The sequence below is a fragment of the Phyllobates terribilis genome, unplaced genomic scaffold (genome assembly GCF_046119375.1).
Source record: "Phyllobates terribilis strain yellow unplaced genomic scaffold, ASM4611937v1 Scaffold_20__1_contigs__length_20440879, whole genome shotgun sequence".
NCBI lineage: Eukaryota > Metazoa > Chordata > Amphibia > Anura > Dendrobatidae > Phyllobates > Phyllobates terribilis.
In genome coordinates, this window is record NW_027362780.1 from 13755028 (window position 1) to 13899206 (window position 144179).

Sequence of the window (144179 nt, forward strand, 5' to 3'; positions counted from 1 at the left end):
TAGGATAAAACAACATAAATACAATTTAATGAAACATAGGATCAACAACATAAATACAATTTAATAAAGCATAGGACAAAACAACATAAATACAATTTAATAAAGCATATGTTAAAACAACATAAATACAATTTAATAAAGCATAAGATAAAACAACATGAATATAATTTAGTAAAGCATAAGATAAAACAACATGAATACAATTTAATAAAGCATAGGTTAAAACAACATAAATACAATTTAAGAAAGCATAGGATAAAACTACATAAATACATATTAATAAAGCATAGGATAAAACAACATAAATACAATTTAATAAAGCATAGGATAAAACAACTTAAATAAAATTTTATAAAGCATAGGTTAAAACAACATAAATACAATTTAATAAAGCATAGGTTAAAACAACATAAATACAATTTAATAAAGCATAGGATAAAACAACATAAATTCAATTTAATTAAGCATAGGATAAAACAACATAAATACAATGTAATAAAGCACAGGATAAAACAACATAAATACAATTTAATAAAGCATAGGATAAAACAACATAAATACTTTTTAATAAAGCATAGGATAAAACCACATAAATACAATTTAATAAAGCACAGGATAAAACAACATAAATACAATTTAATAAAGCATAGGATAAAACAACATAAATACAATTTAATAAAGCATAGGATAAAACAACATAAATACAATTTAATAAAGCATAGGTTAAAACAACATAAATACAATTTAATAAAGCATAGGATAAAACAACATAAATACAATTTAAGAAAGCATAGGTTAAAACAACATAAATACAATTTAATAAAGCATAGGATAAAACAACATAAATACAATTTAATAAAGCATAGGCTAAAACTACATAAATACAATTTAATAAAGCATAGGATAAAACAAATTAAATACAATTTAATAAAGCATAGGTTAAAACAACATAAATACAATTTAATAAAGCATAGGATAAAACAACATAAATACAATTTAATAAAGCATAGGTTAAAACAACATAAATACAATTTAATTAAGCATAGGATAAAACAACATAAATACAATTTAATAAAGCATAGGATAAAACAACATAAATAAAATTTAATAAAGCATAGGTTAAAACAACATAAATACAATTTAATAAAGCATAGGATAAAACAACATAAATACAATTTAATAAAGCATAGGATAAAACAACACAAATACTTTTTAATAAAGCATAGGATAAAACCACATAAATACAATTTAATAAAGCATAGGATAAAACAACATAAATAAAATTTAATATAGCATAGGTTAAAACAACATAAATACAATTTAATAAAGCGTAGGACAAAACAACATAAATACAATTTAATAAAGCATAGTTTAAAACAACATAAATACAATTTAATAAAGCATAGGATAAAACCACAGAAATACAATTTAATAAAGCATAGGATAAAACACCATAAATACAATTTAATAAAGCATAGGACAAAACAACATAAATACAATTTAATAAAGCATAGGATAAAACAACATAAATACAATTTAATGAAACATAGGATAAACAACATAAATACAATTTAATAAAGCATAGGACAAAACAACATAAATACAATTTAATAAAGCATATGTTAAAACAACATAAATACAATTTAATAAAGCATAAGATAAAACAACATGAATATAATTTAGTAAAGCATAAGATAAAACAACATGAATACAATTTAATAAAGCATAGGTTAAAACAACATAAATACAATTTAAGAAAGCATAGGATAAAACTACATAAATACATTTTAATAAAGCATAGGATAAAACAACATAAATACAATTTAATAAAGCATAGGATAAAACAACATAAATAAAATTTAATAAAGCATAGGTTAAAACAACATAAATACAATTTAATAAAGCATATGTTAAAACAACATAAATACAATTTAATAAAGCATAGGATAAAACCACATAAATACAATTTAATAAAGCACAGGATAAAACAACATAAATACAATTTAATAAAGCATAGGATAAAACAACATAAATACAATTTAATAAAGCATAGGATAAAACAACATAAATACAATTTAATAAAGCATAGGATAAAACAACATAAATACAATTTACTAAAGCATACATTAAAACAACATAAATACAATTAAATAAAGCATAGGATAAAACAATATAAATACAATTTAATAAAGCATAGGTTAAAACAACATAAATACAATTTAATAAAGCATAGGATAAAACAACATAAATACAATTTAAGAAAGCATAGGTTAAAACAACATAAATACAATTTAATAAAGCATAGGATAAAACAACATAAATACAATTTAATAAAGCATAGGCTAAAATTACATAAATACAATTTAATAAAGCATAGGATAAAACTAATTAAATACAATTTAATAAAGCATAGGATAAAACAACATAAATTCAATTTAATAAAGCATAGGATAAAATAACATAAATACAATTTAATAAAGCATAGGATAAAACAACATAAATACAATTTAATAAAGCATAAGATAAAACAACATGAATACAATTTAATAAAGCATAGGATAAAACAAATTAAATACAATTTAATAAAGCATAGGATAAAACAACATAAATACTTTTTAATAAAGCATAGGATAAAACCACATAAATACTTTTTAATAAAGCATAGGATAAAACCACATAAATACAATTTAATAAAGCACAGGATAAAACAACATAAATACAATTTAATAAAGCATAGGATAAAACAACATAAATACAATTTAATAAAGCATAGGATAAAACAACATAAATTCAATTTAATAAAGCATAGGATAAAATAACATAAATACAATTTAATAAAGCATAGGATAAAACAACATAAATACAATTTAATAAAGCATAGGATAAAACTACATAAATACAATTTAATAAAGCATAGGATAAAACAGCATAAATTCAATTTAATAAAGCATAGGATAAAATAACATAAATACAATTTAATAAAGCATAGGATAAAACAGCATAAATACAATTTAATAAAGCATAAGATAAAACAACATGAATACAATTTAATAAAGCATAGGTTAAAACAACATAAATACAATTTAATAAAGCATAGGATAAAACAACATAAATACAATTTAATAAAGCATAGGATAAAACAACATAAATACAATTTAATAAAGCATAGGTTAAAACAGCATAAATACAGTTTAATAAAGCATAGGATAAAACAACATAAATTCAATTTAATAAAGCATAGGATAAAACAACATAAATAAAATTTAATAAAGCTTAGGTTAAAACAACATAAATACAATTTAATAAAGCATAGGATAAAACAACATAAATACTTTTTAATAAAGCATAGGATAAAACCACATAAATACAATTTAATAAAGCACAGGATAAAACAACATAAATACAATTTAATAAAGCATACATTAAAACAACATAAATACAATGAAATAAATCATAGGATAAAACAATATAAATACAATTTAATAAAGCATAGGTTAAAACAACATAAATACAATTTAATAAAGCATAGGATAAAACAACATAAATACAATTTAAGAAAGCATAGGTTAAAACAACATAAATACAATTTAATAAAGCATAGGATAAAACAACATAAATACAATTTAATAAAGCATAGGCTAAAACTACATAAATACAATTTAATAAAGCATAGGATAAAACAAATTAAATACAATTTAATAAAGCATAGGATAAAACAACATAAATTCAATTTAATAAAGCATAGGATAAAATAACATAAATACAATTTAATAAAGCATAGGATAAAACAACATAAATACAATTTTATAAAGCATAAGATAAAACAACATGAATACAATTTAATAAAGCATAGGTTAAAACAACATAAATACAATTTAAGAAAGCATAGGTTAAAACAACATAAATACAATTTAATAAAGCATAGGATAAAACAACATAAATACAATTTAATAAAGCATAGGCTAAAACTACATAAATACAATTTAATAAAGCATAGGATAAAACAAATTAAATACAATTTAATAAAGCATAGGATAAAACAACATACATTCAATTTAATAAAGCATAGGATAAAATAACATAAATACAATTTAATAAAGCATAGGATAAAACAACATAAATACAATTTAATAAAGCATAGGATAAAACAACATAAATACTTTTTAATAAAGCATAGGATAAAACCACATAAATACAATTTAATAAAGCATAGGATAAAACAACATAAATACAATTTAATAAAGCATAGGATAAAACAACATAAATAAAATTTAATAAAGCATAGGATAAAACAACATAAATAAAATTTAATATAGCATAGGATAAAACAACATAAATACAATTTAATAAAGCATAGGATAAAACAACATAAATAAAATTTAATAAAGCATAGGATAAAACAACATAAATAAAATTTAATAAAGCATAGGATAAAACAACATAAATACAATTTAATAAAGCATAGGTTAAAACAGCATAAATACAGTTTAATAAAGCATAGGATAAAACAACATAAATCAAATTTAATAAAGCATAGGATAAAACAACATAAATACTATTTAATAAAGCATAGGATAAAACAACATAAATAAAATTTAATAAAGCATAGGATAAAACAACATAAATAAAATTTAATAAAGCATAGGATAAAACAACATAAATACAATTTAATAAAGCATAGGTTAAAACAGCATAAATACAGTTTAATAAAGCATAGGATAAAACAACATAAATTCAATTTAATTAAGCATAGGATAAAACAACATAAATACAATGTAATAAAGCACAGGATAAAACAACATAAATACAATTTAATAAAGCATAGGATAAAACAACATAAATACTTTTTAATAAAGCATAGGATAAAACCACATAAATACAATTTAATAAAGCACAGGATAAAACAACATAAATACAATTTAATAAAGCATAGGATAAAACAACATAAATACAATTTAATAAAGCATAGGATAAAACAACATAAATACAATTTAATAAAGCATAGGTTAAAACAACATAAATACAATTTAATAAAGCATAGGATAAAACAACATAAATACAATTTAAGAAAGCATAGGTTAAAACAACATAAATACAATTTAATAAAGCATAGGATAAAACAACATAAATACAATTTAATAAAGCATAGGCTAAAACTACATAAATACAATTTAATAAAGCATAGGATAAAACAAATTAAATACAATTTAATAAAGCATAGGTTAAAACAACATAAATACAATTTAATAAAGCATAGGATAAAACAACATAAATACAATTTAATAAAGCATAGGTTAAAACAACATAAATACAATTTAATTAAGCATAGGATAAAACAACATAAATACAATTTAATAAAGCATAGGATAAAACAACATAAATAAAATTTAATAAAGCATAGGTTAAAACAACATAAATACAATTTAATAAAGCATAGGATAAAACAACATAAATACAATTTAATAAAGCATAGGATAAAACAACACAAATACTTTTTAATAAAGCATAGGATAAAACCACATAAATACAATTTAATAAAGCATAGGATAAAACAACATAAATAAAATTTAATATAGCATAGGTTAAAACAACATAAATACAATTTAATAAAGCGTAGGACAAAACAACATAAATACAATTTAATAAAGCATAGTTTAAAACAACATAAATACAATTTAATAAAGCATAGGATAAAACCACAGAAATACAATTTAATAAAGCATAGGATAAAACACCATAAATACAATTTAATAAAGCATAGGACAAAACAACATAAATACAATTTAATAAAGCATAGGATAAAACAACATAAATACAATTTAATGAAACATAGGATAAACAACATAAATACAATTTAATAAAGCATAGGACAAAACAACATAAATACAATTTAATAAAGCATATGTTAAAACAACATAAATACAATTTAATAAAGCATAAGATAAAACAACATGAATATAATTTAGTAAAGCATAAGATAAAACAACATGAATACAATTTAATAAAGCATAGGTTAAAACAACATAAATACAATTTAAGAAAGCATAGGATAAAACTACATAAATACATTTTAATAAAGCATAGGATAAAACAACATAAATACAATTTAATAAAGCATAGGATAAAACAACATAAATAAAATTTAATAAAGCATAGGTTAAAACAACATAAATACAATTTAATAAAGCATATGTTAAAACAACATAAATACAATTTAATAAAGCATAGGATAAAACCACATAAATACAATTTAATAAAGCACAGGATAAAACAACATAAATACAATTTAATAAAGCATAGGATAAAACAACATAAATACAATTTAATAAAGCATAGGATAAAACAACATAAATACAATTTAATAAAGCATAGGATAAAACAACATAAATACAATTTACTAAAGCATACATTAAAACAACATAAATACAATTAAATAAAGCATAGGATAAAACAATATAAATACAATTTAATAAAGCATAGGTTAAAACAACATAAATACAATTTAATAAAGCATAGGATAAAACAACATAAATACAATTTAAGAAAGCATAGGTTAAAACAACATAAATACAATTTAATAAAGCATAGGATAAAACAACATAAATACAATTTAATAAAGCATAGGCTAAAATTACATAAATACAATTTAATAAAGCATAGGATAAAACTAATTAAATACAATTTAATAAAGCATAGGATAAAACAACATAAATTCAATTTAATAAAGCATAGGATAAAATAACATAAATACAATTTAATAAAGCATAGGATAAAACAACATAAATACAATTTAATAAAGCATAAGATAAAACAACATGAATACAATTTAATAAAGCATAGGATAAAACAAATTAAATACAATTTAATAAAGCATAGGATAAAACAACATAAATACTTTTTAATAAAGCATAGGATAAAACCACATAAATACTTTTTAATAAAGCATAGGATAAAACCACATAAATACAATTTAATAAAGCACAGGATAAAACAACATAAATACAATTTAATAAAGCATAGGATAAAACAACATAAATACAATTTAATAAAGCATAGGATAAAACAACATAAATTCAATTTAATAAAGCATAGGATAAAATAACATAAATACAATTTAATAAAGCATAGGATAAAACAACATAAATACAATTTAATAAAGCATAGGATAAAACTACATAAATACAATTTAATAAAGCATAGGATAAAACAGCATAAATTCAATTTAATAAAGCATAGGATAAAATAACATAAATACAATTTAATAAAGCATAGGATAAAACAGCATAAATACAATTTAATAAAGCATAAGATAAAACAACATGAATACAATTTAATAAAGCATAGGTTAAAACAACATAAATACAATTTAATAAAGCATAGGATAAAACAACATAAATACAATTTAATAAAGCATAGGATAAAACAACATAAATACAATTTAATAAAGCATAGGTTAAAACAGCATAAATACAGTTTAATAAAGCATAGGATAAAACAACATAAATTCAATTTAATAAAGCATAGGATAAAACAACATAAATAAAATTTAATAAAGCTTAGGTTAAAACAACATAAATACAATTTAATAAAGCATAGGATAAAACAACATAAATACTTTTTAATAAAGCATAGGATAAAACCACATAAATACAATTTAATAAAGCACAGGATAAAACAACATAAATACAATTTAATAAAGCATACATTAAAACAACATAAATACAATGAAATAAATCATAGGATAAAACAATATAAATACAATTTAATAAAGCATAGGTTAAAACAACATAAATACAATTTAATAAAGCATAGGATAAAACAACATAAATACAATTTAAGAAAGCATAGGTTAAAACAACATAAATACAATTTAATAAAGCATAGGATAAAACAACATAAATACAATTTAATAAAGCATAGGCTAAAACTACATAAATACAATTTAATAAAGCATAGGATAAAACAAATTAAATACAATTTAATAAAGCATAGGATAAAACAACATAAATTCAATTTAATAAAGCATAGGATAAAATAACATAAATACAATTTAATAAAGCATAGGATAAAACAACATAAATACAATTTTATAAAGCATAAGATAAAACAACATGAATACAATTTAATAAAGCATAGGTTAAAACAACATAAATACAATTTAAGAAAGCATAGGTTAAAACAACATAAATACAATTTAATAAAGCATAGGATAAAACAACATAAATACAATTTAATAAAGCATAGGCTAAAACTACATAAATACAATTTAATAAAGCATAGGATAAAACAAATTAAATACAATTTAATAAAGCATAGGATAAAACAACATACATTCAATTTAATAAAGCATAGGATAAAATAACATAAATACAATTTAATAAAGCATAGGATAAAACAACATAAATACAATTTAATAAAGCATAGGATAAAACAACATAAATACTTTTTAATAAAGCATAGGATAAAACCACATAAATACAATTTAATAAAGCATAGGATAAAACAACATAAATACAATTTAATAAAGCATAGGATAAAACAACATAAATAAAATTTAATAAAGCATAGGATAAAACAACATAAATAAAATTTAATATAGCATAGGATAAAACAACATAAATACAATTTAATAAAGCATAGGATAAAACAACATAAATAAAATTTAATAAAGCATAGGATAAAACAACATAAATAAAATTTAATAAAGCATAGGATAAAACAACATAAATACAATTTAATAAAGCATAGGTTAAAACAGCATAAATACAGTTTAATAAAGCATAGGATAAAACAACATAAATCAAATTTAATAAAGCATAGGATAAAACAACATAAATACTATTTAATAAAGCATAGGATAAAACAACATAAATAAAATTTAATAAAGCATAGGATAAAACAACATAAATAAAATTTAATAAAGCATAGGATAAAACAACATAAATACAATTTAATAAAGCATAGGTTAAAACAGCATAAATACAGTTTAATAAAGCATAGGATAAAACAACATAAATACAATTTAATAAATCATAGGATAAAACAACATAAATCAAATTTAATAAAGCATAGGATAAAACAACATAAATACTATTTAATAAAGCATAGGATAAAACAACATAAATACAATTTAATAAAGCATAGGATAAAACAACATAAATACAATTTAATAAAGCATAGGATAAAACAACATAAATACAATTTAATAAAGCATAGGATAAAACAACATAAATACTTTTTAATAAAGCATAGGATAAAACAACATAAATAAAATTTAATAAAGCATAGGATAAAACAACATAAATACAATTTAATAAAGCATAGGATAAAACAACATAAATACAATTTAATAAAGCATAGGATAAAACAACATAAATACAATTTAATAAAGCATAGGATAAAACAATATAAATACAATTTAATAAAGCATAGGTTAAAACAACATAAATACAATTTAATAAAGCATAGGTTAAAACAACATAAATACAATTTAATAAAGCATAGGATAAAACAACATAAATACAATTTAAGAAAGCATAGGTTAAAACAACATAAATACAATTTAATAAAGCATAGGATAAAACAACATCAATACAATTTAAGAAAGCATAGGTTAAAACAACATAAATACAATTTAATAAAGCATAGGATAAAACAACATAAATACAATTTAATAAAGCATAGGCTAAAACTACATAAATACAATTTAATAAAGCATAGGATAAAACAAATTAAATACAATTTAATAAAGCATAGGTTAAAACAACATAAATACAATTTAATAAAGCATAGGATAAAACAACATAAATACAATTTAATAAAGCATAGGTTAAAACAACATAAATACAATTTAATTAAGCATAGGATAAAACAACATAAATACAATTTAATAAAGCATAGGATAAAACAACATAAATAAAATTTAATAAAGCATAGGTTAAAACAACATAAATACAATTTAATAAAGCATAGGATAAAACAACATAAATACAATTTAATGAAACATAGGATAAACAACATAAATACAATTTAATAAAGCATAGGACAAAACAACATAAATACAATTTAATAAAGCATATGTTAAAACAACATAAATACAATTTAATAAAGCATAAGATAAAACAACATGAATATAATTTAGTAAAGCATAAGATAAAACAACATGAATACAATTTAATAAAGCATAGGTTAAAACAACATAAATACAATTTAAGAAAGCATAGGATAAAACTACATAAATACATTTTAATAAAGCATAGGATAAAACAACATAAATACAATTTAATAAAGCATAGGATAAAACAACATAAATAAAATTTAATAAAGCATAGGTTAAAACAACATAAATACAATTTAATAAAGCATAGGTTAAAACAACATAAATACAATTTAATAAAGCATAGGATAAAACAACATAAATTCAATTTAATTAAGCATAGGATAAAACAACATAAATACAATGTAATAAAGCACAGGATAAAACAACATAAATACAATTTAATAAAGCATAGGATAAAACAACATAAATACTTTTTAATAAAGCATAGGATAAAACCACATAAATACAATTTAATAAAGCACAGGATAAAACAACATAAATACAATTTAATAAAGCATAGGATAAAACAACATAAATACAATTTAATAAAGCATAGGATAAAACAACATAAATACAATTTAATAAAGCATAGGTTAAAACAACATAAATACAATTTAATAAAGCATAGGATAAAACAACATAAATACAATTTAAGAAAGCATAGGTTAAAACAACATAAATACAATTTAATAAAGCATAGGATAAAACAACATAAATACAATTTAATAAAGCATAGGCTAAAACTACATAAATACAATTTAATAAAGCATAGGATAAAACAAATTAAATACAATTTAATAAAGCATAGGTTAAAACAACATAAATACAATTTAATATAGCATAGGATAAAACAACATAAATACAATTTAATAAAGCATAGGTTAAAACAACATAAATACAATTTAATTAAGCATAGGATAAAACAACATAAATACAATTTAATAAAGCATAGGATAAAACAACATAAATAAAATTTAATAAAGCATAGGATAAAACAACATAAATACAATTTAATAAAGCATAGGATAAAACAACACAAATACTTTTTAATAAAGCATAGGATAAAACCACATAAATACAATTTAATAAAGCATAGGATAAAACAACATAAATAAAATTTAATATAGCATAGGTTAAAACAACATAAATACAATTTAATAAAGCGTAGGACAAAACAACATAAATACAATTTAATAAAGCATAGTTTAAAACAACATAAATACAATTTAATAAAGCATAGGATAAAACCACAGAAATACAATTTAATAAAGCATAGGATAAAACACCATAAATACAATTTAATAAAGCATAGGACAAAACAACATAAATACAATTTAATAAAGCATAGGATAAAACAACATAAATACAATTTAATGAAACATAGGATAAACAACATAAATACAATTTAATAAAGCATAGGACAAAACAACATAAATACAATTTAATAAAGCATATGTTAAAACAACATAAATACAATTTAATAAAGCATAAGATAAAACAACATGAATATAATTTAGTAAAGCATAAGATAAAACAACATGAATGCAATTTAATAAAGCATAGGTTAAAACAACATAAATACAATTTAAGAAAGCATAGGATAAAACTACATAAATACATTTTAATAAAGCATAGGATAAAACAACATAAATACAATTTAATAAAGCATAGGATAAAACAACATAAATAAAATTTAATAAAGCATAGGTTAAAACAACATAAATACAATTTAATAAAGCATATGTTAAAACAACATAAATACAATTTAATAAAGCATAGGATAAAACCACATAAATACAATTTAATAAAGCACAGGATAAAACAACATAAATACAATTTAATAAAGCATAGGATAAAACAACATAAATACAATTTAATAAAGCATAGGATAAAACAACATAAATACAATTTAATAAAGCATAGGATAAAACAACATAAATACAATTTACTAAAGCATACATTAAAACAACATAAATACAATTAAATAAAGCATAGGATAAAACAATATAAATACAATTTAATAAAGCATAGGTTAAAACAACATAAATACAATTTAATAAAGCATAGGATAAAACAACATAAATACAATTTAAGAAAGCATAGGTTAAAACAACATAAATACAATTTAATAAAGCATAGGATAAAACAACATAAATACAATTTAATAAAGCATAGGCTAAAACTACATAAATACAATTTAATAAAGCATAGGATAAAACTAATTAAATACAATTTAATAAAGCATAGGATAAAACAACATAAATTCAATTTAATAAAGCATAGGATAAAATAACATAAATACAATTTAATAAAGCATAGGATAAAACAACATAAATACAATTTAATAAAGCATAAGATAAAACAACATGAATACAATTTAATAAAGCATAGGATAAAACAAATTAAATACAATTTAATAAAGCATAGGATAAAACAACATATATTCAATTTAATAAAGCATAGGATAAAATAACATAAATATAATTTAATAAAGCATAGGATAAAACTACATAAATACAATTTAATAAAGCATAGGATAAAACTACATAAATACAATTTAATAAACCATAGGATAAAACAACATAAATTCAATTTAATAAAGCATAGGATAAAATAACATAAATACAATTTAATAAAGCATAGGATAAAACAACATAAATACAATTTAATAAAGCATAAGATAAAACAACATGAATACAATTTAATAAAGCATAGGTTAAAACAACATAAATACAATTTAATAAAGCATAGGATAAAACAACATAAATAAAATTTAATAAAGCTTAGGTTAAAACAACATAAATACAATTTAATAAAGCATAGGATAAAACAACATAAATACTTTTTAATAAAGCATAGGATAAAACCACATAAATACTTTTTAATAAAGCATAGGATAAAACCACATAAATACAATTTAATAAAGCACAGGATAAAACAACATAAATACAATTTAATAAAGCATAGGATAAAACAACATAAATACAATTTAATAAAGCATAGGATAAAACAACATAAATTCAATTTAATAAAGCATAGGATAAAATAACATAAATACAATTTAATAAAGCATAGGATAAAACAACATAAATACAATTTAATAAAGCATAGGATAAAACTACATAAATACAATTTAATAAAGCATAGGATAAAACAGCATAAATTCAATTTAATAAAGCATAGGATAAAATAACATAAACACAATTTAATAAAGCATAGGATAAAACAGCATAAATACAATTTAATAAAGCATAAGATAAAACAACATGAATACAATTTAATAAAGCATAGGTTAAAACAACATAAATACAATTTAATAAAGCATAGGATAAAACAACATAAATACAATTTAATAAAGCATAGGATAAAACAACATAAATACAATTTAATAAAGCATATGTTAAAACAGCATAAATACAGTTTAATAAAGCATAGGATAAAACAACATAAATTCAATTTAATAAAGCATAGGATAAAACAACATAAATAAAATTTAATAAAGCTTAGGTTAAAACAACATAAATACAATTTAATAAAGCATAGGATAAAACAACATAAATACTTTTTAATAAAGCATAGGATAAAACCACATAAATACAATTTAATAAAGCACAGGATAAAACAACATAAATACAATTTAATAAAGCATACATTAAAACAACATAAATACAATGAAATAAATCATAGGATAAAACAATATAAATACAATTTAATAAAGCATAGGTTAAAACAACATAAATACAATTTAATAAAGCATAGGATAAAACAACATAAATACAATTTAAGAAAGCATAGGTTAAAACAACATAAATACAATTTAATAAAGCATAGGATAAAACAACATAAATACAATTTAATAAAGCATAGGCTAAAACTACATAAATACAATTTAATAAAGCATAGGATAAAACAAATTAAATACAATTTAATAAAGCATAGGATAAAACAACATAAATTCAATTTAATAAAGCATAGGATAAAATAACATAAATACAATTTAATAAAGCATAGGATAAAACAACATAAATACAATTTAATAAAGCATAAGATAAAACAACATGAATACAATTTAATAAAGCATAGGTTAAAACAACATAAATACAATTTAAGAAAGCATAGGTTAAAACAACATAAATACAATTTAATAAAGCATAGGATAAAACAACATAAATACAATTTAATAAAGCATAGGCTAAAACTACATAAATACAATTTAATAAAGCATAGGATAAAACAAATTAAATACAATTTAATAAAGCATAGGATAAAACAACATACATTCAATTTAATAAAGCATAGGATAAAATAACATAAATACAATTTAATAAAGCATAGGATAAAACAACATAAATACAATTTAATAAAGCATAGGATAAAACAACATAAATACTTTTTAATAAAGCATAGAATAAAACCACATAAATACAATTTAATAAAGCATAGGATAAAACAACATAAATACAATTTAATAAAGCATAGGATAAAACAACATAAATAAAATTTAATAAAGCATAGGATAAAACAACATAAATAAAATTTAATATAGCATAGGATAAAACAACATAAATACAATTTAATAAAGCATAGGATAAAACAACATAAATAAAATTTAATAAAGCATAGGAAAAAACAACATAAATAAAATTTAATAAAGCATAGGATAAAACAACATAAATACAATTTAATAAAGCATAGGTTAAAACAGCATAAATACAGTTTAATAAAGCATAGGATAAAACAACATAAATAAAATTTAATAAAGCATAGGATAAAACAACATAAATACAATTTAATAAAGCATAGGATAAAACAACATAAATACTTTTTAATAAAGCATAGGATAAAACCACATAAATACAATTTAATAAAGCATAGGATAAAACAACATAAATACAATTTAATAAAGCATAGGATAAAACAACATAAATAAAATTTAATAAAGCATAGGATAAAACAACATAAATAAAATTTAATATAGCATAGGATAAAACAACATAAATACAATTTAATAAAGCATAGGATAAAACAACATAAATAAAATTTAATAAAGCATAGGATAAAACAACATAAATAAAATTTAATAAAGCATAGGATAAAACAACATAAATACAATTTAATAAAGCATAGGTTAAAACAGCATAAATACAGTTTAATAAAGCATAGGATAAAACAACATAAATCAAATTTAATAAAGCATAGGATAAAACAACATAAATACTATTTAATAAAGCATAGGATAAAACAACATAAATAAAATTTAATAAAGCATAGGATAAAACAACATAAATAAAATTTAATAAAGCATAGGATAAAACAACATAAATACAATTTAATAAAGCATAGGTTAAAACAGCATAAATACAGTTTAATAAAGCATAGGATAAAACAACATAAATAAAATTTAATAAAGCATAGGATAAAACAACATAAATACAATTTAATAAAGCATAGGATAAAACAACATAAATACTTTTTAATAAAGCATAGGATAAAACCACATAAATACAATTTAATAAAGCATAGGATAAAACAACATAAATACAATTTAATAAAGCATAGGATAAAACAACATAAATAAAATTTAATAAAGCATAGGATAAAACAACATAAATAAAATTTAATATAGCATAGGATAAAACAACATAAATACAATTTAATAAAGCATAGGATAAAACAACATAAATAAAATTTAATAAAGCATAGGATAAAACAACATAAATAAAATTTAATAAAGCATAGGATAAAACAACATAAATACAATTTAATAAAGCATAGGTTAAAACAGCATAAATACAGTTTAATAAAGCATAGGATAAAACAACATAAATCAAATTTAATAAAGCATAGGATAAAACAACATAAATACTATTTAATAAAGCATAGGATAAAACAACATAAATAAAATTTAATAAAGCATAGGATAAAACAACATAAATAAAATTTAATAAAGCATAGGATAAAACAACATAAATACAATTTAATAAAGCATAGGTTAAAACAGCATAAATACAGTTTAATAAAGCATAGGATAAAACAACATAAATACAATTTAATAAATCATAGGATAAAACAACATAAATCAAATTTAATAAAGCATAGGATAAAACAACATAAATACTATTTAATAAAGCATAGGATAAAACAACATAAATACAATTTAATAAAGCATAGGATAAAACAACATAAATACAATTTAATAAAGCATAGGATAAAACAACATAAATACAATTTAATAAAGCATAGGATAAAACAACATAAATACTTTTTAATAAAGCATAGGATAAAACAACATAAATAAAATTTAATAAAGCATAGGATAAAACAACATAAATACAATTTAATAAAGCATAGGATAAAACAACATAAATACAATTTAATAAAGCATAGGATAAAACAACATAAATACAATTTAATAAAGCATAGGATAAAACAACATAAATACAATTTAATAAAGCATAGGCTAAAACTACATAAATACAATTTAATAAAGCATAGGATAAAACAAATTAAATACAATTTAATAAAGCATAGGATAAAACAACATAGATTCAATTTAATAAAGCATAGGATAAAATAACATAAATACAATTTAATAAAGCATAGGATAAAACAACATAAATACAATTCAATAAAGCATAGGATAAAACAACATAAATACTTTTTAATAAAGCATAGGATAAAACCACATAAATACAATTTAATAAAGCACAGGATAAAACAACATAAATACAATTTAATAAAGCATAGGATAAAACAACATAAATACAATTTAATAAAGCATAGGATAAAACAACATAAATACAATTTAATAAAGCATAGGATAAAACAACATAAATACAATTTAATAAAGCATAGGATAAAACAACATAAATACAATTTAATAAAGCATAGGCTAAAACTACATAAATACAATTTAATAAAGCATAGGATAAAACAAATTAAATACAATTTAATAAAGCATAGGATAAAACAACATAGATTCAATTTAATAAAGCATAGGATAAAATAACATAAATACAATTTAATAAAGCATAGGATAAAACAACATAAATACAATTCAATAAAGCATAGGATAAAACAACATAAATACTTTTTAATAAAGCATAGGATAAAATCACATAAATACAATTTAATAAAGCACAGGATAAAACAACATAAATACAATTTAATAAAGCATACATTAAAACAACATAAATACAATGAAATAAATCATAGGATAAAACAATATAAATACAATTTAATAAAGCATAGGTTAAAACAACATAAATACAATTTAATAAAGCATAGGATAAAACAACATAAATACAATTTAAGAAAGCATAGGTTAAAACAACATAAATACAATTTAATAAAGCATAGGATAAAACAACATAAATACAATTTAATAAAGCATAGGCTAAAACTACATAAATACAATTTAATAAAGCATAGGATAAAACAAATTAAATACAATTTAATAAAGCATAGGATAAAACAACATAAATTCAATTTAATAAAGCATAGGATAAAATAACATAAATACAATTTAATAAAGCATAGGATAAAACAACATAAATACAATTTAATAAAGCATAAGATAAAACAACATGAATACAATTTAATAAAGCATAGGTTAAAACAACATAAATACAATTTAAGAAAGCATAGGTTAAAACAACATAAATACAATTTAATAAAGCATAGGATAAAACAACATAAATACAATTTAATAAAGCATAGGCTAAAACTACATAAATACAATTTAATAAAGCATAGGATAAAACAAATTAAATACAATTTAATAAAGCATAGGATAAAACAACATACATTCAATTTAATAAAGCATAGGATAAAATAACATAAATACAATTTAATAAAGCATGGGATAAAACAACATAAATACAATTTAATAAAGCATAGGATAAAACAACATAAATACTTTTTAATAAAGCATAGGATAAAACCACATAAATACAATTTAATAAAGCATAGGATAAAACAACATAAATACAATTTAATAAAGCATAGGATAAAACAACATAAATAAAATTTAATAAAGCATAGGATAAAACAACATAAATAAAATTTAATATAGCATAGGATAAAACAACATAAATACAATTTAATAAAGCATAGGATAAAACAACATAAATAAAATTTAATAAAGCATAGGATAAAACAACATAAATAAAATTTAATAAAGCATAGGATAAAACAACATAAATACAATTTAATAAAGCATAGGTTAAAACAGCATAAATACAGTTTAATAAAGCATAGGATAAAACAACATAAATCAAATTTAATAAAGCATAGGATAAAACAACATAAATACTATTTAATAAAGCATAGGATAAAACAACATAAATAAAATTTAATAAAGCATAGGATAAAACAACATAAATAAAATTTAATAAAGCATAGGATAAAACAACATAAATACAATTTAATAAAGCATAGGTTAAAACAGCATAAATACAGTTTAATAAAGCATAGGATAAAACAACATAAATACAATTTAATAAATCATAGGATAAAACAACATAAATCAAATTTAATAAAGCATAGGATAAAACAACATAAATACTATTTAATAAAGCATAGGATAAAACAACATAAATACAATTTAATAAAGCATAGGATAAAACAACATAAATACAATTTAATAAAGCATAGGATAAAACAACATAAATACAATTTAATAAAGCATAGGATAAAACAACATAAATACTTTTTAATAAAGCATAGGATAAAACAACATAAATAAAATTTAATAAAGCATAGGATAAAACAACATAAATACAATTTAATAAAGCATAGGATAAAACAACATAAATACAATTTAATAAAGCATAGGATAAAACAACATAAATACAATTTAATAAAGCATAGGATAAAACAACATAAATACAATTTAATAAAGCATAGGCTAAAACTACATAAATACAATTTAATAAAGCATAGGATAAAACAAATTAAATACAATTTAATAAAGCATAGGATAAAACAACATAGATTCAATTTAATAAAGCATAGGATAAAATAACATAAATACAATTTAATAAAGCATAGGATAAAACAACATAAATACAATTCAATAAAGCATAGGATAAAACAACATAAATACTTTTTAATAAAGCATAGGATAAAACCACATAAATACAATTTAATAAAGCACAGGATAAAACAACATAAATACAATTTAATAAAGCATAGGATAAAACAACATAAATACAATTTAATAAAGCATAGGATAAAACAACATAAATACAATTTAATAAAGCATAGGATAAAACAACATAAATACAATTTAATAAAGCATACATTAAAACAACATAAATACAATTTAATAAAGTATAGGATAAAACAACATAAATACAATTTAATAAAGCATAGGATAAAACAACATAAATACAATTTAATAAAGCATAGGATAAAACAACATAAATACAATTTAATAAAGCATACATTAAAACAACATAAATACAATTAAATAAAGCATAGGATAAAACAATATAAATACAATTTAATAAAGCATAGGTTAAAACAACATAAATACAATTTAATAAAGCATAGGATAAAACAACATAAATACAATTTAAGAAAGCATAGGTTAAAACAACATAAATACAATTTAATAAAGCATAGGATAAAACAACATAAATACAATTTAATAAAGCATAGGCTAAAACTACATAAATACAATTTAATAAAGCATAGGATAAAACAAATTAAATACAATTTAATAAAGCATAGGATAAAACAACATACATTCAATTTAATAAAGCATAGGATAAAATAACATAAATACAATTTAATAAAGCATAGGATAAAACAACATAAATACAATTTAATAAATCATAGGATAAAACAACATAAATACTTTTTAATAAAGCATAGGATAAAACCACATAAATACAATTTAATAAAGCATAGGATAAAACAACATAAATACAATTTAATAAAGCATAGGATAAAACAACATAAATAAAATTTAATAAAGCATAGGATAAAACAACATAAATAAAATTTAATATAGCATAGGATAAAACAACATAAATACAATTTAATAAAGCATAGGATAAAACAACATAAATACAATTTAATAAACATAGGTTAAAACAGCATAAATACAATTTAATAAAGCATAGGATAAAACAACATAAATACAATTTAATAAAGCATAGGATAAAACAACATAAATACAATTTAATAAAGCATAGGATAAAACAACATAAATACAATTTAATAAAGCATAGGATAAAACAACATAAATAAAATTTAATATAGCATAGGATAAAACAACATAAATACAATTTAATAAAGCATAGGATAAAACAACATAAATACAATTTAATAAACATAGGTTAAAACAGCATAAATACAATTTAATAAAGCATAGGATAAAACAACATAAATACAATTTAATAAAGCATAGGATAAAACAACATAAATACAATTTAATAAACATAGGTTAAAACAGCATAAATACAATTTAATAAAGCATAGGATAAAACAACATAAATACTTTTTAATAAAGCATAGGATAAAACCACATAATTACAATTTAATAAAGCACAGGATAAAACAACATAAATACAATTTAATAAAGCATAGGATAAAACAACATAAATACAATTTAATAAAGCATAGGCTAAAACTACATAAATACAATTAAATAAAGCATAGGATAAAACAATATAAATACAATTTAATAAAGCATAGGTTAAAACAACATAAATACAATTTAATAAAGCATAGGTTAAAACAACATAAATACAATTTAATAAAGCATAGGATAAAACAACATAAATACAATTTAAGAAAGCATAGGTTAAAACAACATAAATACAATTTAATAAAGCATAGGATAAAACAACATAAATACAATTTAAGAAAGCATAGGTTAAAACAACATAAATACAATTTAATAAAGCATAGGATAAAACAACATAAATACAATTTAATAAAGCATAGGCTAAAACTACATAAATACAATTTAATAAAGCATAGGATAAAACAAATTAAATACAATTTAATAAAGCATAGGTTAAAACAACATAAATACAATTTAATAAAGCATAGGATAAAACAACATAAATACAATTTAATAAAGCATAGGTTAAAACAACATAAATACAATTTAATTAAGCATAGGATAAAACAACATAAATACAATTTAATAAAGCATAGGATAAAACAACATAAATAAAATTTAATAAAGCATAGGTTAAAACAACATAAATACAATTTAATAAAGCATAGGATAAAACAACATAAATACAATTTAATAAAGCATAGGATAAAACAACACAAATACTTTTTAATAAAGCATAGGATAAAACCACATAAATACAATTTAATAAAGCATAGGATAAAACAACATAAATAAAATTTAATAAAGCATAGGTTAAAACAACATAAATACAATTTAATAAAGCATAGGATAAAACAACATAAATACAATTTAATAAAGCATAGGATAAAACAACACAAATACTTTTTAATAAAGCATAGGATAAAACCACATAAATACAATTTAATAAAGCATAGGATAAAACAACATAAATAAAATTTAATATAGCATAGGTTAAAACAACATAAATACAATTTAATAAAGCGTAGGACAAAACAACATAAATACAATTTAATAAAGCATAGTTTAAAACAACATAAATACAATTTAATAAAGCATAGGATAAAACCACAGAAATACAATTTAATAAAGCATAGGATAAAACACCATAAATACAATTTAATAAAGCATAGGACAAAACAACATAAATACAATTTAATAAAGCATAGGATAAAACAACATAAATACAATTTAATGAAACATAGGATAAACAACATAAATACAATTTAATAAAGCATAGGACAAAACAACATAAATACAATTTAATGAAACATAGGATAAACAACATAAATACAATTTAATAAAGCATATGTTAAAACAACATAAATACAATTTAATAAAGCATAAGATAAAACAACATGAATATAATTTAGTAAAGCATAAGATAAAACAACATGAATACAATTTAATAAAGCATAGGATAAAACTACATAAATACATTTTAATAAAGCATAGGATAAAACAACATAAATAAAATTTAATAAAGCATAGGATAAAACAACATAAATTCAATTTAATTAAGCATAGGATAAAACAACATAAATACAATGTAATAAAGCACAGGATAAAACAACATAAATACAATTTAATAAAGCATAGGATAAAACAACATAAATACTTTTTAATAAAGCATAGGATAAAACCACATAAATACAATTTAATAAAGCACAGGATAAAACAACATAAATACAATTTAATAAAGCATAGGATAAAACAACATAAATACAATTTAATAAAGCATAGGATAAAACAACATAAATACAATTTAATAAAGCATAGGTTAAAACAACATAAATACAATTTAATAAAGCATAGGATAAAACAACATAAATACAATTTAAGAAAGCATAGGTTAAAACAACATAAATACAATTTAATAAAGCATAGGATAAAACAACATAAATACAATTTAATAAAGCATAGGCTAAAACTACATAAATACAATTTAATAAAGCATAGGATAAAACAAATTAAATACAATTTAATAAAGCATAGGTTAAAACAACATAAATACAATTTAATAAAGCATAGGATAAAACAACATAAATACAATTTAATAAAGCATAGGTTAAAACAACATAAATACAATTTAATTAAGCATAGGATAAAACAACATAAATACAATTTAATAAAGCATAGGATAAAACAACATAAATAAAATTTAATAAAGCATAGGTTAAAACAACATAAATACAATTTAATAAAGCATAGGATAAAACAACATAAATACAATTTAATAAAGCATAGGATAAAACAACACAAATACTTTTTAATAAAGCATAGGATAAAACCACATAAATACAATTTAATAAAGCATAGGATAAAACAACATAAATAAAATTTAATAAAGCATAGGTTAAAACAACATAAATACAATTTAATAAAGCATAGGATAAAACAACATAAATACAATTTAATAAAGCATAGGATAAAACAATATAAATACAATTTAATAAAGCATAGGTTAAAACAACATAAATACAATTTAATAAAGCATAGGTTAAAACAACATAAATACAATTTAATAAAGCATAGGATAAAACAACATAAATACAATTTAAGAAAGCATAGGTTAAAACAACATAAATACAATTTAATAAAGCATAGGATAAAACAACATCAATACAATTTAAGAAAGCATAGGTTAAAACAACATAAATACAATTTAATAAAGCATAGGATAAAACAACATAAATACAATTTAATAAAGCATAGGCTAAAACTACATAAATACAATTTAATAAAGCATACGATAAAACAAATTAAATACAATTTAATAAAGCATAGGTTAAAACAACATAAATACAATTTAATAAAGCATAGGATAAAACAACATAAATACAATTTAATAAAGCATAGGTTAAAACAACATAAATACAATTTAATTAAGCATAGGATAAAACAACATAAATACAATTTAATAAAGCATAGGATAAAACAACATAAATAAAATTTAATAAAGCATAGGTTAAAACAACATAAATACAATTTAATAAAGCATAGGATAAAACAACATAAATACAATTTAATAAAGCATAGGATAAAACAACACAAATACTTTTTAATAAAGCATAGGATAAAACCACATAAATACAATTTAATAAAGCATAGGATAAAACAACATAAATAAAATTTAATAAAGCATAGGTTAAAACAACATAAATATAATTTAATAAAACATAGGATAAAACAACATAAATACAATTTAATAAAGCATAGGATAAAACAACACAAATACTTTTTAATAAAGCATAGGATAAAACCACATAAATACAATTTAATAAAGCATAGGATAAAACAACATAAATAAAATTTAATATAGCATAGGTTAAAACAACATAAATACAATTTAATAAAGCGTAGGACAAAACAACATAAATACAATTTAATAAAGCATAGTTTAAAACAACATAAATACAATTTAATAAAGCATAGGATAAAACCACAGAAATACAATTTAATGAAACATAGGATAAACAACATAAATACAATTTAATAAAGCATAGGACAAAACAACATAAATACAATTTAATAAAGCATATGTTAAAACAACATAAATACAATTTAATAAAGCATAAGATAAAACAACATGAATATAATTTAGTAAAGCATAAGATAAAACAACATGAATACAATTTAATAAAGCATAGGTTAAAACAACATAAATACAATTTAAGAAAGCATAGGATAAAACTACATAAATACATTTTAATAAAGCATAGGATAAAACAACATAAATACAATTTAATAAAGCATAGGATAAAACAACATAAATAAAATTTAATAAAGCATAGGTTAAAACAACATAAATACAATTTAATAAAGCATAGGTTAAAACAACATAAATACAATTTAATAAAGCATAGGATAAAACAACATAAATTCAATTTAATTAAGCATAGGATAAAACAACATAAATACAATGTAATAAAGCACAGGATAAAACAACATAAATACAATTTAATAAAGCATAGGATAAAACAACATAAATACTTTTTAATAAAGCATAGGATAAAACCACATAAATACAATTTAATAAAGCACAGGATAAAACAACATAAATACAATTTAATAAAGCATAGGATAAAACAACATAAATACAATTTAATAAAGCATAGGATAAAACAACATAAATACAATTTAATAAAGCATAGGCTAAAACTACATAAATACAATTTAATAAAGCATAGGATAAAACAAATTAAATACAATTTAATAAAGCATAGGATAAAACAACATACATTCAATTTAATAAAGCATAGGATAAAATAACATAAATACAATTTAATAAAGCATAGGATAAAATAACATAAATACAATTTAATAAAGCATAGGATAAAACAACATAAATACTATTTAATAAAGCATAGGATAAAACAACATAAATACAATTTAATAAAGCATAGGATAAAACAACATAAATACAATTTAATAAAGCATAGGATAAAACAACATAAATACAATTTAATAAAGCATAGGATAAAACAACATAAATACTTTTTAATAAAGCATAGGATAAAACAACATAAATAAAATTTAATAAAGCATAGGATAAAACAACATAAATACAATTTAATAAAGCATAGGATAAAACAACATAAATACAATTTAATAAAGCATAGGATAAAACAACATAAATACAATTTAATAAAGCATAGGATAAAACAACATAAATACAATTTAATAAAGCATAGGCTAAAACTACATAAATACAATTTAATAAAGCATAGGATAAAACAAATTAAATACAATTTAATAAAGCATAGGATAAAACAACATAGATTCAATTTAATAAAGCATAGGATAAAATAACATAAATACAATTTAATAAAGCATAGGATAAAACAACATAAATACAATTCAATAAAGCATAGGATAAAACAACATAAATACTTTTTAATAAAGCATAGGATAAAACCACATAAATACAATTTAATAAAGCACAGGATAAAACAACATAAATACAATTTAATAAAGCATAGGATAAAACAACATAAATACAATTTAATAAAGCATAGGATAAAACAACATAAATACAATTTAATAAAGCATAGGATAAAACAACATAAATACAATTTAATAAAGCATACATTAAAACAACATAAATACAATTTAATAAAGTATAGGATAAAACAACATAAATACAATTTAATAAAGCATAGGATAAAACAACATAAATACAATTTAATAAAGCATAGGATAAAACAACATAAATACAATTTAATAAAGCATACATTAAAACAACATAAATACAATTAAATAAAGCATAGGATAAAACAATATAAATACAATTTAATAAAGCATAGGTTAAAACAACATAAATACAATTTAATAAAGCATAGGATAAAACAACATAAATACAATTTAAGAAAGCATAGGTTAAAACAACATAAATACAATTTAATAAAGCATAGGATAAAACAACATAAATACAATTTAATAAAGCATAGGCTAAAACTACATAAATACAATTTAATAAAGCATAGGATAAAACAAATTAAATACAATTTAATAAAGCATAGGATAAAACAACATACATTCAATTTAATAAAGCATAGGATAAAATAACATAAATACAATTTAATAAAGCATAGGATAAAACAACATAAATACAATTTAATAAATCATAGGATAAAACAACATAAATACTTTTTAATAAAGCATAGGATAAAACCACATAAATACAATTTAATAAAGCATAGGATAAAACAACATAAATACAATTTAATAAAGCATAGGATAAAACAACATAAATAAAATTTAATAAAGCATAGGATAAAACAACATAAATAAAATTTAATATAGCATAGGATAAAACAACATAAATACAATTTAATAAAGCATAGGATAAAACAACATAAATACAATTTAATAAACATAGGTTAAAACAGCATAAATACAATTTAATAAAGCATAGGATAAAACAACATAAATACAATTTAATAAAGCATAGGATAAAACAACATAAATACAATTTAATAAAGCATAGGATAAAACAACATAAATACAATTTAATAAAGCATAGGATAAAACAACATAAATAAAATTTAATATAGCATAGGATAAAACAACATAAATACAATTTAATAAAGCATAGGATAAAACAACATAAATACAATTTAATAAACATAGGTTAAAACAGCATAAATACAATTTAATAAAGCATAGGATAAAACAACATAAATACAATTTAATAAAGCATAGGATAAAACAACATAAATACAATTTAATAAACATAGGTTAAAACAGCATAAATACAATTTAATAAAGCATAGGATAAAACAACATAAATACTTTTTAATAAAGCATAGGATAAAACCACATAATTACAATTTAATAAAGCACAGGATAAAACAACATAAATACAATTTAATAAAGCATAGGATAAAACAACATAAATACAATTTAATAAAGCATAGGCTAAAACTACATAAATACAATTAAATAAAGCATAGGATAAAACAATATAAATACAATTTAATAAAGCATAGGTTAAAACAACATAAATACAATTTAATAAAGCATAGGTTAAAACAACATAAATACAATTTAATAAAGCATAGGATAAAACAACATAAATACAATTTAAGAAAGCATAGGTTAAAACAACATAAATACAATTTAATAAAGCATAGGATAAAACAACATAAATACAATTTAAGAAAGCATAGGTTAAAACAACATAAATACAATTTAATAAAGCATAGGATAAAACAACATAAATACAATTTAATAAAGCATAGGCTAAAACTACATAAATACAATTTAATAAAGCATAGGATAAAACAAATTAAATACAATTTAATAAAGCATAGGTTAAAACAACATAAATACAATTTAATAAAGCATAGGATAAAACAACATAAATACAATTTAATAAAGCATAGGTTAAAACAACATAAATACAATTTAATTAAGCATAGGATAAAACAACATAAATACAATTTAATAAAGCATAGGATAAAACAACATAAATAAAATTTAATAAAGCATAGGTTAAAACAACATAAATACAATTTAATAAAGCATAGGATAAAACAACATAAATACAATTTAATAAAGCATAGGATAAAACAACACAAATACTTTTTAATAAAGCATAGGATAAAACCACATAAATACAATTTAATAAAGCATAGGATAAAACAACATAAATAAAATTTAATAAAGCATAGGTTAAAACAACATAAATACAATTTAATAAAGCATAGGATAAAACAACATAAATACAATTTAATAAAGCATAGGATAAAACAACACAAATACTTTTTAATAAAGCATAGGATAAAACCACATAAATACAATTTAATAAAGCATAGGATAAAACAACATAAATAAAATTTAATATAGCATAGGTTAAAACAACATAAATACAATTTAATAAAGCGTAGGACAAAACAACATAAATACAATTTAATAAAGCATAGTTTAAAACAACATAAATACAATTTAATAAAGCATAGGATAAAACCACAGAAATACAATTTAATAAAGCATAGGATAAAACACCATAAATACAATTTAATAAAGCATAGGACAAAACAACATAAATACAATTTAATAAAGCATAGGATAAAACAACATAAATACAATTTAATGAAACATAGGATAAACAACATAAATACAATTTAATAAAGCATAGGACAAAACAACATAAATACAATTTAATGAAACATAGGATAAACAACATAAATACAATTTAATAAAGCATATGTTAAAACAACATAAATACAATTTAATAAAGCATAAGATAAAACAACATGAATATAATTTAGTAAAGCATAAGATAAAACAACATGAATACAATTTAATAAAGCATAGGATAAAACTACATAAATACATTTTAATAAAGCATAGGATAAAACAACATAAATAAAATTTAATAAAGCATAGGATAAAACAACATAAATTCAATTTAATTAAGCATAGGATAAAACAACATAAATACAATGTAATAAAGCACAGGATAAAACAACATAAATACAATTTAATAAAGCATAGGATAAAACAACATAAATACTTTTTAATAAAGCATAGGATAAAACCACATAAATACAATTTAATAAAGCACAGGATAAAACAACATAAATACAATTTAATAAAGCATAGGATAAAACAACATAAATACAATTTAATAAAGCATAGGATAAAACAACATAAATACAATTTAATAAAGCATAGGTTAAAACAACATAAATACAATTTAATAAAGCATAGGATAAAACAACATAAATACAATTTAAGAAAGCATAGGTTAAAACAACATAAATACAATTTAATAAAGCATAGGATAAAACAACATAAATACAATTTAATAAAGCATAGGCTAAAACTACATAAATACAATTTAATAAAGCATAGGATAAAACAAATTAAATACAATTTAATAAAGCATAGGTTAAAACAACATAAATACAATTTAATAAAGCATAGGATAAAACAACATAAATACAATTTAATAAAGCATAGGTTAAAACAACATAAATACAATTTAATTAAGCATAGGATAAAACAACATAAATACAATTTAATAAAGCATAGGATAAAACAACATAAATAAAATTTAATAAAGCATAGGTTAAAACAACATAAATACAATTTAATAAAGCATAGGATAAAACAACATAAATACAATTTAATAAAGCATAGGATAAAACAACACAAATACTTTTTAATAAAGCATAGGATAAAACCACATAAATACAATTTAATAAAGCATAGGATAAAACAACATAAATAAAATTTAATAAAGCATAGGTTAAAACAACATAAATACAATTTAATAAAGCATAGGATAAAACAACATAAATACAATTTAATAAAGCATAGGATAAAACAATATAAATACAATTTAATAAAGCATAGGTTAAAACAACATAAATACAATTTAATAAAGCATAGGTTAAAACAACATAAATACAATTTAATAAAGCATAGGATAAAACAACATAAATACAATTTAAGAAAGCATAGGTTAAAACAACATAAATACAATTTAATAAAGCATAGGATAAAACAACATCAATACAATTTAAGAAAGCATAGGTTAAAACAACATAAATACAATTTAATAAAGCATAGGATAAAACAACATAAATACAATTTAATAAAGCATAGGCTAAAACTACATAAATACAATTTAATAAAGCATACGATAAAACAAATTAAATACAATTTAATAAAGCATAGGTTAAAACAACATAAATACAATTTAATAAAGCATAGGATAAAACAACATAAATACAATTTAATAAAGCATAGGTTAAAACAACATAAATACAATTTAATTAAGCATAGGATAAAACAACATAAATACAATTTAATAAAGCATAGGATAAAACAACATAAATAAAATTTAATAAAGCATAGGTTAAAACAACATAAATACAATTTAATAAAGCATAGGATAAAACAACATAAATACAATTTAATAAAGCATAGGATAAAACAACACAAATACTTTTTAATAAAGCATAGGATAAAACCACATAAATACAATTTAATAAAGCATAGGATAAAACAACATAAATAAAATTTAATAAAGCATAGGTTAAAACAACATAAATATAATTTAATAAAACATAGGATAAAACAACATAAATACAATTTAATAAAGCATAGGATAAAACAACACAAATACTTTTTAATAAAGCATAGGATAAAACCACATAAATACAATTTAATAAAGCATAGGATAAAACAACATAAATAAAATTTAATATAGCATAGGTTAAAACAACATAAATACAATTTAATAAAGCGTAGGACAAAACAACATAAATACAATTTAATAAAGCATAGTTTAAAACAACATAAATACAATTTAATAAAGCATAGGATAAAACCACAGAAATACAATTTAATGAAACATAGGATAAACAACATAAATACAATTTAATAAAGCATAGGACAAAACAACATAAATACAATTTAATAAAGCATATGTTAAAACAACATAAATACAATTTAATAAAGCATAAGATAAAACAACATGAATATAATTTAGTAAAGCATAAGATAAAACAACATGAATACAATTTAATAAAGCATAGGTTAAAACAACATAAATACAATTTAAGAAAGCATAGGATAAAACTACATAAATACATTTTAATAAAGCATAGGATAAAACAACATAAATACAATTTAATAAAGCATAGGATAAAACAACATAAATAAAATTTAATAAAGCATAGGTTAAAACAACATAAATACAATTTAATAAAGCATAGGTTAAAACAACATAAATACAATTTAATAAAGCATAGGATAAAACAACATAAATTCAATTTAATTAAGCATAGGATAAAACAACATAAATACAATGTAATAAAGCACAGGATAAAACAACATAAATACAATTTAATAAAGCATAGGATAAAACAACATAAATACTTTTTAATAAAGCATAGGATAAAACCACATAAATACAATTTAATAAAGCACAGGATAAAACAACATAAATACAATTTAATAAAGCATAGGATAAAACAACATAAATACAATTTAATAAAGCATAGGATAAAACAACATAAATACAATTTAATAAAGCATAGGCTAAAACTACATAAATACAATTTAATAAAGCATAGGATAAAACAAATTAAATACAATTTAATAAAGCATAGGATAAAACAACATACATTCAATTTAATAAAGCATAGGATAAAATAACATAAATACAATTTAATAAAGCATAGGATAAAACAACATAAATACAATTTAATAAATCATAGGATAAAACAACATAAATACTTTTTAATAAAGCATAGGATAAAACCACATAAATACAATTTAATAAAGCATAGGATAAAACAACATAAATACAATTTAATAAAGCATAGGATAAAACAACATAAATAAAATTTAATAAAGCATAGGATAAAACAACATAAATAAAATTTAATATAGCATAGGATAAAACAACATAAATACAATTTAATAAAGCATAGGATAAAACAACATAAATACAATTTAATAAACATAGGTTAAAACAGCATAAATACAATTTAATAAAGCATAGGATAAAACAACATAAATACAATTTAATAAAGCATAGGATAAAACAACATAAATACAATTTAATAAAGCATAGGATAAAACAACATAAATAAAATTTAATAAAGCATAGGATAAAACAACATAAATAAAATTTAATATAGCATAGGATAAAACAACATAAATACAATTTAATAAAGCATAGGATAAAACAACATAAATACAATTTAATAAACATAGGTTAAAACAGCATAAATACAATTTAATAAAGCATAGGATAAAACAACATAAATACTTTTTAATAAAGCATAGGATAAAACCACATAATTACAATTTAATAAAGCACAGGATAAAACAACATAAATACAATTTAATAAAGCATAGGATAAAACAACATAAATACAATTTAATAAAGCATAGGCTAAAACTACATAAATACAATTAAATAAAGCATAGGATAAAACAATATAAATACAATTTAATAAAGCATAGGTTAAAACAACATAAATACAATTTAATAAAGCATAGGTTAAAACAACATAAATACAATTTAATAAAGCATAGGATAAAACAACATAAATACAATTTAAGAAAGCATAGGTTAAAACAACATAAATACAATTTAATAAAGCATAGGATAAAACAACATAAATACAATTTAAGAAAGCATAGGTTAAAACAACATAAATACAATTTAATTAAGCATAGGATAAAACAACATAAATACAATTTAATAAAGCATAGGATAAAACAACATAAATAAAATTTAATAAAGCATAGGTTAAAACAACATAAATACAATTTAATAAAGCATAGGATAAAACAACATAAATACAATTTAATAAAGCATAGGATAAAACAACACAAATACTTTTTAATAAAGCATAGGATAAAACCACATAAATACAATTTAATAAAGCATAGGATAAAACAACATAAATAAAATTTAATAAAGCATAGGTTAAAACAACATAAATACAATTTAATAAAGCATAGGATAAAACAACATAAATACAATTTAATAAAGCATAGGATAAAACAACACAAATACTTTTTAATAAAGCATAGGATAAAACCACATAAATACAATTTAATAAAGCATAGGATAAAACAACATAAATAAAATTTAATATAGCATAGGTTAAAACAACATAAATACAATTTAATAAAGCGTAGGACAAAACAACATAAATACAATTTAATAAAGCATAGTTTAAAACAACATAAATACAATTTAATAAAGCATAGGATAAAACCACAGAAATACATTTTAATAAAGCATAGGATAAAACACCATAAATACAATTTAATAAAGCATAGGACAAAACAACATAAATACAATTTAATAAAGCATAGGATAAAACAACATAAATACAATTTAATGAAACATAGGATAAAAAACATAAATACAATTTAATAAAGCATAGGACAAAACAACATAAATACAATTTAATGAAACATAGGATAAACAACATAAATACAATTTAATAAAGCATATGTTAAAACAACATAAATACAATTTAATAAAGCATAAGATAAAACAACATGAATATAATTTAGTAAAGCATAAGATAAAACAACATGAATACAATTTAATAAAGCATAGGATAAAACTACATAAATACATTTTAATAAAGCATAGGATAAAACAACATAAATAAAATTTAATAAAGCATAGGATAAAACAACATAAATACAATTTAATAAAGCATAGGATAAAACAACATAAATACAATTTAATAAAGCATAGGATAAAACCACATAAATACAATTTAATAAAGCACAGGATAAAACAACATAAATACAATTTAATAAAGCATAGGATAAAACAACATAAATACAATTTAATAAAGCATAGGATAAAACAACATAAATACAATTTAATAAAGCATAGGTTAAAACAACATAAATACAATTTAATAAAGCATAGGATAAAACAACATAAGTACAATTTAATAAAGCATAGGTTAAAACAACATAAATACAATTTAATTAAGCATAGGATAAAACAACATAAATACAATTTAATAAAGCATAGGATAAAACAACATAAATAAAATTTAATAAAGCATAGGTTAAAACAACATAAATACAATTTAATAAAGCATAGGATAAAACAACATAAATACAATTTAATAAAGCATAGGATAAAACAACACAAATACTTTTTAATAAAGCATAGGATAAAACCACATAAATACAATTTAATAAAGCATAGGATAAAACAACATAAATAAAATTTAATAAAGCATAGGTTAAAACAACATAAATACAATTTAATAAAGCATAGGATAAAACAACATAAATACAATTTAATAAAGCATAGGATAAAACAATATAAATACAATTTAATAAAGCATAGGTTAAAACAACATAAATACAATTTAATAAAGCATAGGTTAAAACAACATAAATACAATTTAATAAAGCATAGGATAAAACAACATAAATACAATTTAAGAAAGCATAGGTTAAAACAACATAAATACAATTTAATAAAGCATAGGATAAAACAACATCAATACAATTTAAGAGAGCATAGGTTAAAACAACATAAATACAATTTAATAAAGCATAGGATAAAACAACATAAATACAATTTAATAAAGCATAGGCTAAAACTACATAAATACAATTTAATAAAGCATAGGATAAAACAAATTAAATACAATTTAATAAAGCATAGGTTAAAACAACATAAATACAATTTAATAAAGCATAGGATAAAACAACATAAATACAATTTAATAAAGCATAGGTTAAAACAACATAAATACAATTTAATTAAGCATAGGATAAAACAACATAAATACAATTTAATAAAGCATAGGATAAAACAACATAAATAAAATTTAATAAAGCATAGGTTAAAACAACATAAATACAATTTAATAAAGCATAGGATAAAACAACATAAATACAATTTAATAAAGCATAGGATAAAACAACACAAATACTTTTTAATAAAGCATAGGATAAAACCACATAAATACAATTTAATAAAGCATAGGATAAAACAACATAAATAAAATTTAATAAAGCATAGGTTAAAACAACATAAATACAATTTAATAAAACATAGGATAAAACAACATAAATACAATTTAATAAAGCATAGGATAAAACAACACAAATACTTTTTAATAAAGCATAGGATAAAACCACATAAATACAATTTAATAAAGCATAGGATAAAACAACATAAATAAAATTTAATATAGCATAGGTTAAAACAACATAAATACAATTTAATAAAGCGTAGGACAAAACAACATAAATACAATTTAATAAAGCATAGTTTAAAACAACATAAATACAATTTAATAAAGCATAGGATAAAACCACAGAAATACAATTTAATGAAACATAGGATAAACAACATAAATACAATTTAATAAAGCATAGGACAAAACAACATAAATACAATTTAATAAAGCATATGTTAAAACAACATAAATACAATTTAATAAAGCATAAGATAAAACAACATGAATATAATTTAGTAAAGCATAAGATAAAACAACATGAATACAATTTAATAAAGCATAGGTTAAAACAACATAAATACAATTTAAGAAAGCATAGGATAAAACTACATAAATACATTTTAATAAAGCATAGGATAAAACAACATAAATACAATTTAATAAAGCATAGGATAAAACAACATAAATAAAATTTAATAAAGCATAGGTTAAAACAACATAAATACAATTTAATAAAGCATAGGTTAAAACAACATAAATACAATTTAATAAAGCATAGGATAAAACAACATAAATTCAATTTAATTAAGCATAGGATAAAACAACATAAATACAATGTAATAAAGCACAGGATAAAACAACATAAATACAATTTAATAAAGCATAGGATAAAACAACATAAATACTTTTTAATAAAGCATAGGATAAAACCACATAAATACAATTTAATAAAGCACAGGATAAAACAACATAAATACAATTTAATAAAGCATAGGATAAAACAACATAAATACAATTTAATAAAGCATAGGATAAAACAACATAAATACAATTTAATAAAGCATAGGCTAAAACTACATAAATACAATTTAATAAAGCATAGGATAAAACAAATTAAATACAATTTAATAAAGCATAGGTTAAAACAACATAAATACAATTTAATAAAGCATAGGATAAAACAACATAAATACAATTTAATAAAGCATAGGTTAAAACAACATAAATACAATTTAATTAAGCATAGGATAAAACAACATAAATACAATTTAATAAAGCATAGGATAAAACAACATAAATAAAATTTAATAAAGCATAGGTTAAAACAACATAAATACAATTTAATAAAGCATAGGATAAAACAACATAAATACAATTTAATAAAGCATAGGATAAAACAACACAAATACTTTTTAATAAAGCATAGGATAAAACCACATAAATACAATTTAATAAAGCATAGGATAAAACAACATAAATAAAATTTAATAAAGCATAGGTTAAAACAACATAAATACAATTTAATAAAGCATAGGATAAAACAACATAAATACAATTTAATAAAGCATAGGATAAAACAACACAAATACTTTTTAATAAAGCATAGGATAAAACCACATAAATACAATTTAATAAAGCATAGGATAAAACAACATAAATAAAATTTAATATAGCATAGGTTAAAACAACATAAATACAATTTAATAAAGCGTAGGACAAAACAACATAAATACAATTTAATAAAGCATAGTTTAAAACAACATAAATACAATTTAATAAAGCATAGGATAAAACCACAGAAATACAATTTAATAAAGCATAGGATAAAACACCATAAATACAATTTAATAAAGCATAGGACAAAACAACATAAATACAATTTAATAAAGCATAGGATAAAACAACATAAATACAATTTAATGAAACATAGGATAAACAACATAAATACAATTTAATAAAGCATAGGACAAAACAACATAAATACAATTTAATAAAGCATATGTTAAAACAACATAAATACAATTTAATAAAGCATAAGATAAAACAACATGAATATAATTTAGTAAAGCATAAGATAAAACAACATGAATACAATTTAATAAAGCATAGGTTAAAACAACATAAATACAATTTAAGAAAGCATAGGATAAAACTACATAAATACATTTTAATAAAGCATAGGATAAAACAACATAAATACAATTTAATAAAGCATAGGATAAAACAACATAAATAAAATTTAATAAAGCATAGGTTAAAACAACATAAATACAATTTAATAAAGCATATGTTAAAACAACATAAATACAATTTAATAAAGCATAGGATAAAACCACATAAATACAATTTAATAAAGCACAGGATAAAACAACATAAATACAATTTAATAAAGCATAGGATAAAACAACATAAATAAAATTTAATAAAGCATAGGTTAAAACAACATAAATACAATTTAATAAAGCATATGTTAAAACAACATAAATACAATTTAATAAAGCATAGGATAAAACCACATAAATACAATTTAATAAAGCACAGGATAAAACAACATAAATACAATTTAATAAAGCATAGGATAAAACAACATAAATACAATTTAATAAAGCATAGGATAAAACAACATAAATACAATTTAATAAAGCATAGGATAAAACAACATAAATACAATTTACTAAAGCATACATTAAAACAACATAAATACAATTAAATAAAGCATAGGATAAAACAATATAAATACAATTTAATAAAGCATAGGTTAAAACAACATAAATACAATTTAATAAAGCATAGGTTAAAACAACATAAATACAATTTAATAAAGCATAGGCTAAAACTACATAAATACAATTTAATAAAGCATAGGATAAAACTAATTAAATACAATTTAATAAAGCATAGGATAAAACAACATAAATTCAATTTAATAAAGCATAGGATAAAATAACATAAATACAATTTAATAAAGCATAGGATAAAACAACATAAATACAATTTAATAAAGCATAAGATAAAACAACATGAATACAATTTAATAAAGCATAGGATAAAACAAATTAAATACAATTTAATAAAGCATAGGATAAAACAACATATATTCAATTTAATAAAGCATAGGATAAAATAACATAAATATAATTTAATAAAGCATAGGATAAAACTACATAAATACAATTTAATAAAGCATAGGATAAAACTACATAAATACAATTTAATAAACCATAGGATAAAACAACATAAATTCAATTTAATAAAGCATAGGATAAAATAACATAAATACAATTTAATAAACCATAGGATAAAACAACATAAATTCAATTTAATAAAGCATAGGATAAAATAACATAAATACAATTTAATAAAGCATAGGATAAAACAACATAAATACAATTTAATAAAGCATAAGATAAAACAACATGAATACAATTTAATAAAGCATAGGTTAAAACAACATAAATACAATTTAATAAAGCATAGGATAAAACAACATAAATAAAATTTAATAAAGCTTAGGTTAAAACAACATAAATACAATTTAATAAAGCATAGGATAAAACAACATAAGTACTTTTTAATAAAGCATAGGATAAAACCACATAAATACTTTTTAATAAAGCATAGGATAAAACCACATAAATACAATTTAATAAAGCACAGGATAAAACTACATAAATACAATTTAATAAAGCATAGGATAAAACAGCATAAATTCAATTTAATAAAGCATAGGATAAAATAACATAAATACAATTTAATAAAGCATAGGATAAAACAGCATAAATACAATTTAATAAAGCATAAGATAAAACAACATGAATACAATTTAATAAAGCATAGGTTAAAACAACATAAATACAATTTAATAAAGCATAGGATAAAACAACATAAATAAAATTTAATAAAGCATAGGTTAAAACAACATAAATACAATTTAATAAAGCATAGGTTAAAACAACATAAATACAATTTAATAAAGCATAGGATAAAACAACATAAATTCAATTTAATTAAGCATAGGATAAAACAACATAAATACAATGTAATAAAGCACAGGATAAAACAACATAAATACAATTTAATAAAGCATAGGATAAAACAACATAAATACTTTTTAATAAAGCATAGGATAAAACCACATAAATACAATTTAATAAAGCACAGGATAAAACAACATAAATACAATTTAATAAAGCATAGGATAAAACAACATAAATACAATTTAATAAAGCATAGGATAAAACAACATAAATACAATTTAATAAAGCATAGGCTAAAACTACATAAATACAATTTAATAAAGCATAGGATAAAACAAATTAAATACAATTTAATAAAGCATAGGTTAAAACAACATAAATACAATTTAATAAAGCATAGGATAAAACAACATAAATACAATTTAATAAAGCATAGGTTAAAACAACATAAATACAATTTAATTAAGCATAGGATAAAACAACATAAATACAATTTAATAAAGCATAGGATAAAACAACATAAATAAAATTTAATAAAGCATAGGTTAAAACAACATAAATACAATTTAATAAAGCATAGGATAAAACAACATAAATACAATTTAATAAAGCATAGGATAAAACAACACAAATACTTTTTAATAAAGCATAGGATAAAACCACATAAATACAATTTAATAAAGCATAGGATAAAACAACATAAATAAAATTTAATAAAGCATAGGTTAAAACAACATAAATACAATTTAATAAAGCATAGGATAAAACAACATAAATACAATTTAATAAAGCATAGGATAAAACAACACAAATACTTTTTAATAAAGCATAGGATAAAACCACATAAATACAATTTAATAAAGCATAGGATAAAACAACATAAATAAAATTTAATATAGCATAGGTTAAAACAACATAAATACAATTTAATAAAGCGTAGGACAAAACAACATAAATACAATTTAATAAAGCATAGTTTAAAACAACATAAATACAATTTAATAAAGCATAGGATAAAACCACAGAAATACAATTTAATAAAGCATAGGATAAAACACCATAAATACAATTTAATAAAGCATAGGACAAAACAACATAAATACAATTTAATAAAGCATAGGATAAAACAACATAAATACAATTTAATGAAACATAGGATAAACAACATAAATACAATTTAATAAAGCATAGGACAAAACAACATAAATACAATTTAATAAAGCATATGTTAAAACAACATAAATACAATTTAATAAAGCATAAGATAAAACAACATGAATATAATTTAGTAAAGCATAAGATAAAACAACATGAATACAATTTAATAAAGCATAGGTTAAAACAACATAAATACAATTTAAGAAAGCATAGGATAAAACTACATAAATACATTTTAATAAAGCATAGGATAAAACAACATAAATACAATTTAATAAAGCATAGGATAAAACAACATAAATAAAATTTAATAAAGCATAGGTTAAAACAACATAAATACAATTTAATAAAGCATATGTTAAAACAACATAAATACAATTTAATAAAGCATAGGATAAAACCACATAAATACAATTTAATAAAGCACAGGATAAAACAACATAAATACAATTTAATAAAGCATAGGATAAAACAACATAAATACAATTTAATAAAGCATAGGATAAAACAACATAAATACAATTTAATAAAGCATAGGATAAAACAACATAAATACAATTTACTAAAGCATACATTAAAACAACATAAATACAATTAAATAAAGCATAGGATAAAACAATATAAATACAATTTAATAAAGCATAGGTTAAAACAACATAAATACAATTTAATAAAGCATAGGATAAAACAACATAAATACAATTTAAGAAAGCATAGGTTAAAACAACATAAATACAATTTAATAAAGCATAGGCTAAAACTACATAAATACAATTTAATAAAGCATAGGATAAAACTAATTAAATACAATTTAATAAAGCATAGGATAAAACAACATAAATTCAATTTAATAAAGCATAGGATAAAATAACATAAATACAATTTAATAAAGCATAGGATAAAACAACATAAATACAATTTAATAAAGCATAAGATAAAACAACATGAATACAATTTAATAAAGCATAGGATAAAACAAATTAAATACAATTTAATAAAGCATAGGATAAAACAACATATATTCAATTTAATAAAGCATAGGATAAAATAACATAAATATAATTTAATAAAGCATAGGATAAAACTACATAAATACAATTTAATAAAGCATAGGATAAAACTACATAAATACAATTTAATAAACCATAGGATAAAACAACATAAATTCAATTTAATAAAGCATAGGATAAAATAACATAAATACAATTTAATAAACCATAGGATAAAACAACATAAATTCAATTTAATAAAGCATAGGATAAAATAACATAAATACAATTTAATAAAGCATAGGATAAAACAACATAAATACAATTTAATAAAGCATAAGATAAAACAACATGAATACAATTTAATAAAGCATAGGTTAAAACAACATAAATACAATTTAATAAAGCATAGGATAAAACAACATAAATAAAATTTAATAAAGCTTAGGTTAAAACAACATAAATACAATTTAATAAAGCATAGGATAAAACAACATAAGTACTTTTTAATAAAGCATAGGATAAAACCACATAAATACTTTTTAATAAAGCATAGGATAAAACCACATAAATACAATTTAATAAAGCACAGGATAAAACAACATAAATACAATTTAATAAAGCATAGGATAAAACAACATAAATACAATTTAATAAAGCATAGGATAAAACAACATAAATTCAATTTAATAAAGCATAGGATAAAATAACATAAATACAATTTAATAAAGCATAGGATAAAACAACATAAATACAATTTAATAAAGCATAGGATAAAACTACATAAATACAATTTAATAAAGCATAGGATAAAACAGCATAAATTCAATTTAATAAAGCATAGGATAAAATAACATAAATACAATTTAATAAAGCATAGGATAAAACAGCATAAATACAATTTAATAAAGCATAAGATAAAACAACATGAATACAATTTAATAAAGCATAGGTTAAAACAACATAAATACAATTTAATAAAGCATAGGATAAAACAACATAAATACAATTTAATAAAGCATAGGATAAAACAACATAAATACAATTTAATAAAGCATAGGTTAAAACAGCATAAATACAGTTTAATAAAGCATAGGATAAAACAACATAAATTCAATTTAATAAAGCATAGGATAAAACAACATAAATAAAATTTAATAAAGCTTAGGTTAAAACAACATAAATACAATTTAATAAAGCATAGGATAAAACAACATAAATACTTTTTAATAAAGCATAGGATAAAACCACATAAATACAATTTAATAAAGCACAGGATAAAACAACATAAATACAATTTAATAAAGCATACATTAAAACAACATAAATACAATGAAATAAATCATAGGATAAAACAATATAAATACAATTTAATAAAGCATAGGTTAAAACAACATGAATACAATTTAATAAAGCATAGGATAAAACAACATAAATACAATTTAAGAAAGCATAGGTTAAAACAACATAAATACAATTTAATAAAGCATAGGATAAAACAACATAAATACAATTTAATAAAGCATAGGCTAAAACTACATAAATACAATTTAATAAAGCATAGGATAAAACAAATTAAATACAATTTAATAAAGCATAGGATAAAACAACATAAATTCAATTTAATAAAGCATAGGATAAAATAACATAAATACAATTTAATAAAGCATAGGATAAAACAACATAAATACAATTTAATAAAGCATAAGATAAAACAACATGAATACAATTTAATAAAGCATAGGTTAAAACAACATAAATACAATTTAATAAAGCATAGGATAAAACAACATAAATACAATTTAATACAGCATAGGATAAAACAACATAAATACAATTTAATAAAGCATAGGTTAAAACAGCATAAATACAGTTTAATAAAGCATAGGATAAAACAACATAAATACAATTTAATAAAGCATAGGATAAAACAACATAAATACAATTTAAGAAAGCATAGGTTAAAACAACATAAATACAATTTAATAAAGCATAGGATAAAACAACATAAATACAATTTAATAAAGCATAGGCTAAAACTACATAAATACAATTTAATAAAGCATAGGATAAAACAAATTAAATACAATTTAATAAAGCATAGGATAAAACAACATACATTCAATTTAATAAAGCATAGGATAAAATAACATAAATACAATTTAATAAAGCATAGGATAAAACAACATAAATACAATTTAATAAAGCATAGGATAAAACAACATAAATACTTTTTAATAAAGCATAGGATAAAACCACATAAATACAATTTAATAAAGCATAGGATAAAACAACATAAATACAATTTAATAAAGCATAGGATAAAACAACATAAATAAAATTTAATAAAGCATAGGATAAAACAACATAAATAAAATTTAATATAGCATAGGATAAAACAACATAAATACAATTTAATAAAGCATAGGATAAAACAACATAAATAAAATTTAATAAAGCATAGGATAAAACAACATAAATAAAATTTAATAAAGCATAGGATAAAACAACATAAATACAATTTAATAAAGCATAGGTTAAAACAGCATAAATACAGTTTAATAAAGCATAGGATAAAACAACATAAATCAAATTTAATAAAGCATAGGATAAAACAACATAAATACTATTTAATAAAGCATAGGATAAAACAACATAAATACAATTTAATAAAGCATAGGATAAAACAACATAAATACAATGTAATAAAGCATAGGATAAAACAACATAAATACAATTTAATAAAGCATAGGTTAAAACAACATAAATACAATTTAATAAAGCATAGGATAAAACAACATAAATACAATTTAAGAAAGCATAGGTTAAAACAACATAAATACAATTTAATAAAGCATAGGATAAAACAACATAAATACAATTTAATAAAGCATCTGCTAAAACTACATAAATACAATTAAATAAAGCATAGGATAAAACAATATAAATACAATTTAATAAAGCATAGGTTAAAACAACATAAATACAATTTAATAAAGCATAGGATAAAACAACATAAATACAATTTAAGAAAGCATAGGATAAAAAAACATAAATACAATTTAAGAAAGCATAGGATAAAACAACATAAATAAAATTTAATAAAGCATAGGTTAAAACAACATAAATACAATTTAATAAAGCATAGGATAAAACAACATAAATACAATTTAATAAAGCATAGGATAAAACAACACAAATACTTTTTAATAAAGCATAGGATAAAACCACATAAATACAATTTAATAAAGCATAGGATAAAACAACATAAATAAAATTTAATATAGGATAGGTTAAAACAACATAAATACAATTTAATAAAGCGTAGGACAAAACAACATAAATACAATTTAATAAAGCATAGTTTAAAACAACATAAATACAATTTAATAAAGCATAGGATAAAACCACAGAAATACAATTTAATAAAGCATAGGATAAAACACCATAAATACAATTTAATAAAGCATAGGACAAAACAACATAAATACATTTTAATAAAGCATAGGATAAAACAACATAAATACAATTTAATAAAGCATAGGATAAAACAACATAAATAAAATTTAATAAAGCATAGGTTAAAACAACATAAATACAATTTAATAAAGCATAGGTTAAAACAACATAAATACAATTTAATAAAGCATAGGATAAAACAACATAAATTCAATTTAATTAAGCATAGGATAAAACAACATAAATACAATGTAATAAAGCACAGGATAAAACAACATAAATACAATTTAATAAAGCATACATTAAAACAACATAAATACAATTAAATAAAGCATAGGATAAAACAATATAAATACAATTTAATAAAGCATAGGTTAAAACAACATAAATACAATTTAATAAAGCATAGGATAAAACAACATAAATACAATTTAAGAAAGCATAGGTTAAAACAACATAAATACAATTTAATAAAGCATAGGATAAAACAACATAAATACAATTTAATAAAGCATAGGCTAAAACTACATAAATACAATTTAATAAAGCATAGGATAAAACTAATTAAATACAATTTAATAAAGCATAGGATAAAACAACATAAATTCAATTTAATAAAGCATAGGATAAAATAACATAAATACAATTTAATAAAGCATAGGATAAAACAACATAAATACAATTTAATAAAGCATAAGATAAAACAACATGAATACAATTTAATAAAGCATAGGATAAAACAAATTAAATACAATTTAATAAAGCATAGGATAAAACAACATAAATTCAATTTAATAAAGCATAGGATAAAATAACATAAATACAATTTAATAAAGCATAGGATAAAACTACATAAATACAATTTAATAAAGCATAGGATAAAACTACATAAATACAATTTAATAAACCATAGGATAAAACAACATAAATTCAATTTAATAAAGCATAGGATAAAATAACATAAATACATTTAAATAAAGCATAGGATAAAACAACATAAATACAATTTAATAAAGCATAAGATAAAACAACATGAATACAATTTAATAAAGCATAGGTTAAAACAACATAAATACAATTTAATAAAGCATAGGATAAAACAACATAAATACAATTTAATAAAGCATAGGATAAAACAACATAAATACAATTTAATAAAGCATAGGTTAAAACAGCATAAATACAGTTTAATAAAGCATAGGATAAAACAACATAAATTCAATTTAATAAAGCATAGGATAAAACAACATAAATAAAATTTAATAAAGCTTAGGTTAAAACAACATAAATACAATTTAATAAAGCATAGGATAAAACAACATAAATACTTTTTAATAAAGCATAGGATAAAACCACATAAATACTATTTAATAAAGCACAGGATGAAACAACATAAATACAATTTAATAAAGCATAGGATAAAACAACATAAATACAATTTAATAAAGCATAGGATAAAACAACATAAATTCAATTTAATAAAGCATAGGATAAAATAACATAAATACAATTTAATAAAGCATAGGATAAAACAACATAAATACAATTTAATAAAGCATAGGATAAAACTACATAAATACAATTTAATAAAGCATAGGATAAAACAACATAAATTCAATTTAATAAAGCTTAGGTTAAAACAACATAAATACAATTTAATAAAGCATAGGATAAAACAACATAAATACAATTTAATAAAGCATAGGATAAAACAACATAAATACAATTTAATAAAGCATAGGTTAAAACAGCATAAATACAGTTTAATAAAGCATAGGATAAAACAACATAAATTCAATTTAATAAAGCATAGGATAAAACAACATAAATAAAATTTAATAAAGCTTAGGTTAAAACAACATAAATACAATTTAATAAAGCATAGGATAAAACAACATAAATACTTTTTAATAAAGCATAGGATAAAACCACATAAATACAATTTAATAAAGCACAGGATAAAACAACATAAATACAATTTAATAAAGCATAGGATAAAACAACATAAATACAATTTAATAAAGCATAGGATAAAATAACATAAATACAATTTAATAAAGCATAGGATAAAACAACATAAATACAATTTAATAAAGCATAGGATAAAACTACATAAATACAATTTAATAAAGCATAGGATAAAACAACATAAATTCAATTTAATAAAGCATAGGATAAAATAACATAAATACAATTTAATAAAGCATAGGATAAAACAACATAAATAAAATTTAATAAAGCATAGGATAAAACAACATAAATACAATTTAATAAAGCATAGGTTAAAACAGCATAAATACAGTTTAATAAAGCATAGGATAAAACAACATAAATCAAATTTAATAAAGCATAGGATAAAACAACATAAATACTATTTAATAAAGCATAGGATAAAACAACATAAATACAATTTAATAAAGCATAGGATAAAACAACATAAATACAATGTAATAAAGCATAGGATAAAACAACATAAATACAATTTAATAAAGCATAGGTTAAAACAACATAAATACAATTTAATAAAGCATAGGATAAAACAACATAAATACAATTTAAGAAAGCATAGGTTAAAACAACATAAATACAATTTAATAAAGCATAGGATAAAACAACATAAATACAATTTAATAAAGCATCTGCTAAAACTACATAAATACAATTAAATAAAGCATAGGATAAAACAATATAAATACAATTTAATAAAGCATAGGTTAAAACAACATAAATACAATTTAATAAAGCATAGGATAAAACAACATAAATACAATTTAAGAAAGCATAGGATAAAAAAACATAAATACAATTTAAGAAAGCATAGGATAAAACAACATAAATAAAATTTAATAAAGCATAGGTTAAAACAACATAAATACAATTTAATAAAGCATAGGATAAAACAACATAAATACAATTTAATAAAGCATAGGATAAAACAACACAAATACTTTTTAATAAAGCATAGGATAAAACCACATAAATACAATTTAATAAAGCATAGGATAAAACAACATAAATAAAATTTAATATAGGATAGGTTAAAACAACATAAATACAATTTAATAAAGCGTAGGACAAAACAACATAAATACAATTTAATAAAGCATAGTTTAAAACAACATAAATACAATTTAATAAAGCATAGGATAAAACCACAGAAATACAATTTAATAAAGCATAGGATAAAACACCATAAATACAATTTAATAAAGCATAGGACAAAACAACATAAATACATTTTAATAAAGCATAGGATAAAACAACATAAATACAATTTAATAAAGCATAGGATAAAACAACATAAATAAAATTTAATAAAGCATAGGTTAAAACAACATAAATACAATTTAATAAAGCATAGGTTAAAACAACATAAATACAATTTAATAAAGCATAGGATAAAACAACATAAATTCAATTTAATTAAGCATAGGATAAAACAACATAAATACAATGTAATAAAGCACAGGATAAAACAACATAAATACAATTTAATAAAGCATACATTAAAACAACATAAATACAATTAAATAAAGCATAGGATAAAACAATATAAATACAATTTAATAAAGCATAGGTTAAAACAACATAAATACAATTTAATAAAGCATAGGATAAAACAACATAAATACAATTTAAGAAAGCATAGGTTAAAACAACATAAATACAATTTAATAAAGCATAGGATAAAACAACATAAATACAATTTAATAAAGCATAGGCTAAAACTACATAAATACAATTTAATAAAGCATAGGATAAAACTAATTAAATACAATTTAATAAAGCATAGGATAAAACAACATAAATTCAATTTAATAAAGCATAGGATAAAATAACATAAATACAATTTAATAAAGCATAGGATAAAACAACATAAATACAATTTAATAAAGCATAAGATAAAACAACATGAATACAATTTAATAAAGCATAGGATAAAACAAATTAAATACAATTTAATAAAGCATAGGATAAAACAACATAAATTCAATTTAATAAAGCATAGGATAAAATAACATAAATACAATTTAATAAAGCATAGGATAAAACTACATAAATACAATTTAATAAAGCATAGGATAAAACTACATAAATACAATTTAATAAACCATAGGATAAAACAACATAAATTCAATTTAATAAAGCATAGGATAAAATAACATAAATACATTTAAATAAAGCATAGGATAAAACAACATAAATACAATTTAATAAAGCATAAGATAAAACAACATGAATACAATTTAATAAAGCATAGGTTAAAACAACATAAATACAATTTAATAAAGCATAGGATAAAACAACATAAATACAATTTAATAAAGCATAGGATAAAACAACATAAATACAATTTAATAAAGCATAGGTTAAAACAGCATAAATACAGTTTAATAAAGCATAGGATAAAACAACATAAATTCAATTTAATAAAGCATAGGATAAAACAACATAAATAAAATTTAATAAAGCTTAGGTTAAAACAACATAAATACAATTTAATAAAGCATAGGATAAAACAACATAAATACTTTTTAATAAAGCATAGGATAAAACCACATAAATACTATTTAATAAAGCACAGGATGAAACAACATAAATACAATTTAATAAAGCATAGGATAAAACAACATAAATACAATTTAATAAAGCATAGGATAAAACAACATAAATTCAATTTAATAAAGCATAGGATAAAATAACATAAATACAATTTAATAAAGCATAGGATAAAACAACATAAATACAATTTAATAAAGCATAGGATAAAACTACATAAATACAATTTAATAAAGCATAGGATAAAACAACATAAATTCAATTTAATAAAGCTTAGGTTAAAACAACATAAATACAATTTAATAAAGCATAGGATAAAACAACATAAATACAATTTAATAAAGCATAGGATAAAACAACATAAATACAATTTAATAAAGCATAGGTTAAAACAGCATAAATACAGTTTAATAAAGCATAGGATAAAACAACATAAATTCAATTTAATAAAGCATAGGATAAAACAACATAAATAAAATTTAATAAAGCTTAGGTTAAAACAACATAAATACAATTTAATAAAGCATAGGATAAAACAACATAAATACTTTTTAATAAAGCATAGGATAAAACCACATAAATACAATTTAATAAAGCACAGGATAAAACAACATAAATACAATTTAATAAAGCATAGGATAAAACAACATAAATACAATTTAATAAAGCATAGGATAAAATAACATAAATACAATTTAATAAAGCATAGGATAAAACAACATAAATACAATTTAATAAAGCATAGGATAAAACTACATAAATACAATTTAATAAAGCATAGGATAAAACAACATAAATTCAATTTAATAAAGCATAGGATAAAATAACATAAATACAATTTAATAAAGCATAGGATAAAACAACATAAATACAATTTAATAAAGCATAAGATAAAACAACATGAATACAATTTAATAAAGCATAGGTTAAAACAACATAAATACAATTTAATAAAGCATAGGATAAAACAACATAAATACAATTTAATAAAGCATAGGATAAAACAACATAAATACAATTTAATAAAGCATAGGTTAAAACAGCATAAATACAGTTTAATAAAGCATAGGATAAAACAACATAAATTCAATTTAATAAAGCATAGGATAAAACAACATAAATAAAATTTAATAAAGCTTAGGTTAAAACAACATAAATACAATTTAATAAAGCATAGGATAAAACAACATAAATACAATTTAATAAAGCATAGGATAAAACAACATAAATACTTTTTAATAAAGCATAGGATAAAACCACATAAATACAATTTAATAAAGCACAGGATAAAACAACATAAATACAATTTAATAAAGCATACATTAAAACAACATAAATACAATTAAATAAAGCATAGGATAAAACAATATAAATACAATTTAATAAAGCATAGGTTAAAACAACATAAATACAATTTAATAAAGCATAGGATAAAACAACATAAATACAATTTAATAAAGCATAGGCTAAAACTACATAAATACAATTAAATAAAGCATAGGATAAAACAATATAAATACAATTTAATAAAGCACAGGATAAAACAACATAAATACAATTTAATAAAGCATAGGCTAAAACTACATAAATACAATTAAATAAAGCATAGGATAAAACAATATAAATACAATTTAATAAAGCACAGGATAAAACAACATAAATACAATTTAATAAAGCATAGGCTAAAACTACATAAATACAATTTAAGAAAGCATAGGATAAAACAACATAAATACAATTTAAGAAAGCATAGGATAAAACAACATAAATACAATTTAATAAAGCATAGGTTAAAACAACATAAATACAATTTAATAAAGCATAGGATAAAACAACATAAATACAATTTAATAAAGCATAGGATAAAACAACATAAATACAATTTAATAAAGCATAGGTTAAAACAACATAAATACAATTTAATAAAGCATAGGATAAAACAACATAAATACAATTTAAGAAAGCATAGGTTAAAACAACATAAATACAATTTAATAAAGCATAGGATAAAACAACATAAATACAATTTAATAAAGCATAGGCTAAAACTACATAAATACAATTTAATAAAGCATAGGATAAAACAAATTAAATACAATTTAATAAAGCATAGGTTAAAACAACATAAATACAATTTAATAAAGCATAGGATAAAACAACATAAATACAATTTAATAAAGCATAGGTTAAAACAACATAAATACAATTTAATTAAGCATAGGATAAAACAACATAAATACAATTTAATAAAGCATAGGATAAAACAACATAAATAAAATTTAATAAAGCATAGGTTAAAACAACATAAATACAATTTAATAAAGCATAGGATAAAACAACATAAATACAATTTAATAAAGCATAGGATAAAACAACACAAATACTTTTTAATAAAGCATAGGATAAAACCACATAAATACAATTTAATAAAGCATAGGATAAAACAACATAAATAAAATTTAATAAAGCATAGGTTAAAACAACATAAATACAATTTAATAAAGCATAGGATAAAACAACATAAATACAATTTAATAAAGCATAGGATAAAACAACACAAATACTTTTTAATAAAGCATAGGATAAAACCACATAAATACAATTTAATAAAGCATAGGATAAAACAACATAAATAAAATTTAATATAGCATAGGTTAAAACAACATAAATACAATTTAATAAAGCGTAGGACAAAACAACATAAATACAATTTAATAAAGCATAGTTTAAAACAACATAAATACAATTTAATAAAGCATAGGATAAAACCACAGAAATACAATTTAATAAAGCATAGGATAAAACACCATAAATACAATTTAATAAAGCATAGGACAAAACAACATAAATACAATTTAATAAAGCATAGGATAAAACAACATAAATACAATTTAATGAAACATAGGATAAACAACATAAATACAATTTAATAAAGCATAGGACAAAACAACATAAATACAATTTAATAAAGCATATGTTAAAACAACATAAATACAATTTAATAAAGCATAAGATAAAACAACATGAATATAATTTAGTAAAGCATAAGATAAAACAACATGAATACAATTTAATAAAGCATAGGTTAAAACAACATAAATACAATTTAAGAAAGCATAGGATAAAACTACATAAATACATTTTAATAAAGCATAGGATAAAACAACATAAATACAATTTAATAAAGCATAGGATAAAACAACATAAATAAAATTTAATAAAGCATAGGTTAAAACAACATAAATACAATTTAATAAAGCATAGGATAAAACCACATAAATACAATTTAATAAAGCACAGTATAAAACAACATAAATACAATTTAATAAAGCATAGGATAAAACAACATAAATACAATTTAATAAAGCATAGGATAAAACAACATAAATACAATTTAATAAAGCATAGGATAAAACAACATAAATACAATTTACTAAAGCATACATTAAAACAACATAAATACAATTAAATAAAGCATAGGATAAAACAATATAAATACAATTTAATAAAGCATAGGTTAAAACAACATAAATACAATTTAATAAAGCATAGGATAAAACAACATAAATACAATTTAAGAAAGCATAGGTTAAAACAACATAAATACAATTTAATAAAGCATAGGATAAAACAACATAAATACAATTTAATAAAGCATAGGCTAAAACTACATAAATACAATTTAATAAAGCATAGGATAAAACTAATTAAATACAATTTAATAAAGCATAGGATAAAACAACATAAATTCAATTTAATAAAGCATAGGATAAAATAACATAAATACAATTTAATAAAGCATAGGATAAAACAACATAAATACAATTTAATAAAGCATAAGATAAAACAACATGAATACAATTTAATAAAGCATAGGATAAAACAAATTAAATACAATTTAATAAAGCATAGGATAAAACAACATATATTCAATTTAATAAAGCATAGGATAAAATAACATAAATATAATTTAATAAAGCATAGGATAAAACTACATAAATACAATTTAATAAAGCATAGGATAAAACTACATAAATACAATTTAATAAACCATAGGATAAAACAACATAAATTCAATTTAATAAAGCATAGGATAAAATAACATAAATACAATTTAATAAAGCATAGGATAAAACAACATAAATACAATTTAATAAAGCATAAGATAAAACAACATGAATACAATTTAATAAAGCATAGGTTAAAACAACATAAATACAATTTAATAAAGCATAGGATAAAACAACATAAATAAAATTTAATAAAGCTTAGGTTAAAACAACATAAATACAATTTAATAAAGCATAGGATAAAACAACATAAATACTTTTTAATAAAGCATAGGATAAAACCACATAAATACTTTTTAATAAAGCATAGGATAAAACCACATAAATACAATTTAATAAAGCACAGGATAAAACAACATAAATACAATTTAATAAAGCATAGGATAAAACAACATAAATACAATTTAATAAAGCATAGGATAAAACAACATAAATTCAATTTAATAAAGCATAGGATAAAATAACATAAATACAATTTAATAAAGCATAGGATAAAACAACATAAATACAATTTAATAAAGCATAGGATAAAACTACATAAATACAATTTAATAAAGCATAGGATAAAACAGCATAAATTCAATTTAATAAAGCATAGGATAAAATAACATAAATACAATTTAATAAAGCATAGGATAAAACAGCATAAATACAATTTAATAAAGCATAAGATAAAACAACATGAATACAATTTAATAAAGCATAGGTTAAAACAACATAAATACAATTTAATAAAGCATAGGATAAAACAACATAAATACAATTTAATAAAGCATAGGATAAAACAACATAAATACAATTTAATAAAGCATAGGTTAAAACAGCATAAATACAGTTTAATAAAGCATAGGATAAAACAACATAAATTCAATTTAATAAAGCATAGGATAAAACAACATAAATAAAATTTAATAAAGCTTAGGTTAAAACAACATAAATACAATTTAATAAAGCATAGGATAAAACAACATAAATACTTTTTAATAAAGCATAGGATAAAACAACATAAATACAATTTAAGAAAGCATAGGTTAAAACAACATAAATACAATTTAATAAAGCATAGGATAAAACAACATAAATACAATTTAATAAAGCATAGGCTAAAACTACATAAATACAATTTAATAAAGCATAGGATAAAACAAATTAAATACAATTTAATAAAGCATAGGATAAAACAACATAAATTCAATTTAATAAAGCATAGGATAAAATAACATAAATACAATTTAATAAAGCATAGGATAAAACAACATAAATACAATTTAATAAAGCATAAGATAAAACAACATGAATACAATTTAATAAAGCATAGGTTAAAACAACATAAATACAATTTAATAAAGCATAGGATAAAACAACATAAATACAATTTAATAAAGCATAGGCTAAAACTACATAAATACAATTAAATAAAGCATAGGATAAAACAATATAAATACAATTTAATAAAGCACAGGATAAAACAACATAAATACAATTTAATAAAGCATAGGCTAAAACTACATAAATACAATTAAATAAAGCATAGGATAAAACAATATAAATACAATTTAATAAAGCACAGGATAAAACAACATAAATACAATTTAATAAAGCATAGGCTAAAACTACATAAATACAATTTAAGAAAGCATAGGATAAAACAACATAAATACAATTTAAGAAAGCATAGGATAAAACAACATAAATACAATTTAATAAAGCATAGGTTAAAACAACATAAATACAATTTAATAAAGCATAGGATAAAACAACATAAATACAATTTAATAAAGCATAGGATAAAACAACATAAATACAATTTAATAAAGCATAGGTTAAAACAACATAAATACAATTTAATAAAGCATAGGATAAAACAACATAAATACAATTTAAGAAAGCATAGGTTAAAACAACATAAATACAATTTAATAAAGCATAGGATAAAACAACATAAATACAATTTAATAAAGCATAGGCTAAAACTACATAAATACAATTTAATAAAGCATAGGATAAAACAAATTAAATACAATTTAATAAAGCATAGGTTAAAACAACATAAATACAATTTAATAAAGCATAGGATAAAACAACATAAATACAATTTAATAAAGCATAGGTTAAAACAACATAAATACAATTTAATTAAGCATAGGATAAAACAACATAAATACAATTTAATAAAGCATAGGATAAAACAACATAAATAAAATTTAATAAAGCATAGGTTAAAACAACATAAATACAATTTAATAAAGCATAGGATAAAACAACATAAATACAATTTAATAAAGCATAGGATAAAACAACACAAATACTTTTTAATAAAGCATAGGATAAAACCACATAAATACAATTTAATAAAGCATAGGATAAAACAACATAAATAAAATTTAATAAAGCATAGGTTAAAACAACATAAATACAATTTAATAAAGCATAGGATAAAACAACATAAATACAATTTAATAAAGCATAGGATAAAACAACACAAATACTTTTTAATAAAGCATAGGATAAAACCACATAAATACAATTTAATAAAGCATAGGATAAAACAACATAAATAAAATTTAATATAGCATAGGTTAAAACAACATAAATACAATTTAATAAAGCGTAGGACAAAACAACATAAATACAATTTAATAAAGCATAGTTTAAAACAACATAAATACAATTTAATAAAGCATAGGATAAAACCACAGAAATACAATTTAATAAAGCATAGGATAAAACACCATAAATACAATTTAATAAAGCATAGGACAAAACAACATAAATACAATTTAATAAAGCATAGGATAAAACAACATAAATACAATTTAATGAAACATAGGATAAACAACATAAATACAATTTAATAAAGCATAGGACAAAACAACATAAATACAATTTAATAAAGCATATGTTAAAACAACATAAATACAATTTAATAAAGCATAAGATAAAACAACATGAATATAATTTAGTAAAGCATAAGATAAAACAACATGAATACAATTTAATAAAGCATAGGTTAAAACAACATAAATACAATTTAAGAAAGCATAGGATAAAACTACATAAATACATTTTAATAAAGCATAGGATAAAACAACATAAATACAATTTAATAAAGCATAGGATAAAACAACATAAATAAAATTTAATAAAGCATAGGTTAAAACAACATAAATACAATTTAATAAAGCATAGGATAAAACCACATAAATACAATTTAATAAAGCACAGTATAAAACAACATAAATACAATTTAATAAAGCATAGGATAAAACAACATAAATACAATTTAATAAAGCATAGGATAAAACAACATAAATACAATTTAATAAAGCATAGGATAAAACAACATAAATACAATTTACTAAAGCATACATTAAAACAACATAAATACAATTAAATAAAGCATAGGATAAAACAATATAAATACAATTTAATAAAGCATAGGTTAAAACAACATAAATACAATTTAATAAAGCATAGGATAAAACAACATAAATACAATTTAAGAAAGCATAGGTTAAAACAACATAAATACAATTTAATAAAGCATAGGATAAAACAACATAAATACAATTTAATAAAGCATAGGCTAAAACTACATAAATACAATTTAATAAAGCATAGGATAAAACTAATTAAATACAATTTAATAAAGCATAGGATAAAACAACATAAATTCAATTTAATAAAGCATAGGATAAAATAACATAAATACAATTTAATAAAGCATAGGATAAAACAACATAAATACAATTTAATAAAGCATAAGATAAAACAACATGAATACAATTTAATAAAGCATAGGATAAAACAAATTAAATACAATTTAATAAAGCATAGGATAAAACAACATATATTCAATTTAATAAAGCATAGGATAAAATAACATAAATATAATTTAATAAAGCATAGGATAAAACTACATAAATACAATTTAATAAAGCATAGGATAAAACTACATAAATACAATTTAATAAACCATAGGATAAAACAACATAAATTCAATTTAATAAAGCATAGGATAAAATAACATAAATACAATTTAATAAAGCATAGGATAAAACAACATAAATACAATTTAATAAAGCATAAGATAAAACAACATGAATACAATTTAATAAAGCATAGGTTAAAACAACATAAATACAATTTAATAAAGCATAGGATAAAACAACATAAATAAAATTTAATAAAGCTTAGGTTAAAACAACATAAATACAATTTAATAAAGCATAGGATAAAACAACATAAATACTTTTTAATAAAGCATAGGATAAAACCACATAAATACTTTTTAATAAAGCATAGGATAAAACCACATAAATACAATTTAATAAAGCACAGGATAAAACAACATAAATACAATTTAATAAAGCATAGGATAAAACAACATAAATACAATTTAATAAAGCATAGGATAAAACAACATAAATTCAATTTAATAAAGCATAGGATAAAATAACATAAATACAATTTAATAAAGCATAGGATAAAACAACATAAATACAATTTAATAAAGCATAGGATAAAACTACATAAATACAATTTAATAAAGCATAGGATAAAACAGCATAAATTCAATTTAATAAAGCATAGGATAAAATAACATAAATACAATTTAATAAAGCATAGGATAAAACAGCATAAATACAATTTAATAAAGCATAAGATAAAACAACATGAATACAATTTAATAAAGCATAGGTTAAAACAACATAAATACAATTTAATAAAGCATAGGATAAAACAACATAAATACAATTTAATAAAGCATAGGATAAAACAACATAAATACAATTTAATAAAGCATAGGTTAAAACAGCATAAATACAGTTTAATAAAGCATAGGATAAAACAACATAAATTCAATTTAATAAAGCATAGGATAAAACAACATAAATAAAATTTAATAAAGCTTAGGTTAAAACAACATAAATACAATTTAATAAAGCATAGGATAAAACAACATAAATACTTTTTAATAAAGCATAGGATAAAACAACATAAATACAATTTAAGAAAGCATAGGTTAAAACAACATAAATACAATTTAATAAAGCATAGGATAAAACAACATAAATACAATTTAATAAAGCATAGGCTAAAACTACATAAATACAATTTAATAAAGCATAGGATAAAACAAATTAAATACAATTTAATAAAGCATAGGATAAAACAACATAAATTCAATTTAATAAAGCATAGGATAAAATAACATAAATACAATTTAATAAAGCATAGGATAAAACAACATAAATACAATTTAATAAAGCATAAGATAAAACAACATGAATACAATTTAATAAAGCATAGGTTAAAACAACATAAATACAATTTAATAAAGCATAGGATAAAACAACATAAATACAATTTAATACAGCATAGGATAAAACAACATAAATACAATTTAATAAAGCATAGGTTAAAACAGCATAAATACAGTTTAATAAAGCATAGGATAAAACAACATAAATACAATTTAATAAAGCATAGGATAAAACAACATAAATACAATTTAAGAAAGCATAGGTTAAAACAACATAAATACAATTTAATAAAGCATAGGATAAAACAACATAAATACAATTTAATAAAGCATAGGCTAAAACTACATAAATACAATTTAATAAAGCATAGGATAAAACAAATTAAATACAATTTAATAAAGCATAGGATAAAACAACATACATTCAATTTAATAAAGCATAGGATAAAATAACATAAATACAATTTAATAAAGCATAGGATAAAACAACATAAATACAATTTAATACAGCATAGGATAAAACAACATAAATACTTTTTAATAAAGCATAGGATAAAACCACATAAATACAATTTAATAAAGCATAGGATAAAACAACATAAATACAATTTAATAAAGCATAGGATAAAACAACATAAATAAAATTTAATAAAGCATAGGATAAAACAACATAAATAAAATTTAATATAGCATAGGATAAAACAACATAAATACAATTTAATAAAGCATAGGATAAAACAACATAAATAAAATTTAATAAAGCATAGGATAAAACAACATAAATAAAATTTAATAAAGCATAGGATAAAACAACATAAATACAATTTAATAAAGCATAGGTTAAAACAGCATAAATACAGTTTAATAAAGCATAGGATAAAACAACATAAATCAAATTTAATAAAGCATAGGATAAAACAACATAAATACTATTTAATAAAGCATAGGATAAAACAACATAAATACAATTTAATAAAGCATAGGATAAAACAACATAAATACAATGTAATAAAGCATAGGATAAAACAACATAAATACAATTTAATAAAGCATAGGTTAAAACAACATAAATACAATTTAATAAAGCATAGGATAAAACAACATAAATACAATTTAAGAAAGCATAGGTTAAAACAACATAAATACAATTTAATAAAGCATAGGATAAAACAACATAAATACAATTTAATAAAGCATCTGCTAAAACTACATAAATACAATTAAATAAAGCATAGGATAAAACAATATAAATACAATTTAATAAAGCATAGGTTAAAACAACATAAATACAATTTAATAAAGCATAGGATAAAACAACATAAATACAATTTAAGAAAGCATAGGATAAAAAAACATAAATACAATTTAAGAAAGCATAGGATAAAACAACATAAATAAAATTTAATAAAGCATAGGTTAAAACAACATAAATACAATTTAATAAAGCATAGGATAAAACAACATAAATACAATTTAATAAAGCATAGGATAAAACAACACAAATACTTTTTAATAAAGCATAGGATAAAACCACATAAATACAATTTAATAAAGCATAGGATAAAACAACATAAATAAAATTTAATATAGCATAGGTTAAAACAACATAAATACAATTTAATAAAGCGTAGGACAAAACAACATAAATACAATTTAATAAAGCATAGTTTAAAACAACATAAATACAATTTAATAAAGCATAGGATAAAACCACAGAAATACAATTTAATAAAGCATAGGATAAAACACCATAAATACAATTTAATAAAGCATAGGACAAAACAACATAAATACAATTTAATAAAGCGTAGGACAAAACAACATAAATACAATTTAATAAAGCATAGTTTAAAACAACATAAATACAATTTAATAAAGCATAGGATAAAACCACAGAAATACAATTTAATAAAGCATAGGATAAAACACCATAAATACAATTTAATAAAGCATAGGACAAAACAACATAAATACAATTTAATAAAGCATAGGATAAAACAACATAAATACAATTTAATGAAACATAGGATAAACAACATAAATACAATTTAATAAAGCATAGGACAAAACAACATAAATACAATTTAATAAAGCATATGTTAAAACAACATAAATACAATTTAATAAAGCATAAGATAAAACAACATGAATATAATTTAGTAAAGCATAAGATAAAACAACATGAATACAATTTAATAAAGCATAGGTTAAAACAACATAAATACAATTTAAGAAAGCATAGGATAAAACTACAAAAATACATTTTAATAAAGCATAGGATAAAACAACATAAATACAATTTAATAAAGCATAGGATAAAACAACATAAATAAAATTTAATAAAGCATAGGTTAAAACAACATAAATACAATTTAATAAAGCATAGGATAAAACCACATAAATACAATTTAATAAAGCACAGGATAAAACAACATAAATACAATTTAATAAAGCATAGGATAAAACAACATAAATACAATTTAATAAAGCATAGGATAAAACAACATAAATACAATTTAATAAAGCATAGGATAAAACAACATAAATACAATTTACTAAAGCATACATTAAAACAACATAAATACAATTAAATAAAGCATAGGATAAAACAATATAAATACAATTTAATAAAGCATAGGTTAAAACAACATAAATACAATTTAATAAAGCATAAGATAAAACAACATGAATACAATTTAATAAAGCATAGGATAAAACAAATTAAATACAATTTAATAAAGCATAGGATAAAACAACATATATTCAATTTAATAAAGCATAGGATAAAATAACATAAATATAATTTAATAAAGCATAGGATAAAACTACATAAATACAATTTAATAAAGCATAGGATAAAACTACATAAATACAATTTAATAAACCATAGGATAAAACAACATAAATTCAATTTAATAAAGCATAGGATAAAATAACATAAATACAATTTAATAAAGCATAGGATAAAACAACATAAATACAATTTAATAAAGCATAAGATAAAACAACATGAATACAATTTAATAAAGCATAGGTTAAAACAACATAAATACAATTTAATAAAGCATAGGATAAAACAACATAAATAAAATTTAATAAAGCTTAGGTTAAAACAACATAAATACAATTTAATAAAGCATAGGATAAAACAACATAAATACTTTTTAATAAAGCATAGGATAAAACCACATAAATACTTTTTAATAAAGCATAGGATAAAACCACATAAATACAATTTAATAAAGCACAGGATAAAACAACATAAATACAATTTAATAAAGCATAGGATAAAACAACATAAATACAATTTAATAAAGCATAGGATAAAACAACATAAATTCAATTTAATAAAGCATAGGATAAAATAACATAAATACAATTTAATAAAGCATAGGATAAAACAACATAAATACAATTTAATAAAGCATAGGATAAAACTACATAAATACAATTTAATAAAGCATAGGATAAAACAGCATAAATTCAATTTAATAAAGCATAGGATAAAATAACATAAATACAATTTAATAAAGCATAGGATAAAACAGCATAAATACAATTTAATAAAGCATAAGATAAAACAACATGAATACAATTTAATAAAGCATAGGTTAAAACAACATAAATACAATTTAATAAAGCATAGGATAAAACAACATAAATACAATTTAATAAAGCATAGGATAAAACAACATAAATACAATTTAATAAAGCATAGGTTAAAACAGCATAAATACAGTTTAATAAAGCATAGGATAAAACAACATAAATTCAATTTAATAAAGCATAGGATAAAACAACATAAATAAAATTTAATAAAGCTTAGGTTAAAACAACATAAATACAATTTAATAAAGCATAGGATAAAACAACATAAATACTTTTTAATAAAGCATAGGATAAAACCACATAAATACAATTTAATAAAGCACAGGATAAAACAACATAAATACAATTTAATAAAGCATACATTAAAACAACATAAATACAATGAAATAAATCATAGGATAAAACAATATAAATACAATTTAATAAAGCATAGGTTAAAACAACATAAATACAATTTAATAAAGCATAGGATAAAACAACATAAATACAATTTAAGAAAGCATAGGTTAAAACAACATAAATACAATTTAATAAAGCATAGGATAAAACAACATAAATACAATTTAATAAAGCATAGGCTAAAACTACATAAATACAATTTAATAAAGCATAGGATAAAACAAATTAAATACAATTTAATAAAGCATAGGATAAAACAACATAAATTCAATTTAATAAAGCATAGGATAAAATAACATAAATACAATTTAATAAAGCATAGGATAAAACAACATAAATACAATTTAATAAAGCATAAGATAAAACAACATGAATACAATTTAATAAAGCATAGGTTAAAACAACATAAATACAATTTAATAAAGCATAGGATAAAACAACATAAATACAATTTAATACAGCATAGGATAAAACAACATAAATACAATTTAATAAAGCATAGGTTAAAACAGCATAAATACAGTTTAATAAAGCATAGGATAAAACAACATAAATACAATTTAATAAAGCATAGGATAAAACAACATAAATACAATTTAAGAAAGCATAGGTTAAAACAACATAAATACAATTTAATAAAGCATAGGATAAAACAACATAAATACAATTTAATAAAGCATAGGCTAAAACTACATAAATACAATTTAATAAAGCATAGGATAAAACAAATTAAATACAATTTAATAAAGCATAGGATAAAACAACATACATTCAATTTAATAAAGCATAGGATAAAATAACATAAATACAATTTAATAAAGCATAGGATAAAACAACATAAATACAATTTAATACAGCATAGGATAAAACAACATAAATACTTTTTAATAAAGCATAGGATAAAACCACATAAATACAATTTAATAAAGCATAGGATAAAACAACATAAATACAATTTAATAAAGCATAGGATAAAACAACATAAATAAAATTTAATAAAGCATAGGATAAAACAACATAAATAAAATTTAATATAGCATAGGATAAAACAACATAAATACAATTTAATAAAGCATAGGATAAAACAACATAAATAAAATTTAATAAAGCATAGGATAAAACAACATAAATAAAATTTAATAAAGCATAGGATAAAACAACATAAATACAATTTAATAAAGCATAGGTTAAAACAGCATAAATACAGTTTAATAAAGCATAGGATAAAACAACATAAATCAAATTTAATAAAGCATAGGATAAAACAACATAAATACTATTTAATAAAGCATAGGATAAAACAACATAAATACAATTTAATAAAGCATAGGATAAAACAACATAAATACAATGTAATAAAGCATAGGATAAAACAACATAAATACAATTTAATAAAGCATAGGTTAAAACAACATAAATACAATTTAATAAAGCATAGGATAAAACAACATAAATACAATTTAAGAAAGCATAGGTTAAAACAACATAAATACAATTTAATAAAGCATAGGATAAAACAACATAAATACAATTTAATAAAGCATCTGCTAAAACTACATAAATACAATTAAATAAAGCATAGGATAAAACAATATAAATACAATTTAATAAAGCATAGGTTAAAACAACATAAATACAATTTAATAAAGCATAGGATAAAACAACATAAATACAATTTAAGAAAGCATAGGATAAAAAAACATAAATACAATTTAAGAAAGCATAGGATAAAACAACATAAATAAAATTTAATAAAGCATAGGTTAAAACAACATAAATACAATTTAATAAAGCATAGGATAAAACAACATAAATACAATTTAATAAAGCATAGGATAAAACAACACAAATACTTTTTAATAAAGCATAGGATAAAACCACATAAATACAATTTAATAAAGCATAGGATAAAACAACATAAATAAAATTTAATATAGCATAGGTTAAAACAACATAAATACAATTTAATAAAGCGTAGGACAAAACAACATAAATACAATTTAATAAAGCATAGTTTAAAACAACATAAATACAATTTAATAAAGCATAGGATAAAACCACAGAAATACAATTTAATAAAGCATAGGATAAAACACCATAAATACAATTTAATAAAGCATAGGACAAAACAACATAAATACATTTTAATAAAGCATAGGATAAAACAACATAAATACAATTTAATAAAGCATAGGATAAAACAACATAAATAAAATTTAATAAAGCATAGGTTAAAACAACATAAATACAATTTAATAAAGCATAGGTTAAAACAACATAAATACAATTTAATAAAGCATAGGATAAAACAACATAAATTCAATTTAATTAAGCATAGGATAAAACAACATAAATACAATGTAATAAAGCACAGGATAAAACAACATAAATACAATTTAATAAAGCATAGGATAAAACAACATAAATTCAATTTAATAAAGCATAGGATAAAACAACATAAATAAAATTTAACAAAGCTTAGGTTAAAACAACATAAATACAATTTAATAAAGCATAGGATAAAACAACATAAATACAATTTAATAAAGCATAGGATAAAACAACATAAATACAATTTAATAAAGCATAGGTTAAAACAACATAAATACAATTTAATAAAGCATAGGATAAAACAACATAAATACAATTTAATACAGCATAGGATAAAACAACATAAATACAATTTAATAAAGCATAGGTTAAAACAGCATAAATACAGTTTAATAAAGCATAGGATAAAACAACATAAATACAATTTAATAAAGCATAGGATAAAACAACATAAATACAATTTAAGAAAGCATAGGTTAAAACAACATAAATACAATTTAATAAAGCATAGGATAAAACAACATAAATACAATTTAATAAAGCATAGGCTAAAACTACATAAATACAATTTAATAAAGCATAGGATAAAACAAATTAAATACAATTTAATAAAGCATAGGATAAAACAACATACATTCAATTTAATAAAGCATAGGATAAAATAACATAAATACAATTTAATAAAGCATAGGATAAAACAACATAAATACAATTTAATACAGCATAGGATAAAACAACATAAATACTTTTTAATAAAGCATAGGATAAAACCACATAAATACAATTTAATAAAGCATAGGATAAAACAACATAAATACAATTTAATAAAGCATAGGATAAAACAACATAAATAAAATTTAATAAAGCATAGGATAAAACAACATAAATAAAATTTAATATAGCATAGGATAAAACAACATAAATACAATTTAATAAAGCATAGGATAAAACAACATAAATAAAATTTAATAAAGCATAGGATAAAACAACATAAATAAAATTTAATAAAGCATAGGATAAAACAACATAAATACAATTTAATAAAGCATAGGTTAAAACAGCATAAATACAGTTTAATAAAGCATAGGATAAAACAACATAAATCAAATTTAATAAAGCATAGGATAAAACAACATAAATACTATTTAATAAAGCATAGGATAAAACAACATAAATACAATTTAATAAAGCATAGGATAAAACAACATAAATACAATGTAATAAAGCATAGGATAAAACAACATAAATACAATTTAATAAAGCATAGGTTAAAACAACATAAATACAATTTAATAAAGCATAGGATAAAACAACATAAATACAATTTAAGAAAGCATAGGTTAAAACAACATAAATACAATTTAATAAAGCATAGGATAAAACAACATAAATACAATTTAATAAAGCATCTGCTAAAACTACATAAATACAATTAAATAAAGCATAGGATAAAACAATATAAATACAATTTAATAAAGCATAGGTTAAAACAACATAAATACAATTTAATAAAGCATAGGATAAAACAACATAAATACAATTTAAGAAAGCATAGGATAAAAAAACATAAATACAATTTAAGAAAGCATAGGATAAAACAACATAAATAAAATTTAATAAAGCATAGGTTAAAACAACATAAATACAATTTAATAAAGCATAGGATAAAACAACATAAATACAATTTAATAAAGCATAGGATAAAACAACACAAATACTTTTTAATAAAGCATAGGATAAAACCACATAAATACAATTTAATAAAGCATAGGATAAAACAACATAAATAAAATTTAATATAGCATAGGTTAAAACAACATAAATACAATTTAATAAAGCGTAGGACAAAACAACATAAATACAATTTAATAAAGCATAGTTTAAAACAACATAAATACAATTTAATAAAGCATAGGATAAAACCACAGAAATACAATTTAATAAAGCATAGGATAAAACACCATAAATACAATTTAATAAAGCATAGGACAAAACAACATAAATACATTTTAATAAAGCATAGGATAAAACAACATAAATACAATTTAATAAAGCATAGGATAAAACAACATAAATAAAATTTAATAAAGCATAGGTTAAAACAACATAAATACAATTTAATAAAGCATAGGTTAAAACAACATAAATACAATTTAATAAAGCATAGGATAAAACAACATAAATTCAATTTAATTAAGCATAGGATAAAACAACATAAATACAATGTAATAAAGCACAGGATAAAACAACATAAATACAATTTAATAAAGCATAGGATAAAACAACATAAATTCAATTTAATAAAGCATAGGATAAAACAACATAAATAAAATTTAACAAAGCTTAGGTTAAAACAACATAAATACAATTTAATAAAGCATAGGATAAAACAACATAAATACAATTTAATAAAGCATAGGATAAAACAACATAAATACAATTTAATAAAGCATACATTAAAACAACATAAATACAATTAAATAAAGCATAGGATAAAACAATATAAATACAATTTAATAAAGCATAGGTTAAAACAACATAAATACAATTTAATAAAGCATAGGATAAAACAACATAAATACAATTTAAGAAAGCATAGGTTAAAACAACATAAATACAATTTAATAAAGCATAGGATAAAACAACATAAATACAATTTAATAAAGCATAGGCTAAAACTACATAAATACAATTTAATAAAGCATAGGATAAAACTAATTAAATACAATTTAATAAAGCATAGGATAAAACAACATAAATTCAATTTAATAAAGCATAGGATAAAATAACATAAATACAATTTAAGAAAGCATAGGATAAAACAACATAAATACAATTTAATAAAGCATAAGATAAAACAACATGAATACAATTTAATAAAGCATAGGATAAAACAAATTAAATACAATTTAATAAAGCATAGGATAAAACAACATAAATTCAATTTAATAAAGCATAGGATAAAATAACATAAATACAATTTAATAAAGCATAGGATAAAACTACATAAATACAATTTAATAAAGCATAGGATAAAACTACATAAATACAATTTAATAAACCATAGGATAAAACAACATAAATTCAATTTAATAAAGCATAGGATAAAATAACATAAATACAATTAAATAAAGCATAGGATAAAACAACATAAATACAATTTAATAAAGCATAAGATAAAACAACATGAATACAATTTAATAAAGCATAGGTTAAAACAACATAAATACAATTTAATAAAGCATAGGATAAAACAACATAAATACAATTTAATAAAGCATAGGATAAAACAACATAAATACAATTTAATAAAGCATAGGTTAAAACAGCATAAATACAGTTTAATAAAGCATAGGATAAAACAACATAAATTCAATTTAATAAAGCATAGGATAAAACAACATAAATAAAATTTAATAAAGCTTAGGTTAAAACAACATAAATACAATTTAATAAAGCATAGGATAAAACAACATAAATACTTTTTAATAAAGCATAGGATAAAACCACATAAATACTATTTAATAAAGCACAGGATGAAACAACATAAATACAATTTAATAAAGCATAGGATAAAACAACATAAATACAATTTAATAAAGCATAGGATAAAACAACATAAATTCAATTTAATAAAGCATAGGATAAAATAACATAAATACAATTTAATAAAGCATAGGATAAAACAACATAAATACAATTTAATAAAGCATAGGATAAAACTACATAAATACAATTTAATAAAGCATAGGATAAAACAACATAAATTCAATTTAATAAAGCTTAGGTTAAAACAACATAAATACAATTTAATAAAGCATAGGATAAAACAACATAAATACAATTTAATAAAGCATAGGATAAAACAACATAAATACAATTTAATAAAGCATAGGTTAAAACAGCATAAATACAGTTTAATAAAGCATAGGATAAAACAACATAAATTGAATTTAATAAAGCATAGGATAAAACAACATAAATAAAATTTAATAAAGCTTAGGTTAAAACAACATAAATACAATTTAATAAAGCATAGGATAAAACAACATAAATACTTTTTAATAAAGCATAGGATAAAACCACATAAATACAATTTAATAAAGCACAGGATAAAACAACATAAATACAATTTAATAAAGCATAGGATAAAACAACATAAATACAATTTAATAAAGCATAGGATAAAATAACATAAATACAATTTAATAAAGCATAGGATAAAACAACATAAATACAATTTAATAAAGCATAGGATAAAACTACATAAATACAATTTAATAAAGCATAGGATAAAACAACATAAATTCAATTTAATAAAGCATAGGATAAAATAACATAAATACAATTTAATAAAGCATAGGATAAAACAACATAAATACAATTTAATAAAGCATAAGATAAAACAACATGAATACAATTTAATAAAGCATAGGTTAAAACAACATAAATACAATTTAATAAAGCATAGGATAAAACAACATAAATACAATTTAATAAAGCATAGGATAAAACAACATAAATACAATTTAATAAAGCATAGGATAAAACAACATAAATACAATTTAATAAAGCATAGGATAAAACAACATAAATACAATTTACTAAAGCATACATTAAAACAACATAAATACAATTAAATAAAGCATAGGATAAAACAATATAAATACAATTTAATAAAGCATAGGTTAAAACAACATAAATACAATTTAATAAAGCATAGGATAAAACAACATAAATACAATTTAAGAAGGCATAGGTTAAAACAACATAAATACAATTTAATAAAGCATAGGATAAAACAACATAAATACAATTTAATAAAGCATAGGCTAAAACTACATAAATACAATTTAATAAAGCATAGGATAAAACTAATTAAATACAATTTAATAAAGCATAGGATAAAACAACATAAATTCAATTTAATAAAGCATAGGATAAAATAACATAAATACAATTTAATAAAGCATAGGATAAAACAACATAAATACAATTTAATAAAGCATAAGATAAAACAACATGAATACAATTTAATAAAGCATAGGATAAAACAAATTAAATACAATTTAATAAAGCATAGGATAAAACAACATATATTCAATTTAATAAAGCATAGGATAAAATAACATAAATATAATTTAATAAAGCATAGGATAAAACTACATAAATACAATTTAATAAAGCATAGGATAAAACTACATAAATACAATTTAATAAACCATAGGATAAAACAACATAAATTCAATTTAATAAAGCATAGGATAAAATAACATAAATACAATTTAATAAAGCATAGGATAAAACAACATAAATACAATTTAGTAAAGCATAAGATAAAACAACATGAATACAATTTAATAAAGCATAGGTTAAAACAACATAAATACAATTTAATAAAGCATAGGATAAAACAACATAAATAAAATTTAATAAAGCTTAGGTTAAAACAACATAAATACAATTTAATAAAGCATAGGATAAAACAACATAAATTCAATTTAATAAAGCATAGGATAAAACAACATAAATAAAATTTAACAAAGCTTAGGTTAAAACAACATAAATACAATTTAATAAAGCATAGGATAAAACAACATAAATACAATTTAATAAAGCATAGGATAAAACAACATAAATACAATTTAATAAAGCATACATTAAAACAACATAAATACAATTAAATAAAGCATAGGATAAAACAATATAAATACAATTTAATAAAGCATAGGTTAAAACAACATAAATACAATTTAATAAAGCATAGGATAAAACAACATAAATACAATTTAAGAAAGCATAGGTTAAAACAACATAAATACAATTTAATAAAGCATAGGATAAAACAACATAAATACAATTTAATAAAGCATAGGCTAAAACTACATAAATACAATTTAATAAAGCATAGGATAAAACAACATAAATTCAATTTAATAAAGCATAGGATAAAATAACATAAATACAATTTAAGAAAGCATAGGATAAAACAACATAAATACAATTTAATAAAGCATAAGATAAAACAACATGAATACAATTTAATAAAGCATAGGATAAAACAAATTAAATACAATTTAATAAAGCATAGGATAAAACAACATAAATTCAATTTAATAAAGCATAGGATAAAATAACATAAATACAATTTAATAAAGCATAGGATAAAACTACATAAATACAATTTAATAAAGCATAGGATAAAACTACATAAATACAATTTAATAAACCATAGGATAAAACAACATAAATTCAATTTAATAAAGCATAGGATAAAATAACATAAATACAATTAAATAAAGCATAGGATAAAACAACATAAATACAATTTAAGAAAGCATAAGATAAAACAACATGAATACAATTTAATAAAGCATAGGTTAAAACAACATAAATACAATTTAATAAAGCATAGGATAAAACAACATAAATACAATTTAATAAAGCATAGGATAAAACAACATAAATACAATTTAATAAAGCATAGGTTAAAACAGCAAAAATACAGTTTAATAAAGCATAGGATAAAACAACATAAATTCAATTTAATAAAGCATAGGATAAAACAACATAAATAAAATTTAATAAAGCTTAGGTTAAAACAACATAAATACAATTTAATAAAGCATAGGATAAAACAACATAAATACTTTTTAATAAAGCATAGGATAAAACCACATAAATACTATTTAATAAAGCACAGGATGAAACAACATAAATACAATTTAATAAAGCATAGGATAAAACAACATAAATACAATTTAATAAAGCATAGGATAAAACAACATAAATTCAATTTAATAAAGCATAGGATAAAATAACATAAATACAATTTAATAAAGCATAGGATAAAACAACATAAATACAATTTAATAAAGCATAGGATAAAACTACATAAATACAATTTAATAAAGCATAGGATAAAACAACATAAATTCAATTTAATAAAGCTTAGGTTAAAACAACATAAATACAATTTAATAAAGCATAGGATAAAACAACATAAATACAATTTAATAAAGCATAGGATAAAACAACATAAATACAATTTAATAAAGCATAGGTTAAAACAGCATAAATACAGTTTAATAAAGCATAGGATAAAACAACATAAATTCAATTTATTAAAGCATAGGATAAAACAACATAAATAAAATTTAATAAAGCTTAGGTTAAAACAACATAAATACAATTTAATAAAGCATAGGATAAAACAACATAAATACTTTTTAATAAAGCATAGGATAAAACCACATAAATACAATTTAATAAAGCACAGGATAAAACAACATAAATACAATTTAATAAAGCATAGGATAAAACAACATAAATACAATTTAATAAAGCATAGGATAAAATAACATAAATACAATTTAGTAAAGCATAGGATAAAACAACATAAATACAATTTAATAAAGCATAGTATAAAACTACATAAATACAATTTAATAAAGCATAGGATAAAACAACATAAATTCAATTTAATAAAGCATAGGATAAAATAACATAAATACAATTTAATAAAGCATAGGATAAAACAACATAAATACAATTTAATAAAGCATAAGATAAAACAACATGAATACAATTTAATAAAGCATAGGTTAAAACAACATAAATACAATTTAATAAAGCATAGAATAAAACAACATAAATACAATTTAATAAAGCATAGGATAAAACAACATAAATACAATTTAATAAAGCATAGGATAAAACAACATAAATACAATTTAATAAAGCATAGGATAAAACAACATAAATACAATTTACTAAAGCATACATTAAAACAACATAAATACAATTAAATAAAGCATAGGATAAAACAATATAAATACAATTTAATAAAGCATAGGTTAAAACAACATAAATACAATTTAATAAAGCATAGGATAAAACAACATAAATACAATTTAAGAAAGCATAGGTTAAAACAACATAAATACAATTTAATAAAGCATAGGATAAAACAACATAAATACAATTTAATAAAGCATAGGCTAAAACTACATAAATACAATTTAATAAAGCATAGGATAAAACTAATTAAATACAATTTAATAAAGCATAGGATAAAACAACATAAATTCAATTTAATAAAGCATAGGATAAAATAACATAAATACAATTTAATAAAGCATAGGATAAAACAACATAAATACAATTTAATAAAGCATAAGATAAAACAACATGAATACAATTTAATAAAGCATAGGATAAAACAAATTAAATACAATTTAATAAAGCATAGGATAAAACAACATATATTCAATTTAATAAAGCATAGGATAAAATAACATAAATATAATTTAATAAAGCATAGGATAAAACTACATAAATACAATTTAATAAAGCATAGGATAAAACTACATAAATACAATTTAATAAACCATAGGATAAAACAACATAAATTCAATTTAATAAAGCATAGGATAAAATAACATAAATACAATTTAATAAAGCATAGGATAAAACAACATAAATACAATTTAATAAAGCATAAGATAAAACAACATGAATACAATTTAATAAAGCATAGGTTAAAACAACATAAATACAATTTAATAAAGCATAGGATAAAACAACATAAATAAAATTTAATAAAGCTTAGGTTAAAACAACATAAATACAATTTAATAAAGCATAGGATAAAACAACATAAATACTTTTTAATAAAGCATAGGATAAAACCACATAAATACTTTTTAATAAAGCATAGGATAAAACCACATAAATACAATTTAATAAAGCACAGGATAAAACAACATAAATACAATTTAATAAAGCATAGGATAAAACAACATAAATACAATTTAATAAAGCATAGGATAAAACAACATAAATTCAATTTAATAAAGCATAGGATAAAATAACATAAATACAATTTAATAAAGCATAGGATAAAACAACATAAATACAATTTAATAAAGCATAGGATAAAACTACATAATACAATTTAATAAAGCATAGGATAAAACAGCATAAATTCAATTTAATAAAGCATAGGATAAAATAACATAAATACAATTTAATAAAGCATAGGATAAAACAGCATAAATACAATTTAATAAAGCATAAGATAAAACAACATGAATACAATTTAATAAAGCATAGGTTAAAACAACATAAATACAATTTAATAAAGCATAGGATAAAACAACATAAATACAATTTAATAAAGCATAGGATAAAACAACATAAATACAATTTAATAAAGCATAGGTTAAAACAGCATAAATACAGTTTAATAAAGCATAGGATAAAACAACATAAATTCAATTTAATAAAGCATAGGATAAAACAACATAAATAAAATTTAATAAAGCTTAGGTTAAAACAACATAAATACAATTTAATAAAGCATAGGATAAAACAACATAAATACTTTTTAATAAAGCATAGGATAAAACCACATAAATGCAATTTAATAAAGCACAGGATAAAACAACATAAATACAATTTAATAAAGCATAGGATAAAACAACAAAAATTCAATTTAATAAAGCATAGGATAAAATAACATAAATACAATTTAATAAAGCATAGGATAAAACAACATAAATACAATTTAATAAAGCATAGGATAAAACTACATAAATACAATTTAATAAAGCATAGGATAAAACAGCATAAATTCAATTTAATAAAGCATAGGATAAAACTACATAAATACAATTTAATAAAGCATAGGATAAAACTACATAAATACAATTTAATAAAGCATAGGATAAAACAGCATAAATTCAATTTAATAAAGCATAGGATAAAATAACATAAATACAATTTAATAAAGCATAGGATAAAACAGCATAAATACAATTTAATAAAGCATAAGATAAAACAACATGAATACAATTTAATAAAGCATAGGTTAAAACAACATAAATACAATTTAATAAAGCATAGGATAAAACAACATAAATACAATTTAATAAAGCATAGGTTAAAACAGCATAAATACAGTTTAATAAAGCATAGGATAAAACAACATAAATTCAATTTAATAAAGCATAGGATAAAACAACATAAATAAAATTTAATAAAGCTTAGGTTAAAACAACATAAATACAATTTAATAAAGCATAGGATAAAACAACATAAATACTTTTTAATAAAGCATAGGATAAAACCACATAAATACAATTTAATAAAGCACAGGATAAAACAACATAAATACAATTTAATAAAGCATACATTAAAACAACATAAATACAATGAAATAAATCATAGGATAAAACAATATAAATACAATTTAATAAAGCATAGGTTAAAACAACATAAATACAATTTAATAAAGCATAGGATAAAACAACATAAATACAATTTAAGAAAGCATAGGTTAAAACAACATAAATACAATTTAATAAAGCATAGGATAAAACAACATAAATACAATTTAATAAAGCATAGGCTAAAACTACATAAATACAATTTAATAAAGCATAGGATAAAACAAATTAAATACAATTTAATAAAGCATAGGATAAAACAACATAAATTCAATTTAATAAAGCATAGGATAAAATAACATAAATACAATTTAATAAAGCATAGGATAAAACAACATAAATACAATTTAATAAAGCATAAGATAAAACAACATGAATACAATTTAATAAAGCATAGGTTAAAACAACATAAATACAATTTAATAAAGCATAGGATAAAACAACATAAATACAATTTAATACAGCATAGGGTAAAACAACATAAATACAATTTAATAAAGCATAGGTTAAAACAGCATAAATACAGTTTAATAAAGCATAGGATAAAACAACATAAATACAATTTAATAAAGCATAGGATAAAACAACATAAATACAATTTAAGAAAGCATAGGTTAAAACAACATAAATACAATTTAATAAAGCATAGGATAAAACAACATAAATACAATTTAATAAAGCATAGGCTAAAACTACATAAATACAATTTAATAAAGCATAGGATAAAACAAATTAAATACAATTTAATAAAGCATAGGATAAAACAACATACATTCAATTTAATAAAGCATAGGATAAAATAACATAAATACAATTTAATAAAGCATAGGATAAAACAACATAAATACAATTTAATAAAGCATAGGATAAAACAACATAAATACTTTTTAATAAAGCATAGGATAAAACCACATAAATACAATTTAATAAAGCATAGGATAAAACAACATAAATACAATTTAATAAAGCATAGGATAAAACAACATAAATAAAATTTAATAAAGCATAGGATAAAACAACATAAATAAAATTTAATATAGCATAGGATAAAACAACATAAATACAATTTAATAAAGCATAGGATAAAACAACATAAATAAAATTTAATAAAGCATAGGATAAAACAACATAAATAAAATTTAATAAAGCATAGGATAAAACAACATAAATACAATTTAATAAAGCATAGGTTAAAACAGCATAAATACAGTTTAATAAAGCATAGGATAAAACAACATAAATCAAATTTAATAAAGCATAGGATAAAACAACATAAATACTATTTAATAAAGCATAGGATAAAACAACATAAATACAATTTAATAAAGCATAGGATAAAACAACATAAATACAATGTAATAAAGCATAGGATAAAACAACATAAATACAATTTAATAAAGCATAGGTTAAAACAACATAAATACAATTTAATAAAGCATAGGTTAAAACAACATAAATACAATTTAATAAAGCATAGGATAAAACAACATAAATACAATTTAAGAAAGCATAGGTTAAAACAACATAAATACAATTTAATAAAGCATAGGATAAAACAACATAAATACAATTTAATAAAGCATCTGCTAAAACTACATAAATACAATTAAATAAAGCATAGGATAAAACAATATAAATACAATTTAATAAAGCATAGGTTAAAACAACATAAATACAATTTAATAAAGCATAGGATAAAACAACATAAATACAATTTAAGAAAGCATAGGATAAAAAAACATAAATACAATTTAAGAAAGCATAGGATAAAACAACATAAATAAAATTTAATAAAGCATAGGTTAAAACAACATAAATACAATTTAATAAAGCATAGGATAAAACAACATAAATACAATTTAATAAAGCATAGGATAAAACAACACAAATACTTTTTAATAAAGCATAGGATAAAACCACATAAATACAATTTAATAAAGCATAGGATAAAACAACATAAATAAAATTTAATATAGCATAGGTTAAAACAACATAAATACAATTTAATAAAGCGTAGGACAAAACAACATAAATACAATTTAATAAAGCATAGTTTAAAACAACATAAATACAATTTAATAAAGCATAGGATAAAACCACAGAAATACAATTTAATAAAGCATAGGATAAAACACCATAAATACAATTTAATAAAGCATAGGACAAAACAACATAAATACATTTTAATAAAGCATAGGATAAAACAACATAAATACAATTTAATAAAGCATAGGATAAAACAACATAAATAAAATTTAATAAAGCATAGGTTAAAACAACATAAATACAATTTAATAAAGCATAGGTTAAAACAACATAAATACAATTTAATAAAGCATAGGATAAAACAACATAAATTCAATTTAATTAAGCATAGGATAAAACAACATAAATACAATGTAATAAAGCACAGGATAAAACAACATAAATACAATTTAATAAAGCATAGGATAAAACAACATAAATTCAATTTAATAAAGCATAGGATAAAACAACATAAATAAAATTTAACAAAGCTTAGGTTAAAACAACATAAATACAATTTAATAAAGCATAGGATAAAACAACATAAATACAATTTAATAAAGCATAGGATAAAACAACATAAATACAATTTAATAAAGCATACATTAAAACAACATAAATACAATTAAATAAAGCATAGGATAAAACAATATAAATACAATTTAATAAAGCATAGGTTAAAACAACATAAATACAATTTAATAAAGCATAGGATAAAACAACATAAATACAATTTAAGAAAGCATAGGTTAAAACAACATAAATACAATTTAATAAAGCATAGGATAAAACAACATAAATACAATTTAATAAAGCATAGGCTAAAACTACATAAATACAATTTAATAAAGCATAGGATAAAACTAATTAAATACAATTTAATAAAGCATAGGATAAAACAACATAAATTCAATTTAATAAAGCATAGGATAAAATAACATAAATACAATTTAATAAAGCATAGGATAAAACAACATAAATACAATTTAATAAAGCATAAGATAAAACAACATGAATACAATTTAATAAAGCATAGGATAAAACAAATTAAATACAATTTAATAAAGCATAGGATAAAACAACATAAATTCAATTTAATAAAGCATAGGATAAAATAACATAAATACAATTTAATAAAGCATAGGATAAAACTACATAAATACAATTTAATAAAGCATAGGATAAAACTACATAAATACAATTTAATAAACCATAGGATAAAACAACATAAATTCAATTTAATAAAGCATAGGATAAAATAACATAAATACAATTAAATAAAGCATAGGATAAAACAACATAAATACAATTTAATAAAGCATAAGATAAAACAACATGAATACAATTTAATAAAGCATAGGTTAAAACAACATAAATACAATTTAATAAAGCATAGGATAAAACAACATAAATACAATTTAATAAAGCATAGGATAAAACAACATAAATACAATTTAATAAAGCATAGGTTAAAACAGCATAAATACAGTTTAATAAAGCATAGGATAAAACAACATAAATTCAATTTAATAAAGCATAGGATAAAACAACATAAATAAAATTTAATAAAGCTTAGGTTAAAACAACATAAATACAATTTAATAAAGCATAGGATAAAACAACATAAATACTTTTTAATAAAGCATAGGATAAAACCACATAAATACTATTTAATAAAGCACAGGATGAAACAACATAAATACAATTTAATAAAGCATAGGATAAAACAACATAAATACAATTTAATAAAGCATAGGATAAAACAACATAAATTCAATTTAATAAAGCATAGGATAAAATAACATAAATACAATTTAATAAAGCATAGGATAAAACAACATAAATACAATTTAATAAAGCATAGGATAAAACTACATAAATACAATTTAATAAAGCATAGGATAAAACAACATAAATTCAATTTAATAAAGCTTAGGTTAAAACAACATAAATACAATTTAATAAAGCATAGGATAAAATAACATAAATACAATTTAATAAAGCATAGGATAAAACAACATAAATACAATTTAATAAAGCATAGGTTAAAACAGCATAAATACAGTTTAATAAAGCATAGGATAAAACAACATAAATTCAATTTAATAAAGCATAGGATAAAACAACATAAATAAAATTTAATAAAGCTTAGGTTAAAACAACATAAATACAATTTAATAAAGCATAGGATAAAACAACATAAATACTTTTTAATAAAGCATAGGATAAAACCACATAAATACAATTTAATAAAGCACAGGATAAAACAACATAAATACAATTTAATAAAGCATAGGATAAAACAACATAAATACAATTTAATAAAGCATAGGATAAAATAACATAAATACAATTTAATAAAGCATAGGATAAAACAACATAAATACAATTTAATAAAGCATAGGATAAAACTACATAAATACAATTTAATAAAGCATAGGATAAAACAACATAAATTCAATTTAATAAAGCATAGGATAAAACTAATTAAATACAATTTAATAAAGCATAGGATAAAACAACATAAATTCAATTTAATAAAGCATAGGATAAAATAACATAAATACAATTTAATAAAGCATAGGATAAAACAACATAAATACAATTTAATAAAGCATAAGATAAAACAACATGAATACAATTTAATAAAGCATAGGATAAAACAAATTAAATACAATTTAATAAAGCATAGGATAAAACAACATAAATTCAATTTAATAAAGCATAGGATAAAATAACATAAATACAATTTAATAAAGCATAGGATAAAACTACATAAATACAATTTAATAAAGCATAGGATAAAACTACATAAATACAATTTAATAAACCATAGGATAAAACAACATAAATACAATTTAATAAAGCATAGGATAAAACAACATAAATAAAATTTAATAAAGCTTAGGTTAAAACAACATAAATACAATTTAATAAAGCATAGGATAAAACAACATAAATTCAATTTAATAAAGCATAGGATAAAATAACATAAATACAATTTAATAAAGCATAGGATAAAACAACATAAATACAATTTAATAAAGCATAGGATAAAACAACATAAATACAATTTAATAAAGCATAGGATAAAACAACATAAATTCAATTTAATAAAGCATAGGATAAAATAACATAAATACAATTTAATAAAGCATAGGATAAAACAACATAAATACAATTTAATAAAGCATAGGATAAAACTACATAAATACAATTTAATAAAGCATAGGATAAAACAACATAAATTCAATTTAATAAAGCTTAGGTTAAAACAACATAAATACAATTTAATAAAGCATAGGATAAAACAACATAAATACAATTTAATAAAGCATAGGATAAAACAACATAAATACAATTTAATAAAGCATAGGTTAAAACAGCATAAATACAGTTTAATAAAGCATAGGATAAAACAACATAAATTCAATTTAATAAAGCATAGGATAAAACAACATAAATAAAATTTAATAAAGCTTAGGTTAAAACAACATAAATACAATTTAATAAAGCATAGGATAAAACAACATAAATTCAATTTAATAAAGCATAGGATAAAATAACATAAATACAATTTAATAAAGCATAGGATAAAACAACATAAATACAATTTAATAAAGCATAAGATAAAACAACATGAATACAATTTAATAAAGCATAGGTTAAAACAACATAAATACAATTTAATAAAGCATAGGATAAAACAACATAAATACAATTTAATAAAGCATAGGATAAAACAACATAAATACAATTTAATAAAGCATAGGATAAAACAACATAAATACAATTTAATAAAGCATAGGATAAAACAACATAAATACAATTTACTAAAGCATACATTAAAACAACATAAATACAATTAAATAAAGCATAGGATAAAACAATATAAATACAATTTAATAAAGCATAGGTTAAAACAACATAAATACAATTTAATAAAGCATAGGATAAAACAACATAAATACAATTTAAGAAAGCATAGGTTAAAACAACATAAATACAATTTAATAAAGCATAGGATAAAACAACATAAATACAATTTAATAAAGCATAGGCTAAAACTACATAAATACAATTTAATAAAGCATAGGATAAAACTAATTAAATACAATTTAATAAAGCATAGGATAAAACAACATAAATTCAATTTAATAAAGCATAGGATAAAATAACATAAATACAATTTAATAAAGCATAGGATAAAACAACATAAATACAATTTAATAAAGCATAAGATAAAACAACATGAATACAATTTAATAAAGCATAGGATAAAACAAATTAAATACAATTTAATAAAGCATAGGATAAAACAACATATATTCAATTTAATAAAGCATAGGATAAAATAACATAAATAAAATTTAATAAAGCTTAGGTTAAAACAACATAAATACAATTTAATAAAGCATAGGTTAAAACAACATAAATACAATTTAATAAAGCATAGGATAAAACAACATAAATACAATTTAATAAAGCATAGGATAAAACTACATAAATACAATTTAATAAACCATAGGATAAAACAACATAAATTCAATTTAATAAAGCATAGGATAAAATAACATAAATACAATTAAATAAAGCATAGGATAAAACAACATAAATACAATTTAATAAAGCATAAGATAAAACAACATGAATACAATTTAATAAAGCATAGGTTAAAACAACATAAATACAATTTAATAAAGCATAGGATAAAACAACATAAATTCAATTTAATAAAGCATAGGATAAAATAACATAAATACAATTAAATAAAGCATAGGATAAAACAACATAAATACAATTTAATAAAGCATAAGATAAAACAACATGAATACAATTTAATAAAGCATAGGTTAAAACAACATAAATACAATTTAATAAAGCATAGGATAAAACAACATAAATACAATTTAATAAAGCATAGGATAAAACAACATAAATACAATTTAATAAAGCATAGGTTAAAACAGCATAAATACAGTTTAATAAAGCATAGGATAAAACAACATAAATTCAATTTAATAAAGCATAGGATAAAACAACATAAATAAAATTTAATAAAGCTTAGGTTAAAACAACATAAATACAATTTAATAAAGCATAGGATAAAACAACATAAATACTTTTTAATAAAGCATAGGATAAAACCACATAAATACTATTTAATAAAGCACAGGATGAAACAACATAAATACAATTTAATAAAGCATAGGATAAAACAACATAAATACAATTTAATAAAGCATAGGATAAAACTACATAAATACAATTTAATAAAGCATAGGATAAAACAACATAAATTCAATTTAATAAAGCTTAGGTTAAAACAACATAGATACAATTTAATAAAGCATAGGATAAAACAACATAAATACAATTTAATAAAGCATAGGATAAAACAACATAAATACAATTTAATAAAGCATAGGTTAAAACAGCATAAATACAGTTTAATAAAGCATAGGATAAAACAACATAAATTCAATTTAATAAAGCATAGGATAAAACAACATAAATAAAATTTAATAAAGCTTAGGTTAAAACAACATAAATACAATTTAATAAAGCATAGGATAAAACAACATAAATACTTTTTAATAAAGCATAGGATAAAACCACATAAATACAATTTAATAAAGCACAGGATAAAACAACATAAATACAATTTAATAAAGCATAGGATAAAACAACATAAATACAATTTAATAAAGCATAGGATAAAATAACATAAATACAATTTAATAAAGCATAGGATAAAACAACATAAATACAATTTAATAAAGCATAGGATAAAACTACATAAATACAATTTAATAAAGCATAGGATAAAACAACATAAATTCAATTTAATAAAGCATAGGATAAAACTAATTAAATACAATTTAATAAAGCATAGGATAAAACAACATAAATTCAATTTAATAAAGCATAGGATAAAATAACATAAATACAATTTAATAAAGCATAGGATAAAACTACATAAATACAATTTAATAAAGCATAGGATAAAACTACATAAATACAATTTAATAAACCATAGGATAAAACAACATAAATACAATTTAATAAAGCATAGGATAAAACAACATAAATAAAATTTAATAAAGCTTAGGTTAAAACAACATAAATACAATTTAATAAAGCATAGGATAAAACAACATAAATTCAATTTAATAAAGCATAGGATAAAATAACATAAATACAATTTAATAAAGCATAGGATAAAACAACATAAATACAATTTAATAAAGCATAGGATAAAACAACATAAATACAATTTAATAAAGCATAGGATAAAACAACATAAATTCAATTTAATAAAGCATAGGATAAAATAACATAAATACAATTTAATAAAGCATAGGATAAAACAACATAAATACAATTTAATAAAGCATAGGATAAAACTACATAAATACAATTTAATAAAGCATAGGATAAAACAACATAAATTCAATTTAATAAAGCTTAGGTTAAAACAACATAAATACAATTTAATAAAGCATAGGATAAAACAACATAAATACAATTTAATAAAGCATAGGATAAAACAACATAAATACAATTTAATAAAGCATAGGTTAAAACAGCATAAATACAGTTTAATAAAGCATAGGATAAAACAACATAAATTCAATTTAATAAAGCATAGGATAAAACAACATAAATAAAATTTAATAAAGCTTAGGTTAAAACAACATAAATACAATTTAATAAAGCATAGGATAAAACAACATAAATTCAATTTAATAAAGCATAGGATAAAATAACATAAATACAATTTAATAAAGCATAGGATAAAACAACATAAATACAATTTAATAAAGCATAAGATAAAACAACATGAATACAATTTAATAAAGCATAGGTTAAAACAACATAAATACAATTTAATAAAGCATAGGATAAAACAACATAAATACAATTTAATAAAGCATAGGATAAAACAACATAAATACAATTTAATAAAGCATAGGATAAAACAACATAAATACAATTTAATAAAGCATAGGATAAAACAACATAAATACAATTTACTAAAGCATACATTAAAACAACATAAATACAATTAAATAAAGCATAGGATAAAACAATATAAATACAATTTAATAAAGCATAGGTTAAAACAACATAAATACAATTTAATAAAGCATAGGATAAAACAACATAAATACAATTTAAGAAAGCATAGGTTAAAACAACATAAATACAATTTAATAAAGCATAGGATAAAACAACATAAATACAATTTAATAAAGCATAGGCTAAAACTACATAAATACAATTTAATAAAGCATAGGATAAAACTAATTAAATACAATTTAATAAAGCATAGGATAAAACAACATAAATTCAATTTAATAAAGCATAGGATAAAATAACATAAATACAATTTAATAAAGCATAGGATAAAACAACATAAATACAATTTAATAAAGCATAAGATAAAACAACATGAATACAATTTAATAAAGCATAGGATAAAACAAATTAAATACAATTTAATAAAGCATAGGATAAAACAACATATATTCAATTTAATAAAGCATAGGATAAAATAACATAAATATAATTTAATAAAGCATAGGATAAAACTACATAAATACAATTTAATAAAGCATAGGATAAAACTACATAAATACAATTTAATAAACCATAGGATAAAACAACATAAATTCAATTTAATAAAGCATAGGATAAAATAACATAAATACAATTTAATAAAGCATAGGATAAAACAACATAAATACAATTTAATAAAGCATAAGATAAAACAACATGAATACAATTTAATAAAGCATAGGTTAAAACAACATAAATACAATTTAATAAAGCATAGGATAAAACAACATAAATAAAATTTAATAAAGCTTAGGTTAAAACAACATAAATACAATTTAATAAAGCATAGGATAAAACAACATAAATACTTTTTAATAAAGCATAGGATAAAACCACATAAATACTTTTTAATAAAGCATAGGATAAAACCACATAAATACAATTTAATAAAGCACAGGATAAAACAACATAAATACAATTTAATAAAGCATAGGATAAAACAACATAAATACAATTTAATAAAGCATAGGATAAAACAACATAAATTCAATTTAATAAAGCATAGGATAAAATAACATAAATACAATTTAATAAAGCATAGGATAAAACAACATAAATACAATTTAATAAAGCATAGGATAAAACTACATAAATACAATTTAATAAAGCATAGGATAAAACAGCATAAATTCAATTTAATAAAGCATAGGATAAAATAACATGAATACAATTTAATAAAGCATAGGTTAAAACAACATAAATACAATTTAATAAAGCATAGGATAAAACAACATAAATACAATTTAATAAAGCATAGGATAAAACAACATAAATACAATTTAATAAAGCATAGGTTAAAACAGCATAAATACAGTTTAATAAAGCATAGGATAAAACAACATAAATTCAATTTAATAAAGCATAGGATAAAACAACATAAATAAAATTTAATAAAGCTTAGGTTAAAACAACATAAATACAATTTAATAAAGCATAGGATAAAACAACATAAATACTTTTTAATAAAGCATAGGATAAAACCACATAAATACAATTTAATAAAGCACAGGATAAAACAACATAAATACAATTTAATAAAGCATACATTAAAACAACATAAATACAATGAAATAAATCATAGGATAAAACAATATAAATACAATTTAATAAAGCATAGGTTAAAACAACATAAATACAATTTAATAAAGCATAGGATAAAACAACATAAATACAATTTAAGAAAGCATAGGTTAAAACAACATAAATACAATTTAATAAAGCATAGGATAAAACAACATAAATACAATTTAATAAAGCATAGGCTAAAACTACATAAATACAATTTAATAAAGCATAGGATAAAACAAATTAAATACAATTTAATAAAGCATAGGATAAAACAACATAAATTCAATTTAATAAAGCATAGGATAAAATAACATAAATACAATTTAATAAAGCATAGGATAAAACAACATAAATACAATTTAATAAAGCATAAGATAAAACAACATGAATACAATTTAATAAAGCATAGGATAAAACAACATAAATACAATTTAATAAAGCATAGGATAAAACAACATAAATACAATTTAAGAAAGCATAGGTTAAAACAACATAAATACAATTTAATAAAGCATAGGATAAAACAACATAAATACAATTTAATAAAGCATAGGCTAAAACTACATAAATACAATTTAATAAAGCATAGGATAAAACAAATTAAATACAATTTAATAAAGCATAGGATAAAACAACATACATTCAATTTAATAAAGCATAGGATAAAATAACATAAATACAATTTAATAAAGCATAGGATAAAACAACATAAATACAATTTAATAAAGCATAGGATAAAACAACATAAATACTTTTTAATAAAGCATAGGATAAAACCACATAAATACAATTTAATAAAGCATAGGATAAAACAACATAAATACAATTTAATAAAGCATAGGATAAAACAACATAAATAAAATTTAATAAAGCATAGGATAAAACAACATAAATAAAATTTAATATAGCATAGGATAAAACAACATAAATACAATTTAATAAAGCATAGGATAAAACAACATAAATAAAATTTAATAAAGCATAGGATAAAACAACATAAATAAAATTTAATAAAGCATAGGATAAAACAACATAAATACAATTTAATAAAGCATAGGTTAAAACAGCATAAATACAGTTTAATAAAGCATAGGATAAAACAACATAAATCAAATTTAATAAAGCATAGGATAAAACAACATAAATACTATTTAATAAAGCATAGGATAAAACAACATAAATACAATTTAATAAAGCATAGGATAAAACAACATAAATACAATGTAATAAAGCATAGGATAAAACAACATAAATACAATTTAATAAAGCATAGGTTAAAACAACATAAATACAATTTAATAAAGCATAGGATAAAACAACATAAATACAATTTAAGAAAGCATAGGTTAAAACAACATAAATACAATTTAATAAAGCATAGGATAAAACAACATAAATACAATTTAATAAAGCATCTGCTAAAACTACATAAATACAATTAAATAAAGCATAGGATAAAACAATATAAATACAATTTAATAAAGCATAGGTTAAAACAACATAAATACAATTTAATAAAGCATAGGATAAAACAACATAAATACAATTTAAGAAAGCATAGGATAAAAAAACATAAATACAATTTAAGAAAGCATAGGATAAAACAACATAAATAAAATTTAATAAAGCATAGGTTAAAACAACATAAATACAATTTAATAAAGCATAGGATAAAACAACATAAATACAATTTAATAAAGCATAGGATAAAACAACACAAATACTTTTTAATAAAGCATAGGATAAAACCACATAAATACAATTTAATAAAGCATAGGATAAAACAACATAAATAAAATGTAATATAGCATAGGTTAAAACAACATAAATACAATTTAATAAAGCGTAGGACAAAACAACATAAATACAATTTAATAAAGCATAGTTTAAAACAACATAAATACAATTTAATAAAGCATAGGATAAAACCACAGAAATACAATTTAATAAAGCATAGGATAAAACACCATAAATACAATTTAATAAAGCATAGGACAAAACAACATAAATACATTTTAATAAAGCATAGGATAAAACAACATAAATACAATTTAATAAAGCATAGGATAAAACAACATAAATAAAATTTAATAAAGCATAGGTTAAAACAACATAAATACAATTTAATAAAGCATAGGTTAAAACAACATAAATACAATTTAATAAAGCATAGGATAAAACAACATAAATTCAATTTAATTAAGCATAGGATAAAACAACATAAATACAATGTAATAAAGCACAGGATAAAACAACATAAATACAATTTAATAAAGCATAGGATAAAACAACATAAATTCAATTTAATAAAGCATAGGATAAAACAACATAAATAAAATTTAACAAAGCTTAGGTTAAAACAACATAAATACAATTTAATAAAGCATAGGATAAAACAACATAAATACAATTTAATAAAGCATAGGATAAAACAACATAAATACAATTTAATAAAGCATACATTAAAACAACATAAATACAATTAAATAAAGCATAGGATAAAACAATATAAATACAATTTAATAAAGCATAGGTTAAAACAACATAAATACAATTTAATAAAGCATAGGATAAAACAACATAAATACAATTTAAGAAAGCATAGGTTAAAACAACATAAATACAATTTAATAAAGCATAGGATAAAACAACATAAATACAATTTAATAAAGCATAGGCTAAAACTACATAAATACAATTTAATAAAGCATAGGATAAAACTAATTAAATACAATTTAATAAAGCATAGGATAAAACAACATAAATTCAATTTAATAAAGCATAGGATAAAATAACATAAATACAATTTAATAAAGCATAGGATAAAACAACATAAATACAATTTAATAAAGCATAAGATAAAACAACATGAATACAATTTAATAAAGCATAGGATAAAACAAATTAAATACAATTTAATAAAGCATAGGATAAAACAACATAAATTCAATTTAATAAAGCATAGGATAAAATAACATAAATACAATTTAATAAAGCATAGGATAAAACTACATAAATACAATTTAATAAAGCATAGGATAAAACTACATAAATACAATTTAATAAACCATAGGATAAAACAACATAAATTCAATTTAATAAAGCATAGGATAAAATAACATAAATACAATTAAATAAAGCATAGGATAAAACAACATAAATACAATTTAATAAAGCATAAGATAAAACAACATGAATACAATTTAATAAAGCATAGGTTAAAACAACATAAATACAATTTAATAAAGCATAGGATAAAACAACATAAATACAATTTAATAAAGCATAGGATAAAACAACATAAATACAATTTAATAAAGCATAGGTTAAAACAGCATAAATACAGTTTAATAAAGCATAGGATAAAACAACATAAATTCAATTTAATAAAGCATAGGATAAAACAACATAAATAAAATTTAATAAAGCTTAGGTTAAAACAACATAAATACAATTTAATAAAGCATAGGATAAAACAACATAAATACTTTTTAATAAAGCATAGGATAAAACCACATAAATACTATTTAATAAAGCACAGGATGAAACAACATAAATACAATTTAATAAAGCATAGGATAAAACAACATAAATACAATTTAATAAAGCATAGGATAAAACAACATAAATTCAATTTAATAAAGCATAGGATAAAATAACATAAATACAATTTAATAAAGCATAGGATAAAACAACATAAATACAATTTAATAAAGCATAGGATAAAACTACATAAATACAATTTAATAAAGCATAGGATAAAACAACATAAATTCAATTTAATAAAGCTTAGGTTAAAACAACATAAATACAATTTAATAAAGCATAGGATAAAACAACATAAATACAATTTAATAAAGCATAGGATAAAACAACATAAATACAATTTAATAAAGCATAGGTTAAAACAGCATAAATACAGTTTAATAAAGCATAGGATAAAACAACATAAATTCAATTTAATAAAGCATAGGATAAAACAACATAAATAAAATTTAATAAAGCTTAGGTTAAAACAACATAAATACAATTTAATAAAGCATAGGATAAAACAACATAAATACTTTTTAATAAAGCATAGGATAAAACCACATAAATACAATTTAATAAAGCACAGGATAAAACAACATAAATACAATTTAATAAAGCATAGGATAAAACAACATAAATACAATTTAATAAAGCATAGGATAAAATAACATAAATACAATTTAATAAAGCATAGGATAAAACAACATAAATACAATTTAATAAAGCATAGGATAAAACTACATAAATACAATTTAATAAAGCATAGGATAAAACAACATAAATTCAATTTAATAAAGCATAGGATAAAATAACATAAATACAATTTAATAAAGCATAGGATAAAACAACATAAATACAATTTAATAAAGCATAAGATAAAACAACATGAATACAATTTAATAAAGCATAGGTTAAAACAACATAAATACAATTTAATAAAGCATAGGATAAAACAACATAAATACAATTTAATAAAGCATAGGATAAAACAACATAAATACAATTTAATAAAGCATAGGTTAAAACAGCATAAATACAGTTTAATAAAGCATAGGATAAAACAACATAAATTCAATTTAATAAAGCATAGGATAAAACAACATAAATAAAATTTAATAAAGCTTAGGTTAAAACAACATAAATACAATTTAATAAAGCATAGGATAAAACAACATAAATACAATTTAATAAAGCATAGGATAAAACAACATAAATACTTTTTAATAAAGCATAGGATAAAACCACATAAATACAATTTAATAAAGCACAGGATAAAACAACATAAATACAATTTAATAAAGCATACATTAAAACAACATAAATATAATTAAATAAAGCATAGGATAAAACAATATAAATACAATTTAATAAAGCATAGGTTAAAACAACATAAATACAATTTAATAAAGCATAGGATAAAACAACATAAATACAATTTAATAAAGCATAGGCTAAAACTACATAAATACAATTAAATAAAGCATAGGATAAAACAATATAAATACAATTTAATAAAGCACAGGATAAAACAACATAAATACAATTTAATAAAGCATAGGCTAAAACTACATAAATACAATTAAATAAAGCATAGGATAAAACAATATAAATACAATTTAATAAAGCACAGGATAAAACAACATAAATACAATTTAATAAAGCATAGGCTAAAACTACATAAATACAATTTAAGAAAGCATAGGATAAAACAACATAAATACAATTTAAGAAAGCATAGGATAAAACAACATAAATACAATTTAATAAAGCATAGGTTAAAACAACATAAATACAATTTAATAAAGCATAGGATAAAACAACATAAATACAATTTAATAAAGCATAGGATAAAACAACATAAATACAATTTAAGAAAGCATAGGTTAAAACAACATAAATACAATTTAATAAAGCATAGGATAAAACAACATAAATACAATTTAATAAAGCATAGGCTAAAACTACATAAATACAATTTAATAAAGCATAGGATAAAACAAATTAAATACAATTTAATAAAGCATAGGTTAAAACAACATAAATACAATTTAATAAAGCATAGGATAAAACAACATAAATACAATTTAATAAAGCATAGGTTAAAACAACATAAATACAATTTAATTAAGCATAGGATAAAACAACATAAATACAATTTAATAAAGCATAGGATAAAACAACATAAATAAAATTTAATAAAGCATAGGTTAAAACAACATAAATACAATTTAATAAAGCATAGGATAAAACAACATAAATACAATTTAATAAAGCATAGGATAAAACAACACAAATACTTTTTAATAAAGCATAGGATAAAACCACATAAATACAATTTAATAAAGCATAGGATAAAACAACATAAATAAAATTTAATAAAGCATAGGTTAAAACAACATAAATACAATTTAATAAAGCATAGGATAAAACAACATAAATACAATTTAATAAAGCATAGGATAAAACAACACAAATACTTTTTAATAAAGCATAGGATAAAACCACATAAATACAATTTAATAAAGCATAGGATAAAACAACATAAATAAAATTTAATATAGCATAGGTTAAAACAACATAAATACAATTTAATAAAGCGTAGGACAAAACAACATAAATACAATTTAATAAAGCATAGTTTAAAACAACATAAATACAATTTAATAAAGCATAGGATAAAACCACAGAAATACAATTTAATAAAGCATAGGATAAAACACCATAAATACAATTTAATAAAGCATAGGACAAAACAACATAAATACAATTTAATAAAGCATAGGATAAAACAACATAAATACAATTTAATGAAACATAGGATAAACAACATAAATACAATTTAATAAAGCATAGGACAAAACAACATAAATACAATTTAATAAAGCATATGTTAAAACAACATAAATACAATTTAATAAAGCATAAGATAAAACAACATGAATATAATTTAGTAAAGCATAAGATAAAACAACATGAATACAATTTAATAAAGCATAGGTTAAAACAACATAAATACAATTTAAGAAAGCATAGGATAAAACTACATAAATACATTTTAATAAAGCATAGGATAAAACAACATAAATACAATTTAATAAAGCATAGGATAAAACAACATAAATAAAATTTAATAAAGCATAGGTTAAAACAACATAAATACAATTTAATAAAGCATATGTTAAAACAACATAAATACAATTTAATAAAGCATAGGATAAAACCACATAAATACAATTTAATAAAGCACAGGATAAAACAACATAAATACAATTTAATAAAGCATAGGATAAAACAACATAAATACAATTTAATAAAGCATAGGATAAAACAACATAAATACAATTTAATAAAGCATAGGATAAAACAACATAAATACAATTTACTAAAGCATACATTAAAACAACATAAATACAATTAAATAAAGCATAGGATAAAACAATATAAATACAATTTAATAAAGCATAGGTTAAAACAACATAAATACAATTTAATAAAGCATAGGATAAAACAACATAAATACAATTTAAGAAAGCATAGGTTAAAACAACATAAATACAATTTAATAAAGCATAGGATAAAACAACATAAATACAATTTAATAAAGCATAGGCTAAAACTACATAAATACAATTTAATAAAGCATAGGATAAAACTAATTAAATACAATTTAATAAAGCATAGGATAAAACAACATAAATTCAATTTAATAAAGCATAGGATAAAATAACATAAATACAATTTAATAAAGCATAGGATAAAACTACATAAATACAATTTAATAAAGCATAGGATAAAACTACATAAATACAATTTAATAAACCATAGGATAAAACAACATAAATTCAATTTAATAAAGCATAGGATAAAATAACATAAATACAATTAAATAAAGCATAGGATAAAACAACATAAATACAATTTAATAAAGCATAAGATAAAACAACATGAATACAATTTAATAAAGCATAGGTTAAAACAACATAAATACAATTTAATAAAGCATAGGATAAAACAACATAAATACAATTTAATAAAGCATAGGATAAAACAACATAAATACAATTTAATAAAGCATAGGTTAAAACAGCATAAATACAGTTTAATAAAGCATAGGATAAAACAACATAAATTCAATTTAATAAAGCATAGGATAAAACAACATAAATAAAATTTAATAAAGCTTAGGTTAAAACAACATAAATACAATTTAATAAAGCATAGGATAAAACAACATAAATACTTTTTAATAAAGCATAGGATAAAACCACATAAATACTATTTAATAAAGCACAGGATGAAACAACATAAATACAATTTAATAAAGCATAGGTTAAAACAACATAAATACAATTTAATAAAGCATAGGATAAAACAACATAAATACAATTTAAGAAAGCATAGGTTAAAACAACATAAATACAATTTAATAAAGCATAGGATAAAACAACATAAATACAATTTAATAAAGCATCTGCTAAAACTACATAAATACAATTAAATAAAGCATAGGATAAAACAATATAAATACAATTTAATAAAGCATAGGTTAAAACAACATAAATACAATTTAATAAAGCATAGGATAAAACAACATAAATACAATTTAAGAAAGCATAGGATAAAAAAACATAAATACAATTTAAGAAAGCATAGGATAAAACAACATAAATAAAATTTAATAAAGCATAGGTTAAAACAACATAAATACAATTTAATAAAGCATAGGATAAAACAACATAAATACAATTTAATAAAGCATAGGATAAAACAACACAAATACTTTTTAATAAAGCATAGGATAAAACCACATAAATACAATTTAATAAAGCATAGGATAAAACAACATAAATAAAATGTAATATAGCATAGGTTAAAACAACATAAATACAATTTAATAAAGCGTAGGACAAAACAACATAAATACAATTTAATAAAGCATAGTTTAAAACAACATAAATACAATTTAATAAAGCATAGGATAAAACCACAGAAATACAATTTAATAAAGCATAGGATAAAACACCATAAATACAATTTAATAAAGCATAGGACAAAACAACATAAATACATTTTAATAAAGCATAGGATAAAACAACATAAATACAATTTAATAAAGCATAGGATAAAACAACATAAATAAAATTTAATAAAGCATAGGTTAAAACAACATAAATACAATTTAATAAAGCATAGGTTAAAACAACATAAATACAATTTAATAAAGCATAGGATAAAACAACATAAATTCAATTTAATTAAGCATAGGATAAAACAACATAAATACAATGTAATAAAGCACAGGATAAAACAACATAAATACAATTTAATAAAGCATAGGATAAAACAACATAAATTCAATTTAATAAAGCATAGGATAAAACAACATAAATAAAATTTAACAAAGCTTAGGTTAAAACAACATAAATACAATTTAATAAAGCATAGGATAAAACAACATAAATACAATTTAATAAAGCATAGGATAAAACAACATAAATACAATTTAATAAAGCATACATTAAAACAACATAAATACAATTAAATAAAGCATAGGATAAAACAATATAAATACAATTTAATAAAGCATAGGTTAAAACAACATAAATACAATTTAATAAAGCATAGGATAAAACAACATAAATACAATTTAAGAAAGCATAGGTTAAAACAACATAAATACAATTTAATAAAGCATAGGATAAAACAACATAAATACAATTTAATAAAGCATAGGCTAAAACTACATAAATACAATTTAATAAAGCATAGGATAAAACTAATTAAATACAATTTAATAAAGCATAGGATAAAACAACATAAATTCAATTTAATAAAGCATAGGATAAAATAACATAAATACAATTTAATAAAGCATAGGATAAAACAACATAAATACAATTTAATAAAGCATAAGATAAAACAACATGAATACAATTTAATAAAGCATAGGATAAAACAAATTAAATACAATTTAATAAAGCATAGGATAAAACAACATAAATTCAATTTAATAAAGCATAGGATAAAATAACATAAATACAATTTAATAAAGCATAGGATAAAACTACATAAATACAATTTAATAAAGCATAGGATAAAACTACATAAATACAATTTAATAAACCATAGGATAAAACAACATAAATTCAATTTAATAAAGCATAGGATAAAATAACATAAATACAATTAAATAAAGCATAGGATAAAACAACATAAATACAATTTAATAAAGCATAAGATAAAACAACATGAATACAATTTAATAAAGCATAGGTTAAAACAACATAAATACAATTTAATAAAGCATAGGATAAAACAACATAAATACAATTTAATAAAGCATAGGATAAAACAACATAAATACAATTTAATAAAGCATAGGTTAAAACAGCATAAATACAGTTTAATAAAGCATAGGATAAAACAACATAAATTCAATTTAATAAAGCATAGGATAAAACAACATAAATAAAATTTAATAAAGCTTAGGTTAAAACAACATAAATACAATTTAATAAAGCATAGGATAAAACAACATAAATACTTTTTAATAAAGCATAGGATAAAACCACATAAATACTATTTAATAAAGCACAGGATGAAACAACATAAATACAATTTAATAAAGCATAGGATAAAACAACATAAATACAATTTAATAAAGCATAGGATAAAACAACATAAATTCAATTTAATAAAGCATAGGATAAAATAACATAAATACAATTTAATAAAGCATAGGATAAAACAACATAAATACAATTTAATAAAGCATAGGATAAAACTACATAAATACAATTTAATAAAGCATAGGATAAAACAACATAAATTCAATTTAATAAAGCTTAGGTTAAAACAACATAAATACAATTTAATAAAGCATAGGATAAAACAACATAAATACAATTTAATAAAGCATAGGATAAAACAACATAAATACAATTTAATAAAGCATAGGTTAAAACAGCATAAATACAGTTTAATAAAGCATAGGATAAAACAACATAAATTCAATTTAATAAAGCATAGGATAAAACAACATAAATAAAATTTAATAAAGCTTAGGTTAAAACAACATAAATACAATTTAATAAAGCATAGGATAAAACAACATAAATACTTTTTAATAAAGCATAGGATAAAACCACATAAATACAATTTAATAAAGCACAGGATAAAACAACATAAATACAATTTAATAAAGCATAGGATAAAACAACATAAATACAATTTAATAAAGCATAGGATAAAATAACATAAATACAATTTAATAAAGCATAGGATAAAACAACATAAATACAATTTAATAAAGCATAGGATAAAACTACATAAATACAATTTAATAAAGCATAGGATAAAACAACATAAATTCAATTTAATAAAGCATAGGATAAAATAACATAAATACAATTTAATAAAGCATAGGATAAAACAACATAAATACAATTTAATAAAGCATAAGATAAAACAACATGAATACAATTTAATAAAGCATAGGTTAAAACAACATAAATACAATTTAATAAAGCATAGGATAAAACAACATAAATACAATTTAATAAAGCATAGGATAAAACAACATAAATACAATTTAATAAAGCATAGGTTAAAACAGCATAAATACAGTTTAATAAAGCATAGGATAAAACAACATAAATTCAATTTAATAAAGCATAGGATAAAACAACATAAATAAAATTTAATAAAGCTTAGGTTAAAACAACATAAATACAATTTAATAAAGCATAGGATAAAACAACATAAATACAATTTAATAAAGCATAGGATAAAACAACATAAATACTTTTTAATAAAGCATAGGATAAAACCACATAAATACAATTTAATAAAGCACAGGATAAAACAACATAAATACAATTTAATAAAGCATACATTAAAACAACATAAATATAATTAAATAAAGCATAGGATAAAACAATATAAATACAATTTAATAAAGCATAGGTTAAAACAACATAAATACAATTTAATAAAGCATAGGATAAAACAACATAAATACAATTTAATAAAGCATAGGCTAAAACTACATAAATACAATTAAATAAAGCATAGGATAAAACAATATAAATACAATTTAATAAAGCACAGGATAAAACAACATAAATACAATTTAATAAAGCATAGGCTAAAACTACATAAATACAATTAAATAAAGCATAGGATAAAACAATATAAATACAATTTAATAAAGCACAGGATAAAACAACATAAATACAATTTAATAAAGCATAGGCTAAAACTACATAAATACAATTTAAGAAAGCATAGGATAAAACAACATAAATACAATTTAAGAAAGCATAGGATAAAACAACATAAATACAATTTAATAAAGCATAGGTTAAAACAACATAAATACAATTTAATAAAGCATAGGATAAAACAACATAAATACAATTTAATAAAGCATAGGATAAAACAACATAAATACAATTTAAGAAAGCATAGGTTAAAACAACATAAATACAATTTAATAAAGCATAGGATAAAACAACATAAATACAATTTAATAAAGCATAGGCTAAAACTACATAAATACAATTTAATAAAGCATAGGATAAAACAAATTAAATACAATTTAATAAAGCATAGGTTAAAACAACATAAATACAATTTAATAAAGCATAGGATAAAACAACATAAATACAATTTAATAAAGCATAGGTTAAAACAACATAAATACAATTTAATTAAGCATAGGATAAAACAACATAAATACAATTTAATAAAGCATAGGATAAAACAACATAAATAAAATTTAATAAAGCATAGGTTAAAACAACATAAATACAATTTAATAAAGCATAGGATAAAACAACATAAATACAATTTAATAAAGCATAGGATAAAACAACACAAATACTTTTTAATAAAGCATAGGATAAAACCACATAAATACAATTTAATAAAGCATAGGATAAAACAACATAAATAAAATTTAATAAAGCATAGGTTAAAACAACATAAATACAATTTAATAAAGCATAGGATAAAACAACATAAATACAATTTAATAAAGCATAGGATAAAACAACACAAATACTTTTTAATAAAGCATAGGATAAAACCACATAAATACAATTTAATAAAGCATAGGATAAAACAACATAAATAAAATTTAATATAGCATAGGTTAAAACAACATAAATACAATTTAATAAAGCGTAGGACAAAACAACATAAATACAATTTAATAAAGCATAGTTTAAAACAACATAAATACAATTTAATAAAGCATAGGATAAAACCACAGAAATACAATTTAATAAAGCATAGGATAAAACACCATAAATACAATTTAATAAAGCATAGGACAAAACAACATAAATACAATTTAATAAAGCATAGGATAAAACAACATAAATACAATTTAATGAAACATAGGATAAACAACATAAATACAATTTAATAAAGCATAGGACAAAACAACATAAATACAATTTAATAAAGCATATGTTAAAACAACATAAATACAATTTAATAAAGCATAAGATAAAACAACATGAATATAATTTAATAAAGCATAAGATAAAACAACATGAATACAATTTAATAAAGCATAGGTTAAAACAACATAAATACAATTTAAGAAAGCATAGGATAAAACTACATAAATACATTTTAATAAAGCATAGGATAAAACAACATAAATACAATTTAATAAAGCATAGGATAAAACAACATAAATAAAATTTAATAAAGCATAGGTTAAAACAACATAAATACAATTTAATAAAGCATATGTTAAAACAACCTAAATACAATTTAATAAAGCATAGGATAAAACCACATAAATACAATTTAATAAAGCACAGGATAAAACAACATAAATACAATTTAATAAAGCATAGGATAAAACAACATAAATACAATTTAATAAAGCATAGGATAAAACAACATAAATACAATTTAATAAAGCATAGGATAAAACAACATAAATACAATTTACTAAAGCATACATTAAAACAACATAAATACAATTAAATAAAGCATAGGATAAAACAATATAAATACAATTTAATAAAGCATAGGTTAAAACAACATAAATACAATTTAATAAAGCATAGGATAAAACAACATAAATACAATTTAAGAAAGCATAGGTTAAAACAACATAAATACAATTTAATAAAGCATAGGATAAAACAACATAAATACAATTTAATAAAGCATAGGCTAAAACTACATAAATACAATTTAATAAAGCATAGGATAAAACTAATTAAATACAATTTAATAAAGCATAGGATAAAACAACATAAATTCAATTTAATAAAGCATAGGATAAAATAACATAAATACAATTTAATAAAGCATAGGATAAAACTACATAAATACAATTTAATAAAGCATAGGATAAAACTACATAAATACAATTTAATAAACCATAGGATAAAACAACATAAATTCAATTTAATAAAGCATAGGATAAAATAACATAAATACAATTAAATAAAGCATAGGATAAAACAACATAAATACAATTTAATAAAGCATAAGATAAAACAACATGAATACAATTTAATAAAGCATAGGTTAAAACAACATAAATACAATTTAATAAAGCATAGGATAAAACAACATAAATACAATTTAATAAAGCATAGGATAAAACAACATAAATACAATTTAATAAAGCATAGGTTAAAACAGCATAAATACAGTTTAATAAAGCATAGGATAAAACAACATAAATTCAATTTAATAAAGCATAGGATAAAACAACATAAATAAAATTTAATAAAGCTTAGGTTAAAACAACATAAATACAATTTAATAAAGCATAGGATAAAACAACATAAATACTTTTTAATAAAGCATAGGATAAAACCACATAAATACTATTTAATAAAGCACAGGATGAAACAACATAAATACAATTTAATAAAGCATAGGATAAAACAACATAAATACAATTTAATAAAGCATAGGATAAAACAACATAAATTCAATTTAATAAAGCATAGGATAAAATAACATAAATACAATTTAATAAAGCATAGGATAAAACAACATAAATACAATTTAATAAAGCATAGGATAAAACTACATAAATACAATTTAATAAAGCATAGGATAAAACAACATAAATTCAATTTAATAAAGCTTAGGTTAAAACAACATAAATACAATTTAATAAAGCATAGGATAAAACAACATAAATACAATTTAATAAAGCATAGGATAAAACAACATAAATACAATTTAATAAAGCATAGGTTAAAACAGCATAAATACAGTTTAATAAAGCATAGGATAAAACAACATAAATTCAATTTAATAAAGCATAGGATAAAACAACATAAATAAAATTTAATAAAGCTTAGGTTAAAACAACATAAATACAATTTAATAAAGCATAGGATAAAACAACATAAATACTTTTTAATAAAGCATAGGATAAAACCACATAAATACAATTTAATAAAGCACAGGATAAAACAACATAAATACAATTTAATAAAGCATAGGATAAAACAACATAAATACAATTTAATAAAGCATAGGATAAAATAACATAAATACAATTTAATAAAGCATAGGATAAAACAACATAAATACAATTTAATAAAGCATAGGATAAAACTACATAAATACAATTTAATAAAGCATAGGATAAAACAACATAAATTCAATTTAATAAAGCATAGGATAAAATAACATAAATACAATTTAATAAAGCATAGGATAAAACAACATAAATACAATTTAATAAAGCATAAGATAAAACAACATGAATACAATTTAATAAAGCATAGGTTAAAACAACATAAATACAATTTAATAAAGCATAGGATAAAACAACATAAATACAATTTAATAAAGCATAGGATAAAACAACATAAATACAATTTAATAAAGCATAGGTTAAAACAGCATAAATACAGTTTAATAAAGCATAGGATAAAACAACATAAATTCAATTTAATAAAGCATAGGATAAAACAACATAAATAAAATTTAATAAAGCTTAGGTTAAAACAACATAAATACAATTTAATAAAGCATAGGATAAAACAACATAAATACAATTTAATAAAGCATAGGATAAAACAACATAAATACTTTTTAATAAAGCATAGGATAAAACCACATAAATACAATTTAATAAAGCACAGGATAAAACAACATAAATACAATTTAATAAAGCATACATTAAAACAACATAAATACAATTAAATAAAGCATAGGATAAAACAATATAAATACAATTTAATAAAGCATAGGTTAAAACAACATAAATACAATTTAATAAAGCATAGGATAAAACAACATAAATACAATTTAATAAAGCATAGGCTAAAACTACATAAATACAATTTAATAAAGCATAGGATAAAACAACATAAATACAATTTAATAAAGCATAGGTTAAAACAACATAAATACAATTTAATTAAGCATAGGATAAAACAACATAAATACAATTTAATAAAGCATAGGATAAAACAACATAAATAAAATTTAATAAAGCATAGGTTAAAACAACATAAATACAATTTAATAAAGCATAGGATAAAACAACATAAATACAATTTAATAAAGCATAGGATAAAACAACACAAATACTTTTTAATAAAGCATAGGATAAAACCACATAAATACAATTTAATAAAGCATAGGATAAAACAACATAAATAAAATTTAATAAAGCATAGGTTAAAACAACATAAATACAATTTAATAAAGCATAGGATAAAACAACATAAATACAATTTAATAAAGCATAGGATAAAACAACACAAATACTTTTTAATAAAGCATAGGATAAAACCACATAAATACAATTTAATAAAGCATAGGATAAAACACCATAAATAAAATTTAATATAGCATAGGTTAAAACAACATAAATACAATTTAATAAAGCGTAGGACAAAACAACATAAATACAATTTAATAAAGCATAGTTTAAAACAACATAAATACAATTTAATAAAGCATAGGATAAAACCACAGAAATACAATTTAATAAAGCATAGGATAAAACACCATAAATACAATTTAATAAAGCATAGGACAAAACAACATAAATACAATTTAATAAAGCATAGGATAAAACAACATAAATACAATTTAATGAAACATAGGATAAACAACATAAATACAATTTAATAAAGCATAGGACAAAACAACATAAATACAATTTAATAAAGCATATGTTAAAACAACATAAATACAATTTAATAAAGCATAAGATAAAACAACATGAATATAATTTAGTAAAGCATAAGATAAAACAACATGAATACAATTTAATAAAGCATAGGTTAAAACAACATAAATACAATTTAAGAAAGCATAGGATAAAACTACATAAATACATTTTAATAAAGCATAGGATAAAACAACATAAATACAATTTAATAAAGCATAGGATAAAACAACATAAATAAAATTTAATAAAGCATAGGTTAAAACAACATAAATACAATTTAATAAAGCATATGTTAAAACAACATAAATACAATTTAATAAAGCATAGGATAAAACCACATAAATACAATTTAATAAAGCACAGGATAAAACAACATAAATACAATTTAATAAAGCATAGGATAAAACAACATAAATACAATTTAATAAAGCATAGGATAAAACAACATAAATACAATTTAATAAAGCATAGGATAAAACAACATAAATACAATTTACTAAAGCATACATTAAAACAACATAAATACAATTAAATAAAGCATAGGATAAAACAATATAAATACAATTTAATAAAGCATAGGTTAAAACAACATAAATACAATTTAATAAAGCATAGGATAAAACAACATAAATACAATTTAAGAAAGCATAGGTTAAAACAACATAAATACAATTTAATAAAGCATAGGATAAAACAACATAAATACAATTTAATAAAGCATAGGCTAAAACTACATAAATACAATTTAATAAAGCATAGGATAAAACTAATTAAATACAATTTAATAAAGCATAGGATAAAACAACATAAATTCAATTTAATAAAGCATAGGATAAAATAACATAAATACAATTTAATAAAGCATAGGATAAAACTACATAAATACAATTTAATAAAGCATAGGATAAAACTACATAAATACAATTTAATAAACCATAGGATAAAACAACATAAATTCAATTTAATAAAGCATAGGATAAAATAACATAAATACAATTAAATAAAGCATAGGATAAAACAACATAAATACAATTTAATAAAGCATAAGATAAAACAACATGAATACAATTTAATAAAGCATAGGTTAAAACAACATAAATACAATTTAATAAAGCATAGGATAAAACAACATAAATACAATTTAATAAAGCATAGGATAAAACAACATAAATACAATTTAATAAAGCATAGGTTAAAACAGCATAAATACAGTTTAATAAAGCATAGGATAAAACAACATAAATTCAATTTAATAAAGCATAGGATAAAACAACATAAATAAAATTTAATAAAGCTTAGGTTAAAACAACATAAATACAATTTAATAAAGCATAGGATAAAACAACATAAATACTTTTTAATAAAGCATAGGATAAAACCACATAAATACTATTTAATAAAGCACAGGATGAAACAACATAAATACAATTTAATAAAGCATAGGATAAAACAACATAAATACAATTTAATAAAGCATAGGATAAAACAACATAAATTCAATTTAATAAAGCATAGGATAAAACAAAATAAATACAATTTAATAAAGCATAGGTTAAAACAACATAAATACAATTTAATAAAGCATAGGATAAAACAACATAAATTCAATTTAATAAAGCATAGGATAAAACAACATAAATACAATTTAATAAAGCATAGGTTAAAACAACATAAATACAATTTAGCAAAGCATAGGTTAAAACAACATAAATACAATTTAATAAAGCATAGGTTAAAACAACATAAATACAATTTAATAAAGCATAGGTTAAAACAACATAAATACAATTTAATAAAGCATAGGATAAAACAACATAAATTCTATTTAATAAAGCACAGGATAAAACAACATAAATACAATTTAATAAAGCATAGGATAAAACAACATAAATACAATTTAATAAAGCATAGGATAAAACAACACATATACTTTTTAATAAAGCATAGGATAAAACCACATAAATACAATTTAATAAAGCATAGGATAAAACAACATAAATAAAATTTAATAAAGCATAGGTTAAAACAACATAAATACAATTTAATAAATCGTAGGACAAAACAACATAAATACAATTTAATAAAGCATAGTTTAAAACAACATAAATACAATTTAATAAAGCATAGGATAAAACCACAGAAATACAATTTAATAAAGCATAGGATAAAACAACAAAAATACAATTTAATAAAGCATAGGACAAAACAACATAAATACAATTTAATAAAGCATAGGATAAAACAACATAAATACAATTTAATAAAACATAGGATAAACAACATAAATAAAATTTAATAAAGCATAGGACAAAACAACAAAAATACAATTTAATAAAGTATATGTTAAAACAACATAAATACAATTTAATAAAGCATAAGATAAAACAGCATGAATATAATTTAGTAAAGCATAAGATAAAACAACATGAATACAATTTAATAAAGCATAGGTTAAAACAACATAAATACAATTTAAGAAAGCATAGGATAAAACAACATAAATAAAATTTAATAAAGCATAGGATGAAACAACATAAATACTTTTTAATAAAGCATAATATAAAACCACATAAATACAATTTAATAAAGCATAGGATAAAACAACATAAATAAAATTTAATAAAGCATAGGTTAAAACAACATAAATAATTTTTAATAAAGCATAGGATAAAACCACATAAATACAATTTAATAAAGCATAGAATAAAACAACATAAATAAAATTTAATAAAGCATAGGTTAAAACAACATAAATACAATTTAATAAAGCATAGGATAAAACAACATAAATACAATTTAATAAAGCATAGGATAAAACAACATAAATACTTTTTAATAAAGCATAGGATAAAACCACATAAATACAATTTAATAAAGCACAGGATAAAACAACATAAATACAATTTAATGAAGCATAGGATAAAACAACATAAATACAATTTAATAAAGCGTAGGTTAAAACAACATAAATACAATTTTATAAAGCATAGGATAAAACAACATAAATACAATTTAATAAAGCATAGGTTAAAACAACATAAATACAATTTAATAAAGCATAGTTTAAAACAACATAAATACAATTTAATAAAGCATAGTTTAAAACAACATAAATACAATTTAATAAAGCATAGTTTAAAACAACATAAATACAATTTAATAAAACATAGTTTAAAACAACATAAACACAATTTAATAAAGCATAGTTTAAAACAGCATAAATACAATTTAATAAAGCATTACATAAAACAACATGAATATAATTTAGTAAAGCATAACATAAAACAACATGAATACAATTTAATAAAGCATAGGACAAAACAACATAAATACAATTTAATAAAGCATAGGATAAAACAACATAAATGCAATTTAATAAAGCATAGGCTAAAACTACATAAATACAATTTAATAAAGCATAGGATAAAACAAATTAAATACAATTTAATAAAGCATAGGATAAAACAAATTAAATACAATTTAATAAAGCATAGGATAAAACAACATATAATCAATATAATAAAGCATAGGATAAAACAACATAAATTCAATTTAATAAAGCATAGGATAAAACAAAATAAATACAATTTAATAAAGCATAGGATAAAAAAACATGAATACAATTTAATAAAGCATAAGATAAAACAACATGAATACAATTTAATAAAGCATAGGTTAAAACAACATAAATACAATTTAACAAAGCATAGGTTAAAACAACATAAATACAATTTAATAAAGCATAGGTTAAAACAACATACATACAATTTAATAAATCGTAGGACAAAACAACATAAATACAATTTAATAAAGCATAGTTTAAAACAACATAAATACAATTTAATAAAGCATAGGATAAAACCACAGAAATACAATTTAATAAAGCATAGGATAAAACAACATAAATACAATTTAATAAAGCATAGGACAAAACAACATAAATACAATTTAATAAAGCATAGGATAAAACAACATAAATACAATTTAATGAAACATAGGATAAACAACATAAATAAAATTTAATAAAGCATAGGACAAAACAACAAAAATACAATTTAATAAAGCATATGTTAAAACAACATAAATACAATTTAATAAAGCATAAGATAAAACAACATGAATATAATTTAGTAAAGCATAAGATAAAACAACATGAATACAATTTAATAAAGCATAGGTTAAAACAACATAAATACAATTTAAGAAAGCATAGGATAAAACTACATAAATACATTTTAATAAAGCATAGGATAAAACAACATAAATACAATTTAATAAAGCATAGGATAAAACAACATAAATAAAATTTAATAAAGCATAGGTTAAAACAACATAAATACAATTTAATAAAGCATAGGATAAAACAACATAAATACAATTTAATAAAGCATAGGATAAAACAACATAAATACTTTTTAATAAAGCATAGGATAAAACCACATAAATACAATTTAATAAAGCATAGGATAAAACAACATAAATACAATTTAATAAAGCATAGGTTAAAACAACATAAATACTTTTTAATAAAGCATACGATAAAACCACATAAATACAATTTAATAAAGCATAGGATAAAACAACATAAATAAAATTTAATAAAGCATAGGTTAAAACAACATAAATACAATTTAATAAAGCATAGGATAAAACAACATAAATTCAATTTAATAAAGCATAGGATAAAACAACATAAATACAATTTAATAAAGCACAGGATAAAACAACATAAATAAAATTTAATAAAGCATAGGATAAAACCACAGAAATACAATTTAATAAAGCATAGGATAAAACAACATAAATGCAATTTAATAAAGCATAGGCTAAAACTACATAAATACAATTTAATAAAGCATAGGATAAAACAAATTAAATACAATTTAATAAAGCATAGGATAAAACAAATTAAATACAATTTAATAAAGCATAGGATAAAACAACATATAATCAATTTAATAAAGCATAGGATAAAACAACATAAATTCAATTTAATAAAGCATAGGATAAAACAAAATAAATACAATTTAATAAAGCATAGGTTAAAACAACATAAATACAATTTAATAAAGCATAGGATAAAACAACATAAATTCAATTTAATAAAGCATAGGATAAAACAACATAAATACAATTTAATAAAGCATAGGTTAAAACAACATAAATACAATTTAGCAAAGCATAGGTTAAAACAACATAAATACAATTTAATAAAGCATAGGTTAAAACAACATAAATACAATTTAATAAAGCATAGGTTAAAACAACATAAATACAATTTAATAAAGCATAGGATAAAACAACATAAATTCAATTTAATAAAGCACAGGATAAAACAACATAAATACAATTTAATAAAGCATAGGATAAAACAACATAAATACAATTTAATAAAGCATAGGATAAAACAACACATATACTTTTTAATAAAGCATAGGATAAAACCACATAAATACAATTTAATAAAGCATAGGATAAAACAACATAAATAAAATTTAATAAAGCATAGGTTAAAACAACATAAATACAATTTAATAAATCGTAGGACAAAACAACATAAATACAATTTAATAAAGCATAGTTTAAAACAACATAAATACAATTTAATAAAGCATAGGATAAAACCACAGAAATACAATTTAATAAAGCATAGGATAAAACAACAAAAATACAATTTAATAAAGCATAGGACAAAACAACATAAATACAATTTAATAAAGCATAGGATAAAACAACATAAATACAATTTAATGAAACATAGGATAAACAACATAAATAAAATTTAATAAAGCATAGGACAAAACAACAAAAATACAATTTAATAAAGTATATGTTAAAACAACATAAATACAATTTAATAAAGCATAAGATAAAACAGCATGAATATAATTTAGTAAAGCATAAGATAAAACAACATGAATACAATTTAATAAAGCATAGGTTAAAACAACATAAATACAATTTAAGAAAGCATAGGATAAAACAACATAAATAAAATTTAATAAAGCATAGGATGAAACAACATAAATACTTTTTAATAAAGCATAATATAAAACCACATAAATACAATTTAATAAAGCATAGGATAAAACAACATAAATAAAATTTAATAAAGCATAGGTTAAAACAACATAAATAATTTTTAATAAAGCATAGGATAAAACCACATAAATACAATTTAATAAAGCATAGAATAAAACAACATAAATAAAATTTAATAAAGCATAGGTTAAAACAACATAAATACAATTTAATAAAGCATAGGATAAAACAACATAAATACAATTTAATAAAGCATAGGATAAAACAACATAAATACTTTTTAATAAAGCATAGGATAAAACCACATAAATACAATTTAATAAAGCACAGGATAAAACAACATAAATACAATTTAATGAAGCATAGGATAAAACAACATAAATACAATTTAATAAAGCGTAGGTTAAAACAACATAAATACAATTTTATAAAGCATAGGATAAAACAACATAAATACAATTTAATAAAGCATAGGTTAAAACAACATAAATACAATTTAATAAAGCATAGTTTAAAACAACATAAATACAATTTAATAAAGCATAGTTTAAAACAACATAAATACAATTTAATAAAGCATAGTTTAAAACAACATAAATACAATTTAATAAAACATAGTTTAAAACAACATAAACACAATTTAATAAAGCATAGTTTAAAACAGCATAAATACAATTTAATAAAGCATTACATAAAACAACATGAATATAATTTAGTAAAGCATAACATAAAACAACATGAATACAATTTAATAAAGCATAGGACAAAACAACATAAATACAATTTAATAAAGCATAGGATAAAACAACATAAATGCAATTTAATAAAGCATAGGCTAAAACTACATAAATACAATTTAATAAAGCATAGGATAAAACAAATTAAATACAATTTAATAAAGCATAGGATAAAACAAATTAAATACAATTTAATAAAGCATAGGATAAAACAACATATAATCAATATAATAAAGCATAGGATAAAACAACATAAATTCAATTTAATAAAGCATAGGATAAAACAAAATAAATACAATTTAATAAAGCATAGGATAAAAAAACATGAATACAATTTAATAAAGCATAAGATAAAACAACATGAATACAATTTAATAAAGCATAGGTTAAAACAACATAAATACAATTTAACAAAGCATAGGTTAAAACAACATAAATACAATTTAATAAAGCATAGGTTAAAACAACATACATACAATTTAATAAATCGTAGGACAAAACAACATAAATACAATTTAATAAAGCATAGTTTAAAACAACATAAATACAATTTAATAAAGCATAGGATAAAACCACAGAAATACAATTTAATAAAGCATAGGATAAAACAACATAAATACAATTTAATAAAGCATAGGACAAAACAACATAAATACAATTTAATAAAGCATAGGATAAAACAACATAAATACAATTTAATGAAACATAGGATAAACAACATAAATAAAATTTAATAAAGCATAGGACAAAACAACAAAAATACAATTTAATAAAGCATATGTTAAAACAACATAAATACAATTTAATAAAGCATAAGATAAAACAACATGAATATAATTTAGTAAAGCATAAGATAAAACAACATGAATACAATTTAATAAAGCATAGGTTAAAACAACATAAATACAATTTAAGAAAGCATAGGATAAAACTACATAAATACATTTTAATAAAGCATAGGATAAAACAACATAAATACAATTTAATAAAGCATAGGATAAAACAACATAAATAAAATTTAATAAAGCATAGGTTAAAACAACATAAATACAATTTAATAAAGCATAGGATAAAACAACATAAATACAATTTAATAAAGCATAGGATAAAACAACATAAATACTTTTTAATAAAGCATAGGATAAAACCACATAAATACAATTTAATAAAGCATAGGATAAAACAACATAAATAAAATTTAATAAAGCATAGGTTAAAACCACATAAATACTTTTTAATAAAGCATAGGATAAAACCACATAAATACAATTTAATAAAGCATAGGATAAAACAACATAAATAAAATTTAATAAAGCATAGGTTAAAACAACATAAATACAATTTAATAAAGCATAGGATAAAACAACATAAATTCAATTTAATAAAGCATAGGATAAAACAACATAAATACAATTTAATAAAGCACAGGATAAAACAACATAAATAAAATTTAATAAAGCATAGGATAAAACAACATAAATAAAATTTAATAAAGCATAGGATAAAACAACGTAAATACAATTTAATAAAGCATAGGATAAAACAACATAAATAAAATTTAATAAAGCATAGGTTAAAACAACATAAATACAATTTAATAAAGCATAGGATAAAACAACATAAATACAATTTAATAAATCATAGGATAAAACAACATAAATAAAATTTAATAAAGCATAGGTTAAAACAACATAAATACAATTTAATAAAGCATAGTTTAAAACAACATAAATACAATTTAATAAAGCATAGGATAAAACCACAGAAATACAATTTAATAAAGCATAGGATAAAACAACATAAATACAATTTAATAAAGCATAGGACAAAACAACATAAATACAATTTAATAAAGCATAGGATAAAACAACATAAATACAATTTAATAAAGCATAGGATAAAACAACATAAATAATTTTTAATAAAGCATAGGATAAAACCACATAAATACAATTTAATAAAGCATAGGATAAAACAACATAAATAAAATTTAATAAAGCATAGGTTAAAACAACATAAATACTTTTTAATAAAGCATAGGATAAAACCACATAAATACAATTTAATAAAGCATAGGATAAAACAACATAAATAAAATTTAATAAAGCATAGGTTAAAACAACATAAATACAATTTAATAAAGCATAGGATAAAACAACATAAATACAATTTAATAAAGCATAGGTTAAAACAACATAAATACAATTTAATAAAGCATAGGATAAAACAACATAAATACAATTTAATAAAGCATAGGATAAAACAACATAAATACTTTTTAATAAAGCATAGGATAAAACAAAATAAATACAATTTAATAAAGCATAGGATAAAACAACATAAATACAATTTAATGAAACATAGGATAAACAACATAAATACAATTTAATAAAGCATAGGACAAAACAACATAAATACAATTTAATAAAGCATAGTTTAAAACAGCATAAATGCAATTTAATAAAGCATTAGATAAAACAACATGAATATAATTTAGTAAAGCATAACATAAAACAACATGAATACAATTTAATAAAGCATAGGACAAAACAACATAAATACAATTTAATAAAGCATAGGATAAAACAACATAAATACAATTTAATAAAGCATAGGATAAAACAACATAAATAATTTTTAATAAAGCATAGGATAAAACCACAGAAATACAATTTAATAAAGCATAGGATAAAACAACATAAATACAATTTAATAAAGCATAGGACAAAACAACATAAATACAATTTAATAAAGCATAGGATAAAACAACATAAATACAATTTAATAAAGCATAGGATAAAACAACATAAATAATTTTTAATAAAGCATAGGATAAAACCACATAAATACAATTTAATAAAGCATAGGATAAAACAACATAAATACAATTTAATAAAGCATAGGATAAAACAACACATATACTTTTTAATAAAGCATAGGATAAAACCACATAAATACAATTTAATAAAGCATAGGATAAAACAACATAAATAAAATTTAATAAAGCATAGGTTAAAACAACATAAATACAATTTAATAAATCGTAGGACAAAACAACATAAATACAATTTAATAAAGCATAGTTTAAAACAACATAAATACAATTTAATAAAGCATAGGATAAAACCACAGAAATACAATTTAATAAAGCATAGGATAAAACAACATAAATACAATTTAATAAAGCATAGGACAAAACAACATAAATACAATTTAATAAAGCATAGGATAAAACAACATAAATACAATTTAATGAAACATAGTATAAACAACATAAATAAAATTTAATAAAGCATAGGACAAAACAACAAAAATACAATTTAATAAAGCATATGTTAAAACAACATAAATACAATTTAATAAAGCATACGATAAAACAACATGAATATAATTTAGTAAAGCATAAGATAAAACAACATGAATACAATTTAATAAAGCATAGGTTAAAACAACATAAATACAATTTAAGAAAGCATAGGATAAAACTACATAAATACATTTTAATAAAGCATAGGATAAAACAACATAAATACAATTTAATAAAGCATAGGATAAAACAACATAAATAAAATTTAATAAAGCATAGGTTAAAACAACATAAATACAATTTAATAAAGCATAGGATAAAACAACATAAATACAATTTAATAAAGCATAGGATAAAACAACATAAATACTTTTTAATAAAGCATAGGGTAAAACCACATAAATACAATTTAATAAAGCATAGGATAAAACAACATAAATAAAATTTAATAAAGCATAGGATAAAACAACATAAATACAATTTAATAAAGCATAGGATAAAACAACATAAATACAATTTAATAAAGCATAGGATAAAACAACACATATACTTTTTAATAAAGCATAGGATAAAACCACATAAATACAATTTAATAAAGCATAGGATAAAACAACATAAATAAAATTTAATAAAGCATAGGTTAAAACAACATAAATACAATTTAATAAATCGTAGGACAAAACAACATAAATACAATTTAATAAAGCATAGTTTAAAACAACATAAATACAATTTAATAAAGCATAGGATAAAACCCCAGAAATACAATTTAATAAAGCATAGGATAAAACAACATAAATACAATTTAATAAAGCATAGGACAAAACAACATAAATACAATTTAATAAAGCATAGGATAAAACAACATAAATACAATTTAATGAAACATAGGATAAACAACATAAATAAAATTTAATAAAGCATAGGACAAAACAACAAAAATACAATTTAATAAAGCATATGTTAAAACAACATAAATACAATTTAATAAAGCATAAGATAAAACAACATGAATATAATTTAGTAAAGCATAAGATAAAACAACATGAATACAATTTAATAAAGCATAGGCTAAAACAACATAAATACAATTTAAGAAAGCATAGGATAAAACTACATAAATACATTTTAATAAAGCATAGGATAAAACAACATAAATACAATTTAATAAAGCATAGGATAAAACAACATAAATAAAATTTAATAAAGCATAGGTTAAAACAACATAAATACAATTTAATAAAGCATAGGATAAAACAACATAAATACAATTTAATAAAGCATAGGATAAAACAACATAAATACTTTTTAATAAAGCATAGGATAAAACCACATAAATACAATTTAATAAAGCATAGGATAAAACAACATAAATAAAATTTAATAAAGCATAGGTTAAAACAACATAAATACTTTTTAATAAAGCATAGGATAAAACCACATAAATGCAATTTAATAAAGCATAGGATAAAACAACATAAATAAAATTTAATAAAGCATAGGTTAAAACAACATAAATACAATTTAATAAAGCATAGGATAAAACAACATAAATACAATTTAATAAAGCATAGGTTAAAACAACATAAATGCAATTTAATAAAGCATAGGATAAAACAACATAAATACAATTTAATAAAGCATAGGATAAAACAACATAAATAAAATATAATAAAGCATAGGATAAAACAACATAAATACAATTTAATAAAGCATAGGATAAAACAACATAAATATAATTTAATAAAGCATAGGATAAAACAAATTAAATACAATTTAATAAAGCATAGGATAAAACAACATAAATTCAATTTAATAAAGCATAGGATAAAACAACATAAATACAATGTAATAAAGCACAGGATAAAACAACATAAATACAATTTAATAAAGCATAGGATAAAACAACATAAATACAATTTAATAAAGCATAGGATAAAACAACACATATACTTTTTAATAAAGCATAGGATAAAACCACATAAATACAATTTAATAAAGCATAGGATAAAACAACATAAATAAAATTTAATAAAGCATAGGTTAAAACATCATAAATACAATTTAATAAATCGTAGGACAAAACAACATAAATACAATTTAATAAAGCATAGTTTAAAACAACATAAATACAATTTAATAAAGCATAGGATAAAACCACAGAAATACAATTTAATAAAGCATAGGATAAAACAACATAAATACAATTTAATAAAGCATAGGACAAAACAACATAAATACAATTTAATAAAGCATAGGATAAAACAACATAAATACAATTGAATGAAACATAGGATAAACAACATAAATAAAATTTAATAAAGCATAGGACAAACCAACAAAAATACAATTTAATAAAGCATATGTTAAAACAACATAAATACAATTTAATAAAGCATAAGATAAAACAACATGAATATAATTTAGTAAAGCATAAGATAAAACAACATGAATACAATTTAATAAAGCATAGGTTAAAACAACATAAATACAATTTAAGAAAGCATAGGATAAAACTACATAAATACATTTTAATAAAGCATAGGATAAAACAACATAAATACAATTTAATAAAGCATAGGATAAAACAACATAAATAAAATTTAATAAAGCATAGGTTAAAACAACATAAATACAATTTAATAAAGCATAGGATAAAACAACATAAATACAATTTAATAAAGCATAGGATAAAACAACATAAATACTTTTTAATAAAGCATAGGATAAAACCACATAAATACAATTTAATAAAGCATAGGATAAAACAACATAAATAAAATTTAATAAAGCATAGGTTAAAACAACATAAATACTTTTTAATAAAGCATAGGATAAAACCACATAAATACAATTTAATAAAGCATAGGCTAAAACTACATAAATACAATTTAATAAAGCATAGGATAAAACAAATTAAATACAATTTAATAAAGCATAGGATAAAACAAATTAAATACAATTTAATAAAGCATAGGATAAAACAACATATAATCAATATAACAAAGCATAGGATAAAACAACATAAATTCAATTTAATAAAGCATAGGATAAAACAACATAAATACAATTTAATAAAGCATAGGTTAAAACAACATAAATACAATTTAATAAAGCATAGGATAAAACAACATAAATACAATTTAATAAAGCATAGGATAAAACAACATAAATACTTTTTAATAAAGCATAGGATAAAACCACATAAATACAATTTAATAAAGCATAGGATAAAACAACATAAATAAAATTTAATAAAGCATAGGTTAAAACAACATAAATACAATTTAATAAAGCATAGGATAAAACAACATAAATTCAATTTAATAAAGCATAGGATAAAACAACATAAATACAATTTAATAAAGCACAGGATAAAACAACATAAATAAAATTTAATAAAGCATAGGATAAAACAACATAAATAAAATTTAATAAAGCATAGGATAAAACAACGTAAATACAATTTAATAAAGCATAGGATAAAACAACATAAATAAAATTTAATAAAGCATAGGTTAAAACAACATAAATACAATTTAATAAAGCATAGGATAAAACAACATAAATACAATTTAATAAATCATAGGATAAAACAACATAAATAAAATTTAATAAAGCATAGGTTAAAACAACATAAATACAATTTAATAAAGCACAGTTTAAAACAACATAAATACAATTTAATAAAGCATAGGATAAAACCACAGAAATACAATTTAATAAAGCATAGGATAAAACAACATAAATACAATTTAATAAAGCATAGGACAAAACAACATAAATACAATTTAATAAAGCATAGGATAAAACAACATAAATACAATTTAATAAAGCATAGGATAAAACAACATAAATAATTTTTAATAAAGCATAGGATAAAACCACATAAATACAATTTAATAAAGCATAGGATAAAACAACATAAATAAAATTTAATAAAGCATAGGTTAAAACAACATAAATACTTTTTAATAAAGCATAGGATAAAACCACATAAATACAATTTAATAAAGCATAGGATAAAACAACATAAATAAAATTTAATAAAGCATAGGTTAAAACAACATAAATACAATTTAATAAAGCATAGGATAAAACAACATAAATACAATTTAATAAAGCATAGGTTAAAACAACATAAATACAATTTAATAAAGCATAGGATAAAACAACATAAATACAATTTAATAAAGCATAGGATAAAACAACATAAATACTTTTTAATAAAGCATAGGATAAAACAAAATAAATACAATTTAATAAAGCATAGGATAAAACAACATAAATACAATTTAATGAAACATAGGATAAACAACATAAATACAATTTAATAAAGCATAGGACAAAACAACATAAATACAATTTAATAAAGCATAGTTTAAAACAGCATAAATGCAATTTAATAAAGCATTAGATAAAACAACATGAATATAATTTAGTAAAGCATAACATAAAACAACATGAATACAATTTAATAAAGCATAGGACAAAACAACATAAATACAATTTAATAAAGCATAGGATAAAACAACATAAATACAATTTAATAAAGCATAGGATAAAACAACATAAATAATTTTTAATAAAGCATAGGATAAAACCACAGAAATAAAATTTAATAAAGCATAGGATAAAACAACATAAATACAATTTAATAAAGCATAGGACAAAACAACATAAATACAATTTAATAAAGCATAGGATAAAACAACATAAATACAATTTAATAAAGCATAGGATAAAACAACACATATACTTTTTAATAAAGCATAGGATAAAACCACATAAATACAATTTAATAAAGCATAGGATAAAACAACATAAATAAAATGTAATAAAGCATAGGTTAAAACAACATAAATTCAATTTAATAAATCGTAGGACAAAACAACATAAATACAATTTAATAAAGCATAGTTTAAAACAACATAAATACAATTTAATAAAGCATAGGATAAAACCACAGAAATACAATTTAATAAAGCATAGGATAAAACAACATAAATACAATTTAATAAAGCATAGGACAAAACAACATAAATACAATTTAATAAAGCATAGGATAAAACAACATAAATACAATTTAATGAAACATAGGATAAACAACATAAATAAAATTTAATAAAGCATAGGACAAAACAACAAAAATACAATTTAATAAAGCATATGTTAAAACAACATAAATACAATTTAATAAAGCATACGATAAAACAACATGAATATAATTTAGTAAAGCATAAGATAAAACAACATGAATACAATTTAATAAAGCATAGGTTAAAACAACATAAATACAATTTAAGAAAGCATAGGATAAAACTACATAAATACATTTTAATAAAGCATAGGATAAAACAACATAAATACAATTTAATAAAGCATAGGATAAAACAACATAAATAAAATTTAATAAAGCATAGGTTAAAACAACATAAATACAATTTAATAAAGCATAGGATAAAACAACATAAATACAATTTAATAAAGCATAGGATAAAACAACATAAATACTTTTTAATAAAGCATAGGATAAAACCACATAAATACAATTTAATAAAGCATAGGATAAAACAACATAAATAAAATTTAATAAAGCATAGGTTAAAACAACATAAATACTTTTTAATAAAGCATAGGATAAAACCACATAAATACAATTTAATAAAGCATAGGATAAAACAACATAAATAAAATTTAATAAAGCATAGGTTAAAACAACATAAATACAATTTAATAAAGCATAGGATAAAACAACATAAATTCAATTTAATAAAGCATAGGATAAAACAACATAAATACAATTTAATAAAGCACAGGATAAAACAACATAAATAAAATTTAATAAAGCATAGGATAAAACAACATAAATACAATTTAATAAAGCATAGGTTAAAACAACATAAATACAATTTAATAAATCGTAGGACAAAACAACATAAATACAATTTAATAAAGCATAGTTTAAAACAACATAAATACAATTTAATAAAGCATAGGATAAAACCACAGAAATACAATTTAATAAAGCATAGGATAAAACAACATAAATACAATTTAATAAAGCATAGGACAAAACAACATAAATACAATTTAATAAAGCATAGGATAAAACAACATAAATACAATTTAATGAAACATAGGATAAACAACATAAATAAAATTTAATAAAGCATAGGACAAAACAACAAAAATACAATTTAATAAAGCATATGTTAAAACAACATAAATACAATTTAATAAAGCATAAGATAAAACAACATGAATATAATTTAGTAAAGCATAAGATAAAACAACATGAATACAATTTAATAAAGCATAGGTTAAAACAACATAAATACAATTTAAGAAAGCATAGGATAAAACTACATAAATACATTTTAATAAAGCATAGGATAAAACAACATAAATACAATTTAATAAAGCATAGGATAAAACAACATAAATAAAATTTAATAAAGCATAGGTTAAAACAACATAAATACAATTTAATAAAGCATAGGATAAAACAACATAAATACAATTTAATAAAGCATAGGATAAAACAACATAAATACTTTTTAATAAAGCATAGGATAAAACCACATAAATACAATTTAATAAAGCATAGGATAAAACAACATAAATAAAATTTAATAAAGCATAGGTTAAAACAACATAAATACTTTTTAATAAAGCATAGGATAAAACCACATAAATACAATTTAATAAAGCATAGGATAAAACAACATAAATAAAATTTAATAAAGCATAGGTTAAAACAACATAAATACAATTTAATAAAGCATAGGATAAAACAACATAAATACAATTTAATAAAGCATAGGTTAAAACAACATAAATACAATTTAATAAAGCATAGGATAAAACAACATAAATACAATTTAATAAAGCATAGGATAAAACAACATAAATACTTTTTAATAAAGCATAGGATAAAACAAAATAAATACAATTTAATAAAGCATAGGATAAAACAACATAAATACAATTTAATGAAACATAGGATAAACAACATAAATACAATTTAATAAAGCATAGGACAAAACAACATAAATACAATTTAATAAAGCATAGTTTAAAACAGCATAAATGCAATTTAATAAAGCATTAGATAAAACAACATGAATATAATTTAGTAAAGCATAACATAAAACAACATGAATACAATTTAATAAAGCATAGGACAAAACAACAGAAATACAATTTAATAAAGCATAGGATAAAACAACATAAATACAATTTAATAAAGCATAGGACAAAACAACATAAATACAATTTAATAAAGCATAGGATAAAACAACATAAATACAATTTAATAAAGCATAGGATAAAACAACACATATACTTTTTAATAAAGCATAGGATAAAACCACATAAATACAATTTAATAAAGCATAGGAGAAAACAACATAAATAAAATGTAATAAAGCATAGGTTAAAACAACATAAATACAATTTAATAAATCGTAGGACAAAACAACATAAATACAATTTAATAAAGCATAGTTTAAAACAACATAAATACAATTTAATAAAGCATAGGATAAAACCACAGAAATACAATTTAATAAAGCATAGGATAAAACAACATAAATACAATTTAATAAAGCATAGGACAAAACAACATAAATACAATTTAATAAAGCATAGGATAAAACAACATAAATACAATTTAATGAAACATAGGATAAACAACATAAATAAAATTTAATAAAGCATAGGACAAAACAACAAAAATACAATTTAATAAAGCATATGTTAAAACAACATAAATACAATTTAATAAAGCATACGATAAAACAACATGAATACAATTTAATAAAGCATAGGTTAAAACAACATAAATACAATTTAAGAAAGCATAGGATAAAACTACATAAATACATTTTAATAAAGCATAGGATAAAACAACATAAATACAATTTAATAAAGCATAGGATAAAACAACATAAATAAAATTTAATAAAGCATAGGTTAAAACAACATAAATACAATTTAATAAAGCATAGGATAAAACAACATAAATACAATTTAATAAAGCATAGGATAAAACAACACATATACTTTTTAATAAAGCAAAGGATAAAACCACATAAATACAATTTAATAAAGCATAGGATAAAACAACATAAATACAATTTAATTAAGCATAGGATAAAACAACATAAATACTTTTTAATAAAGCATAGGATAAAACCACATAAATACAATTTAATAAAGCATAGGATAAAACAACATAAATAAAATTTAATAAAGCATAGGTTAAAACAACATAAATACTTTTTAATAAAGCATAGGATAAAACCACATAAATGCAATTTAATAAAGCATAGGATAAAACAACATAAATAAAATTTAATAAAGCATAGGTTAAAACAACATAAATACAATTTAATAAAGCATAGGATAAAACAACATAAATACAATTTAATAAAGCATAGGTTAAAACAACATAAATGCAATTTAATAAAGCATAGGATAAAACAACATAAATACAATTTAATAAAGCATAGGATAAAACAACATAAATAAAATATAATAAAGCATAGGATAAAACAACATAAATACAATGTAATAAAGCACAGGATAAAACAACATAAATACAATTTAATAAAGCATAGGATAAAACAACATAAATACAATTTAATGAAACATAGGATAAACAACATAAATACAATTTAATAAAGCATAGGATAAAACAAATTAAATACAATTTAATAAAGCATAGGATAAAACAACATAAATTCAATTTAATAAAGCATAGGATAAAACAACATAAATACAATTTAATAAAGCATAGGACAAAACAACATAAATACAATTTAATAAAGCATAGGATAAAACAACATAAATACAATTTAATGAAACATAGGATAAACAACATAAATAAAATTTAATAAAGCATAGGACAAAACAACAAAAATACAATTTAATAAAGCATATGTTAAAACAACATAAATACAATTTAATAAAGCATAAGATAAAACAACATGAATATAATTTAGTAAAGCATAAGATAAAACAACATGAATACAATTTAATAAAGCATAGGTTAAAACAACATAAATACAATTTAAGAAAGCATAGGATAAAACTACATAAATACATTTTAATAAAGCATAGGATAAAACAACATAAATACAATTTAATAAAGCATAGGATAAAACAACATAAATAAAATTTAATAAAGCATAGGTTAAAACAACATAAATACAATTTAATAAAGCATAGGATAAAACAACATAAATACAATTTAATAAAGCATAGGATAAAACAACATAAATACTTTTTAATAAAGCATAGGATAAAACCACATAAATACAATTTAATAAAGCATAGGATAAAACAACATAAATAAAATTTAATAAAGCATAGGTTAAAACAACATAAATACTTTTTAATAAAGCATAGGATAAAACCACATAAATACAATTTAATAAAGCATAGGATAAAACAACATAAATAAAATTTAATAAAGCATAGGTTAAAACAACATAAATACAATTTAATAAAGCATAGGATAAAACAACATAAATTCAATTTAATAAAGCATAGGATAAAACAACATAAATACAATTTAATAAAGCACAGGATAAAACAACATAAATAAAATTTAATAAAGCATAGGATAAAACAACATAAATACAATTTAATAAAGCATAGGTTAAAACAACATAAATACAATTTAATAAATCGTAGGACAAAACAACATAAATACAATTTAATAAAGCATAGTTTAAAACAACATAAATACAATTTAATAAAGCATAGGATAAAACCACAGAAATACAATTTAATAAAGCATAGGATAAAACAACATAAATACAATTTAATAAAGCATAGGACAAAACAACATAAATACAATTTAATAAAGCATAGGATAAAACAACATAAATACAATTTAATGAAACATAGGATAAACAACATAAATAAAATTTAATAAAGCATAGGACAAAACAACAAAAATACAATTTAATAAAGCATATGTTAAAACAACATAAATACAATTTAATAAAGCATAAGATAAAACAACATGAATATAATTTAGTAAAGCATAAGATAAAACAACATGAATACAATTTAATAAAGCATAGGTTAAAACAACATAAATACAATTTAAGAAAGCATAGGATAAAACTACATAAATACATTTTAATAAAGCATAGGATAAAACAGCATAAATACAATTTAATAAAGCATAGGATAAAACAACATAAATAAAATTTAATAAAGCATAGGTTAAAACAACATAAATACAATTTAATAAAGCATAGGATAAAACAACATAAATACAATTTAATAAAGCATAGGATAAAACAACATAAATACTTTTTAATAAAGCATAGGATAAAACCACATAAATACAATTTAATAAAGCATAGGATAAAACAACATAAATAAAATTTAATAAAGCATAGGTTAAAACAACATAAATACTTTTTAATAAAGCATAGGATAAAACCACATAAATACAATTTAATAAAGCATAGGATAAAACAACATAAATAAAATTTAATAAAGCATAGGTTAAAACAACATAAATACAATTTAATAAAGCATAGGATAAAACAACATAAATACAATTTAATAAAGCATAGGTTAAAACAACATAAATACAATTTAATAAAGCATAGGATAAAACAACATAAATACAATTTAATAAAGCATAGGATAAAACAACATAAATACTTTTTAATAAAGCATAGGATAAAACAAAATAAATACAATTTAATAAAGCATAGGATAAAACAACATAAATACAATTTAATGAAACATAGGATAAACAACATAAATACAATTTAATAAAGCATAGGACAAAACAACATAAATACAATTTAATAAAGCATAGTTTAAAACAGCATAAATGCAATTTAATAAAGCATTAGATAAAACAACATGAATATAATTTAGTAAAGCATAACATAAAACAACATGAATACAATTTAATAAAGCATAGGACAAAACAACAGAAATACAATTTAATAAAGCATAGGATAAAACAACATAAATACAATTTAATAAAGCATAGGACAAAACAACATAAATAAAATGTAATAAAGCATAGGTTAAAACAACATAAATACAATTTAATAAATCGTAGGACAAAACAACATAAATACAATTTAATAAAGCATAGTTTAAAACAACATAAATACAATTTAATAAAGCATAGGATAAAACCACAGAAATACAATTTAATAAAGCATAGGATAAAACAACATAAATACAATTTAATAAAGCATAGGACAAAACAACATAAATACAATTTAATAAAGCATAGGATAAAACAACATAAATACAATTTAATGAAACATAGGATAAACAACATAAATAAAATTTAATAAAGCATAGGACAAAACAACAAAAATACAATTTAATAAAGCATATGTTAAAACAACATAAATACAATTTAATAAAGCATACGATAAAACAACATGAATATAATTTAGTAAAGCATAAGATAAAACAACATGAATACAATTTAATAAAGCATAGGTTAAAACAACATAAATACAATTTAAGAAAGCATAGGATAAAACTACATAAATACATTTTAATAAAGCATAGGATAAAACAACATAAATACAATTTAATAAAGCATAGGATAAAACAACATAAATAAAATTTAATAAAGCATAGGTTAAAACAACATAAATACAATTTAATAAAGCATAGGATAAAACAACATAAATACAATTTAATAAAGCATAGGATAAAACAACATAAATACTTTTTAATAAAGCATAGGATAAAACCACATAAATACAATTTAATAAAGCATAGGATAAAACAACATAAATAAAATTTAATAAAGCATAGGATAAAACAACATAAATACAATTTAATAAAGCATAGGATAAAACAACATAAATACAATTTAATAAAGCATAGGATAAAACAACACATATACTTTTTAATAAAGCATAGGATAAAACCACATAAATACAATTTAATAAAGCATAGGATAAAACAACATAAATACAATTTAATTAAGCATAGGATAAAACAACATAAATACTTTTTAATAAAGCATAGGATAAAACCACATAAATACAATTTAATAAAGCATAGGATAAAACAACATAAATAAAATTTAATAAAGCATAGGTTAAAACAACATAAATACTTTTTAATAAAGCATAGGATAAAACCACATAAATGCAATTTAATAAAGCATAGGATAAAACAACATAAATAAAATTTAATAAAGCATAGGTTAAAACAACATAAATACAATTTAATAAAGCATAGGATAAAACAACATAAATACAATTTAATAAAGCATAGGTTAAAACAACATAAATGCAATTTAATAAAGCATAGGATAAAACAACATAAATACAATTTAATAAAGCATAGGATAAAACAACATAAATAAAATATAATAAAGCATAGGATAAAACAACATAAATACAATTTAATAAAGCATAGGATAAAACAACATAAATACAATTTAATAAAGCATAGGATAAAACAAATTAAATACAATTTAATAAAGCATAGGATAAAACAACATAAATTCAATTTAATAAAGCATAGGATAAAACAACATAAATACAATGTAATAAAGCACAGGATAAAACAACATAAATACAATTTAATAAAGCATAGGATAAAACAACATAAATACAATTTAATGAAACATAGGATAAACAACATAAATACAATTTAATAAAGCATAGGATAAAACAAATTAAATACAATTTAATAAAGCATAGGATAAAACAACATAAATTCAATTTAATAAAGCATAGGATAAAACAACATAAATACAATTTAATAAAGCATAGGACAAAACAACATAAATACAATTTAATAAAGCATAGGATAAAACAACATAAATACAATTTAATGAAACATAGGATAAACAACATAAATAAAATTTAATAAAGCATAGGACAAAACAACAAAAATACAATTTAATAAAGCATATGTTAAAACAACATAAATACAATTTAATAAAGCATAAGATAAAACAACATGAATATAATTTAGTAAAGCATAAGATAAAACAACATGAATACAATTTAATAAAGCATAGGTTAAAACAACATAAATACAATTTAAGAAAGCATAGGATAAAACTACATAAATACATTTTAATAAAGCATAGGATAAAACAACATAAATACAATTTAATAAAGCATAGGATAAAACAACATAAATACAATTTAATAAAGCATAGGATAAAACAACATAAATACTTTTTAATAAAGCATAGGATAAAACCACATAAATACAATTTAATAAAGCATAGGATAAAACAACATAAATAAAATTTAATAAAGCATAGGTTAAAACAACATAAATACTTTTTAATAAAGCATAGGATAAAACCACATAAATACAATTTAATAAAGCATAGGATAAAACAACATAAATAAAATTTAATAAAGCATAGGTTAAAACAACATAAATACAATTTAATAAAGCATAGGATAAAACAACATAAATTCAATTTAATAAAGCATAGGATAAAACAACATAAATACAATTTAATAAAGCACAGGATAAAACAACATAAATAAAATTTAATAAAGCATAGGATAAAACAACATAAATACAATTTAATAAAGCATAGGTTAAAACAACATAAATACAATTTAATAAATCGTAGGACAAAACAACATAAATACAATTTAATAAAGCATAGTTTAAAACAACATAAATACAATTTAATAAAGCATAGGATAAAACCACAGAAATACAATTTAATAAAGCATAGGATAAAACAACATAAATACAATTTAATAAAGCATAGGACAAAACAACATAAATACAATTTAATAAAGCATAGGATAAAACAACATAAATACAATTTAATGAAACATAGGATAAACAACATAAATAAAATTTAATAAAGCATAGGACAAAACAACAAAAATACAATTTAATAAAGCATATGTTAAAACAACATAAATACAATTTAATAAAGCATAAGATAAAACAACATGAATATAATTTAGTAAAGCATAAGATAAAACAACATGAATACAATTTAATAAAGCATAGGTTAAAACAACATAAATACAATTTAAGAAAGCATAGGATAAAACTACATAAATACATTTTAATAAAGCATAGGATAAAACAACATAAATACAATTTAATAAAGCATAGGATAAAACAACATAAATAAAATTTAATAAAGCATAGGTTAAAACAACATAAATACAATTTAATAAAGCATAGGATAAAACAACATAAATACAATTTAATAAAGCATAGGATAAAACAACATAAATACTTTTTAATAAAGCATAGGATAAAACCACATAAATACAATTTAATAAAGCATAGGATGAAACAACATAAATAAAATTTAATAAAGCATAGGTTAAAACAACATAAATACAATTTAATAAAGCATAGGATAAAACAACATAAATACAATTTAATAAAGCATAGGATAAAACAACATAAATACAATTTAATAAAGCACAGGATAAAACAACATAAATAAAATTTAATAAAGCATAGGATAAAACAACATAAATAAAATTTAATAAAGCATAGGATAAAACAACGTAAATACAATTTAATAAAGCATAGGATAAAAAAACATGAATACAATTTAATAAAGCATAAGATAAAACAACATGAATACAATTTAATAAAGCATAGGATAAAACCACAGAAATACAATTTAATAAAGCATAGGATAAAACAACATAAATACAATTTAATAAAGCATAGGACAAAACAACATAAATACAATTTAATAAAGCATAGGATAAAACAACATAAATACAATTTAATGAAACATAGGATAAACAACATAAATAAAATTTAATAAAGCATAGGACAAAACAACAAAAATACAATTTAATAAAGCATATGTTAAAACAACATAAATACAATTTAATAAAGCATAAGATAAAACAACATGAATATAATTTAGTAAAGCATAAGATAAAACAACATGAATACAATTTAATAAAGCATAGGTTAAAACAACATAAATACAATTTAAGAAAGTATAGGATAAAACTACATAAATACATTTTAATAAAGCATAGGATAAAACAACATAAATACAATTTAATAAAGCATAGGATAAAACAACATAAATAAAATTTAATAAAGCATAGGTTAAAACAACATAAATACAATTTAATAAAGCATAGGATAAAACAATATAAATACAATTTAATAAAGCATAGGATAAAACAACATAAATACTTTTTAATAAAGCATAGGATAAAACCACATAAATACAATTTAATAAAGCATAGGATAAAACAACATAAATAAAATTTAATAAAGCATAGGATAAAACAACATAAATACAATTTAATAAAGCATAGGATAAAACAACATAAATACAATTTAATAAAGCATAGGATAAAACAACACATATACTTTTTAATAAAGCATAGGATAAAACCACATAAATACAATTTAATAAAGCATAGGATAAAACAACATAAATACAATTTAATTAAGCATAGGATAAAACAACATAAATACTTTTTAATAAAGCATAGGATAAAACCACATAAATACAATTTAATAAAGCATAGGATAAAACAACATAAATAAAATTTAATAAAGCATAGGTTAAAACAACATAAATACTTTTTAATAAAGCATAGGATAAAACCACATAAATGCAATTTAATAAAGCATAGGATAAAACAACATAAATAAAATTTAATAAAGCATAGGTTAAAACAACATAAATACAATTTAATAAAGCATAGGATAAAACAACATAAATACAATTTAATAAAGCATAGGTTAAAACAACATAAATGCAATTTAATAAAGCATAGGATAAAACAACATAAATACAATTTAATAAAGCATAGGATAAAACAACATAAATAAAATATAATAAAGCATAGGATAAAACAACATAAATACAATTTAATAAAGCATAGGATAAAACAACATAAATACAATTTAATAAAGCATAGGATAAAACAAATTAAATACAATTTAATAAAGCATAGGATAAAACAACATAAATTCAATTTAATAAAGCATAGGATAAAACAACATAAATACAATGTAATAAAGCACAGGATAAAACAACATAAATACAATTTAATAAAGCATAGGATAAAACAACATAAATACAATTTAATGAAACATAGGATAAACAACATAAATACAATTTAATAAAGCATAGGATAAAACAAATTAAATACAATTTAATAAAGCATAGGATAAAACAACATAAATTCAATTTAATAAAGCATAGGATAAAACAACATAAATACAATTTAATAAAGCATAGGACAAAACAACATAAATACAATTTAATAAAGCATAGGATAAAACAACATAAATACAATTTAATGAAACATAGGATAAACAACATAAATAAAATTTAATAAAGCATAGGACAAAACAACAAAAATACAATTTAATAAAGCATATGTTAAAACAACATAAATACAATTTAATAAAGCATAAGATAAAACAACATGAATATAATTTAGTAAAGCATAAGATAAAACAACATGAATACAATTTAATAAAGCATAGGTTAAAACAACATAAATACAATTTAAGAAAGCATAGGATAAAACTACATAAATACATTTTAATAAAGCATAGGATAAAACAACATAAATACAATTTAATAAAGCATAGGATAAAACAACATAAATACAATTTAATAAAGCATAGGATAAAACAACATAAATACTTTTTAATAAAGCATAGGATAAAACCACATAAATACAATTTAATAAAGCATAGGATAAAACAACATAAATAAAATTTAATAAAGCATAGGTTAAAACAACATAAATACTTTTTAATAAAGCATAGGATAAAACCACATAAATACAATTTAATAAAGCATAGGATAAAACAACATAAATAAAATTTAATAAAGCATAGGTTAAAACAACATAAATACAATTTAATAAAGCATAGGATAAAACAACATAAATTCAATTTAATAAAGCATAGGATAAAACAACATAAATACAATTTAATAAAGCACAGGATAAAACAACATAAATAAAATTTAATAAAGCATAGGATAAAACAACATAAATACAATTTAATAAAGCATAGGTTAAAACAACATAAATACAATTTAATAAATCGTAGGACAAAACAACATAAATACAATTTAATAAAGCATAGTTTAAAACAACATAAATACAATTTAATAAAGCATAGGATAAAACCACAGAAATACAATTTAATAAAGCATAGGATAAAACAACATAAATACAATTTAATAAAGCATAGGACAAAACAACATAAATACAATTTAATAAAGCATAGGATAAAACAACATAAATACAATTTAATGAAACATAGGATAAACAACATAAATAAAATTTAATAAAGCATAGGACAAAACAACAAAAATACAATTTAATAAAGCATATGTTAAAACAACATAAATACAATTTAATAAAGCATAAGATAAAACAACATGAATATAATTTAGTAAAGCATAAGATAAAACAACATGAATACAATTTAATAAAGCATAGGTTAAAACAACATAAATACAATTTAAGAAAGCATAGGATAAAACTACATAAATACATTTTAATAAAGCATAGGATAAAACAACATAAATACAATTTAATAAAGCATAGGATAAAACAACATAAATAAAATTTAATAAAGCATAGGTTAAAACAACATAAATACAATTTAATAAAGCATAGGATAAAACAACATAAATACAATTTAATAAAGCATAGGATAAAACAACATAAATACTTTTTAATAAAGCATAGGATAAAACCACATAAATACAATTTAATAAAGCATAGGATGAAACAACATAAATAAAATTTAATAAAGCATAGGTTAAAACAACATAAATACAATTTAATAAAGCATAGGATAAAACAACATAAATACAATTTAATAAAGCATAGGATAAAACAACATAAATACAATTTAATAAAGCACAGGATAAAACAACATAAATAAAATTTAATAAAGCATAGGATAAAACAACATAAATAAAATTTAATAAAGCATAGGATAAAACAACGTAAATACAATTTAATAAAGCATAGGATAAAAAAACATGAATACAATTTAATAAAGCATAAGATAAAACAACATGAATACAATTTAATAAAGCATAGGATAAAACCACAGAAATACAATTTAATAAAGCATAGGATAAAACAACATAAATACAATTTAATAAAGCATAGGACAAAACAACATAAATACAATTTAATAAAGCATAGGATAAAACAACATAAATACAATTTAATGAAACATAGGATAAACAACATAAATAAAATTTAATAAAGCATAGGACAAAACAACAAAAATACAATTTAATAAAGCATATGTTAAAACAACATAAATACAATTTAATAAAGCATAAGATAAAACAACATGAATATAATTTAGTAAAGCATAAGATAAAACAACATGAATACAATTTAATAAAGCATAGGTTAAAACAACATAAATACAATTTAAGAAAGTATAGGATAAAACTACATAAATACATTTTAATAAAGCATAGGATAAAACAACATAAATACAATTTAATAAAGCATAGGATAAAACAACATAAATAAAATTTAATAAAGCATAGGTTAAAACAACATAAATACAATTTAATAAAGCATAGGATAAAACAATATAAATACAATTTAATAAAGCATAGGATAAAACAACATAAATACTTTTTAATAAAGCATAGGATAAAACCACATAAATACAATTTAATAAAGCATAGGATAAAACAACATAAATAAAATTTAATAAAGCATAGGTTAAAACAACATAAATACTTTTTAATAAAGCATAGGATAAAACCACATAAATACAATTTAATAAAGCATAGGCTAAAACTACATAAATACAATTTAATAAAGCATAGGATAAAACAAATTAAATACAATTTAATAAAGCATAGGATAAAACAAATTAAATACAATTTAATAAAGCATAGGATAAAACAACATAAATACTTTTTAATAAAGCATAGGATAAAACAAAATAAATACAATTTAATAAAGCATAGGATAAAACAACATAAATACAATTTAATGAAACATAGGATAAACAACATAAATACAATTTAATAAAGCATAGGACAAAACAACATAAATACAATTTAATAAAGCATAGTTTAAAACAGCATAAATGCAATTTAATAAAGCATTAGATAAAACAACATGAATATAATTTAGTAAAGCATAACATAAAACAACATGAATACAATTTAATAAAGCATAGGACAAAACAACAGAAATACAATTTAATAAAGCATAGGATAAAACAACATAAATACAATTTAATAAAGCATAGGACAAAACAACATAAATAAAATGTAATAAAGCATAGGTTAAAACAACATAAATACAATTTAATAAATCGTAGGACAAAACAACATAAATACAATTTAATAAAGCATAGTTTAAAACAACATAAATACAATTTAATAAAGCATAGGATAAAACCACAGAAATACAATTTAATAAAGCATAGGATAAAACAACATAAATACAATTTAATAAAGCATAGGACAAAACAACATAAATACAATTTAATAAAGCATAGGATAAAACAACATAAATACAATTTAATGAAACATAGGATAAACAACATAAATAAAATTTAATAAAGCATAGGACAAAACAACAAAAATACAATTTAATAAAGCATATGTTAAAACAACATAAATACAATTTAATAAAGCATACGATAAAACAACATGAATATAATTTAGTAAAGCATAAGATAAAACAACATGAATACAATTTAATAAAGCATAGGTTAAAACAACATAAATACAATTTAAGAAAGCATAGGATAAAACTACATAAATACATTTTAATAAAGCATAGGATAAAACAACATAAATACAATTTAATAAAGCATAGGATAAAACAACATAAATAAAATTTAATAAAGCATAGGTTAAAACAACATAAATACAATTTAATAAAGCATAGGATAAAACAACATAAATACAATTTAATAAAGCATAGGATAAAACAACATAAATACTTTTTAATAAAGCATAGGATAAAACCACATAAATACAATTTAATAAAGCATAGGATAAAACAACATAAATAAAATTTAATAAAGCATAGGATAAAACAACATAAATACAATTTAATAAAGCATAGGATAAAACAACATAAATACAATTTAATAAAGCATAGGATAAAACAACACATATACTTTTTAATAAAGCATAGGATAAAACCACATAAATACAATTTAATAAAGCATAGGATAAAACAACATAAATACAATTTAATTAAGCATAGGATAAAACAACATAAATACTTTTTAATAAAGCATAGGATAAAACCACATAAATACAATTTAATAAAGCATAGGATAAAACAACATAAATAAAATTTAATAAAGCATAGGTTAAAACAACATAAATACTTTTTAATAAAGCATAGGATAAAACCACATAAATGCAATTTAATAAAGCATAGGATAAAACAACATAAATAAAATTTAATAAAGCATAGGTTAAAACAACATAAATACAATTTAATAAAGCATAGGATAAAACAACATAAATACAATTTAATAAAGCATAGGTTAAAACAACATAAATGCAATTTAATAAAGCATAGGATAAAACAACATAAATACAATTTAATAAAGCATAGGATAAAACAACATAAATAAAATATAATAAAGCATAGGATAAAACAACATAAATACAATTTAATAAAGCATAGGATAAAACAACATAAATACAATTTAATAAAGCATAGGATAAAACAAATTAAATACAATTTAATAAAGCATAGGATAAAACAACATAAATTCAATTTAATAAAGCATAGGATAAAACAACATAAATACAATGTAATAAAGCACAGGATAAAACAACATAAATACAATTTAATAAAGCATAGGATAAAACAACATAAATACAATTTAATGAAACATAGGATAAACAACATAAATACAATTTAATAAAGCATAGGATAAAACAAATTAAATACAATTTAATAAAGCATAGGATAAAACAACATAAATTCAATTTAATAAAGCATAGGATAAAACAACATAAATACAATTTAATAAAGCATAGGACAAAACAACATAAATACAATTTAATAAAGCATAGGATAAAACAACATAAATACAATTTAATGAAACATAGGATAAACAACATAAATAAAATTTAATAAAGCATAGGACAAAACAACAAAAATACAATTTAATAAAGCATATGTTAAAACAACATAAATACAATTTAATAAAGCATAAGATAAAACAACATGAATATAATTTAGTAAAGCATAAGATAAAACAACATGAATACAATTTAATAAAGCATAGGTTAAAACAACATAAATACAATTTAAGAAAGCATAGGATAAAACTACATAAATACATTTTAATAAAGCATAGGATAAAACAACATAAATACAATTTAATAAAGCATAGGATAAAACAACATAAATAAAATTTAATAAAGCATAGGTTAAAACAACATAAATACAATTTAATAAAGCATAGGATAAAACAACATAAATACAATTTAATAAAGCATAGGATAAAACAACATAAATACTTTTTAATAAAGCATAGGATAAAACCACATAAATACAATTTAATAAAGCATAGGATAAAACAACATAAATAAAATTTAATAAAGCATAGGTTAAAACAACATAAATACTTTTTAATAAAGCATAGGATAAAACCACATAAATACAATTTAATAAAGCATAGGATAAAACAACATAAATAAAATTTAATAAAGCATAGGTTAAAACAACATAAATACAATTTAATAAAGCATAGGATAAAACAACATAAATTCAATTTAATAAAGCATAGGATAAAACAACATAAATACAATTTAATAAAGCACAGGATAAAACAACATAAATAAAATTTAATAAAGCATAGGATAAAACAACATAAATACAATTTAATAAAGCATAGGTTAAAACAACATAAATACAATTTAATAAATCGTAGGACAAAACAACATAAATACAATTTAATAAAGCATAGTTTAAAACAACATAAATACAATTTAATAAAGCATAGGATAAAACCACAGAAATACAATTTAATAAAGCATAGGATAAAACAACATAAATACAATTTAATAAAGCATAGGACAAAACAACATAAATACAATTTAATAAAGCATAGGATAAAACAACATAAATACAATTTAATGAAACATAGGATAAACAACATAAATAAAATTTAATAAAGCATAGGACAAAACAACAAAAATACAATTTAATAAAGCATATGTTAAAACAACATAAATACAATTTAATAAAGCATAAGATAAAACAACATGAATATAATTTAGTAAAGCATAAGATAAAACAACATGAATACAATTTAATAAAGCATAGGTTAAAACAACATAAATACAATTTAAGAAAGCATAGGATAAAACTACATAAATACATTTTAATAAAGCATAGGATAAAACAACATAAATACAATTTAATAAAGCATAGGATAAAACAACATAAATAAAATTTAATAAAGCATAGGTTAAAACAACATAAATACAATTTAATAAAGCATAGGATAAAACAACATAAATACAATTTAATAAAGCATAGGATAAAACAACATAAATACTTTTTAATAAAGCATAGGATAAAACCACATAAATACAATTTAATAAAGCATAGGATGAAACAACATAAATAAAATTTAATAAAGCATAGGTTAAAACAACATAAATACTTTTTAATAAAGCATAGGATAAAACCACATAAATACAATTTAATAAAGCATAGGATAAAACAACATAAATAAAATTTAATAAAGCATAGGTTAAAACAACATAAATACAATTTAATAAAGCATAGGATAAAACAACATAAATTCAATTTAATAAAGCATAGGATAAAACAACATAAATACAATTTAATAAAGCACAGGATAAAACAACATAAATAAAATTTAATAAAGCATAGGATAAAACAACATAAATAAAATTTAATAAAGCATAGGATAAAACAACGTAAATACAATTTAATAAAGCATAGGATAAAAAAACATGAATACAATTTAATAAAGCATAAGATAAAACAACATGAATACAATTTAATAAAGCATAGGATAAAACCACAGAAATACAATTTAATAAAGCATAGGATAAAACAACATAAATACAATTTAATAAAGCATAGGACAAAACAACATAAATACAATTTAATAAAGCATAGGATAAAACAACATAAATACAATTTAATGAAACATAGGATAAACAACATAAATAAAATTTAATAAAGCATAGGACAAAACAACAAAAATACAATTTAATAAAGCATATGTTAAAACAACATAAATACAATTTAATAAAGCATAAGATAAAACAACATGAATATAATTTAGTAAAGCATAAGATAAAACAACATGAATACAATTTAATAAAGCATAGGTTAAAACAACATAAATACAATTTAAGAAAGTATAGGATAAAACTACATAAATACATTTTAATAAAGCATAGGATAAAACAACATAAATACAATTTAATAAAGCATAGGATAAAACAACATAAATAAAATTTAATAAAGCATAGGTTAAAACAACATAAATACAATTTAATAAAGCATAGGATAAAACAATATAAATACAATTTAATAAAGCATAGGATAAAACAACATAAATACTTTTTAATAAAGCATAGGATAAAACCACATAAATACAATTTAATAAAGCATAGGATAAAACAACATAAATAAAATTTAATAAAGCATAGGTTAAAACAACATAAATACTTTTTAATAAAGCATAGGATAAAACCACATAAATACAATTTAATAAAGCATAGGCTAAAACTACATAAATACAATTTAATAAAGCATAGGATAAAACAAATTAAATACAATTTAATAAAGCATAGGATAAAACAAATTAAATACAATTTAATAAAGCATAGGATAAAACAACATATAATCAATATAATAAAGCATAGGATAAAACAACATAAATTCAATTTAATAAAGCATAGGATAAAACAAAATAAATACAATTTAATAAAGCATAGGATAAAAAAACATGAATACAATTTAATAAAGCATAAGCTAAAACAACATGAATACAATTTAATAAAGCATAGGTTAAAACAACATAAATACAATTTAACAAAGCATAGGTTAAAACAACATAAATACAATTTAATAAAGCATAGGTTAAAACAACATAAATACAATTTAATAAATCGTAGGACAAAACAACATAAATACAATTTAATAAAGCATAGTTTAAAACAACATAAATACAATTTAATAAAGCATAGGATAAAACCACAGAAATACAATTTAATAAAGCATAGGATAAAACAACATAAATACAATTTAATAAAGCATAGGACAAAACAACATAAATACAATTTAATAAAGCATAGGATAAAACAACATAAATACAATTTAATGAAACATAGGATAAACAACATAAATAAAATTTAATAAAGCATAGGACAAAACAACAAAAATACAATTTAATAAAGCATATGTTAAAACAACATAAATACAATTTAATAAAGCATAAGATAAAACAACATGAATATAATTTAGTAAAGCATAAGATAAAACAACATGAATACAATTTAATAAAGCATAGGTTAAAACAACATAAATACAATTTAAGAAAGCATAGGATAAAACTACATAAATACATTTTAATAAAGCATAGGATAAAACAACATAAATACAATTTAATAAAGCATAGGATAAAACAACATAAATAAAATTTAATAAAGCATAGGTTAAAACAACATAAATACAATTTAATAAAGCATAGGATAAAACAACATAAATACAATTTAATAAAGCATAGGATAAAACAACATAAATACTTTTTAATAAAGCATAGGATAAAACCACATAAATACAATTTAATAAAGCATAGGATAAAACAACATAAATAAAATTTAATAAAGCATAGGTTAAAACAACATAAATACTTTTTAATAAAGCATAGGATAAAACCACATAAATACAATTTAATAAAGCATAGGATAAAACAACATAAATAAAATTTAATAAAGCATAGGTTAAAACAACATAAATACAATTTAATAAAGCATAGGATAAAACAACATAAATTCAATTTAATAAAGCATAGGATAAAACAACATAAATACAATTTAATAAAGCACAGGATAAAACAACATAAATAAAATTTAATAAAGCATAGGATAAAACAACATAAATAAAATTTAATAAAGCATAGGATAAAACAACGTAAATACAATTTAATAAAGCATAGGATAAAACAACATAAATAAAATTTAATAAAGCATAGGTTAAAACAACATAAATACAATTTAATAAAGCATAGGATAAAACAACATAAATACAATTTAATAAATCATAGGATAAAACAACATAAATAAAATTTAATAAAGCATAGGTTAAAACAACATAAATACAATTTAATAAAGCATAGGTTAAAACAACATAAATACAATTTAATAAAGCATAGGATAAAACAACATAAATTCAATTTAATAAAGCATAGGATAAAACAACATAAATACAATGTAATAAAGCACAGGAAAAAACAACATAAATACAATTTAATAAAGCATAGGATAAAACAACATAAATACAATTTAATAAAGCATAGGATAAAACAACACATATACTTTTTAATAAAGCATAGGATAAAACCACATAAATACAATTTAATAAAGCATAGGATAAAACAACATAAATAAAATTTAATAAAGCATAGGTTAAAACAACATAAATACAATTTAATAAATCGAAGACAAAACAACATAAATACAATTTAATAAAGCATAGTTTAAAACAACATAAATACAATTTAATAAAGCATAGGATAAAACCACAGAAATACAATTTAATAAAGCATAGGATAAACAACATAAATACAATTTAATAAAGCATAGGACAAAACAACATAAATACAATTTAATAAAGCATAGGATAAAACAACATAAATACAATTTAATAAAGCATAGGATAAAACAACATAAATACTTTTTAATAAAGCATAGGATAAAACCACATAAATACAATTTAATAAAGCATAGGATAAAACAACATAAATAAAATTTAATAAAGCATAGGTTAAAACAACATAAATACTTTTTAATAAAGCATAGGATAAAACCACATAAATACAATTTAATAAAGCATAGGATAAAACAACATAAATAAAATTTAATAAAGCATAGGTTAAAACAACATAAATACAATTTAATAAAGCATAGGATAAAACAACATAAATACAATTTAATAAAGCATAGGTTAAAACAACATAAATACAATTTAATAAAGCATAGGATAAAACAACATAAATACAATTTAATAAAGCATAGGATAAAACAACATAAATACTTTTTAATAAAGCATAGGATAAAACAAAATAAATACAATTTAATAAAGCATAGGATAAAACAACATAAATACAATTTAATGAAACATAGGATAAACAACATAAATACAATTTAATAAAGCATAGGACAAAACAACATAAATACAATTTAATAAAGCATAGTTTAAAACAGCATAAATGCAATTTAATAAAGCATTAGATAAAACAACATGAATATAATTTAGTAAAGCATAACATAAAACAACATGAATACAATTTAATAAAGCATAGGACAAAACAACATAAATACAATTTAATAAAGCAAAGGATAAAACAACATAAATACAATTTAATGAAACATAGGATAAACAACATAAATACAATTTAATAAAGCATAGGACAAAACAACATAAATACAAATTAATAAAGCATAAGATAAAACAACATGAATATAATTTAGTAAAGCATAAGATAAAACAACATGAATACAATTTAATAAAGCATAGGATAAAACAACATAAATGCAATTTAATAAAGCATAGGCTAAAACTACATAAATACAATTTAATAAAGCATAGGATAAAACAAATTAAATACAATTTAATAAAGCATAGGATAAAACAAATTAAATACAATTTAATAAAGCATAGGATAAAACAACATATAATCAATTTAATAAAGCATAGGATAAAACAACATAAATTCAATTTAATAAAGCATAGGATAAAACAAAATAAATACAATTTAATAAAGCATAGGATAAAAAAACATGAATACAATTTAATAAAGCATAAGATAAAACAACATGAATACAATTTAATAAAGCATAGGTTAAAACAACATAAATACAATTTAGCAAAGCATAGGTTAAAACAACATAAATACAATTTAATAAAGCATAGGATAAAACAACATAAATTCAATTTAATAAAGCATAGGATAAAACAACATAAATACAATGTAATAAAGCACAGGATAAAACAACATAAATACAATTTAATAAAGCATAGGATAAAACAACATAAATACAATTTAATAAAGCATAGGATAAAACAACACATATACTTTTTAATAAAGCATAGGATAAAACCACATAAATACAATTTAATAAAGCATAGGATAAAACAACATAAATAAAATTTAATAAAGCCTAGGTTAAAACAACATAAATACAATTTAATAAATCGTAGGACAAAACAACATAAATACAATTTAATAAAGCATAGTTTAAAACAACATAAATACAATTTAATAAAGCATAGGATAAAACCACAGAAATACAATTTAATAAAGCATAGGATAAAACAACATAAATACAATTTAATAAAGCATAGGACAAAACAACATAAATACAATTTAATAAAGCATAGGATAAAACAACATAAATACAATTTAATGAAACATAGGATAAACAACATAAATAAAATTTAATAAAGCATAGGACAAAACAACAAAAATACAATTTAATAAAGCATATGTTAAAACAACATAAATACAATTTAATAAAGCATAAGATAAAACAACATGAATATAATTTAGTAAAGCATAAGATAAAACAACATGAATACAATTTAATAAAGCATAGGTTAAAACAACATAAATACAATTTAAGAAAGCATAGGATAAAACTACATAAATACATTTTAATAAAGCATAGGATAAAACAACATAAATACAATTTAATAAAGCATAGGATAAAACAACATAAATAAAATTTAATAAAGCATAGGTTAAAACAACATAAATACAATTTAATAAAGCATAGGATAAAACAACATAAATACAATTTAATAAAGCATAGGATAAAACAACATAAATACTTTTTAATAAAGCATAGGATAAAACCACATAAATACAATTTAATAAAGCATAGGATAAAACAACATAAATAAAATTTAATAAAGCATAGGTTAAAACAACATAAATACTTTTTAATAAAGCATAGGATAAAACCACATAAATGCAATTTAATAAAGCATAGGATAAAACAACATAAATAAAATTTAATAAAGCATAGGTTAAAACAACATAAATACAATTTAATAAAGCATAGGATAAAACAACATAAATACAATTTAATAAAGCATAGGTTAAAACAACATAAATGCAATTTAATAAAGCATAGGATAAAACAACATAAATACAATTTAATAAAGCATAGGATAAAACAACATAAATAAAATATAATAAAGCATAGGATAAAACAACATACATACAATTTAATAAAGCATAGGATAAAACAACATAAATACAATTTAATAAAGCATAGGATAAAACAAATTAAATACAATTTAATAAAGCATAGGATAAAACAAATTAAATACAATTTAATAAAGCATAGGATAAAACAACATAAATTCAATTTAATAAAGCATAAGATAAAACAACATAAATACAATGTAATAAAGCACAGGATAAAACAAAATAAATACAATTTAATAAAGCATAGGATAAAACAACATAAATACAATTTAATAAAGCATAGGATAAAACAACACATATACTTTTTAATAAAGCATAGGATAAAACCACATAAATACAATTTAATAAAGCATAGGATAAAACAACATAAATAAAATTTAATAAAGCATAGGTTAAAACAACATAAATACAATTTAATAAATCGTAGGACAAAACAACATAAATACAATTTAATAAAGCATAGTTTAAAACAACATAAATACAATTTAATAAAGCATAGGATAAAACCACAGAAATACAATTTAATAAAGCATAGGATAAAACAACATAAATACAATTTAATAAAGCATAGGACAAAACAACATAAATACAATTTAATAAAGCATAGGATAAAACAACATAAATACAATTTAATGAAACATAGGATAAACAACATAAATACAATTTAATAAAGCATAGGATAAAACAACATAAATAAAATTTAATAAAGCATAGGTTAAAACAACATAAATACAATTTAATAAAGCATAGGATAAAACAACATAAATACAATTTAATAAAGCATAGGATAAAACAACATAAATACTTTTTAATAAAGCATAGGATAAAACCACATAAATACAATTTAATAAAGCATAGGATAAAACAACATAAATAAAATTTAATAAAGCATAGGATAAAACAACATAAATACAATTTAATAAAGCATAGGATAAAACAACATAAATACAATTTAATAAAGCATAGGATAAAACAACACATATACTTTTTAATAAAGCATAGGATAAAACCACATAAATACAATTTAATAAAGCATAGGATAAAACAACATAAATAAAATTTAATAAAGCATAGGTTAAAACAACATAAATACAATTTAATAAATCGTAGGACAAAACAACATAAATACAATTTAATAAAGCATAGTTTAAAACAACATAAATACAATTTAATAAAGCATAGGATAAAACCCCAGAAATACAATTTAATAAAGCATAGGATAAAACAACATAAATACAATTTAATAAAGCATAGGACAAAACAACATAAATACAATTTAATAAAGCATAGGATAAAACAACATAAATACAATTTAATGAAACATAGGATAAACAACATAAATAAAATTTAATAAAGCATAGGACAAAACAACAAAAATACAATTTAATAAAGCATATGTTAAAACAACATAAATACAATTTAATAAAGCATAAGATAAAACAACATGAATATAATTTAGTAAAGCATAAGATAAAACAACATGAATACAATTTAATAAAGCATAGGACAAAACAACATAAATACAATTTAATAAAGCATAGGATAAAACAACATAAATACAATTTAATGAAACATAGGATAAACAACATTAATAAAATTTAATAAAGCATAGGACAAAACAACAAAAATACAATTTAATAAAGCATATGTTAAAACAACATAAATACAATTTAATAAAGCATAAGATAAAACAACATGAATATAATTTAGTAAAGCATAAGATAAAACAACATGAATACAATTTAATAAAGCATAGGTTAAAACAACATAAATACAATTTAAGAAAGCATAGGATAAAACTACATAAATACATTTTAATAAAGCATAGGATAAAACAACATAAATACAATTTAATAAAGCATAGGATAAAACAACATAAATAAAATTTAATAAAGCATAGGTTAAAACAACATAAATACAATTTAATAAAGCATAGGATAAAACAACATAAATACAATTTAATAAAGCATAGGATAAAACAACATAAATACTTTTTAATAAAGCATAGGATAAAACCACATAAATACAATTTAATAAAGCATAGGATAAAACAACATAAATAAAATTTAATAAAGCATAGGTTAAAACAACATAAATACTTTTTAATAAAGCATAGGATAAAACCACATAAATGCAATTTAATAAAGCATAGGATAAAACAACATAAATAAAATTTAATAAAGCATAGGTTAAAACAACATAAATACAATTTAATAAAGCATAGGATAAAACAACATAAATACAATTTAATAAAGCATAGGTTAAAACAACATAAATGCAATTTAATAAAGCATAGGATAAAACAACATAAATACAATTTAATAAAGCATAGGATAAAACAACATAAATAAAATATAATAAAGCATAGGATAAAACAACATACATACAATTTAATAAAGCATAGGATAAAACAACATAAATACAATTTAATAAAGCATAGGATAAAACAAATTAAATACAATTTAATAAAGCATAGGATAAAACAAATTAAATACAATTTAATAAAGCATAGGATAAAACAACATAAATTCAATTTAATAAAGCATAAGATAAAACAACATAAATACAATGTAATAAAGCACAGGATAAAACAAAATAAATACAATTTAATAAAGCATAGGATAAAACAACATAAATACAATTTAATAAAGCATAGGATAAAACAACACATATACTTTTTAATAAAGCATAGGATAAAACCACATAAATACAATTTAATAAAGCATAGGATAAAACAACATAAATAAAATTTAATAAAGCATAGGTTAAAACTACATAAATACATTTTAATAAAGCATAGGATAAAACAACATAAATACAATTTAATAAAGCATAGGATAAAACAACATAAATAAAATTTAATAAAGCATAGGTTAAAACAACATAAATACAATTTAATAAAGCATAGGATAAAACAACATAAATACAATTTAATAAAGCATAGGATAAAACAACATAAATACTTTTTAATAAAGCATAGGATAAAACCACATAAATACAATTTAATAAAGCATAGGATAAAACAACATAAATAAAATTTAATAAAGCATAGGTTAAAACAACATAAATACTTTTTAATAAAGCATAGGATAAAACCACATAAATGCAATTTAATAAAGCATAGGATAAAACAACATAAATAAAATTTAATAAAGCATAGGTTAAAACAACATAAATACAATTTAATAAAGCATAGGATAAAACAACATAAATACAATTTAATAAAGCATAGGTTAAAACAACATAAATGCAATTTAATAAAGCATAGGATAAAACAACATAAATACAATTTAATAAAGCATAGGATAAAACAACATAAATAAAATATAATAAAGCATAGGATAAAACAACATACATACAATTTAATAAAGCATAGGATAAAACAACATAAATACAATTTAATAAAGCATAGGATAAAACAAATTAAATACAATTTAATAAAGC